Raw genomic sequence first — 109,024 nt, forward strand, 5'->3', positions numbered from 1 at the left:
AAAACACCGTGTATTTCAATTCAAACAGAACCGATCGCACTAGTTGCGTTCTCTAGGCACGGTTGTTTCGCGCAAGTAAACGGGAGAGCGCGTGCGCTTTTTAACAGCCGCGCGCATCGCATCACGAGTGATCATCCTCTCATTCGGTATTCACCTGCTTTCTATTGTTCGCGCAAACGCAATAACTTTTGATAGTCAGGTTGCTTCTCAATACTAAGATCGCTTTGCATGCATATATTGCACCATCCTTATTGTCGAACTCTGCTTTTAATTATTATCCGGGAAAATGATTTTCAACCAGCCAAAGTTGCTAGTGGGAGTGTCTGTCTTACCCGCCACTGCTGAAATCTACCCGCAATTGGGGGGTTGGCGGGTGTTAATGTAAAGCCCTGCTAATCACTAATAAAATACAAATCCAAATTTACTCATTTTTGTCAGCTGCTATTAGAGTGGTACCCTTTCAAAAGGTCGACGCTTATATTTTTATTTGCAAACATAAATAACTAAAAAGCACTAAAATTATACATTCGCAACAGTGACAGCTTTTGTTTCTTTATTTTGAAGTGTAAAATTCACAACAGTCATGCGCAAACACCTTTTCACATTGCTGTAAGGATGCCAAATGATGTGCAGAAAGAATACGGCAAACATTACACAAACACACACTCCAAAGCAAATACAGCTTCAGGCCACTGACAGAGAGCAGAAGGTTTGTACCCTCGTGTCGTTCAGCCAGTAATCAGCACATTTGACACACACATGACATGACAAAAAAGATGAAAGTGTTTGGGGAAAAGAAGATTTCATCTGCCCTCTAGCATGACACACACTAAAGACCTCAAAGCGACCCGTAAGAAAACTGATTCACAATACATGTTGACACCAATCAGAAGTGTGCAAAACATTCTCTTTAGAAGCCACTCGAGAAAAGATCAAAGAACCGAATTTATTCGAAACAGAAGTGTTTTACAAAAATGATCATTATTCTCACTTTTGGTCTATTCACATCCTTGGAGAACAACGTAAAAACATTTAATAGTATATAATATAAAATAATAATTGCCCTTTTTTATATTTTTATTTGTACAATTATTGAAATATCATGCAACTGAACGCAACCTTAATTTTAGAGTATTTTGCAGCCTTTTATAAATTCACTGAGACACCCTAGTGGTCAACTTTAACAATCATTTTTGAAGTTGACAATCACATAGAGCCACAGGCAGATGCAATAAATGGCATGTGCAAAGCTGATCCACTTACATGTGTTCAGGCTTGAGTGTGTGTGTAATGTGACACCACTAAACATACGGTGAGAGCACTTAAGGTTAAGTGGCCATGAGAGGTGAAGTGGCTCAAAAAACAAACCCAAACATGTACACTTATGCTAGCTCAACTACAAACAGAGGAAGTACAGAGAGCTCTTGCTTGCACGTCATTTCAAACAATCACAGACTCACAGAGCTCACATACATGAAGACCACTAATCAAAATCACCATTTCAAATGATTCAAACTACACTCAAATATTTATTTTGGTGCTTGTTCAAACTACTTGTTTCAAATAAGCTGAAACATTTTTTTGGGACAACTCAATCCACTTAAATTAGTTAAGTTCATTTAGTCGATTTGTGTTTGTGGACAACATGAATGAACGGTGTAAAACCCTGCATTTTACAGTCTAAAGTTGGGCTAACCGACATTGGAAAAATCTGACGTTGCGATATTTTATTTTTCTGTTTCCCCAGATAGCTTGAACAGCTTTATTTGGAAAAGACTTACTAATTTATACTGGAGGAGACTGAATCCTTTATCACATATAATAAATTAAAGATAAAAGTGGAATATACCTGACAAAAGTCTTGTCGCCTGTCCAAGTTTTAGAAACAACAAACAATATCTTGACTTCTAGTTGATCATTTGGATTCATCTTCAATGCCTCCTCCTCCATCTTACCCCAGACATGCTCAATCACGTTCATATCTTGCGACAAGGCTGGCCATTCCTGGAGCACCTTGACCTTCTTTGCTTACAGCACACTGTAAACGATTTCTTGTTAAATTAACAGTAAGTTACTGGCAACAATTATCCAGTAGCTGCTGTATTTCATAAAACAGTAACATTACTGTAATACTAATTACATTAGTATTAGATTTACTGTAAAATGTAATACATCATTTTACTGTTTTCTTTTTTTACTGTAACACCAATTACAGTAGTGATACACATACTGCAAAACTGAAAACAGTATTTCACTGTACATTTTTACCATGCAGAACTACGGTATTTTAACGTTACTTTCATTATTACTGTATAGTATTTTACAGTTATTAAATGTTATTTTATTGTATTTAATAGTGCTACTTTATATTGGGCAAAACATTTTCAAAAATTGCACAAATATTATTTTAACTGTTCAAGAAATACAAGAAAAATAAAGAAATTGAAACTAACTTCACAATAAAAGTTTATTGTGTAAACCCTACTGAAACAGTAGCAATTATTCAATATAACAGAGCAACAGAACACTAATGAACAATTGATCATTAAAACCAGTCAACAATTAATGCATCAAAAAGTATTACAATTTTAAAAACAGGTGAAAATACTGCTACAGGACAGGAAATGATGAAGGTCAAATGATGTTGTGGAAAAGGGACAGTGAAAAAGGGCAGCAGCATGATGATGATCCTGCAAAAATGACAAGCAAAATCAATCACTGGAGAAAAAACTAATCATGCCTCAAATTATTTCATTCATTTAGAAACCAAACACCGCACTGCAGTTTTATATATATAAAACACTGTTTTTTATTGTTTTTGTTGGGGAAATAGTTTGTTGTCAATTTACAATTACACTAATGTTAATGGGGAAAAGATCAGTCAAGTCAACACTAGTCAAGTGTCCACACAGATATGTAAAAAATAAAGTCTCATCTTAACTTAATATCTGACTATGTATAACTTGAATATCTGATTCCATGACCACACTAGCGCTTCCACGGATTTAAGAGGGGTGAACACAGTTCATTCTGACCTTAAGAGGGTACATATTAAAAATAAATAAATAAATAAAATAATCTAATTTAATGTGAATAATGTTAATCAAGTACTTTTAACATGTGAAAATCCACTTCTAACTTACAGACAAGATTACGTTAGAGAACATGAAAGCCATGGGTGATTTTTCAAAAAAAATAATGCTAATGATAAGTTACTGACATTTGGTTCATATAAAACAAAGTAATCACTAAGCATTCATTTTTGGCAAAATCTGCCGAGAGGTGCAGCGACACGATCAAATGTGTTAAAGTTGAGCAGAGAACTGAAGAGTAGTCAAGCAGTCTACTTCATGAAAAGTTTGTGGTAATATTTTGCGGTCAATTCGTATTACTGTATTTCAATATGCAGTGATGGCATGTCAGTGAGACAAATAAATATTATTACACCTCACGAGTGACATTGCCTCAAATTAAATCATCATGATGTTACTGTGCACAGCATCAGTAAAACGTTAAAAATTATTTAAATACCAAATTTTTTAAAACAGAAATCCTGAATGCATGATAATATGAAGATTTATTACTCACTGATGTCAAAGCACTTCCAGGTTGTCAGAGATGTAGACAGGACAGAATATGTGCCATCAAATGAGCTCTTGTGCAGCCTTTGCTGGACATCAAGGTAGTATCCACCCAATAGACTATCCACCATTGTTTCAGACTCTCTTCCTCCATCTCGCAAACTCACTGCACTTGATTCGAACAGTGCCACTAATACACTCTGCTCCACACTAGCATCATGTCTAGACCGATTATGTCCTCTTGCATCCAGGCCAGCCCGTGCCAGTCCTCCTGCACCCTGGCTCTCGGATGCTCTCCGTGAGCATCGCTCAAAACTTCGGGCTGCAGAGAGAATTTGGCGGAAAACTAAAAATCCTGCACATCTCTTAACATACCAAACTCTTCTGTCCTCTTTCTCAGCTGAGGTTACTTCTGCAAAGCAGACGTATTACCGTCTGAAAATCAACAATGCCACTAATCCTCGCCTACTTTTTAAAACATTTTCCTCCCTCCTCTATCCTCCTCCTCCACCCGCATCCTCCACACTTACTACTGATGACTTTGCTACATTCTTCTGCACCAAAACTGCAAAAATCAGTGCTCAATTTGCTGCACCTACAACAAACACGCAAGATACAACACCAACACCACACACACTCACCTCTTTTTCTCAGCTCTCTGAGTCTGAGGTGTCCAAACTTGTGCTATCTAGCCATGCAACCACCTGTCCACTCGATCCCATTCCCTCTCATCTCTTGCAAGCCATCTCTCCTGCAGTCATACCAACACTGACTCACATAATTAACACATCTCTTGACTCTGGTTTATTCCCCACTACATTTAAGCAGGCTAGGGTAACCCCACTGCTAAAGAAACCCAACCTGGACCATACGCTACTTGAAAACTACAGACCAGTATCCCTGCTTCCATTCATGGCCAAGATTCTGGAGAAAGTAGTGTTCAATCAAGTCCTGGACTTTCTTACTCAAAACAATCTCATGGACAACAAGCAATCCGGCTTTAAGAAAGGCCACTCAACTGAGACTGCCCTGCTCTCGGTCGTGGAGGATCTCAGACTGGCTAAAGCAGACTCTAAATCATCAGTCCTCATTTTGCTGGACTTGTCAGCTGCTTTTGACACTGTCAACCACCAGATCCTGCTATCTACGCTTGAGTCACTGGGCGTTGCGGGCACTGTTATACAATGGTTTAGATCTTACCTCTCTGACAGGTCATTCAGGGTGTCTTGGAGGGGAGAGGTGTCCAACCTACAGCATCTAAACACTGGGGTACCTCAAGGCTCTGTTCTTGGGCCACTTCTCTTCTCCATCTACACATCATCTCTAGGACCAGTCATCCAGAGACATGGATTCTCCTACCACTGCTATGCTGATGACACCCAGCTATACCTCTCTTTTCATCCTGATGATCCCTCGGTTCCAGCTCGTATCTCAGCCTGCCTGTTGGATATTTCACACTGGATGAAAGATCATCATCTTCAGCTGAACCTCGCAAAAACGGAAATGCTTGTAGTTTCTGCCAACCCGACTCTACACCATAACTTTTCAATCCAGATGGATGGGGCAACCATTACTGCATCCAAAATGGTGAAAAGCCTTGGAGTAACGATTGATGACCAACTAAACTTCTCTGACCACATTTCTAGAACTGCTCGATCGTGCAGATTTGCACTCTATAACATCAGAAAGATCCGACCCTTCTTATCTGAACATGCAGCTCAACTCCTTGTTCAAGCTCTTGTTCTCTCCAAACTGGATTACTGCAACTCTCTACTAGCTGGGCTTCCAGCTAACTCTATCAAGCCTCTTCAGCTGCTCCAGAATGCAGCAGCACGAGTTGTCTTCAATGAACCTAAACGAGCACATGTCACTCCGCTGCTAGTCCGTTTGCACTGGCTGCCAGTTGCTGCTCGCATCAAATTCAAAACTCTGATGTTTGCCTACAAAGTGACTTCTGGCCTAGCACCTTCTTATCTGCACTCACTTCTGCAGATCTATGTGCCCTCCAGAAACTTGCGTTCTGTGAATGAACGTCGCCTCGTGGTTCCATCCCAAAGAGGGAAAAAATCACTTTCGCGAACGCTCACGCTCAATCTGCCCAGTTGGTGGAATGAACTCCCTAACTGCATCAGAACAGCAGAGTCACTCGCTATTTTCAAGAAACGACTAAAAACTCAACTATTTAGTCTCCACTTCACTTCCTAAGCTGCAATTGCCTCTTTGAATATCACACTAATTGTACAAAAAAAAAAAAAAAAAAAAAAAAAAAAAAAAAAAAAAAAAAAATACTACTAACACTTCCCTTCTTAGACTTTACAGACCTGAAACTTGCCTTTAGTACTTATTCATTGTTGCTCTTAGTTGTGTAAATTGCTTCCTTGTCCTCATTTGTAAGTCGCTTTGGATAAAAGCGTCTGCTAAATGACTAAATGTAAATGTAAATGTAAATGTATGTTCACCCACACTGTAAATAAAAAAAAATCTGTTATTTTACATGTTTTTTTTACCAGCAGCTAGGGTAATAGAGTCATTTGGTTAAGTCAAGTGGTTTAAAATCATTTTATTTATTAAATACTTGCTTACCCATATATAGATGTAAAAGTAACCAAAATAAATAATTTATTCAAATGTGAGATACTAAGCATGTTTGGTCTAAAGAGAAAAGTAAACATTTACTTTAAGCATTGATCCTAATGAATCTATTTCTGAACTACATCCAACCTCGCCTCGGAAACAGCATTTTTGAGCATTTAGATCAGGGGTGCTCAACCCTGTTCCTGGAGATCTACCTTTCCGCAGAGCTCACCTGCAACCTTGATCAAACACACCTGTCTTTATTTACCAAGTGCTCCTTCAGATACTATTTAGTTTGTTTAGTTGCGTTTGATCAGGGTTGGAGCTAAACTCTGCAGAAAGGTCGATCTCCAGGAACAGGGTTGAGCACCCCTGTTTAAGACAATGGAAAAATAAGACATCTAGATGATATTTTATATTCAATCATTTGTTGTGAAATTTAAATGACTTCTATTCAGTATATACATAAAATAAAATTAGAATAAGAATAAAAAAAATAATACTCTATGCCAAATAAAATACTTCAGATCTAAATAAAGCAGGTGTTTTTACCTAAAGGTTCCTTTCCTCCAGTTAGTTTAGTTGCAGATCCCTCCACATCTGTGCTTTATTTGGTTCTTGACTTAAGAGTATCTGGTGTCACATTCCAGGTCCATCACAATCTGAGCTAGAAAGACAATATGGCAAAAGACAAGACACATATAAATAAGTCTCAGAATAAAATATTTAAAAGGATAGTTTACTTTTCTGCCACCATTACTCCATGTGTTTTAAATCCATTTAAATTTCTGTTGAACACTAAAGCAGATATTTTGAAGAATGTTAGAAACCAGAAACTATTGACATCCATATTTGAACCAAATTTCTTTAAAAAAAATATGAGTTTGTGTTCAATGGAACAAAAAAAAAATCTAACTATTTTGAAACAAGTGGAGGATGCCAAAGATGCCATTATTTTCATTTTTGGGTGAACTGTCCCTTTAATTTAAGTGTCACGCATTACTCATAAAAACTGATCTATTGCTTGAGGAAAACTAAATCAAGTACCTCCTGTGAGCAAGCAGAATCATTATGCCATTGTATTCAGCCAACTGACCCAGCAGAGGCTCGAACCAGCAACCTTCTTGCTGTGAGGTGACAGCACTACCTACTGTGCCACTGCGTCGCTACTGGAAGAAGAAAAAGAGGTTGTACATGAAACTCCTCACAACAAATCTGTGAACAACTTGACATTTCAAAATCTAATCAAAATGAGGAAGACATCAACATTACCTTGAATAATCAAGAGAGGAGTGATTGGTAGCATCAGTTTTTCAACATCAATTGCTGTGGCTGCAAAAAAGATAAATATAATAAGAATAAAATAATACTTAACATTTAATAATCTAAATCTATGGTACAACCATACAAATCTGTATGGGGTTCAAATAAATTTGTATACAAATCATTCCCTACACCTGAACACCAAAAATAAAATGTACAATTAATGACACACTAACGTTATACAATAAGCTCATTAACCAGTGAGAAATAGACAATTAATATGAATTATGTTAATATTAACGTTAGCTTAAAAGACATAAACTGAATTTTATTATCAGCTCAATTTAATAAAACAGTTAGACTTGTTTCATTAGTGAGTTTAGTGAATAACTAACTTACAGTTTACAAATTTAACCATAATGATAACTTAGTCATAATGACCACATGAAGACCAGAGCTCACCTTAACGTTAAACGTTTAACTTTTCATGGTGACTTTGCCTTCATCTCAGTGTTGTGCTGAAATAGAGAATTCATTAATGCAGTTAACCCCAAGTAAAAGTTACGTTTTTTTCAGGTAACGTTACTATGGTCAAAAACTCACTCAAGATAAACTCACTGTACGTTATCTAATACCTCTCAAACACTACAAACACGGTCTGGCGTCGAATAACGTGACATAAGTACCTACAACTAACGTAACTTGGTTAATTATTTAAAATTACACACACACTACACGGAAAAATACACAAAACAATCATTTAACGAACAGAATCTGACTTTTAAAAACTTACCGAGGAAGAATTCACTGGAGAAAAAGGCGACAGGTGGATTTCAAATTAGGATAGCCGTTGCTTGCCTGGTGAAGGTCGAATCGAGTCGGCTCGGTTCTATGAATCGGCTCCTTTGAACAGTAAAGAGTCGAATCCGCCTAAAACCGATTCCTTTTTGTATATTATTGTAAGACACAACAATGAATCATTACTATTTCGTTATACTGCTCGGTCACACACATTTATACACATATTGCTGAATGTGCTTGTGAACACATGTGATAAAATAATTCCCGAGCAAACGGTTCAGTCCAATTCGGTGTCGTTTGAGTTCTGAACCGAACCAGTGCAAACGTGATATTGATAAAATAGAAATATTGTTTTTTTTCTCACTTTACCAGCGAAAATATTACATATATCTGACTTTAACAATAAGAATAAGGTTCGCTTGAAGTGTTTTGAGAATTAATATTTTTTCTCCCAGAGTTCATTTTACACCAACAAGCAAATATAATGGCGGATGAGAAAAGCCAGATCATATCATAAATATTGCGTTTAATATGTTACGAAATGAAGTTTTAACAGTTTTTCATGCGAGAATGTAGTTCTTCCAAACTCAAATCTGTGGTTTGTTTTTAGATATCATGTCTAATTTTAAGTGTGCTTTGCCGATAGGGGAGATTCTGACCTCCAGGGGTTGACGGCGCTCCATCACTCATGTATCCGGCAAACCTCATGCTTTACTCGGCCTGGACATTATTGAGACATGCCCCTGTATTCGATGACTAGATAATAAATGTGTTATGATATAAAGTTTTAACCGTTTTTCATGCGAGAATTAGTTGTTTTAAACTCAAGTCTGTGGTTTATTTATTAAGATAGTGCGTATTTTAAAATATTGTTTTGAAAATGCGGAGGTATGTGACCTCTACGGTGGCCCATATGGGTGCCCAATATTCTTGAATCCGTCTAAAGCAGGTTGATCAAGCTGACTTTGAAATCATTTTGTGTGTTTAACAGTCTTGAATATCTTTAACAGGTTTAACAGGAGTTTAACAGGTTACGTGAATCAATTATTTTTGTTCCAATTTACGTTTTGGTTTAGCACAAAGTTATGTTTATTAAATAGTATTTAATATTTCCATGTTACCTTATAAAATGAAGGAGCAGTGCACCCAAAAATGGAAAACCAGGGGACAGTTTTGAATAGTCTGAAGAAACTGGTTAGGTTATTTACTTCACAAAATAATTTGTCTAAAAATAAATAAACGTAATAATCATAATATATAGTGTGTGTGCAGTTGTTCTTAGTCATTTGCAGTACTGTATTTAGATGCACAGTAACTGATTTTTCCCCAAAATCCATTATAAAATCTACAGTAACATACTGTTAACCATGTTCACAGTATAGAAAAGTTGAAAATACATTATTATACTGTGAAAACAACAATATATACAGTAACACACTGTACACAGCTTATACAGTAAAAAACTGTTGAGAAATGCAGTATAATACTGTGAAAACAACAGAAATCGTTTACAGTGCAGGGATCACCAAACTTGTTCCTGGAGGGCCGTTGTCCTGAAGATTTTAGCTCTAACCCTAATCAAACACACCTGAACAAGCTAATCAAGGTCTTACTAGGTATACCTGAAACACCCTTCAAATGTCTTGATACCTCAGGCTGTTGATGTTGCCATCCATTCTGAATCATATACTGAATGTAACCCCAAACCTTGACTTTTCCTTCACCAAACTTGACTGATTTCTTTGAGAAAATCGGGTCCGTGCAATTTCCATTCTATTTGTGATAATTGGGATGCAGTACAACAGATGATTCAACAGAAAAATCTACCTTCTGCCACTTTTCCTTATGATCAACTAGAAGTCAAGTTAATGGGCCTGTTTCAGAAAGGAGGTTCAACCAACTCGGAGTTTAAACTTGAACTCTAGGTTGATTTACCGAGAGATTAAAAACTCTGAGTTTTAGATCGAAAGTGTTTAAATATTTAAGTATAATAAAATACGTAATGTATGCATGACGTTTATAAAACCTTTACACAAATTTCCACTGTAAACGTTGATCAGTTTTAATAGATTTAAAAGTGCACTTGTGTGTCTGCCTTTATTATTGATCAAGTGGTAGAGGTTGATATGACATTTAGAATATAAGCAGATCTAAACAATAGTTTTTAGAAAGAATAATAATCCTAATTAATCTACTTGTCCCTGTTGAAGGTCAGTGAATTTAAGCTAATTATTTATTAAAAAAAGGACAAGCCATTTTCTTACGTGACTTTGTTCTTTGTGTGACTAAATTATAGTCAATAGCTATGTTCCTATCCAAATATATTAAATTAATTTATGTGCAAAACTGAGATAACGCATAAAAGATGTGCAAATAAAGCAGCGTTTCCATCCAACGAGTCAAAGAAAACAAAATCATCAATTCCTGATTAAAAGGGCACCAAATATTAACAGTAAAAACAGAATTTCCTGTCTTTTCTATATTGAATAAATGTACTTGTGCCTCAGAAGACAAAACTGACACACAATGAACACGTGGCGGCATTTGAAGCCACGAGACACGGAGAGCAGACGCTCTTGCCACGCTCCAGACACTCTGGGGGTCATTAATAATAACATTAATACTGAAACAGTTAAGGCGTTTAGAATGACCGAAACAACATTTTAGATGTATTACAATGTGCTCAGCCAGCTGGTTTGTCCATTCACACACATTTTCATCATCAAATGATCTTTTATAACAAACCTTTTTTTTAATGCACATACTGTAATTTGTTCAGTAAAAGTGTAGCAGTTTAGGCGCATATTTTTTATCGAATTAAAGTTTATCCTACTCAGTTATGTGCACACATTTTTTATGCATATTTTAAAAAGTTATGTGCATCGTGACGTTTCCATCAATTGTTTTTATGCGCATATCCAAAATGAGCATTAAAATAGGTGTGGAAACATAAGGCTAAGGCGAAAAATACCTATTCGTCTTTAAAAAAGGGGAGGAGGCCGACAGAAACTCTGAGTTTAGAGAATAAAACCTGCTCCTGACCTGGTTAGATTCACAGAGTAAGTTACCACAGTAACTGACTCAGAGTTAAAGTTACCTCTTATTCAGAAACAGGCTTGACTTACCCTGCTTTCTCAAGTTGAACAAACTTGCCGTTTTGAAATGGAAAGCCCAGAGTTTTTCTCATTTCAGGGTTAAAATACTCTGAGTTTTCACTTAACCTCCTTTGTGAAACAGGCCCATTATGTGTTGCTCTTACAACTGAGATCGACAACAAGATGTTTGTCAGGTAGTATCCAGTGCTTTATGATTTTCTGGAGAGTCAAACAGTATTCACATGTTTAGATGGAAAAATCTATCCAATAAACAAGTTAATAAATAAACATGTTGTGCTAGGTAGAATAAAAGAAAAAAAAGAAACGAGCCAATTACTGAGGAAATATAGCTACTATTTAAAGTTAACTGAAATTAAATTAACTGTGTGAAATCTGCCTTTATAAGCACATGTTACAACTTGGCCCACAGGTGGGGTAAATAATATTTTTACTCACTTTTGGCAATACTGCACAGTAACCAGGTCCGGTGATCATAATTCCAGGGCTCATTTGTAGGAAAGGCTTGTGTGTTATAGGTAAAACAAAAAGGTTTATCTAACCCTATTACTTGACCAAAACCAAGAAGTGTTACTTTGTGCCCAGCTCTCCCCTAGGTTACTAAAAACCTTATAATATTTTATTTTCCACTTGACCTTTAATCCCACAAAACAAATCTGCTTTATTGTTTAAAAATAGCACTGAGGACAATTATCCACTAATGTCTCCACTTCGCTAGACATAACGGCTCGGTGTGCTTTCATTCATTCATATACTTACCACTTTATCTACAAAATGGATTCGTTGTTCATTGATTCAGTTAAACCACTAAGAAAGTTTCATAACATTATTCCATGAAGGATTTATCAGACCTCTTCCTGCCTTCATAAATTTAGGAATTATGAGGCTAATGAATACTCACACATGTTCTCAAATGTTTGATAAAACGAGTTATTCAGGGCTCGTGAATCAGACTAATCTGTATCTGTTTGTTGTGTGTATAACTCGAGATAACGTTATTTTTTTAGCTAACTACAAACATACTTTCATAACATCAGGGTGGCTATAATTATATAATCTCAATTGTGGTACAATATGTAGTACATGTAGGCTTAATATATATGCAAATAAACACACCTTGCATTCGGTGATTAGGCGCGTCCACGGGTGCGTTTCCAATTCCAAACCTCATAGCCGGAAATTAGGCGACCTCTGCTGGTCCTCTATAGTACATCCAAACAGCAACAAATGATGGTGCACTGTGCCAGAGGCCTTGAAAAGGAGATACAACATTATTATACTGTTATTTTATATTCTAGTCAAAACTTTAGCTTTCTCAAGGAAAAGTTTTAATTGTAAACAAGTTGTGTAAATATACTTGCTATTGCCAACACTATTAGCATTTCACAATCTGAGGTGATCTTAGGATTTGTGCTGATGAAACAACACTAACATCTGCAAGCATTGTTATTATTGTTATGTTATTTCTCACACGAGGACTGTTTAAGATTTTGTAATGATGCTTGAAGGTCAATGGATAATTACTGCACAAGTCTCTGAGACCACTTTGAAAGTAATTACATTTGATATAAACTTAGAAAGGGGGCAGCATGGTGGTGCGGTGGGTAGCACAATCGCATCACAGCAAGAAGGTCTCTGGTTCAAGCTCCGGCAAGGTCAGTTGGCATTTCTGTGTGGAGTCTGTATGTTCTCCCCATGTTGGCGTGGGTTTCCTCTGGGTTTTCCGGTTTCCCCCATAAGTCCAAAAGAGTGGTAAAGGTGAATTAGGAAAGTGAGATTGCCCTTATATGAGTGTTTATGGATGTTTCCCGGTGATGGGTTGCAGCTGGAAGCGCATCTGCTGCATAAAACATATGCTGAATAAGTTGGCGGTTCATCCTGCTGTGGCGACCCCAGATTAATAAAGGGACTAAGCTGAAAAGAAAATGAATGAATACACTTAGAAAGAAGAAAAATGTGCTCCATGATGTGCAGGTGCTAGAAATATACTTGCTCGAAGAGCCCAAACACTTGAATGAATATGATAACTATTCTGCTTATAGTGTGCATACTCACTTTTAGTTTTCTTTCTTTTTTATTATGAATCTCTCTTTATTTGCAGTTTTGCATTCAGTACAATGAAGGCCAGGACCAACAGACTGAAAGACAGGTTCATCCATCAGGCTGTCAGGGAGCTGAACTCTCTTCCGGCTCTGCCACCACTCTCCTCTTCCTCCCAACGCACCTTTGAACTCTGACACACATGCAAACACACACACATACATACTGGTCACTTTGTGTAACATTAGATTGCTAGTTACCTCATAATACCTCCCTGTATATTAATAAGACACTGTGACTATTATAACTATCATGGTTACAAGCTTTTTGCACTTTATATTGCTTTGCATCTGCACAACTCTGGTTTGCACTCCTGGCCATATGTTATTAAGTGTAATTGTGTTGTAACATTTTATTTTTCCTTTTATTTTTAGAAGATATTATATGTATAATTGTTTTTATTGTAATTTCTTTTAACATTTCTTTTTTTTTTTTTGTAATAATATCATATGTTAGGCACCTAGAGCCTGAGAGTAGCGCAATTTCAATTCTCTCAATGTCCTGTCTTTGAATTGACAATAAAGCTGACTTTGACTTTTGACTTGACTTGAAGGTTATACTCTTTTGTTTGATTCAGACTGTTCATTCATTCGTTCATTTTCTTGTCGGCTTAGTTCCTTTATTAATCCGGGGTCGCCACAGCAGAATGAACCACCAACTTATCCAGCACATTTTTACGCAGCAGATGCCCTTCCAGCCGCAACCCATCTCTGGAAAACATTCACACACAAACACTACAGACAATTTAGCCTATCCAATTCACCTGTACCACATCTTTGGACTGTGGGGGCAACCGGAGCACCCGGAGGAAACCCACGCAAACGCAGGGAGAACATGCAAACTCCACACAGAAATGCCAACTGACCCAGCCGAGGTTCAAACCTGCGACCCAGCGACCTTTTTGCTGTGAGGCGATAGCACTGCGCCACTGCGTCACCCACCACTATTCCAATATTCAACTATTACACTATTCCAATATTCACCAATATTCTACATATTTAACTAATAGTTTGCATTGCTCTATGTGGCACTTCAGAATTTATTCTGCTTAAAAATATTATGGTTGAAGTTATTGTGTAATAATGCACATTGTTAGATTTGCTCTTCAGTGTTTTGGCTTTCAGCAGTGACATTTACATTACACTGAACTAAGCTGAACTTCGTCTGTGAAAATTTGACTGAAGCAGTTACATTTTAGAACGTCATATATCAGGTCTGTAGCCCCCTGAATGACTAAGGATCTAGAAATTGTCTCATACATGAGCTCATTTGTCCTATTTTGACCGCTACACCATCATAAATTGTGAAAATAGCCCATTGAAAAAGGCTTAAAGACCAAGCCAAATTCCAACATAATTTTCCAACATCCGGCTGTGTAAGAAAACATACAACTGGATGTAGCCTAAGTGAAGTCATCTTTCGCTGCTGTATTGTTTTTAAATAGAGAAAATATTTTACAGGCAAAGCAGTGGTGCTGTAGGTAGTGCTGTCGCCTCACAGCAAGAAGGTCGCTGGGTTGCTGGTGCGACCCTAGACTCATTAGCTTATTAGACATTTAAAAAAAGCGAGCGATGATTCCAGGTTTTAAATTTCTGTCCAGAGATGTCATGTTTTTTTTATCCTCGATTGGTATTATGCTGTCAAGTTATGCGATTTCGCAGGTCAGAGTTCACCAAGCTTGAACTTTGCACCGCAGAAACCTGTGAAACTTAACGCATGACCCTGCGTTTCCGGTCTGACGCATTCGCGTGCGTATAAATGGAAGTCTAGAGGAAAAGTCCAGTTTGACTGCAGCTTAATAAAGAGATAAGCCGAAAAGAAAATTAATGAATGAATGAAAAATTTTATAATAACTTTGTCTAAATCGTGGGCCATTGTTTATATCCAAGAATTTTCATTCAAATGTACTTTTTTACAAGAGAGGCTAGAAAAATCATGAAACTCTTTTAATATTATTATGTTTTAATTTTATATTATCCACTGAGGAGAGTTTAATGTGCTGGCCAGTTTGTTATTTGCCTATAACAAATGACAAAAGGCTACAGTTTTTAATTTAAAACTTTAACAGATTCCTATTTTTTCAAATGATATATGATGTAATCAATTTTTATTTTAAAAATAAGTATTAATTCATATTTCCTTATTCTTAATAGGAACTATTTTGGAACATTAAAAAGTGTGGTCGTAATGACCATCAGAAAAGCTAATCCAGCTAAATATAGTGATAAAAATGCCACTAAAATGCAGCATTTAAACCTCACAATTAAATAGAACATGAGGCAAATAACTGCAAAAATGTCCACATTTTGAGCAAACGACAAGCACCCCTTACCAAGTGCTTTGACACAATCTGCATTGTGAAAGTGCATAAATTGAATTGAATGTTAAATAGTTGTTGACATTACCTCGTGGTGATGCAGTAAGAGATCTAAACCAAGATTTTGCATTGCATAGTTGCTTTTTACAAATGAGCTAATTTTTTAGTTAGTTAGTTGTTTAGTTTTTAGTTAATGTTCATATTCGTCGAGTACTTTAGATGTAAAAGCTGTGCGCCGCCCGGGAATCGAACCCGGGTCGCAAGAATGGGAATCTTGCATGATACCACTACACCAGCGGCGCCTGTGGAGGAGACTGAACATCCCACCCTTCCCAATGTCAACATCGGTACATCAATGGCGCGAAAAACACATTTCAGTTTTGTTTATCTTTGCAATATCGCTTAGGATGAATTCAATAAATAAAACGTGCACGTGCAAGCTCAGAACCGACAGCCTGCTGCAGCACTGGCGGTGTATCATTTTGTGAATGACTCGCTCTTTTAAATCATACATTTTCAACGGTGGGTTAAACCAGTTCACACATCCAGTCTGAACAAGTTCACGAGTCGGACTGAATCGGTCTGTGCGGTTCTCGAGTGAACAACTCACTGAACTATTAAACCGAGAACTGTCTTATTATCCCTCATAATAAGTGTTGGGGAAAACACTTTTGAAAGTAACGCATTACAATTCAATTTGATTTAAATCATCTTTATTTCCACAGCGCTTTTGCAATAGATTGTGTCAAAGCAGCTTAACATAGAAGATTATTGTAAACTGAAACTGTGTCAGTCCAGTTTTCAGAGCTGAAGTTCAGTTTAGTTCAGTTCAGTGTGGTTTAATTTTCACTGCTGAAAGTATAAACACGGAAGAGCAAATCACAATATTGAATTTCTCCTCAAAAAGGTAACTAGTTGTGTTACTTAGTTACTTTTAAGAGTAAAGCATTATGTTACTTTTGTGTTACTTTTTGTTACTAAGGCTTTATCTCTATCCAAACTTGTTTTTTTCTTTTCTCTCTTTTTTTAAATAGAGGATCTCTGCCATTAACAACCCACTATTAACCTAGTGTGTACGTGCAATTAACCTACACGTACATTTACCTTAAACATTTTTTTTTAGGATAATGTTATATGAGAACTCCCTGACCCCAGCTATACATGCCGTATACAGATTATTGAAAGTGTAAAACAATGCGCTTGATTCTTTTGTACTATTTGTCTTAAGTAAAATCACTGTCCATTAAGACTATAAGCCTTTTTCTTTAATGCATTCAAAATAATGAACAGATTCCCTCATAGACTGCGTGATTCATTTAGGGGAATTTAATGCAGGGCTTCTTGTCCGGTTTGAGACCCACTTCATATTGTAGCCTATATCTGACAGGCAGTGAAGATCACTGATCTTATACATGACAATTTTGTAAGCCCTTGGGCAGTCTGTCTTGAAAATTAAAAGCATGTGTGCATATAGCCCATGAAGTCAACTAAAAATTAACTTGTGTTACATTTTTAAAAAGTTACTTTAAATATTATTAAGGCGAAGCAGCGGCGCAGTAGGTAGTGCTGTCGCCTCACAGCAAGAAGGTTGCTGGGTTGCTGGTTCGAGCCTCGGCTCAGTTGGCATTTCTGTGTGGAGTTTGCATGTTCTCCCTGTGCTCTGGTTTCCCCTACAGTCCAAAGACATGTGATACAGGTGGATTGGGTAGGCTAAATTGTCAGTAGTGTATGAGTGTGTGTGTGAATGTTTCCCAGAGATGGGTTGCGGCTGGAAGGGCATCAGCTGCGTAAATACTTGCTGGATAAGTTGGCGGTTCATTCATTCATTCATGCATGGCGGTGCATTTGTCCCGGTTGGGTAAGTTGGTATTTCTGTGTAGAGTTTGCATGTTCTCCCTGTGTTGTTGTGGGTTTTCTCCAGGTGCACTTGTTTCCCCCCACAGTCCAAAGACATGCGCTATAGGTGAATTGAATAAACTAAATTGGCCGTATGGTATGAGTGTGTGTGTGTGGGAATGTGAGAGTGTATGGGTGTTTCCCAGTACTGGGTTGTGACTGGAAGGGCATCCGCTGCATAAAACAGTTGGCGGTTCATTCCGCAGTGGAGACCTCTGATAGATAAGGGACTAGGCTGAAGGAAAATTAATGAAAATGAGTAAATTATCACAGAATTTCCAATTTTGGATGAACAATCCCTTTAACAAAAAAAGCTCCGCTGTAATATTTAGATACGTTTTAGAGTTTTTTTCCCCTCTCTTTTAGTTCAATCAAACCTAGATGCATTAGGCGAGTTAAAATGTATTTATGCCTTTTAGTATAACTTCTAGAACACTTCAGAACATCCCACCCAGGGATTTAATGCTGCGCAGTCATGCATTAAACAACTGAATCACTCTCCGAAATGAATTGATCAAAAGAACCGATTCGAAAAGATTCAAACATCAGATCACTAGCTGCTTGCCAGCTGTTCGCGGCGCTGCAGCACAGCTCACATCCAACCAACAAAAGAATAATAACTCGATCCTACGCTACACATCACTGTTTCTCAACAGCTGGTATGTACTTCCAAAAAAACTAGATAAACGTATCTAAAACAAAAATCTATTGCAAATTAACAAATAGATCAATTAAATCAATCATGACCGCTGGTAACCCGAGCGTGATGTCACGCAGGCTCCAACACGCGCCACCCAGAGCCATCCAATGGACGCGCAGAGAATCCGGCCCCTGTCATGACAACGCTTCCATCACTTCCGGGCTGAGAGCGACGGCCGGCGCGAGTCAACCACCGCAACACACACCGACCCAGAAAAATAACAATATTCGCTCCATATTCGCCGCGTCCTGCTCATCCGCAACACATTTTCACCTTATTCAAATGGGCCATCGCGATTCCGACTGAAGTAGCGGCGTCGGTCTGGAAGAATAAGGTGAGTGTTTATTGTCTCCATGTGTCGTATGCTGCAGATGCGCGCGGTTATGCGCGATTTGCATATTGAAGACTCGCCTGCATATCGCAAAGCATCGTGTTATTAATCTGATATGAAGAGGCTTTGAATGCTCTGACAGCCAGAGGAATGCAGGACATTGATGGCGGTGCATTCCACTGTTGATACTGATGATGATCATCTCTCGGGCCTTCGCTGTTCCCTGGATGCAATGTCACACATCTTTTACACACACTCAATCTTTCAAGCCACGATCATACACGTTGCTCCACGCTAAACACATTAGTGCTCGGGTCATGACCACACACTAATCTCTTTCACACACACAACACAACACAAACAGACAGGATCTCACATCAACAAACATGACATTTGCACATTTCACAGCCCGTCAGCTTAGATTTTCTTTCTGGGATGGAAACGCAGAGAAGCATATTCTGTCATGAATGAGATGTTTTGGCTGAACTGGGTCACAGATCGGTGTGTGAGGTTGAGGTAAAGTTGGTTTTATGTTCTCAAACTCGTTCAGTGTCAACTTTTGACATGCTCCCATATTGTTTAACATGGTACTTTGAATATTCAGTCTGAAATTACATGTAAGTAAGCCTTTGTAACAACATTAAGGCTATTTGTTTGACTGTATACAATGTTTTACTTGGATAGTCATTGGCTGCTACTATGATTTTTTACTATATAAAATTAGTAAGGAATACTTTTCTGAAATGTTATTAATAAGGAGAAAGTCCGAATGTGTGAAATATAAAACCAACTTTACCTCAATATCAGTGTGCTGTTGTGATATAATGGGACGGCAGTTTGTGGTGGGTGATAGTGGTTGACATGTTTCCAGATAATCCTGTGGATTATGCGCTGTCATTTGAAGGCCCGGAATTAGAATAGGTCTCTGCAAATGCAATTTGCTTAAATAGTAAACAGTTCAACTGATTTGAACCTGAATTGTAGAAATCAGAGCTCAACAATGAGTAGGCTTGGGCCTGTAGGGATGCTACGATTATAAATGTTGGTTGTACGATTATTGTCTTAAGAATATTCACGGTTATCACGATTATTTGCATTCATTGATTTCAAAACCCCACTAGTTTAAAACTAAAATTATTTTATATTCTGTTTTGTAGTTCGGGCCTAAATAAATATTGGTTACCGTTTTAAAAGTTTATTTGATTGTCGGCGTCAATAGCCTAGTGGTTAGTGCGTCAACACATAGCACCAAGATGCTCACGGCGACCCGAGTTTGATTCCCGACTCGAGGTCCTTTGCCGATCCTTCTCCTATGTCTGCTCCCCACATTCCCTGTCTGTAAAAATCTCCACTGTCCTATCAAAATAAAGGTGAAAACCCCTAATAAAAATCATATATATAAAAAAAAGTTCATTTGATTGACTATATAAAAATCAGTGGATATTATTGATGCATTTATTCAGTAAAATTGCTACTTTTTACAGTCATTCAATGTGTTTTTGGTCATTATCAATGCATTGTCACTTTAATTGAGCATGTGCAGCGCGGCAAAAATTGACCCAATGCCAAAACTATCACGGCACTGCTGCTTCAGTGACGCTCACGCCTCGCGCTGACACGCTGCTTCTGCATGCAGTAAGAAAGCTCTAATCTTTTAACATGGATGCCAAAAAAAAAGCATGCGCTGCTCACGCTTGCGGTCTGAAACAAGCTTGAGTCTTTCAGCACTCTCACCAAAAACACTCGATTGATCTTGGCTGGCGGATCAACACCCGCCACATGATCGCTCTCATCGGCGCCATTATTTGTACGTGGGTTTAAGTGGGTTTGCAAACCTGTCACAGTTTCCGCGGTCACAAAAGCCCCCTGTCATCTCAACTAGATGCGCCTGAAAAGCGTGAACGCGTTGCGTGCTCGTCCCTCCATTGGAAATAATGAACTTGCATGAGCTTGCCTTAATTAAAAGCCTCAGTCATAGTTATTCCAGTGATTGTCATAGTTATTTCTTAACCATATGAATCTAAATACGGTTTTAATTTTTTTTAGCAAAGAAATTCAATCATTTACTTTTCAGCTTAGTCCGTTTATTTATTAGTGGTCATCAGAACCGCTAACTTATCCAGCATATGTTTTACACATATGCCACAATACTGGGAAACATCCATAGTATACAAACTCTTTTACACACATACACTTTGGCCAATTTAGAGTGCTTTCATACTAGTACTTTTGGTGCGCAGGTTTGTTTGACGTCAGTGTATAGGATATCTTTAGCTAGTGTGAACGTGTCCTCTAAACTCAGGTGAGCACCCATGAACTGTAACCGAGGCCGAGTTAGCCTGAAAGAGGTGGTCTAAGGGTACGTTTCATGCAAACTCGAGTCCGTTTCACTTGCGGTATGAATGCAATCGTACCAAATAACAGAAGTGGACCGCCAACAGTATCAATAAACTGTCATATTCATAAAGTTCATTCGTGTGTGTATCACATACTGTACCTTGGTGACAAGCGGGAATGAGCCAGGGCAAGCACAGTAATAATGTCTGCTTGTCTCCTCCAGAAACAGCTTCTGCAGATATTGCGTGATGTTCTGAACGTTTATAATATCAATTGAACTTTGGTACGGTCTAGGCAATTGAACCAAGTGTGAAAGCACCCTTAGCTTACTCAATTCACCTATAGCGCATTGGACCTTGGGGGAAGTCGGAGGAAACACATCAACACGGTGAGAACATGCAAACTCCACACAGAAATGCCAACTGACCCAGCCGGGGTTCGAACCGGCGACCTTCTTGCTGTGAGGTGATTGTGCTACCCACTGCACCATCGTGATGCCCACAAAGATAAATTGTAAAACCTTAATGTGATCTGTTTCTCTAGTATATTTTCTTGCCATTAAAATGTCCATAGAAGCTTGCGTAAACAAACATTTTCATATTTTTTATTTGCTACATCAAATCTTTATTTCACTCAATGTAAAAATGAATTTGATTATGATCTTTTGTAGGGCTGTGCAATTAATCGAAAATCCGATTTCGATTTTGGCTTTTAACGATTATGAAAAACCATTAATCGAGATAAACGATTATTCCATCACGTACCGCCCCCTTTCCAGTAGCCTCGGACAGCAGAGCACACACACATCTAAAGCCTAGTTCACACTACAGGATTTTAATCATCAGCAGATCGCTGTGCTGTTCACACTACATGACTTGACTTTGTGTCTTTTAATCTCTGTGGTGTTCACACTACGCAACACTCTGCAAACGATCCACAAGAGGGGGGTCACACACTACATGATCTGACAACAACTCATTCCCCAACAGCTCATTCAAGCTACCAAACCACAGCCAATGAAATTTTGAGGGAGGAGTCGTCAGAAAAAGCTGAACTGCTTGAGTGCTGATTACATCACTGACAGCGTTTCAAGCTTTGGAGAAAGCATTTTAAAACATCGTCAAATCAGCTGATTTATCAGTAGATTAATCAATCATCTGCAAGGTTCCAGTGGATAGATAAACAGAGAGTTTTTAATTTTTGTAATTTTATAACTCTTTGAAATAACACTAACATAACTATAACACCCTGCCGTTTTCTAACTATCAGTGTATTTCTTTCTGACATTGTTATTTTTTTTATTAACAAAACAGTACAGAACTGAGCATTTCTGCCTTAAATTACCATATTGGTCAAAATGACTGCATGCATGTCTGATACTTTTCGCTGTGACTTTAAATATGTGTGCATTTTCTTGCCTGGCAACTTCCTGCTAACATAAACAAAACTTTCTGATGGCAAAAACATCAATTTACTTCAGATATCTTTCAAAACAGCATATTCTGTGCTGTTAAATAGCTCCTGTTTGAAACTGAAAATGAAAGCCAAGACCTTTAAGTGTTTTAGTATCTTAACTACATATTTATAGGCTGTATTACCAAAACAAATGATATTTTTAGGGTAATGGTGTCATTAAATATGATACCAGACATTCAAAGCTTAATTTTAATATCTCAATAATAGCTTTGAATGTAAATATGTTGTGACAATATGGCGTTTTATATGAGAACGGTCAGAATGAGCAGTATGGTAATTCTAATAGTTACAGAATTCTAGTTTCACTGTTAATATAGTCTACTCTCATGTCTGTGCTAACGCAGAATGAAGCCAGTGCACTGATGCCCATTCTGAGCAATCACAGATGTTTTCTGCTGAGCTCCTGAACACACAGGCATTCAGCTCATGCTAATATGCTCTCTCATTGGCTGCAGCTCGTCACTACATCTGACCACACGTGGGGTTGAGTCGGCCGACTGCTCTGGAATATTTAGCATGCTAAATGTTGGATTTCCGTCTGCGAGGTGTCTGCGACGCGTCAGCGAGCCTCGTTTATGCGTTGTTCAGACAGTAGTGTAGTTCACACAGATGTAGTTCACACATAAAGAGCGGCGAGCGCCGAGCACCCGCAGATTTCTTCCCGATCACAGCCCGATCTGTTGGCGAGCTCGTTAACTTCCAAATCGGGCTCAAATCAGGCTTAAAATCCTCTAGTGTGAACTAGGCATAACCCGATCTTAATGTGAGCGCTTTAATGGTCAAATACATGCACATTTGTGTCAGAGCGCGGTGTTTAGTGATTATTCATATTAACCCTCATTTGTGTAATAAACTAACAAGTTGAGAATCAAAAGACACGAGAAAGAGAAACCATATGAGAGCCGAACTATTCTTGAAGTGACAGCGTGCGGTATTCCTGCTGCTGCCAACTGTTTTTATTATTAATCAATAATAAAATTAAAAATACAGTGAAGATGCTTAAAGCACAGTTTAAACATCACAGATTTAATAACTCATTTCTAATAACTGATTTCTTTTATCTTTGCTATGATGACAGCACATTATATTTTACTAGATGTTTTTCAAGATACTGGTATTTAGCTTAAAGTGACATTCAAAGGCTTAATAAGGGTACATAGACAAGTCATTGTATATCAGTAGTTTCTTCTGCAGACAATCAAACATATGTATTGCTTAAAGGGGCTAATAATATCAAGCTATTAAAATAGATTTCAAAATATTCAAACCTGCTTTTATTCTAGCTGAAACAAAACAAATAATCCTTTCTCCAGAAGAAAAAAAATATAATAGGAAATACTGTAAAAAAAAAACCCTCTGTTATACATCATTTGGGAAATATTTATATATAAAAATAAATTCACAGGAGGACAAATAATTTTGACTTCAACTGATAATCGTTTTGAATAATCGTGATTACAATTATGACCAAAATAATCGTGATTATGATTTTTCCCATAATCGAGCAGCCCTAATCTTTTGTGTTTTAATTTTGTAATTATGCCCACACTGTTGCCTAATAATGGGGTCAGTTTTAGATTCAAGCCCTAATTCTGCCACGAATTTAACAAATCAGTTTCTCAAAAATGTAAATCCTTGTATCTAAAATTAATTTTCCCCATGCATTGAAATTTAGTAAATATGGGGTGCCAAATTGAACAAAAATTCAATTGTTTTTATATAATGCAGCTGAGCGGTAACTGAAGTGAAAATTCAGTCATCATTTCCTAGGGCTGTGCAATTAATCGAAAATCCGATTTCGATTATGGCTTCTAACGATTATGAAAAACCATTAATCGAGATAAACGATTATTGCATCATATACCAAAAGCGCGAAAGACCGCGTGCTTGTGTGAGTGTGCAACACGCGCACGCGCATAAGCACGCGGTCAGCATTCGGTCTCATTCGCACACTGAGACGAGCAGGGGAGCGCAGACATATGAGGCATATTCAGGCATCATATGAGCGCTTTAATGGTCAAATAGGTGTAAAAACGCGGTGGTTAGTGATTATTCCTATTAACCCTCATTTTTGTAATAAACAAACGAGTTGAGAATCAAGACACGTGAAAGAGAAACCATTAAAGTGACAGTGCGAAATGCTGCCGCCTGTTTTATCATTAATCAAACGACGAGAACCACCCGCAGCGTTCACGCGTAAAACCCATAAGAGGCCGCTATCAAACGACCGTCCGTCCGACTGGGTGAATGATTGATTGGCCAATCGGCCGACCCACCCTCCTTCTCCTTCCCTAAACCCAAGCAGTTTTACCGATTGACCCGCCCACCTACTTATTTCCCTAAACCCAACCAACAATTTACAAAAAAAAGCCATCCAGAAAAAAAAGCCCTCGTCTGATTTTCACCACGGTTTCGGTTTTTACCACATTCTCACCCTGTTTTGAACTTGTTCACTTTATTTTTTGGATTCTGTTTTTGTCATACCTGTTTTCTGGGACTGCTCTTCCCTGGACTCGAACCCGGTCATCATGGTCACTTCCTCTCTGTGCCTAAAGTCCGCCAACATACACGATGAGCTAACTGGACAAACTGGTTGCGACGGGAAAGTCTCCCACACGGAGGTAAGCGGTCAGCCGGCAAGCGCGAAAGGGAACAGCGTCATACCGCTCCGTAGCGTTTGCTTAAAAAATTAAATACAGCCATAGGTACCTCAGGCTACATAATTCGCGGTCTCCAGAAACGTCCGCGGGACTACGTTTTCAGAATGAACCTGGGTTGGTTTGGACTGTGAGGGGAAACCGGAGCACTCGGAGTAAACCCACGCGAACGCAGGGAAAACATGCAAACTCCACACAGAAACGCCAACTGACCCAACAGAGGCTTGAACCAGGGACCTTCTTGCTGTGAGGCGACAGCACTACCTACTGTGCCATTGCGTCACCATATAATACAATAAAATACAATAAAAAGGAAAAAAAAGGTTTTCCAAGGAGTCTTAACAATATTCAGGTATACAGTAATTGCATAACAAAATGTAAAATAATACTGCATAGTCTTTGTTGTATAAATTATTCAATCAAATGAATGATTATTGAAGTTACAAACGGTTCAATTTCTTATGCCTGATTGCTTTTAAAACCCTCATACACTCACAGGCCTTAAATATACACAGGCCAATGAAATTGATAATCTAGATCCAACCTTGCAGATCTTGTCCAAATGATCACATTGCAATATTGATGCTGAAACGATATATTGTGCAGCTCTACTATAAATAGTCCTAAGCAAGATGCTGGATCTCTTGCAGAGCGATCAGAGCTGTGGGGCAAATTTAATGACATTTATTTGAAATAACTAAATATAGAAAGAGGGGACGGATGCACCAAGCAAGACAAATATGATTTTATTCTTAAACTATTCTGCTTTCTATAGTATCCAGTCATGCTTTGTTCTGTACCGTCACTGGAAAATGATTTCATGTCAAATTGTAAGTTGTGTAGAATTGAGTGCTCATCCGTTTTTCGGTTTGAATTGATATCTTCCTTCCCTATGGGCCGGATTCACACTCTGAGCACGAGGTGATGTACCAGCCGAACAGGTCCGATCACTCCCAAGCTCTTCTAGTAGTGAATTATGGGGGATTATGGGTAGAGAATGATGGGCTCTAATTAGTAATCCTGATAGGTGTGTCTGAAAGTTACGGCAGTTCCTTTACTGATGCAAGCCCTGCCTGTGATTTTGTGCGTGGGAGGTACATCACATGTGGAAAAGAGAAGAGCACACTTTCCAAAGCTTGTTTTTTTTTTCTTAGTTCAATTCCCCGATTTAAGTAGTTTAGTAGTTACTCAACCTAAACCCCTTCCTCTTCTCCATGGTTAAGACAGCAGATTTGTCACTGACCTTTTGTGTGCTCAGTTTTTTTTTACACACAAACCTTGTTGATGCTTGCCCATGCTAAATGTTGTCGTCACCATTGTTAAGGCATTCTAAGAGGTTTTTAGCACATGTTCTGGCTGGCAGTAGATACACTTGGTATTGAAATGCATAGGCACCTGGGTCTAAAAAGTTGTAGTCGAAAACGTAGTCTAATTACAGGATCAAATCGATTCAATCACCACAAAAGTTTCTATTCTATTCTCAGCCTACAACCACACCAAAGCAAGTTATTTATATTTAGCTGTGTTTTACATTCATGTCCTTTCATGTCACTTGCTTTCATGTTCTTTTAAACTGGGCCTGGTTATGAAATAGTGAGTGAAACCATGTAGAATGAAAGTAGAGTGGGTGATTGTGCATTTGTTAATCATATTTTAATGGTAAAAGTAGTTTGGGATCATATGGTTATGCCCCTCCTGCATTTTTGTATTGTAAATAGGCAGCTGACCTACTTGACATCAATGCTTAAAACACTTGTACACATTTAAGGGCTAATTGGTATCTAAATGTCAATTACTATCGCTGGCTTTAATGCTCACTGTAGTAAGTGATTTTTGGGGTATCTGTAACTTTCAAAACAATTCATATATCCTTCATGTTTTCCATCTGAAAGGTTCATTTTATCCTTAACCTCTGGCTATAAAATGGGATAGCAGGTTGCAAGCTGATAAAAAGAAACCCCTCCTATTGTAATTAGTAATTATAATAATAATAGTTGTAAGATAAAAGGCTAGAAAATTTGAACTAATTCAAATCTGTTGAAAACAAGGTTGGATACATTAGTTTTTTTGCTGTTTTTCAAACACAACACAATTCGAGGCTCAGCGACCTTCTTGCTGTGAGGTGACAGCACTGCCTACTGAGCCACGGCGTCGCCTCCATTAAGATATGCTAGATGCTTATCAGTAAAATGACCTTAATATTTTAGTGTCAAGTAAATATGATCATGTTTTTCACCTGGGGATACTCATCCTGAGGTCCTCAGATTATGCGGAGTCACTGATTGGATCCAAGACCAGCGACGTGAAAATCCCAAGGATTCCATATCCAGGACCAGGCCATATCCTGAGCTGCTGCTGCGCTGATGGTCGTGGGGAGTGGAGAACATGAGTCTGTTTCCAGCGACGCTCCAGGGACAGACGAGTCTTCGCTGAGGCCATCTTCCAGCCTAAACCACGGCGAATGAATTTCTGCACAAGACTTTTGGCCAGTGGAGAAATTAAAATGGTCGTGCCCAACTGAGTCTGGTTCCCTCAAGGTTTTTTTTCTTCACTCCCATCAGGTGAAGTTTTTTTTCCCTCTCCGCTGTCGCCACTGCCTCGCATGGTTCAGGATTGGTAGAGCTACGCATCGATGAATTTGCTCTTCAGTGTTTGAACTCTCAGTAATGAATAAATCACACTGAACTGAGCTAAACTGAACTGAACTGAACTTAAACACTAAAACTTGAACCACACTGTTCCAGTTACTGAACCACACTGTTTCAGTTACTATGACCATTTATGTGAAGCTGCTTTGACACAATCTACATTGTAAAAGCGCTATACAAATAAAGCTGAATTGAATTGAATTGAATTAAATTGAATGTTTATGACGGATTTTGGGATTTTTGCAGCTTCATTTCTATTAATGGTCTGCGTGGACAAGAGAGGGAGTTAAATGTCAGGGCATGTCTCCATGAACCACATCTCTCTAGTCTGTGACATTCCTCTGGAAGGAAAGGTCTTCACGTCCATGTGTTTCCAGTCTCCAGGCGAACATATCTGGGATTTTCACGAGAGTCAGGGAATATGCTGTCCGTTATTGCTGCACTAGACCCTCTCACAGCGCTCAAGGCCAATGACTTTACCATATGATGTTTATCACAGCAGCATTTTGCCAGGAATGTACTAAACAGAAGTAGTTTAAGAAGTAGTTTAAAAGTTTTTTCCTCCTTCAAGACATTGGAGTTTCTCACAATATTGGAATTTCAGTGAGAGGCTCATGTCTTTGTTTTGGGGAGAATAAACAAAGATATTGAGAGAAATGTGTAGCTGTGTTCATGTGATGGAAGTCAGTGGGCTCCACTGTTGTTTAGTTTCCAACATATCACAACTTTTACTCAATTGATTTCATTTCAGTTAATCATGCAGCCCTAAATGAATGTCAGTTATCCTACAAAAATTGTTATTATCATGAATTAGTTTGGATAAATATATCCACTTCACTTCACTTAACTGTCATTTCATTTTGGCATCTAACTAACAATACTACTCTGGGCCTGTTTATGAAATAATGATTGAAGCCATGTGAAATGAAAGTCAGTGGGCTTAATGTTGTTTATTTTCTAGTGTACATATCTTTTAAAAGAAGTTATTGGAGAATCAAGAATAAATGTTCTGTAAATTCAGCAAAATGTGCATTTATTCAGTAGGGTTTGATGAAAAAGTAAAGACTGAATATACCTGCAATAATATTTCTAAATAAACTGTAATAAAGCGACAAAAGATTTGGTGTTTGTGTTTGAAAATTGATATGGAATTAATTTTTTTAGTGTTAATTTCGTCAGCGAAAATGGCTTAACATAAACAGAAACTTGACATTTTAGTAGTGCTGTAATGGATCACAAATCTCACGGATCGGCCAAAAGGAAGGAGACAAATTTAATTTGCTTTTTAAAAAAATAAACTTTTGGTTTTAACAAACAGAACTTAGAACCTGTAATTTTATTAAAAATAAAATGAAGAAATAATCAGCTGAATAAAAATAAACTATGAAATATTCAGTGGTGTGAAAAATTCACTGTTACTACTACTGTTGCTGATAACTCTAAACGTAGCAATCTAACATTATACTTTGTACAACCCATATTTATTTTTAGTCTCATTTTCAATAAATGATTCAGTTGTTCACTCACAAAACTTAATGTTTCATTGCTAGATGGATCATTTTTGAATAATTATTCAGTTGCAGATTTTTGATGTCTGGTTAAATAATGTAATTGCTTACTACAACTTTCATTTTTGAGACAAGTTAAACGCGTATGATGGTGATTTTAATCTTAAAATCCATAAACAACAGAGGTTTTATCTAAACTATAAATTGTTATCCCAGTACTGCTGTGTTATTTGACTGTTTGTAACTTCCTAACAAACTCAAAAGACTAGACAATCTGTTTCTTAAATTTAGAATTTTTCAAACACAGATTTGAATGCAGGGGAATGAATATTATTTAAAATTTGTTGCGTGGGTGTTGAGATCCTGATCTTTTAATGATTAATCGTGCAGCTTACACTGAATGCATTAATGCAGGCTGAACAAGTAGTGACAAAAACACCTTTAATAACCTAAGAAACCCACCACATCCCAAATAACCTAACGTAACTTTTTCTGCTATTGTTATATTTTACAGAAAAGCCTAAATGCTTTCATACATGTGATTTAAATGACGTGATAGGCGATCGTTACACATTTAGGATTAATCTGCAAGTTAACAAAAAAATGTATTAGATTAATCCGCAGGTCACATGTGTTCTGAATTATATTCATTAGACGAGCAGATCAGAGCATGTGCATTCAGCTTTCCATCACATTACTAGCGCAGAGAACATGTCAAGTTTGTGTTAAGCATTAGGCAACAAACCTTTTTTGTGCTTTTTTCATTGACGAAATTAACACTTCTGAACAGAATGCTAAAGCAGACCTAGTTTTTGTGTTCAAACTAGCAGTGTTGCTCATTAAAGCTCAATACAGACAGCGAAAACGCAGATCTTCTTTTGTGTGTGCTTTTGATTTTCTTTTACACATTTTATAAGCTCCTCATGAGCTTTCAACTAATAAACAAAGCATAACATTCGCACAGTGCACAAGCAGCACACAGCATTGTTTTGGTTGTTCAGGCATCATATGAACATATGAGCCTTTTAGTTTTTGTTAGTTTGGTACATTCTGCCTTAATTTGACAATGTGAGTGAATGCTAATGTAGAGTTCAGACTAGGGTTAGCGATGTTGACAAATTTGGGATCGTACAATGTCTTATGTGAAACATCACGATGGCAAGGGCATCCTCGTCATAAGCGGAGGTGAATTAATTATTTATAATTAATTAATTCATAACAAATTAATTATTTGTAGCCTACCGTTTCAACTACCTGACCCGCATGGTCTTTGTTTTCCCCATAAACAAGTCATAAATAAATAAAGATAAGTTGCACACAAATTACCACCTGTCAATTACTTTTTCCACGGGAGGCTGGTCGGTAAAAAAGGTGCACAACCAACAGGATCTGAGGTTTTCACTAAAATATTAAGTACAAGTGTGAAAGTGAAAGATTGAAGCAGTGTACTGATTCTGTGACTCGTTACCTGATAGATTCAAAAGACGGAAGAGTCGTTAGATAGAGACAAAACTAATTAAATATCACGTTTAACAACTATAGTGAGACACGATCCAGCGCTACATCCTTGATATACTGTCCGACGTGCACTGCTCTCTGGAGCTCAGACAAGCGCATGACAGTGTGTGTGGCTGTGTGTGTGTGTGTGCGTGCAAACCAAGTTCGAACTGCATGATATTCAAAGTAGTCGTGTCACAGATGTTTTCCCACTGCATGATCTATCTGGGGTAGCATGCAACTGCTGCCATGTTTACACAGCAACATGGATCAGTCACAGGGGGTTTCACACTGCATGACTTTACAATAGAAAGAATCGCCGACAACTTTGTCTCGGTCTGCAAACTTTGTATTAAAAGCAAACACACACAAGAAATGACATGGAAGCAACGCAAGCTCACATAGTATATCTTTTGTTATTAAAGGTTCAGGACACACTGGATAACTTTAACAGATGTGTGTGTGTTGAGCATCAGTGAAGACAATGTTAGCACCTGTCAGCTTTAATTGTGGGGAAAACTGGATAATTTTGAGCTTTTGTCAGCTAATTTCAGCTTCCGGGTTTAAAATGATTTTTGGTGCGGGATCAAAATCGGCAACGTAGCACAGTACTGCAAGTGCAATGATGACGTGTCGGTTTCTCATTATTATTCATAGCAGAGTTTTCTTATCCTATGAGAAGAGCCGGCTGCTTTATTATTCATGAGACGTGCCAGACCTGCCAGAGTCAAGCCCGAGCTGTGAGACACGGACCCACGGCACACAGTATTTAGCCGTTCATGAAGGCTCATATGCGTTTGTTTCCATCATCCACGGGGTTTGTTACATGTTTTCCTCCGCGATCTTGTCAGGGACGATCATACAGCAAAGCTGTGTGTGTGCTGCTAGCATTTTTGTTGGGAGAGCAGCACGAGAATTAGAGAATGGCGGATGCTGTCTTTTATCAGGAGTTCATTCACATTCAGACACATCACTGTGCTGCTGTTTTTGCCTAAATCCTCCAGATTACCAGCAGGACTAAAGGTTAAAATAGACAGGTCAGGAGATCTGCTGCACTGAGTCTGCTGGACACGGGGATTGAGGGAGAAGTCCTCATTTATAGGGTTTACATGAACACGATTATCTTTATAATGATATAAATTGTGGTTATGTGTATATGAAATTACAAATAACAAATCTAGCAGGGCATTAAATCACTGTTCATTTCTTTGCATTTTAACTTTGTAAACTATAAACTCATGCGTCTCCTCACAGTTTGTCTCATTTTGTGAGCTAACTGACAACAACAGTTGTTCTGAAGTAGACTTTAACTGAAAGTTGGGGGTGTCATGGCCCTTTAACTACATAATGAGAAAGAAGCCTTTAGTGGGGTAGAAAATGTACTTATTTTGCTGACCTGTGTTTTGAAGGGAATTAGCAATTTCCAACTTTTTTTTTATTTTTCGACCTGGTTGTGGTATTGCTCGGATGACATGTCAAACATACACAGGTGCTCCTGCCACAGTTCAACTAGTTTTTCGTCCATTTCTTGGGTCCATATAGGTCGAAAAGAAGTCCTTAACTTCTCCCCCAACCTCCCGCTGGCCTGCAGATACCCACACTAGTGGATGCTGCTCTCTCATTAGCTGTAGGTAATCGTTGATATTATTTTCAATCAGAACAAATATAGCATGCCAAATATCAGCGACTCATTTGCGATTATCTCAGATCATGTGATTGATAGTTCACACTGAGTGGTTGTTACTTACGTGAATGAGCACCCATTTCCCTGTGATTTCAGGCATTTGTCAGAGATTTCTCAAAACCTGTCGGCGAGTCAAAATCGGGGCTTAAATCATGAACTAGGCATAAGTGAACTAGCACCAAATGTATAATTTTCTTTTTTGGTCTGGAACCAGGAGAACCAAACTACAAGCGTGAACATAACCCTGCATGCGTTGTTGTTTTATAGACTTATCAGCTCTCAAAATATCAATACAGTGACATTGGTTCATCACAACTCCTGATCACTACTACTGAGGGAAATAATTGATTTCACAACTGAAGCTCTAAAAAAGGAATGTGTTTCTGCTGAATAGATGATATGTGAGAACATCTGGCTGTCCTGCACTGTCCTTTTGACCTTCCTCCAAAGAATCAAAGCCACAGAATGAGTCTGCAGCTTATATTTTTCTCAAAGAGAACATTGGAAAGTGGCCGTTTCCTCGTTTGTTTTCACAGTGTTGTGTTTATCTCAGATTGTAAAACATGCGTCTTTCCCAGAGGGTTTTTTTAGGCACCAGAGGATCATTGACCTATTTTGAACATCAAGTTCTGCTCGTACTGTAATATAGGCTGCTGGATTAGCAGGTCACTCTTTATTTTTGGTTTTCAGAATTTGGCCAGATGTCCTAGTTTGTATTTTATGTTCTTTACATGCTCTTCCGCTCAACAGACACACACGCATGAATTCATAACCACATCCACCTCTTTAACAGAACACTAGTGTCGCACTATTTTTAGTGTGAGCTTCATCCTTCCAGAGCAACAAAGCTTGGCTTGTTTGTCTTCTGCGCTCACGGCGTTCACTGTCTGCCAGCTGTCCCCAGTTAAATCACAATGACCAGAGGCGTGACATAGTGGTTGACACACATGCTCATACGAGTAATACCGGCTAGCATAATTTCCATGTTTTTGTTGAAGCCATTGGCCAATGTTATTTCAACAGTGGTGTTTATCAATAGAACTACAGATGAAGAACTATATTACCCATGATGCTGCAAAAAAATCCACCTATTAGAGAGATTTAAAAAAAGCAAATGATAAGCTACTCAACTGCTAATGAGTTTAAGTGTGAGTTAACTCATGTTCTGTTAATGAACACTCCTGCCAATGTTGATTGTTACGAAACAGGTCCTGATTAAATCAGAAAGAATGCCAGTTTTCACAAGAAACTCATCTGTACGTTATTAATACAGTTTTGTTACTTGTTCAAACATGAATGTAGTGTTGCAGAATTAATCGAAGGCGATTCCATGTGCATGTTGGCAGTGAAACAGGCTCTGTAATCAGCCCTAAATCTCTGGCAGTTGCTTTCAGATGGAGCAGTATTGACTAGTTATTTTACTACATAGTTCACTGATAAGCGATGGAAAAAAATCACAGACTATTTAATCGCGTGATCCTGAAAATGAAGATAATCATTCTGCAATTTGACATCTGTTTGCATTGATTTTTTTAGCAAGCTATGGCTCTATTGCTGCTACATACGAATGCATGTGAAAATACCACATTTTAATGTTTCTTCAGTCGAGTGTTTGAAATAATTCATTCTGTAAGATGATTCTGTAGTTGTGTTTAGTAGCCAAGTTGAATTTCCCTTGTCTCTATTATTTGCAGTAACTGCAAATAAGAGTGCAGTGTTTCCCCTATCATTATATAAGGGGGGTTCCCCACCCTCCCAACTGCTTTCCCTGCCCCCCTTGAAGTCAAGTTAATTTTATTTTATAGTGCCAGATCACAAATTTGAAACCGCTAAATAGCTATATGTTAAAGCTGCATGATTCTAGCTAAAATGAGAATCGCAATTTTTTTTTGCCTAAAATAAAATCACGATTTTCTTACAATTTTGTAGATGTAAAATAAAGGTTAAATGGGTGAGCTATTATTATTGTTATTCTCAAACATGTGGTAAAACACCAATAGGCTTTGTGTAGCAGTACTGTTGGTTAAAAAGGCAAAATTTTGTATAGACGTGGAATGGTGGACTTGAACAGACTTTAGATTTGTCCTGGTCATCAATGCTGATGATAATTCTGATGTTGAATTATTGTGTTTGAGTCATATTCTTACAATCTGTCGTTTTCTGCTTAAAATCAGTCACTGACATATTTTTGCATTTCGGCGGGTTTTGGATACTTTTGTGGCTGGAATCAGTCAGCTACATCTGACAGCACTGTGTGCGCTTTCGGTTTCATTTTCACTGCTAAGAGCGGTTCACTTCCCGTGCGGCTCCAAAATGATCACTCTGTGCCACAAACTGAATGTTATTTACAACTTTATTAACGTTACCTGTCATTCACAGCCTATGCAGGTTCTGTTCACTTAAGTAGGCTTCATTCAGAGGCGCATGTTTAGTTACTGAGTTAGGGCCTACTCACACTATGTCATCCGTACTGTGCCCAGGCCCGTTTCCCGGATCGTTTGAGAAGTGTGAGCGCGATGAATCGGGCTCAAGCACGGTTCACTTGGCCGGCCCTGGCCCGGCTGGAAGAGGTGTGCCTGAGCACGGTTCACTTGGGCTTTGGCACGGTACGCTTGTGTGTGAGTGCAAAACGAGCCAAAGCCCGAAACTGAAAGCCAGACTTGACTTTTAAGGGGCTGTTTCATATTGATTTATTAATCATTCTTACTGTTCAGTGAACGCAAACTGCCGTAGTGTATTAAAGACGAGAACTCCTCACAGCACGACAGCTGCATGGCTTCAGCAGACCTCCTCATTCCTGCAGCACGAGGGCTTTATGATTGTTTATGAGCGCCAAAAGTGGCGGATCTGTTCGGCGAAATATCTGACTGCGTGTCACTGCATCCCTAAGGACTGTTTGGCGAAATATTTGACTGCATGTCACTGCATAACAAACGACTGAAACGATATAACTAGAGAAATCTCCACTGTGCTGCTGAGTGAGAGAGCGCTTCTCACTGAACAGCACAGCAGCGATGACGTAAGCGTGCCGAGGCCCATTTGTGGTGTGAGTGCAGGCCGTCGGGGGAGACAGGAGGGGGGACAAGCGTGCTTTGGCCCGGTTCGAGGCAACTGTACCTAGTGTGAGTACGGCCTTGGTTACTGATGACTGCTTTGCAGCTTTCAGCATTGAATTGAACGATTTATTATAATATCTTGTTTGTTTTGAAGCAGTATTATTATTATGAATGAAGTATTATTTATTAAATTGATATGCGTATAAAACAATAGTGCAAAATAAATATTACTTACTGCAATGCTTAATTTTTGTTTATTGCATACAATAATTTATTTATTATAATGTAACAGAGCTACTCTTTATAGCAGACAACTCACAACCAAGCACATTTGAGGCAGAATGATCTTGAGAAATGTAATTCATTGCTGTTTAAAAACGTGCTCAAATGTTAGCGGAAATTGACTTTTTTGAAAACTTCAGTATTGATTGGTACCGAATTTCAGTATTGTGACAACTCTAATCCCTTTTAAAAAAATGAAAGGGCAAGCCGAAATATGCTACAACTGAGCTTATCAATTCATAAATATGTCTCCACAAAATGTCCACTATTGAACGAATTCTGTTAGGATAAAAATAAAACTTGGCTTGTATTTTCCCACAGGGAGAGCTCATCCTTATTCCCAAGAGGCTTTTCATCTATTCAGAGCAGGAAGCTGGAGTAGGAAAAGGAAATGGAACAGGAAGTTGCCCTCTCATCTAGCAGGTTTCACAAAAGGCAATAAAAGAGCAGAATATACATAAAGCATTTTAAAAAACCAGCCAACTAGACCTTCAGAAGAAGAGGAGGAGTACCATCACATAGTTGGAAGAAAGAACAACACAAGGTATGTGGAGGGCAAATATCAAAGCTAAAGCTAGTGTGAGAAAAGTCCATAAATAACTTAAACTCTATTTCTTTGCTCTTCTGCTCCTCTGCCATTCCTCTCAGGATGAAGCTGAAGGAGGACATGTCTCCTCTCCTGCTGCAGGTCTTCAGATCGGTCGTCTGGGTTTATTCCGTCATCACATTTCTCCCCTGGTACTTGCTCTCTGGAGCCAGCGGAAATCAGGCCCGAGCTAAACGGGTCAAAGCACGCGCAGTAAGTACAATAGGATTAACACACCCTTAAACATCAGCTCACACTCCTTCAAACCCTGGCACATCTGGTGTGCGACCCCCTTTACAATGGTCTTGCTAAGGAAAGTTACAACCGTTTTTTCATCCTTGTTGGAACTCAGACTGCTAGCGATCAAAGATTTATGTTAAATTTGCAAGCTGAACACATTCTGTACTGTACAGAAGACACTGCGGAGATCAATTGACAATGGTCTACAGCCAATCAGGGCGCAGAATACAATGCGCTGTAAAAAAAAGCATGTCAAATTGCGCAAAAACAAATTCATGAAACTGCGAGGCCACGAAAGTTGAACCAAGTATAACAAGGACCTGCTGCACTCTTGTGCTCACCAGGGGTCCGTTCTTCCTACGTTGATTACTCAATTAGCTGGATTTGGTTCTTGATGATTTGAAGCGATCCAGGTAGTTTTGTTCTTTGAAATTCATCTGAGAGTTGTTGCCATTGCAACAGGTCTAATAGCTCAGACCTGCTCGGGAGCAGGCATATTCATATAAACAGGATTAGATTGGATAATTTCAAGCCAAGGTCATACTGAAAGTATGTTAATGCTGATTTTTCCATACAATAGTAGCTTATGGGTGTACATATACTGTATTAATGTAGGAAAAAAAAATATTTTTAAAAATTAAATCAGAAGTAAAAACAATGTAATAAAAAAATTATAATTGGCATGGAAGTGGTCCTCCCCCAAGGGTTTCAAAGAGAACATGCGTTAGAGACTATAGCCCCTTTCACACAGTGATACCGGAAAATATCCGGAAAATTTACGGAACGACTTTACCGGTATGTTCAAAAAAGCGCTGTTCACACAGGCGAGGACGTTACGGAAATTTTCCGGAAAAGAGCATTCACACATCCATTCCAAAATACCGGTAAATTCTGACATCATTCACCACAAATGAGCTTTAAACGGCTGCGCTTGTATTTGTAAACATTTGACTAAATTACAAACTCTTTTGATGATCAATATTGTAAAAAACTTTCACAGGATCATATTCGCATGTCGAGATGTTCATAATATGTGCGTGTGCTGAAGCTCACAGGCTGTTTCATGGGCACACGCAAAGCTTGAAGGTAAACAAACAACGGCTTATCATAAGCATCTTATCGATGATTATTTGCACAGTTGGCATTAAGGAGAACATATAAACGTTATCTGACTAACTTCTAGCAGCTAAATGCGTCTGGAAAAATATTCAAAGGCTTTTATTCTCACAAACCGCGCGGACGTAAATGCGTCTGACTGTTGTGATTGGCTAAAGCAGAAGTCTTACGTCAGCACGTTCTAGACGTGCACGCGCTTATTCCAGAAATATTCCTTCTGCGTTCACACAGCGCAGCATTCCGGCAAATTGCCGGTAATGTTACAACTTCTCTTTCCGGAAAATAGCCAGAACGAATTTACCGGTATTTTCAAAAAGGACCTGTTCACACATACAACCTTTCCGGAAAATTGCCGGTAATTTTCCGGAAAGGTCTGTATGTGTGAAAGGGGCTTATGTAGGCCTATAGGCAAATTTTTAAGATAGCAATAAGGACTTGCATACAAACGCGTAAAGGTATTAACCCAGCTTGAGTACAATTTCTGAGAGTGTATGGTAATGTCTATTATCACACACTTTAAAAAATTCTCTTTTTATTATTTTTTTAAAGGAATAATAATTTCTGGAAGTAAATTGACAGCTAATAGACCGGTGATTTGATGCTGTACAAAAGTTGCAGACACCTTTTCAATATCAAAATGCTTTTTTTGATGCAAAATGAATTGATGCTAAATGAATCCACTTGGGGATATTCATCCCGAGGCCCCCAGAGACTATGCAGCACCACCAATGTGATCGAAGACCATGACGAAATGATCCCAAGATTGCCATAACCCTGGACAAGGCCGTATCCTGAGCAGCTGCTGTGGTGGTCTTGGAGGAGTGGAAAGCATGCGACTGATTCCTGTGACGCTCCAGGGAGAGACGAGTCTTCACTGACATCCAGCGCTCTCCAGCCTTCAGCACCTAGACTGCAGTTCTGCACAAGACGTTTGGCCAGAGGAGAAATATCTTGCCCAACTGAGCCTGGTTTCTCTAGAGGTTTTTTAATTCTTCACTTTGGCCAATTGGTGAAGTTTTTTCCTCGCTGCTGTCGCCACTGGCTTGCATGGTTCAGGATCTGTATTGCTGCGCATGGATGGATTTGCTCCTCAGTGTTTGGACTCTCAGTATTGAATAATAAACCACACTGAACCGCTAAACTGAACTTAAACTCTGAAAACTGACACAATCTACATTGTTAAAGCACTGTACAAATAAAGGTGAATTGAATTGAAACAGCCAGTCACCTTGTGCCACAGGATAAAACTTGAATACTATCTGAAAGAAAATCTTCTCTAAAAGTAACTAAATAAATTGCTGAATAATTTTGATACATGAAACGAAAAAAGCCTGCAGCCCACAGCAAATGTAGAACGTTATTGCTTATTATATTTAACAAACTTTACTACAACTTTGGTGTAATTTTGCTCACATGGATAACTAAATATTAATCAAAGAAGTCATTACGCTGCTGTGCTGTAAGCCAGTCATTGCTTTGCTGATCATGATTTCGGGAATCGATAGATCTGTCCTTCACAAAAATCAGGAGCACACACAGAAATATCAGATCAGTTCATCCAAACATTTTAATTTGCGTCGCAGACTTGTTTGAAGAACCAAAATAGCCAGAATTCGGTTATCTAGATTAAAAGATCCAGGATCTGCCAAATCATCTCAGATCATTTAAGCGAAGTACGATGAACGGACCCCAAGCCTTTATTTGTTTGATCAAAAATACGAAATTGTGTGTAATATTGTTACTATTTAAAATATTAGTTTCTCTCTATTAATATATTTTAAAAAGGAATTAATTACTGTGAAGTTTCAGCATCATTCAACAAATATCATTCTAATATGCTCAACACATAATACATTCAGCCATTTTCCTTCGGCTTAGTCCTCTATTTATTACAGCGGAATGAACTTCCAACTATTCCAGCATATGTTTTAGGCAGCGGATATCCTTCCAGCCGCAACCCAGTACTGGGAAACAGCCATACACACACACTCATACACTACCGCCAATTTTGTTTACCTAATTCCCCTATAGCGCATGTGTTTGGACTGTGGGGGAAACCGGAGCACCCGGAGGAAACCCACACAAACACAGGGAGAATATGCAAACTCCACACAGAAATGCCAACTGACCCAGCTGGGACTCGAACCAGCAACCTTCTTTCTGTGAGGCAACAGTGCTAACCAGTGAGCGACCATGTCACCCCATACATAATACAAGCCAGGAATTAATAATTTAGTTGAGATAATCGCAATCATTATTATTGACTGTCATTACTGATCAACTTTACTTAAATTAATTGCTGGTTTAAAAAAAAAATGTAAAATGTGATGAATCCCTCCGCTAGTGGATTTTGGATTTAAAGTCGTTTTTTTCCCCCCTGCTTTAAATAGTGTTTTCCGTCTGCACATGTCAGTTCACATTTTGACCTCATTCTGATTTTCTGTCTCATCAGATAAATGGGAATCCAGCAGGGCCGTACCGAGCCGTGAACAGCCAGCTGAAGTTGGCGTCCCTCCTACACGAGGGTGTGGACACTTTGGATAAAGTGTTTGAATATGCTGTTGTCCACTTTCCCGAACGAGACTGCCTCGGCACTAGAGAGCTGCTGAGCGAGGAGGATGAGATCCAGCCTAACGGGAAAGTCTTTAAAAAGGTGACACACTATCATGTTGTCTCACGTTCACTTGGCCAAGTTTATAACTGGTATTGTTGATCTGAACACATATGGATAGTGTTAAATACAGGTGTAAACAAGGTCTGGAAGCTTTTTGGCTTGTTCGCTTTTTACGACTTCCAGATGTGGTGGAGATCGTATTGACTGCATTGCTTACAAAATTTAGATGTGCATGCAGTCAAATGCTTTCAGACAGCCACTAAAGACCACTTGCTCTCCACCTACTGACGTCATACTTAAGTGTTAATCATAAATGATGAAAAATACAGATTGTGTAAAATATTATTTAAAATTGTTTATTTCTTTTCAGCTACCTGTAGTTTTGTAATAATCTTGAAAACACTAATTAGTATGTTCAGGTGTGTTTGATTAGTGTTGGAACAAAAACTCAACAGGACACTGGCCCTCCAGGACAGAGTTGTAACTAGAACACCTTAAATCAAAAGTTTTACTTTTATAAAACTATAAATGTAATGCAATGTAACCTTACCAAAGAAAATATAAATTTCTTGCTGACTCTAAACAAAGTGCCTTTAAGGAAAGTCAATTTACTCGGTGGCCCACTTTGATAGACCTCTCGAGCTCTCTGAGCCACCGTAATTTTACTCTATTTAAATGTTGTATTTTTGATTACGCAATGTATAGTTGTATGCTAAAGCTTGCCTGAATTTAATCTTTGAGTATTGGGATGCTAATATTAGGATGGTTTATGAAATCGATAAAATCCTGCTAGATTTGACATCATGCTGTTTTGTTTACTTCAGTAATCTAGGTAAAACGTTTTTTTCTGCTGTTCAGTAGACGTCACCTGCTAGATTAGTGTTTCTATTTAGTATATGAATGATGTTTTAGTTTAGAGTTGGTTTTTTTAACAATTATTAAATACACTGTAAGTTCAAATGTCGTTAAAACCTAAAGTGGTGATGAATTCTTAATGTATGCAAAGAGTCTTAAAAGGTATTAAATTTCCATCTCTGACGCCTGTATCCTGATCATGCGGCCCCAATTTAGAAACCAGCAGTTTAAATACTCAAGTATATTTCGAAGGTCTCTCTAAGATCATGTGTACACATCTCAAGAGACCTCACTCAAAGACTCTATTGAAAGAAGTTCATTGGCCGTCTATCTCTGTAAACACTGTGTATCTCTGCTCTGGTGTTGTCCAGACCTGTTTACATTAAACTGAAAAGCAGTCACATGCTGCTGTCAAGGCCATCGATACAATACAATGCCACTCTGACTTGTCTCTCGTTCTCTCTAGGTGATTTTGGGCGATTATAACTGGTTGTCGTATCAAGACACTTTCCATCTGGCTCAGAGGTTTGGAAGTGGACTGGCTGCGCTGGGTCAGAAGCCTCTCTGCAACATCGCTATTTTTTGCGAGACTCGAGCTGAATGGGTCATAGCGGCACAGGCTTGCTTCATGTACAATTTCCCCTGTGAGCATTCGGAACACACACACACACACACACACACACAAACACACACACACATACATAGTGTTGCCTCCAATAGCTGCCATATTGTGCTGACTAGGAAAAAATATTTGGCCAAAAATAGCACTGCTAGGGTGGTTGATGCTAGACAGTATCACTGAAATCAGAGCATTTACTCTCTTGAAATTGATACTATACATACAAAATATGCATATATATATATATATATATATATATATATATATATAAAAAAATATATATATATAAAAAAAAATATATATATATATATGTTATATGTTAATTTCTTATAACTATAACTATTTATATTATTTGTTATATTCATTTACTATCCCTCGATATAACGCGGCCCTGCCTCGTAGTTCGCCAAATTTTTTTTTGTGCAGTTTGACATGCTTTTTTTAACAGCGCATTGTGTGCTACATCCTGATTAGCTGTAAACCATTGTCAATCAATCTCCTCATTGTCTCCTCTATAGTACAGAATGCATTCAGCTTGCAGAATTAACATAAATCTTCGATCGCTAGCAGTATGAGTTCCAACAAGGATGCAAAAAGGGTTGTAACTGTCTGACTACTTCAGATTTTGCCTATCACAGGTTGTTTTTAGAACTTAACTCCCGCAATAAATTAGGGACCACTGTATTACTAACAGTTATATGGTATAGTCCGATTGAATGTTCTTCTAACATGCACTCAAAAAATGACGTTTGCTTTTTGTTCAACTACTAATTTAAATTGAGCTAAAACAACACAATTCTTGAGCTTTTTGGGGGAGGGACAACGTAATTTGGTTAAAAATTAATAAGTTAACTTAATTCCTTCATGTTGTTGTCCCAGTGTACTAAATAATCTCTTACAACATATTCAAATATATACTGGATATATACTTACATTTTGTGTACATGAATGCTTTTATTTCAGTATATGTGATAAGTTTTTGTGGTCTATTTTAATGCTTTTGTTGTTGTTTGTGAGACACTTTGAGTTGCATGTATGTTGGAAAAGTGCTATACAAATAAAGTTTTTTATTATTATTATTATTATTAAATATTTTTATCTTCATCATTTTGGTGGAAATAATGGATATAAAATATACCTTTCACTTATTTCTATCTAAAGACACTAATGATCTGAATGGTTTTCAGTGGTGACTCTTTACTCTACACTGGGAGGATCAGCTATAGCTCATGGTCTGAACGAGACTGAGGTCACACACATCGTCACAAGCAAAGACCTGCTGCAGAGCCGCCTCAAGGTAAAAACAAAACCCACACAATAACACAATCAACCAGAAAGCACTTTCTCATTCCTGCTCTGCATGATCCTCCATCTCTCAGGCTATTCTGTTAGAAGTCCCCAGACTCAAGCACATTATAGTGGTCGACACGAAACCCACAAGCTGGCCTGATCTCCCCAGAGGCATCATGGTACATAACATGGCAGCGGTGCAAGAATTGGGATCCAAACCTGAAAACAGTAAGCGGCACATGATTGAATGTTTATATTAGGGATGTCAGTTTCCACAAATTCCCTTAATCTAATGGTCATTTCAGTAAAAGCAAGGCACTGCAGGTGAATTTTATCTGCAGGCACATTACTTCAGAATGACGTCTGTTTTGATTTTATGGTTTAAGCATGAAAGAAACTCAAGCTAGCCACACTAGTGCTTTTTTTGGTCATGTTTTCTGGCGTACTAACGCGATAAACCTACTAAGCACCAAAAGAGCTGTAAGCATTGATTTTGCTGGTGAAGAAAGACAACAGGATCTCACTGTCAGATGAAAAGAAGACATTCGAGGGCTTGTGAGCCGGTGTTGAGAGCATTCGTGTCAGATAAGAGCAACTGCTTAGAAAAGCCCTCAGGAGATACAAGAGGGAGATGATAACATTGTTTAGAGCAGGTTTTCTCTGTTCAGAAAGACTGAGATAAAAGGTTTAACAATGCACTGGAGTTTTAGACCTTTGTTTTGTTATGCTGTCTGTCAGTTCTTACACATCTGACATTGAGGATGAATGATCGCTGATGTGTTGCATTAAAAAAGATCATGTCTACAACTTATATTTCCTTAGACAACATCGTCCCCACAATGAACGAACAGGGTTGTCAGAAACTAGTTGCTTATTACCATGCCTATTATTAAGAAATTAACTTTATTAGAAGACCCACATGTAATCTGCACACATTTTTTTTTGTTCATCCTCATATTTACTTTTCAGTAATTTCAGTAATATTATTGACTAATCTGCAAATGTTTATTGGATTTATTTACAATACAGGTTGTAAAGCAATATATTCTGGCTTTTACTAGATATATTATATGAGAGACTTTATGTAGCAAACAAGTGGGTCTAATTAGATTTGCATTGTAAAACATAAAAAGTTACAAAGTTATTTTTAGTTCCATGTTATACGTTTTTAATTACTTTACTCTTATAATCATTGCACATAAACCTGCAAATTATTAGCAAAATTCTGTGCAGAAAATGCCAGCAGATTTTGTCTGGCCCTGTTTATTAGGACTTATAAGGTGCATATTCTGCATGATCCCATCCATATCTAAACCCAACTACTACCATAATGAGTATTATAAGCAGGAAGTTAGTAGTTTATCGAGGCAAAAGTCATAATGGTTTATATTAATAGTGAGAATTGTACCTTTAAATGAAATGTGAATTAAATTAAAGCGGACTTTAAAGGTTATTTTTAATTTCTAAAAATAATTACCGAAATTAAAATTTTTAATTTTCGCACGTTAAAAATAAATTCGACCTCACGTTGTCAATATGAATCATATTGACACACTGCCTCTGACACTTTATATCCCCCCCCCCCTACTGTACAGCCATTGTACAGCCGAAAAGCAAATTACAAAATGCCATCACTTGAGCCAAAGACAACTTTATGACAAACACAGTGCATAATATAAGACAGAATGTGATGGACAGGAACACCCTATATGCTGGATTCAGTGACTGGCACACCTCCAGCACAGCTTTTGATAATGAGCTGAACTCTAGTATTGCATTGACTCTTTGCTTAGCCACACCCAAAAACCGGCACACACCAATCGAGGCATAGCAACCGTAGTTATGCGCAGGAGGTCTGTCAAACTTTTGAGCGAGGGAAACAAGCCAAAGCGTTGTGCATATGGATTGTGCATATCTGATACCGGGATCCTAAAAGTTTGGACAGGGTGTTGGAATTTTTTTCCCCTTTTCAAAACCTAAAACCCATGAGGAGAAATGCCAGCGTGTAGGAGCGCTAAGGAAGCAGAGTTAAGTTGGTTTTATTTTCAATATTCCTGACACAGTCATAAGCGGCAGTAACATACACCTCTTACCCTAAACAAATCTAAACTGTGTTTCCTACAAAAATACAAAGCAGGTTATGTTTCTCCAGCTGTCTTATTTTTTCTTTCGATATTATGAGCACTGCTCCGTTTAAGCCCTTGCCATTGTAGTCATACTTATATCAGTCATATTTTCATCTGTTTCAAGCAACGAATATTTTAAATTACACATCAATAGAACAAAACCGAGATAAGATCACAAACTGAGCACCTTCGATCAATATACTTCACCCGCAGCTGTTTTTCAGTAATTTAAAAGCCTCATGTCCATGCCAGAGCTACAATTCAGATGTTTTCAGTGGTCCTTTGGAGATTTATTCATTGGTGACGACGTTATACCGGGTTAGTGTCTTCTTTTATATTTGGTGTCAGATTAATATTTGCTAGTAGGGAAAATACTCGGCTCGCATACTGATGTTAGCACACTGTATGCAATTATGTAGTATGCAATTTTGGACGCAGCCTGAGTGAAAACATTTGTTGCTAAATAATTTTATTTAATTGAAACGCTGTTCCTTTGAATTTTCTATTCAACAATACTAAAATATTTAGTAATTGTGATGCAAATTTAATTTAATGATCAACTGTTTTATTTTGTAGAATACAGAAAAAGTATGTACAGAATGTACCAATCAAGTCCAAAGTCACACATATTGTAACACTCCTAATCATAAGTTCAAAAACTAGAACAGGCTTTTTTCTTCCTTAAATAAAGATGAATCTTTCCTGAAGTTTGGCACAAATTTAAGTGTACGTAAAAGGTATAAAACTGACAGTTGAGAAGACTGAGACAATCATTTTTGCTTTGCTTTAACCCTTGTCTGACAGATTCAGATTTCCACAACACAATTAGGCCTGTCATGATATCTAGTTTTTGTTGTATAATATATATTGCACCAAAATATATTGTGATTAACAATATTATTGTCTTTTTAAGATCATTTTATGCTACTCATTATATATGGCCAGAATACAATATAATAGCCTCATAATGCAAGTTCACAAAGAACACATCATATTTTAATCTTAAGAATATTTCATTGGATTATAGTCAGTTTAACAGTTTAATAATTAGGCATTAAAATTTGAAAGTGAAAACATACAGTATATCCTAAATAAATAATAAATGTTAAGAAAAAAGTGCAAGGTAAAAAGTAACAGAGGCTGTGATATCTGCTAACAGATCTATTTTCAGTTGTCAGACACCCACATGAAAATATACTAAAGTAATTTATAGTAAATACTATAGTGTTTATTAACCATACTGACACGAACACCTCCAATGATAGAGATGTTATCAGCTAAACTGTTGCTAGAATTGGTTTTTATGTTATATAGCTTCACCAAAAATAAAGGTCATTTCCATGCGTTGTGCGATAAGTCGATATATTGATAATTGTGACAGGCCTGAACACAATAGGATTGTTCTGATAGCAATACTAAATATTTCTTTACAATAATTCTAAACATTCCTTGAGCACTAAATCAGCTTATAAGAATGACTTCTGAAGGCTCGTGTGACACTGAAGACTGGAGAAATGATGCTGAAAATGCAGCTTTGCACCATAGGAAGAATAAATGACTTATTAAAATGCATTATTTAGACTGTTTCAGAGCATCAAGAATGGCACAACAGCATTAATGAAGGGATGTGAATGTGTCTGTGTGCAGTAATGGTGTCCCGCAGGCAGCCTGTCCCATCTGATATCGCAGTGATCATGTACACCAGCGGCTCTACAGGCATTCCTAAAGGAGTCATGATCTCTCACAGCAACATCATCGCGGGCATCACTGGCATGGCTGAACGCATCCCGAACCTTGAGTATGCCTCTCTAAAACATCTTTTTCCCCCAGAGTGGTTTCATGTATATCCATCATCAGGGGTTCTTACTCTCTCTCCTTTTTTCCAGTTAAATTTAAGCACTTTTCAAGCACATTCCAGGTGCATTTTCTAACTTTTTTAGCACTTTTCAAGTAGGCAAATTACTAATTTATACATATACTGTTAAAGTCAGAATTAATAGCCCCTCTTTAATTTTTTTTCTTTTTTTAAATATTTACCAAATGTTTAACAGAGCAAGAAAGTTTTCACAGTATGTCTGATAATATTTTTTCTTCTGGAGAATGTCTTATTTGTTTTATTTCAACTGAAATAAAAGCAGTTTTGAATTTTTAAACACCATTTTAAGGACAAAAATTATTAGCCCCTTTAGGCTATTTTTTTCCTGATAGTCTACAGAACAAAACAGCATTATACATCAACTTGCCTAATTAACTTAATTAACCTAGTTAAGCCTTTAAATGTTACTTTAAGCTGTTTAGAAGCATCTTGAAAATATCTAGTAAAATATTATGTACTGTCATCATGGCAAAGATAAAATAAAACAGTTACTAGAGATAAGTTATTAAAACTATTATAATTAAAAATGTGTTGAAAAAGTCTGCTCTCTGTTTAACAGAAAACGAGCGAAAAAATTAACAGGGGACTAATAATTCAGGAGGGCTAATAATTCCTTCTTCAACTGTACACATACTTCTCATTATATTAAATCCTTTTTGTTATAGTATTCTGAGAAAAAATATTTAATGGCATGTTTGCCCTAAGCCCAATATGTAATAGTGATTTACTGTCCTAAATATCATTTACTGGCATCCTAAATGTCATTTTTCATGTAAGGTTTATAATATATAAAAAACATACGCCGAGTCCAGAGCTTTCATTTTATGCAAGACCCAAGCGATTTATTTAATTTAATTTAAATACTTAATTATTATTACCTGTTTAGTAAGATAAGCTATTAGGAAAGCATTTTCAAGCACTTAATCCAAAATCGAAGCACTTTAGAATTTTCATAGATTTCCAGCTCCGAAACGAACCGTTCATTACGTTCTCTGATAGATCAAGCCATTAATCTCTGTTGCTTTATTGACAATACTTCATTTCCTGTCTGAACAATCAATTAGCATTTGAATATTAGATAATGTCTCAACTGATATTTACACCCAGTATGATGTCTGGAAAGCAAATCCATGGCATTGCTGATACTAGCAATAAGTGTTTATATTACACTAAAATGGTTTTATTTTAAATCCTATAAATGATTATAAAATGGCTTTGTTTACGGTCTATTCACCTTATTCGGCAATGTGAAAGTATGCTCTTTTCTGAAACTTCTCGCTCAATTGCTTATGAAGGAAATAACAAGGAATAACAAATGGGAGTAAAAGGTCAAACTAAAACTTATAATAGTAAAATACTAATTTGCAACATCAAGCAGTATAGTGATTTTTTTACAGCTAAAAATCAAGGGTAAGAAGTGAATGAGTTTAGATGTCTCAATGGTCTTCCAATGGGAAGTGAAAAAATAATATTACTATGTACTATATCTAATGGATGGCTATGAGTGTTTGTGTTAACGCTGTTTGTTTGTTTTTTTATCGTCGCAGTGAGAATGACACCTATATTGGCTATCTGCCTCTCGCTCATGTCCTGGAGCTCAGCGCTGAGCTGGTGTGTGTGTCACACGGCTGTCGGATTGGATATTCATCACCTCAGACTCTTGCTGACCAGGTACAAACACGCACACATTAGTCATGCTGTTGTGCGGTCATCACCACGTCAAGAACTTACAATCTCACAATGCTTTAGATTAACAATGTGTTGACTTGCATTACTGCAGACAACGATATCACTGCTCTATTTATGTGCATTTGGCGAATGCCCTTCCAGCCGCAACCCATCTCTGGGAAACATCCACACAATTTAGCATACTCAATTCACCTATACCGGAAGTCTTTGGACTGTGGGGGAAACCGGAGCACCCAGAGGAAACCCACGCGAACGCAGGGAGAACATGCAAACTCCACACAGAAACGCCAACTGAGCCGAGGCTCGAACCAGCGACCTTCTTTGTGTGAGGCGACAGCACTACCTACTGCGCCACTGCTTCGCCGTTTTTAAGAAAATGTTAAATGTAATTGAGTCCTATTACATTATTCCTTCACAAGCCCATTTCAGCCAGACAATACTTCCTGCATTCAGATCCACTGAAACGGCAGGTGACCATCACATCAAGCAGATCTGTGCTGTCTGAAAAAAAGGTGGACACTCATATTTCTCAAAATAAAAAAATATTACACTACAGAATATTACACTTCATTTTTTATAAGGAGCTTTTTGGTTTGGGCTATAAAGGAGGATTTGTTTTATTTGCTGCTTTGAAAAAACCCCAGAAGTTTTTCTTTCTTTCTTTTTTTTCTGCTGTATTGAAAACTTATCAAACCGTGACACCACTGTGTAGCATCGTACTGAACCATGATTTTTGTGAACTTTACACCCCAAATATTTATAGTTATTAGACTGGATCAACAGATACTATTTTTGGAACACCCTCAAAATGAATGAGAAACAAATATTGGATTTCATTCAGTGAAAAGTGATGCAGGGGAGTAAAATAATGCAGAGTAAATTAAAAGATTGTAATACTATATCATATTTTTCTCCTCACAGTCATCTAAAATTAAAAAGGGCAGTAAAGGAGACACCAGCGTCCTCAAACCAACACTGATGGCAGCTGTTCCTGTAAGAAACCTTGCATTCACACAAACACAAACACACACTGGTCAGAATAGCCGCATGTCTGTAACATTTCCCTCTTTTCTTTAGGAGATTATGGATCGTATCTATAAGAATGTGATGACTAAAGTTGAAGAGATGAGCAGTGTCCAGAAAACACTCTTTGTTTTGGCGTACAACTACAAAATGGAGCAGATCTCCAAAGGATACACCACACCGCTCTGCGACAGGTACAACGCAATGCTAAATATAATATTAAAGAGCTCTGCATAGTTTTTTAGCAATCATGTAGTGTGTTTAGTGTGGTAAAAGTTTAAAATATCATAAAAAAGCAGCTAGCGTCTCTAATTAGAACCAGTTGTTGTAATAAACCGGTAATGTCAGCCTTGCATTCTGGATAAGTTTGTAAAAATGAGCATGACGCAAGCTTATGGTGTTCATTGGTCTTCTTTAACCCTTTAAACACTATAGTTGTACCTGTGACCTAAAAAAGTTTGGTTTTATGTGATTAGCATGTTTAGAAGATGCTGTTTGGTTTGTGCTGCAAAAATGAATTGAAAAATCAATCACTGATGGGTTGAACAGACACTTTTATACAAGTACACCGTTACTAACAGCGTTACTTTTTTCTTTAACGAGTAATCAAATTAATTACTGTTTCCCCTGTTACAACGCCGTTACTATTATTGACAATACAACGCGTGTTACTATAATTGAGAACACTGAAGCGGTTTTCATGTGAGCGTCTCTCTCAGCCATAGGACCTCTCTTTCTCTGGGTGGGTGTGTTTGTATGTATGTGTGTGTGTGTGTTTGGGGCTGGGACACATAACTAACCAGTGATGATGATTGGTGTGTATGTGAACGTGGTGTAACTGAGAATGTGATGATTGGCTTAGATAGAGTACATTTACATTGTTTACCAGTCAGAGGCAGAGTAGGGTGTGTTCACTAGGGATGGGTATCGTTAAGGTTTTAACGGTATAGCTACTTTTGATCAATACCATTTATCGGTTCAGTACTTTAAGGGTTCTTTTATTAGTACTTTTTGTAATACTTTTAAAGATAAAAACAAAAAAACTAATTGAACAGAATTACCAACACTTTATTATTATGTTTTTAATGTAAAATAAAATGAAACCAATAATTTTAAAACAAATAAATAGTTTTTTCTCCTGTGAAAGAATGTAGAGAGAAATCTTTTTCTGGAGAAAATCAACAGGTTTGCCTTTTCTGGCAGAAGTCGTGATCTTTCTTGGTTTATTGTGCTCCCTGCAGTTGAAAACACCCTCTTTGAGTTGCAAAATGCAGTTAAATGAGATAATGTTTCTGATTTTTTATTAACACATTCACATAAATGAGTTAACAGTGTTTTGGGAGTTAACTCTGTTTTAAATACAGTTTTGGAGCATCTTGCAATGCAAGCAGTTTGTTATCATTTCTTAATAAGCATATAGTTTATTATTAGGCTATTCATAGGCTATATTTGTAAATACAGCTAATGAAAAATCATGTTTAATATTTTTTTAGACTACTGCAGAAAAAAACCTATTGTTTTCATTGTAAGCGAATGTGTGTGTTTATTTAACTATTAATATTATACTAAATTAGATGGCATAACGATGTGGATGATGTAACGTTACCATTAGTAGATAGGCAGTCAAACATTTTTTATTTGTCTTCCTGCAGTTAATGCACTTTTAAAAGATACTTTCACTTAGCTCAATTGCTTGCTTTTCTGCTTGTACAACTGTTTGCGTTGTTGTAAGGGACATTGTCGCTGTCCACTCGGGAAATACAACCCGTTTGGTTCACTTCACAAGCTTACGAGCTGTGTGTGGGCGAGTCTGTGTGGCGAGCTTTGTGTGTGCACTTAGCACGAGCTTCCACTGAGTGCGCACGCACAGTTGAGAACTGTGAAGGCTTTTATACTTGACACACTCTCCGGAAACACGAGCATTTCTCATGTGAGATTGCCAACTGTGAAGACGAATATCAAATATCGTAAATTAGAAAAGGTTGGTCAGTTAAAGAATGCTACTGCAAGTAATTTTTATTTAGCAATAAATCTTCAGTACCGATAGCAGAACCGTTAAATGTCAGAGCTTATCGATACTTCTGTGTTTTATTATGTAGCCCCGATACTGATAAAGTACAGAATTTCGGTACCCATCCCTAGTTCACACACAAGCGCACACAGTCAGTTGCACACACCAACAACCTGGAGTCAGAATGATGGCAAATCCAACAAGTTCATATATAAGCACTACTTTTCCCTCATTGAGAATGTTTATGTATTGTGCAACTTATGCCCAGGAAAAGAAAGAGTCTCTCTGCATCTGTGACAAGTAATGAAGCATCTTACATCGTCACATACCGCGCCACCAAATTAGTGGCTACACAGGTGATAATGTGAGCTCTGCTACCAAAGGAGGAGACAAAACCACAACGTCGAAGCAAATAAAGTGTCGTTTTTCTCAACCGCAAACACTCAGACAGAATTAAACTAAATAATATCTAGATGTACAGTTGAGGACTTGCTGCTGTTGTCTCTCACATTGTCCCACACCAGCATTAAAATACTGTAGATTAGTGTGAAATGTTTTATATTTATTTTATAGTCATTTGACTAATTCGATTTTTTTAAAGTAACGGAATAGTTACTTTCCCCGGTAATTAGTTACTTTTATGCAACTCAGTTACTAACTCAGTTACTATTTGTGAGAAGTAACTAGTAACTATAACAAATTACTCTGAAAGGAACATGCCCAACACTGATGCCTACTAAGCTAAAATACAAATATGATAACAAGCCTTTATATAAAAGGCAAGAGGTAAAAGATAGACCAATCACAGCAGACAAGGCCATGATTTGACCAATCAGAACAGAGCAAACTCTCATAAAAGGTTGGTTTAGAAAGAACTTGTGTTATTTGGTTATTAGAGATAATGGACATTTTGAGAAAACGTTTTTATGACTTAAGTCATTATAGGAGAAAATTAGGAGTAGTAAAATGGCATAATGGGGCAGTTTAATGTAATGATTTCATTTGAAGCTCTGTGGGATTTTATGCAGTAGCCTGTTTTCTGTGTTATATTTGTAATGTCTAAGTGTTTGTGTGTTCTGCAGGCTGGTTTTCAGGAAGGTTCGCTCATTGCTGGGTGGTAACACGCGTGTGCTGTTGTCTGGTGGAGCTCCTTTATCTGCAGCTACTCAGCGGTTTATGAACATCTGTTTCTGCTGTCCTGTGGGACAAGGCTACGGCCTCACAGAGACCTGCGGAGCCGGGACCATCAGCGAGAGTAAGCATGAAATTCCCTGAGCAAGAGCGTTAAGATATAAGATGGCATGAGTCAATCTACAGATAGCGAGGATGTAAAAATTTAGTCCTTTTGAAATTAGAAAGGCTGATGATTAATAATTAGGAAAAAATTAATTTTAGTAGTAAAATTGCTAAAAAGAAAATCATCAACTACTGTATATTAAGAGACTTAAGAGACAATGACAATTTAACAATGTATATAAAAATCACTTTTATAAGGGGTTTACACACAGTTGTGTTGCAACATCCTGTCAATATAACCAGCTTCTAATGGTCAAATTGTTTTAATTTTACTTTTTAAATCACACTTTATCAAAACAGTCTAAAGAAACACTTTGATTGACATTACCCTTTTGTACGTGTCATCAGAGGGAGATAGCCCCGCCCATAAGTGACTATCTCTCCTTCATTAGCATAGAATGTTAGTCTTGTTTTTGAATCTGCCACTATGCTGACACACAGGCATTTGTAGCTCCACCTCCTTTTAAAAAAAGAGCAAATATCATTTGAATTTGAAGCGACAGTCACCAAAATGGCACCATTAGGATCAAAGTCTAAAAGCGGTAGTTTCAAAGAGATATAAAACATTATTTGTGGGGTGTTTTGAGCTGAAACTTAACATAGACACTTTAGGGTAATCAGAGACTTATTTCACATCTTTTAAAAAGGGGCATAATAAGTCCCCTTTAAATCTTTAAAATCACAGGAATGTTTGATTCATATTTGATCTTTCATGAATTGTACAATTTTAACATTTTCTGTAACCTAAAATAGCTTAGAATATAATTATTTTAGAGCTTTTTACTCTTGAACTAGACAAAAAATTAAATATTAGATGAAAATCTGAAAACAAAAAAAATCTATCTATCTATCTATCGATAGATAGAAAGATATGCATATATAGTTGAAATTATTAGAACAATTTTATGTTTTACTATTTGATCAAAAATGCAACTTTGCAGAGCACAAGAGATATCTTAAAAACCAAGAATAATTGTGACTGCTAGTTCACATTTAAATTTAATCAAATCACAAGGTTTGATTTTATTTTTATGTTTAAATACTAGGTTAAAAGAGTTTAGAATGCCTTTGTGTATATAATTCCTAATGTGAATCTTGACATTTTGTATGCAGCGTTTGCATTTAAATTAAAAATGCTATCTAAAATGCTGTTTTTTTTTACACTCCCGTAAGATCTCTTAGATCAAGTGATCAAAATCTTCTTTTAGTTCCTCAGTTCAGACTGAAACGTAAAGGGGACAGAGCTTCTTCTGTGGCTGGTCTGCGGTTATGGAACGATTTGCCCCTTGAGTTTAGAATGGCTCCATTACTATCTATTTTTAAATCACTCCTTAAAACGTACCTGTTCAGCTTGGCCTTTTAATATTATTTTAATAGTCTTTTCTACTGCTTTATTTTTTTCTTTATTCAGTTTCTCAGTTTTTTTATTGTTTCTCTTGGTTTATTTTTATGTTTTCATAATCTGTCTTAATTTTTATACAGCACTTTGGTCAGCCTTGTGGCTGTTCTTAAATGTGTTTTATAAATAAATTAATGTAAACTTGCTATACAAAGCAATATCCATTACAGTGTAAATACAGTTAGTACAGTTAATTCTGTACTATTGTAGTTAATAATATGCTATTAAACTGTCATAGTATAGAAATAATACTAAATGGCACTGATTTGGGTAGGACAATCTAAAAAAAAAACTGAACCAGTAAGTTAAAGTGAATAGTGCGAGTTAAAATTTGAAGATGAGTCAGTACTTTAGGTCAAGGGTGTGTAGTGCCTTATTAAAATAATTATATGGAATTAAAAGCTGGTGTTTCCATCATCATGGGAAACCCTGGATGTACTAGAAGTCATACTGGAAGCTTAGGAGTTTCATTTTAATAAAATGGATTCATCTTGTCGAGCTCTGAAATATTTATTAATCACAAGCAACTAAGTAAAAGTAATGAAATTCAATGGTAAATAAGTATAGAGAATCTTGTTACAATATTCTTTTTAAATCTGAAGTGTAAGTTCATCTTAAAGTCTGTGTGAACCAAACATATGTTGAGACAAAGTTGAGACATTGTTCTGTTAGAATAACAGAAACAACACCTTCAAATGAATTGACATCATATGAATATTTTCAATTTTGTAAGTGTGCTAATCCTGCTCTGTATGTTTGTGTAGTGTCTGATTACAGCACTGGCCGTGTTGGAGCTCCTCTGGTATGTTCAGAGATCATGCTGAAGGACTGGGAGGAAGGCAAGTACTGCTCTTATACTTCTATTAAGATGTCATTTTAGAAATAGCATGGAGTTTTAAAAGGTCTTTTCCAGACATTGAAGTTTTCTGGGGGGGGGGTTCCCAAGTCATGGAATATCAGGGACTTCGGTTTGTCGTTTAAAATTTGACCTCTCGTTTATCAAAAGTGCAGATTATTGTAGCAAAATAATTTTTGATTGACAGCAAATTTGTCAATCAAAAATTATTGCAATAATTGCAATAATGTCACATAATAATGTCACATGACATGTCTAAAATGAGATGACAACTCAAAGTATTGCACTTGCTATACACAAATATTTTGTTATTTATTATAAAACGAAGAAGCTGCTGAAAGAATTTGAACTGTGCCCTTGTTGGCCAAAGAAAATCTGCCCCAATTAATAAAACTAATTGCAAGCTTCCCTACATTTGCATTACATTTTTAGTCAGGGAGAACTTATGGAATTCAACATTTGGTTTAGAGTGGGAACCCTGTGATTCACTGTATGCTCAAATTTGGATTAATATAAAGTCCATATTAATGTTTTTGCTTTGTTTTTGACCGTAGGTGGTTATTTTGGCACAGATAAACCAAACCCACGAGGTGAAATTCTAATTGGTGGTCCCAACGTCACCATGGGCTACTATAAAAATGAGCAGAAGAACCGAGAGGATTTCTTCGAGGATAAGAACGGGCAACGTTGGTTCTGCACCGGAGACATCGGAGAGTTTCACCCTGACGGCTGCCTCAAGATTATCGGTGCGGAGCAACACACACACACACACACATACATTTAGTTACAATACATTATTTCAGAGCTACATTAAGTACTTAAAGTATGTTATTTTAAAGGTACCTGGTTTAGTTTTGGAGGTCTTTTGCAATAAGCATACATAAATTTAATAATTTTTCTTTTTCGCATAATGTACATTCCAACAGCAGCTTTTTTCCTCACATTGTTTGAAATGGATCTGGTCTTGTAAACCCTGTCTTTCTGTCAGCCTTCTCCATCCTAATTGTTCAGAGGGCTTAGCCTGTTGTGATTGGTCCAACATTTACGGTGTGTTGGAACCAAATCTTTTAACTTATGACAATTGACCCTATTATTTCACATACAACTAGTGCAGCCATTAGAACCTTATTGGTTCTGGAGTTCCAGTCTTATTCACTTCCATTGATTTGTAGCTGTAAAAAAACAGCTTGTTATGCTGCTTGATGCAGCAAGCTTTTACATTATTTTGATTTGTATGTATTATCATAGACAATTTTTTGTAGAGCAAGTTTGACAGTTTACTGTTGTTTATTATTCCTAGTTTTATTCCAATTTCCACACAAAGAAATCATATAGACAGAAGTTATAAAACTACCATAAAAAGAGCTTGCATCCGCATTGCAAATAAAGGCCAATAACTTCAAGACATTCAGTTTTGTATTTAATACTTTGCAGACCTTTTATATTCACCAACATCTATATTATCTAAGAAAGCATAATAGGGGCACTATAATTTAGGTAACACTTTATTTTAATAGTCCATTTAAGAATTAGTAAACCGTCTGCTTAATATATGTTGATACTGCTGAAAAAACAGACATTTTACTGACTATAAGTAACTTTGCAGGTACATGTCAACTTACACACACTAACACTAACAGTCTACTTATAATCTAATGAGAATTAGTTGGCAAGTAGATGCAATGTAACTTGAATTCAACAAACAGACCATTAAAATAAAGTGTGACCACAATTTATATTGTCACAGCCATATCACCTTGTAGCCATTACTGGTTACTTACTGAAGCTAAGCAGGGCTGAGCCTGGTCAGTACCTATATGGGAGACCACATGGGAAAACTAGGTTGCTGTTGGAAGTGGTGTTAGTGAGGCCAGTAGGGGGTCTGCGTGAGTCCTAATGCCCCAGTAAAAGTAAAGAGGACATCTTTCGGATGAGACGTTAAACAGGTCCTGACTCTCTCTGTGGTCATTAAAAATCCCATGGCACTTCTCGTAAAGTGTACGGGTGTAACCCCGGTGTCCTGGCCAAATTCCCTTCATCAGCCGTTAACTATCATGGCCTCCCAATCAACCCTTATCTACCGAATTGGCTCTATCACTGTCTCTTCGCTCCTCCTATAGCTGGTGTGTGGTGAGCGCAGTTGCACCATTGACCTGTGGCTGCCCCCCCTCATGATTGTGAAGCGCTTTGAGTGTGTGCGCTATACAAATACTCACATTACATTTAAATATAAGCATTATCAAAGTCATTTCTACACAATATTTACTAATTAATTGTGACATCTGTGTGTAGATCGAAAGAAGGACCTAGTGAAGTTGCAAGCTGGTGAATATGTGTCTTTAGGCAAAGTGGAGGCTGTGCTCAAAAACTGCCCACTCATCGACAACATCTGTGCTTACGCCAACAGGTACAATTACACAATAAACACACTTGCCAAAAAAAAAAAAAATACACACACTGTGACAGTTTGACATGTTCGCTTCTCAAATATAGCATTCATGTAAAGGCTGTTCTGTCTGAAATGTATAAACCTCTCCTTCTCTATACACAGCGATGAATCTTATGTGATTGGGTTTGTGGTGCCCAATCAGAAGCAGTTAACCGCTCTTGCTGGGCAGAAGGGCATCAGGGGATCATGGGAAGAGATCTGCAACCATGCAGAGATGGAGAAAGAGGTTCTACGTATCATCACAGATGCAGCGATTTCAGGTTTGTAAGCAGTGAAGCAAAATAAGTTGGAATTTAAAGAGCCCATATTATGGGTTTTTGAAAATGCCCCTCCATGTAGTGTGTAACACAGCTCTAAGTGAAGTGAAATATCCACCTAAGGCTTAAATCTGTTAGTGTACAGTGTTTAAAACTGTTGATTCATCTATAAAAGAGTCGACTCATAGTGCTTCAAACGAGTCGCCTTGATAACGAGTCATTAGGTGTTTCGCCATGACTTACTAACGAAACCAAGTTATTCATGTGCACGCGCAAACCCAGGAGATTTGAAACCTGCGGCCCCGCCCTCTGACACAGACACACACACACAAACATGCCGGTCGATTGAAGTCGTCAAACTGCAGATGGATATTATTGAGCTCCGATAGATCTCGAGAATCCCCTGGCTTATTTATGGTTAATGATAAATTAGGGATTTCTGTGGAGAGACATACTGCTGACTAAGAGCTCATCTATGAAGCCAATTTGGTTTGGTCAATTCACATGTCGCATGTCTTTGGACTGTGGCACGAGGAGAACAAATAAACTCCGCACAGAAACTTTGACTGGCCTAGTAAGACTTAAACCAGTGACATTCTTGTTGTGAGGCAACAGTGCTAATCACCGGGCCGCAGTGCCGCCCAATCTCTGAAAAGGGAGGGGGAGTAGGGGTGGAAGGGAGGATTCTTAAAGACAAAGATAACTGAAGTAAGAAACTCTGGCTATTTATGGTGTGTTAGGAATCATCTGATTGGTGAGTCATGTGTTAACTAATCCGGGACCAGCCGTGGTCAATCATAAGCATGTGATTCTCTCAATCATTTTATGAAAAAAGTTCACTTATGCACTGAATTTAAAATGAAATGTGTTTTGTTTTGATTGACAGGTAAGCTGGAACGCTTCGAGATCCCAAAGAAAATCTGTCTGAGCGCTGAACCATGGACACCAGAGACAGGCCTGGTTACTGACGCCTTCAAACTGAAACGCAAGGAACTAAAAACACACTATCAGGACGATATCGAGAGGATGTACGGCGGCAAGTGAATGAAACCAAGGGTCAGTCAGCGGTGTGACGTGGGGGGAGGGAGGGGGGATTTTAGGACACACCAAACCACAATGCCTATATACAAATGAAACAACCCACAGTCCTCTGCCTTCCTGCACCATGTGATGCTCTGCGATCAAAACAGGGACACACTTGAATTTTGTTCGGTTTTGTTTGATGAGAAGGGACAGAACGACTTGTACTCGATTTGTAACTGAAACAGGTTACGAATAATGCACTTTTCTCAGATGACTCCCCGGAGAGTGACACACAATGCAACCAACAGACTGAAAGACTTTTAGATCCCGCCCACATTTCTTTTTTCACTCTCATTGGCTCGCTCTGATAGACTCGCCCCTCGCCCCGCCCACACGTTGTTCTGCAGGCAGATGCGCTTGATGGTTCCACCCAGTCGCGAAGCAGTCACACTGAATTCTCATCTCGAGTCTACGCAGGGAAACCTTTTAGGATTTGACGATTTTTTTTGTTGCTTGTTTCTGTTACCCATTTTTCAGACTTAATTTTTTTTTACTTTGAAGATTGTTCTTGTGGTTTGAAAGTGCTTTTTGAGCCGTGCAAGATTTGGATGTATATGGAATGCTTCTTTAAATGTATGTTACAATGCTACTTTTTTCTAAATGAGCTTGGTCCTTTGTACTTGACATTTTGTTACTTTTAAACCTCGGTTTCTGTTGTTTACCTGTCTCCAAAGGCTGTTGTCCTGTACGATACTGAATGATGTAGTTCAAGTGCTAGTGCACACTGAGGACTGTGTTACTAGACCAAATAATGCAGAAACTCCTATCAATCCAGACCAGTATTACACCAGACAGCTGTTACATAGAGCATTCTTAAGCCAGAGACTTGCTCAAATACTACAGCGAGCTGCGGGTTTATTGGTCAGGGCAACTTTAACATCAATCCAATTTCACATTATCCAAATATTGTGCATTTCCATGTCAATGAGTTGCCGTCCACCCCAAGTGAATGCATTTAATATTCAGTCTGCAATTGAAAGATACACTCCTCATATCACTCCCACATTCCTTTCATTACGTTTACATGGTTCACACTCCATATTTACAGCATATTCCTTTGAACTCATTTGTAAAGCCTTTAAACGTACTCCTTGTATGTGATCATACGATGTCAGCCATTGTGTTGCATGGATGTTTTGCAGGGGAACCAAGTGTTGAGTAGTTTGTTTTGTTTTCTTATAAGGCCATTTTTTATTATAATAATATTGTGATATCGTAATTGTAGACAACAATTAGTGACTTCAACAAAGAGGAAACGTATGAATTTGAATGTGCAATATACTTCTGTATTTTGAGATCCATCAAATAGTACGCACAGTCCGGCCCCGAGAGCATGAATGTCTCCAGGCTCTCCGATGTAACAAGATTTATTCTGCTTCTCAGACTGATGCATCATGATTCACATTAGACTCTGCATGATTGGGGAGATGTAAACCAAACAAATAAGCTCCAAATAAGATCTTGTAAATGTTGCATTTGCAAAATGGGGGGGCGAAACTGTACATTTATTCATTCTTTATGTAGAAAATGTACTGTTTTTTGTTGATTTTCAGCACTTAAAATTTTCAAGACCACCTGTTCACATTTTGATTCATTCCTAATGTTTTCTTTAGGCAGATTTTAATGAAGATTTAGTTGTAGAAACACTCCAGCTTCATGTTGCTCATTGCTATAAGTACTTTTTATGTTTGTCCAAAAAGGAACTGAAGGCAAATAGCGTTCCTAGACAAGTCTGCCTTTCCTGAGCTTGATGGATGATGTTGATTGCCTTTGTTTTTTTTACACAGTAGAAATGAATAATAGGAATTTATACTTTTGATAATTTATTTCTGATTCAGGGAGTGACTCACTCCAAGCTGCTGTACTGCTCACCTTGATTGTGCTTCATTTGCATCCCGCAATATCATTGGTTCCTGCAACAAAAGCAGGTGGCCAATCAGCCATTACCCTAGAGAGAACTCCTCAGCATTGCTAAGTGTAATCTGATTGGTGTGTACACCTGTCAGTCTTTCCTTTGGCAACCGCTAATCCAAATGAATCAGCCTGTTAGACGCTGCTGATCATGCCATCAACAAGTCCGCATATTTAACGAACCTAATTTTATCCAAATGATGCTTGACGGCTGCACACAGACCTACTGAGCCTTTTTAGATGCTGGTGGATTCATTCTCTCTCCTGTTACCTGTCGCTCTGTACTGTAAATAGGACTTTTATGTCAGAAACTCAGTTGCATTTAGCAGATGTACAAATGTAATATCTCCTTTAAATATGGTTAATCTTTGTTACTGAACGGGTTTGGGCTTTATTTTTTTTCTCCTCTTTGTGGATGGTTACTGTCTTAAGATAAGCAGGTCATAGCAAACCAACAACTGCTCTATTTATTTGTAGTTTGGCCTTGAAACTATGTTACACAGAATAAAGTTTTGTGAATTACGAGGGGTATTGCTTTGGGTGTTATTCATTTGTCAAAAATGAGTTCAATTTGAAAATGATCAGGGTTAACAAATGTATGCTTGTTATTTAGATTTCGTTTAAATTCACTTGTGTGTTTATATTATGTAGATCTATAAGATATCGAGAGTAAAATTTAATATTACATTTAACTGAATCTCATAACTGCTGTTCACCAGTAGATGTCACCATCAGATAATGTACCCTAGAGACACACTGAAATCTTCTGTACTGCAGTAATAGAATCAAATAATAATAGTATACAAGTAGCATATCATATTATAATGCAATTTCACAAAATACGTCATATGCAATATTTGCTAACATTATGCCATATTAAAGTTAAAGGTCTCATGAAATATATATATATATATATATATATATATATATATATATATATATATATATGTATATGTATATATATATATGTTTTTTTTAGATGTTAGTATCAGTTTTATTTATTTTTAGGATATCTATGTGCTACTGTGCCCCAAAAACAGTGGCACAATACACATTTAAAAGATATAAATCTGATATGAACATGTCAAGCTTGTAGTTTGTTACTTCTGCCCAAATTGACCACACCAGTTTCTCATCATGACCAATCAAAAGCTCTCTAGTATCTGACATGCCCCAGACATTTAGGCTGCATTTACACTGCAGATCTTGATGGTCAATTCCGATTTTGTGACTATTCGATTTTTTTTGCTGACCTGCTTACATTATCTCCTTAAAAGTTACTCGTATCCAATCATCTGCACTGCACATGGCAAAGGCGCAATGGCCAGGAAAAAAAAAGAGCGTGCGCTGACTAACAGCTGATATTCTTTTCTCTATTCCTGTGTGTAATCTGTTCGCATCGTTTGACAAGCTGTTTTACTATAGTTTATGACAGAAAGGTTCTCATTTGTCTATCTTCTTTTGATATGTAGGCTTTTTTAAACCTTTAGGTTTAAAAAAAAAATTAATGTAATGTCCATGGCGTGATTTATGCACATGATGTAGCTATGCATTAGTTTTATTTTAGTTGATACTGGTTACATGGCCAACATTGCGCTTAGATATACACAACATGTGTTAAACATTATGTTTTAACTAGAATGGACAGATGAGGTCCAGCAGTAGATCCGAGATGGACTGGCTAATTAAAGCTGCTCTTCGCGGGGGAGGTGATGACGGAGCTCCTGCTGACAGGCTGGGGGTCAGAGTCTGCATAAGTTGAGGCACATCGTGAAAAACGTCCTGTCTTTTTGAATAAACTGCCGATTTGAGTTAAAACTATATTCTCGCCTGAAAAACTCTTAAAAGTTTAATTTGTGACACAGCAAAGGAGTAATTTTTAAATTGTGCAGGTTTTCTCCTCCACATTTAGCTTTCGCTGGTTGGGTTGCAATGCATTCTGGGATACCCATGCTTCGCACAAGTCACCTCTTGATACATCCCCGACAAAAGGGGTGGAGCAAGTACACATCCGGGAATTTTATCTGTACTTGGCAAGATGTTAACTTTGAATTGGAACAGTTCTTCGGTGATGGTTGATGACGTTTCACAAGGACACAAGAACGCAAGTACAGACAAAAACGCAGATTGAGAAACAGCCCATGTCCAACCCTCTCATCGTGTTTCGGTTGAGATTACATCAAACATCAAATAAAAATGCATATTTCAAAGCACTTCATATAACCTATAAAGAATTTAAAATTCACTGTTAATTCCAAGCATCCAGATTAGCAGATGCAGAATGAATATGCAAATTTACTCAAATATGTCCTGTTATTAAATATATGTCCAGGATTTTTGTCTACTGTTTCCCCCAACATTCTTCAGAATATTTTATTTCACAGAAAATTTTATTTCAGGACATTTACAGAAGAAAGAAATTCATAAATGTTTGGAACCATTCGAGTGTGTGTACAGTGCATCCAGAAAGTGTTTCATAGCGCTTCACTTTTTCCACATTTTTTTGTTACAGCCTTATTCCAAAATGAATTAAATTCATTTATTGCCTCAAAATTCTACACACAATCTCCCATAATGACAAAGTGAAAAAAGTTTTTGCCAATTTATTAAAAATACAAAATTTGAAAAATCACATGTTCAGAAGAGTTCCCAGACTTTACCGTGAAGCTCTAAATTGACCTCAGGAACATTCTGTTTCCACTGATCATTCTTGAGATGTTTCAGCAGCTTAATTGGAGTTCACCTGTGGTAAATTCAGTTGATTGGACATGATTTGAAAAGGCATACACCTGGTCTATATAAGCTCTCAGGGCTGACAGTGAATGTCAAAGCACAAACGAAGCATGAAGACTAAAAATAGCAACGGTGTCAATTTCAATACCGCTGTACAGTCATAAAAAACAATGCACTTAAATAGGAGACAAGTATTAAATATTAAATATTATTTATTTAATGCCTACAAATGCATATGTGTGATTGTCATCACGGAACAGTGTGGAGGAGAGAGAGAGGTGGGGTAGCAAGTCGGGCAACAAGTGACCTGCAGTTTGGCAGTATTTCTGGTAGACGTGGTAAATGTGAAATAGAGGTCTGCATTCCCGCTGCTGTACTGCGGAAGCCGACCAGATTTTTTTGCTGTGCAGGAATAAATTTCAGAATAAAGCGCGGGAGCGGTCGGTAACTCTGATGTAATTTGAAAGGGAGCGGTCGCACGGTCTAACAATATCGCTCCCACGTTCTTCTGTGGAGAGAGGAGAACCTTACAGAAGGACAACCATCTGTGCAGCAATCCACCAATCAGGCCTGTATGGTAGAGTGGCCAGACGGAAGCCCCTCCCTACCTGGAATTTGCTAAAAGTCATCTGAAGGACTCTCAGACCATAATAACCTAAATTCTCTGGTCTGATGAGACTAAAATTCAACTCTTTGCAGTAAATGCCAGGCGTTATGTTTAGAGAAAACCAGGCACCGCTCATCACCAGGCTAACACCATCCCAACAGTGAAGCATGGTGGTGGCAGCATCATGCTGTGGGGATGTTTTTCATCAGCAGGAACTGGGAGACTAGTCAGGATAGAGGCAAAGATGAATGCAGCAATGTACAGAGACATCCTGAATAAAGACCTGCTTCAGAGTGCTCTTGATCTCAGACTGGGGCAACAGTTCATCATCCAGCAGGACAATGACCCAAAGCACACCGCCAAACTATCAATGGAGTGGCTTCACAACAACTTGGTGAATGTCCTTGAGTGTCCCAGCCAGAGTCCAGACCTAAATTTTATTGAGCATCTCTGGATAGATCTGAAAATGACTATACACTGTTGCTTCCCATCCAACCTGATAGAGCTTGAGAGGTACTGCAAAGAGGAATGGGCAAACATTCCCCAAAACAGGTGTGCCTAGCTTGAGGCATCATATTTAAAAAGACTTGAGGCTGTAATTGCTGCCAAAGGTGAATCAACAAAGTATTGAACAAATAATAAATAAAATGATACATCCATAACCTTGCTCGGTTTCTGTAAGAGCTTTTTCTTTAAAGATCCAGGCGTTGAATCCTTAGCGGATGTGCTCAGCAAAAAAGAATCTTTTAATGAGCACCTACACAACTAAACAAGTCTGTCCTTAGAACAAGTATTGGTGGTCATGGAAACCAAGGCTACAAGCTGACAGCGGCGGTCTTTTGAGATCATCAGGAGTTGGAGACGCACAGGAGACAAAGACATTCTTAGAAACTTGGTGACAAGTCAGTGAATGGCATTATAGAAGAGGTGTTGAAAACATTGAATCAAAGATCAGGCTCTTGATGAAAAAGAATGAGTCAAGCGCTGCACACAGCTGTGGATCAGATACAGATTCCTGCAAGATGACTCAGACATCCCTTATTCATGCTACATCAAATTTCATACTGATGCATGGATGTATGTATTTATGGATGATGGATAGATAGATAGATAGATAGATAGATAGATAGATAGATAGATAGATAGACAGACAGACAGACAGACAGACAGACAGACAGATAGACAGATAGACAGATAGACAGACAGACAGACAGACAGACAGATAGATAGATAGATAGATAGATAGATAGATAGACAGACAGACAGACAGACAGACAGACAGACAGACAGACAGATAGATAGATAGATAGATAGATAGATAGATAGATAGATAGATAGACAGATAGACAGACAGACAGATAGACAGATAGATAGACAGACAGACAGACAGACAGACAGATAGATAGACAGATAGACAGACAGACAGACAGACAGACAGACAGACAGACAGACAGACAGACAGATAGATAGATAGATAGATAGATAGATAGATAGATAGATAGATAGATAGATAGATAGATAGATAGATAGATAGAATGTATACATGATAGATAATAATAATAAAATAATAATAATTCATTTTATTTGTAAATGGTGCCTTTTTAGATACCCAAGGTCGCCTTACAATAAGCATCAGCAGACATGCTAAACAAATTAAACATTACTAAAAACAATCATTGACCAAACAAGTTAAAACACAATAGCGAACATAAAAGAACATAATAAAAACATGATAAAAAAAAATAAAAATAAAAATGTTAAGTAAAAGCCTGCTTAAAAAGATGGGTCTTTAGACGTGATTTAAAATTGTGGAGACTATCACTGCTCCTAAGATCTAGTGGAAGTGAGTTCCATAGCTGAGGAGCCATAGAGCTAAAAGATCTGTCTCCCATTGTGCTCAATCGAGTGCGAGGTGGTACAAAGGTGAAGTTGTTGGCTGATCTATGGGTACGAGAAGGGGTGTAGATATGGAGAAGTTCAGTCAGATATTGAGGAGCGAGATTATGAAGTGCCTTGAAAGTTAGAAGTAATATTTTAAAATCAATTAGATGAGCAATGAGAAGATGGGCAGATAGACATGTATTAAATCTGGCATGGATATATATTTAGGTTTGATTTCAAACTCTTTGACTGGGTCACTGGCTACAAATCCGCCGACAAGCGAGAGAAGGAATATCTCTCAGAAGATCTGCTGGGAGCTTGTGGTAAACATGAATCGCTGCCAAACGCATCATGGTTCTCCCAGTCTCAATTTATGACTAATTCTCAGAAGCCTCTCTAACAGCATGTATTATTTTGTATTTAGGACTTGCACCTTTTGTTCCAGTCTCACCTTAATGAACACTGAAGAATCCGCACATCATTTTTCATCCAATCAAACACCTTAATTAAAAACATCCCTCACTTAGAGTCGATAGTATTGATTATTGTCTATTTCTCACTTGCCCCTAACACACACACGCACGCACGCACGCATGATTTACAATTAAATGGTGCTCACAACATAAGAATTAACATAATTTGACTTACAATGGGATTATTGTAGAGAGCAGATTTTGTCCTCCTTTGCTTTAATGACAGCATTATATTAAATATTTACAAAAGCCAAAACTATAAGCCCATCTGTATATTTTCTCCACCTTTTATTTAAGATTTTTTCAACACATTTCTAAACATAATAGTTGTAATGACTGATTTCTAATAAATGATTTATTTTAGCCATTATGATAGTAAATACTATTTTACTAGATCTTTTTCAAGATACCAGTCTTCAGCTTAGAAATAATTAAAGGCTTAATAAAGTGAATTAGGCAGGTTCGGGTAATTAGGCAAGTCACTGTATAACAATGGTTTGTTCTGTAGTCAGTTGAAAAAAAATATTGCTTAAAGTGGCTGATCACACCAAACTCACATTTCTGTTCCAAAATCGCAAGGTACACCACACTGCCTTTTTTGTTGACAAGAAAAAAAGTGCAGAGTGCTTTTTATGTTGCTAGGCAATGACTGAATCAGCTGCCTATTGTAAGTTAAATATTAAAATGTAATAATGTTGTGATATTCAAGATTTGTGAAGTCATAGAGCTCCGGATAACTTGAAACAACAACCACAAGTCTCTCCTCCATCTTCAAAAGTCTCTGTAAACATCTTGACAACACAAACACTGCTGTCACCTCAACGGAAAGCCCGCCTCTGCCTCATCGTCGTGAAGTTTGTCGACAATTGGCGATGGACGATGTCATCGTCTATCGGCCTAACCCTAACTCGCACAAATGCTCCAAAATATATTTTGAGGTTGCATAGATAAAATTTCAGGAGCATATGCGACGAAAATGGTCGCAATTTCGAGCCCTGTAGAGTAATATGATGGGTATTTAAAGGCTGAAACTTTACAGACACATTCTAGAGACACCAAAGACCTGCTGAATCTTAAATCTTGAAAAAGGGGTAAAAAAAAAAAAAAAGGTTCCCTTTAAAATGTTTATTAAAAATTTAAAAAATGCTTTTTGCTAGCCAAAATAAAACAAATAAGACTTTCTCCAGAGGAAAAAAAATATTATAGGAAATACTGTGAAAAAAATCCTTGTTCTGTGTAACATCATTTGGGAAATATTTATATAATATTAATATAATAAATATTATTTATACACAGTCAAAAATCATACACACGCAGTTAATTTCCATGTTTAAACCAAATTTTGAATCCCAGATGTTAGACCTCACTGTACATTACACAACATGTCAATGTCAATTACATCAGCAGTTTACAGAACAGAGTGGTTGTGTACGGATTCCAAAAGGATGAAGAGGTGTGTGTGTGTGAGAGAGAGAGAGACAGCAGACTGACTGTCAGAATGTGTTTGCTTTTCTTCAACTGTGGCGTTGGCAGGAAGGGATGGCGAATGACACATCAGAAGAAAAGCAATAAACAAAATCATCATGGGTGGAAGATGAGGGGAAACCTTTGATTGACTCCTACATGCGGTATACTTATATACACACATGCATATATTTACCCACACCCAAGGACAGATTGGAGTGGGCACATCTACATACAGTATGAGTCACCGCTGCTCAACCTTTCTCAGTCTCTCTCTGTCTATTCAATTTAGCCGGTTTTATTGGCTTGACAAACAACTGTATTTTTGAAGTGGGAGCATTTGCAGTGTTTTAATGAACCGTCTATAGAAAATATGGTTGCTTCTGGTGCTCGACACAATGCCAGGGTGTTGCTATGTAGTTACTAGAATAAACTGGATGGTTGCTAGGTTGTTGGTTTTCTAGAGTGCATTAGTGCTATATTGATATATTAAAATATTAATATTACTATATTGTAATAATGGTAATAATAATTTTATGTTTGTGTCATAGTGCAGAGGTCCTCACCCACCAGGCTCAATTGATACCAGGCCGCACAAAAAAAAATCCTTAATTAATTCTGTTTTTTTATCATCTGAGTCTGAACAATCTTTATTTTGAAAAATAATCGTATTCTCTCACTTACATCTCGGCACTTGAGCACCCAGATTTAACCAACAAGCAGCAAAATGAGTAAGAAACAGACATCTTTGGAAAGGTTCTTTGCTAAGGGGAAAAGGCCCGGTGAAGAACCCGTAAACTACCAAGAAATGTATCTGCAGCCCATTTGTCAGCAAATCAGGTGAATCCACCAATGTCTGTGCAAGAAGATCAACTGCCGAAGATCGCAATGACGGTGGCCTTTTAGGGGCCGTTTGCATATCGCGTCTTTTCTAGAGTTTGCACAAGTTCATTATTTCCAATGAAGGTGCACTTCCAGACGCACACAGTTAAATGAATACTGGGAGCACACCGCGAGTCATGTGACAAGAACTGATCGATCAGCTTCAGCTTGCATGGAATATACACATTTCTGTAGACTAATGATCTCAGAAAAACACAGAACACCCGAACACTGCACTGCCTACCAAACTAAAAACCACAAATAACCCCAACACCCACCCCCCTCCCCTCCACTTCTTATGAAAATGAATATTTTTATACATCTCTCAGTGAATATAGACAATAGGGATGTCAAAATGAATTGTTTTGATGCACTGCAATGCAGATGAAGAAGAAAATAATCATCCAGACTCTTACCAGCAACAAGTTCAAAAGCAAGGGTTGTTAAGGTATGCGGTTGTGTAAGTGCCCTTGGCAAAGGTAATTCGAACCTTTGTGATGGCATCATTAATGCTAAAAAAAAATTTGAGCACAATATGCTGCCTGGGCGAAGCAGTGGCGCAGTAGGTAATGCTGTCGCCTCACAGCAAGAAGGTCTCTGGGTCGAGCCTCGGCTCAGTTGGCGTTTCTGTGTGGAGTTTGCATGTTCTCTCTGCGTTCGCGTGGGTTTCCTACAGGTGCTCCGGTTTCCCCCACAGTCCAAAGACATGCGGTACAGGTGAATTTGGTAGGCTAAATTGTCCATAGTGTATGAGTGTGTGTGTGGATGTTTCCCAGAGATGGGTTGCAGCTGGAAGGACATCCGCTGCATAAAAACTTGCTGGATAAGTTGGCGGTTCATTCTGCTGTGGCGACCCCAGATTAATAAAGGGACTAAGCCGACAAGAAAATGACTGAATGAATAAATATGCTGCCGCCTTTTCCAGGGACGCCATGCATATTTCAGCAAGACAATGCATAACCACATTCTGCACACATAACACCAACAGTAAGTCCAGGCCGTAGAGAAGGAGGATACAGGTCATTGACTGGCCATCCAGCAGTCCCAACCTGCCTCCAACAGAGAATGTGTTGCGCATTTTTAAGTGCAAAATGTGACAACAAAGACCCCGTACTGTTGCTCACCTTAAGACTTGTTTGCAGGACGAATGGGTCAAAATTACACCTGAAACACCTTAACACTTGGTGTCTTTAGCCTCTAAACTCCACTTGCCTTTGATAGCAAAAGCTGCTATGTCCAGGCACATTTTGAATCATATGTTTTCAATGTAGCGGCGCGCTGATAAGTCGGCTTTTATGAGAAGGCTGTTTAATTCAAATTCAGAAGTAGATTTTAAAATATTGAGTTCTATGAACTCCATAAACATTTCCAACTGACACAGGATGGCAAACGAAAATGTCCCTAACCTCAATACTCTTTCCATTATAAGAAAAAGTGGCACTACTTTGAATGAGTCCAATTTACTATACATTAAACGACAACTCCATTTTACGAAAGACAGAGTTAAGATGCTGTTGTTTATCCCACATGGATGCTATGAAGATAAACAAGTGACGAAAAAGAGACCAAGAGATCAAGAGGACCAAGTGCAGTTTCATTTAATTTCAATGTCTTGAAATTCAATGTCCCAATATGTGGATTTAGAGGTTTTCACAAAAAAGCACAAGTGGATTTAGCTGGTTGTCACAAAAGAAAATCTACCTTGTTAAAAACCAAAGAATTGTCTAAAGTGACATTTTTGAAAAAAAAAAAATTTTATTTACTAGCTAATAACCTTATCATTACACATAAAATGAAACTTCTAAACCTAATCAGAGCAGAGGAGCCTGATAGAAAATGCTTATTTACAAGAAAAGAGGTCTGATGGATTTAGAGGGTTTTGCATCTGAACTCTTTATATATTTGCTTAATGCAACTCAGATTAATGAAAATATTTGTAAGAAAATATCTGTCAGATTAGGACTGGCCGATAAACAATATTTTATCGAATGAGGATACAATTTATGTCAGTAATAATGATAAGCTCTGGAGTCTGGACTTTTACTCTATACTGATATAAGAGCAAATCATACGGCAAAAATGTGCAACAATGGGAATCTAGAAGTGTGTTGATATCAGAGATGTAAAGAATTTTTGGCCAAGTATGTTATGCTATACAATGGACCCTCTATTTTTTTGTGGCTTCAATCATCGTAGGTGTACTCTTTTAAATCTGGAAGCATTAACAACTTATATTGATATGGAAAATAATTAACGAGATTCCATTTATGCCATATGGCCCAGCCCTCTGTCAGATTAATTAAATTACACACAAATGCATATATTAGCTCAATAAAACTTAGATTTATGAAATTATCTCTGCAGAATCAATGCTGCAATAGCCTGACAAATTAATAACAAGCAGACCACTAAATTTATAAAAACAATAATAACAAAAAATAACGATGCAAAATGAAATTATTACAAAAATACCGAAAGTATGTTTATCATTTCGCAAATTTAAACTACAGCAGTAGCTGGTGTGAGGCTGTGTGTGTTCTGTTGGAATCAATAAGAGAGAGAGAGTAAGGTAGAGAGAGAGAGAGAGAGAAAGAGTGTGTGCGTAGTTGGAGATATTGATATGTCTGGTATATGAGTCATCACTGGGATATATTTATAGCCCCTCCACAGAGAAGAGAGAGAGCGAACGAGAGAGAGAGAGAGAGAGAGGAAGGGAGGGAGGGTGTCTCTGTGTACGTGTGGGAAGAGAAGATCTAATGAGAAAGTCGCTGTTTGGTCAAACTCTTGGCACTTTTAGCACTGTGACAGGACTGTCACCCCTTTCCCTTAAGTACAGGCCTCCTCCGGCTCTCTCTCCATCTGTGCAGATGTAGAGCTGGACCATTTTAATGAACACAAAGACTCCAACTGCGATCAGCCACACAAGAAAAGGTCATTTTCCTGTGTTTTCCCCTCAATGCTTAGTGTTTTTCTCAGAAGTGTGATTCATTAAAGGTGTGAAAACATTCTGGACAAACACACACACTCACGCATTCATGCAGTTGCTTGGCTCATTTCATGACTGTTTATAATTATAACCATATCTGCGGCGTTCTGTATGAGGAATCTAATTTCGCACAATCTGCCACAATAACAACAGTGGGTTCTTGCTGGTTTTGCGTGGGCTGCCGGGAGTGTCACAGTCGGTCTCTATCAGAGATTCACAAAAAAAAAAAAACAGTCTCAACTACTGAAATGACAGAAGAAGGTTATCCATTATTTTCATGTGGATCCTCAAACCTCATACGACCCCGTAAATGATTTGTAAATGCTGACACACACCTACTCTAACAGCAAAATGGGCATTCACAGCAGTGTTTCCGCAGGTATACTAACACTGCACATCGAATATGTTTACATGGACACCAATACTCCGATTTTAATACAATAAAGACACTACTCTGATTAAGAGTCTACCAGTCATAATCTGGCTAAAGTCATAATCGAACTAAACCGAAATGGAACTAAGACATGTGGAGTATGCCGATTTTAGTGCCATTTTTAACGTGCAGTACAGACATGTGAACACCTTAATCAAACTGTACGCATCATGTAGGACTTTTCGCTGCATTTTGCGACAGGATAACCCATACACACCGCTGTTTGACACTATTCTCTGTACCTACCAAGTCAGTAAAGGGCCACAGACACCAGCATCACGAAATGCGGACGTTTTTTCTTTCCATTTAGCATGTGGTATCAAATTCCATTAACAAAACTGTTCCACTGGTCCTTACTTCATATTTGCTTCCAATAATTAATTTGACAAGGGGCATGAATTAAATGTTCCTGAATAAAGTGAAACTCCCAAACTGAAAGCGCGAGCAAAAAACGTCTATGTGTGCACAGGCCTTTAACTGAATATCTTCTTCATTGCTGTCTCTGTCGTGGACTGCTGTTTGCGTGATGCAGTAGGAGAAACAAACACGCATGTGGTAACGGGCGCGCACAGGCAACAAAACAGCTACAATGTAATTTTTTTCTCCAAGATTCCCATATTTAGCAGGGTATAATAAATTATCTGATGAGTATTCTGAGCTGAAACTTTACAAATACATTTTGGAGACACCAAAGGCTTATCTTGCATCTTGTAAAAGGGGTAAGATAGGAGCCTTTTAAGAAGAGCAGCTAGTGCAAACCTACCCAGCACATTAGGCCTGGTTTATATTCGATGCGTCCGCTAGTTCGCTTTAGTGCACCCGGCGAATGTGACATCATCGTGGAGTTGGCGGAGGTTCGCTTTGGGTGCGCGAGACATGATTTCAGCTGGCGGGGCACATATATATATATATATTTTTTTTTTTTGAGGCTTGTGGGAACATTGTGCGCAGCACTGTGTTTGATTAGGGTTAAATATGAATCACTTTGAAGAGATTTTGTCTAAAACAGGATGACTGTACACACATCTTTATGACCTGTGATCATAGAAATAACTAGATGATCAATGTAATGGCAAGAATAAAAATTCTTGGTTAAAAATTGCAACAGCCACAGGAAAGAGGACAGTTTTTGTTAAAAAGTTTGGAAAAACCTGAGGGATATGTTTGTTAAAGCCAAAGAGGCCATGGCCAAAGTGGAGACCCAGGTACACAATTACAGAAATGTTTTTTCACCAGTCATGGGTTTTACACTGATGTATATATTACAATTTTTAATTTAAAACAATCAAAACTAAAATTAAGAAACAAATTATTTCTTTGATAACTGGAAAGAAATATTTGAACCTATCGGTTTACAATATACTGATGCCTGTTTGTCTAGGCTTTATTGGTGATAATCATCAGGAATGTTGAACCATTATTGCCTTTCAACATAAGTATAGGACAAAAACTAGCCAGACAATAAAGTGAGAATTGTGGAGCAGGCTAAATCTAAAAAAAAAAAACATCTGTATTTTTTACTAAGTGTACTCTATAATTTTGCTTTTATTCTTGCCATTACAAAATTTATTTGTAAAGTAGCCCATGTTTTGTTGTCATTAAAATTTTAATAAACTTTAATAGCTAAAACTGTCCGAGATGTGAACAATAAAAACCATTAGTTTAAAAACATTGAATGATATTAATGATATGACGTTCTCTGTGTATCCGTCTGACAAATGAGTCTGATAAGGAGATAAAATGTGCAGTTGGTAAGCCGAAAAGTAGACCTACACATAGGCCTAATATTATTAGTGTTGTTTTACCATATTTTTGAGAATTAACAATAATAATAGACTACTCATATTAACTTATATTTTACATCTACAGAATCATGAGAAAATCGTGATCTTGATTTTAAGCAAAAAAAAAATTTGTGATTCACATTTTAGTCAGAATCGTGCAGCCCCTAATATATAAGCTATATATACACATAAAAACAACCCTTTTTTTTTTCTCTCTTAGTACCGTTTGCACACATCTGATAATAAACTTACATCTTTGGACACTCTGTAAGGGCTCTTCATCACATTTCATTCATTTGGGTTGTCTTGACAAGTCTGTCACTGCTACGTCTCAAAACAGAGATGGAGCCCTCTCTGCATCACAGCAGTGCAGATAGAGATGATGACTGAGACGTGTCTGAATAGAACAAAACATATAAAGAGCAATTAACCTTATCAGTAGTATATTTATACATATATCAAATATCATATCAACCATCAGTAACAATTTATCTGAAATATTTTTAGATAATTATTGAATATTAATAATGACAAATACATTTGTTATCATATTTGGATATCACATTCTACTACATACCTTATTATATATATTGATAAATTGTAATCTCTTTTTTAATAAAGAACATTTCTCTCTCTAAATGATGTTTAAAGCAACATGTTACATTTTTAAATGACCAAATTATAAATACTCCACCTAGTACATGTTATTGGTTACTCAAACTGTTATATCAATTGTAAATCAGCAGCCTGTAATTTGATGCATTTCTCGCGATTTTCATATTGCACCTGAATTATCATTTTGCTGTCAACAGCATGTGGCAAGAGAAAAAAAGCAACATACAGTAAAGCTTTTATTAGATATCTAAATGATAAATATGTAATATACAGAATACCTTTCAGATTGCTTATATTACAGTTAAATCTGCTCTTCCAGAAAAAAGTACCTTTTTAAAAAAAGTAAAAAAAAGTACCTTGAAAGTCTTCTAGCTGTACATACTGCCTTTCACCATATGTCAACATGTGAAAATAAGGGGTAACATTACCCCATTGTACCCCATTTGATTACATTAAATAACGGTGTCACTTTAAAAATGCACAAATCTATAATGAAAGCATTTGATTGATTTCCTAACTATTTATGCTCATTATGCTCGTTTAAAAGAAAACCCATCAAGATCGACATGTAAAGATATTATTAATACAATTATTATGTGTATATGTCTATTTAAAGAAGCACCCAAAACCGAGATTATTCACTTTTACTCCGTTTCAGATCGCGTGTACAGAATCCGTTTAGGAAACAGCGTCTATTTATCACTATGGGGCATATCATAGATCACGCACCGCTACATACAATGACTGTTTTGAGGATTGGATAGGAGGGGCAACAGTACCTGTAATGGAAGGTGAATCCGGCCATTTTCATATTTATTTCAAAGTGTTTTCAAGCCTAAATAAAATGAAAGCACTGAAAAGATTGACAGTTAAGAGCAAAGGTCGCCCCTGCTGGTTCGGCGGTATGGGTAGCGTATAGGGAGGATCAGTCATTTAATGTTTATTGTCACTTTCATAGTAAAAACGGGAGAATCACGGGAAAATACCTTTACGTATTATAGCGGGATAAAACTGTAAAATACGGAAGAATCCCGGAAAATCGGAGGGTTGACAGGCAACGTTATATAGTACGGTTATGTATGTATTATAACTTACTGTGTACACACAACATCAAAGTTATGTCGTGAGCTTCAGGCTAATGCAATACCCCATGCTGTTCGTTTTTTATGTCGAAATTACTGAGACTTGCATTGGGTTAAACTTAAACACGATTTAATACAGATTTTACTACTCACCATAACCTTGTTGAAGGAAAATCCGTCTGAATATGAAGTTTCGTCAGACGTCAGCTGTTATTGCTGCGTGCGCGCGCCGGAATATTGAATCTGCTCCAACCAGACTCCATCCCCCGCGCATGCGTACAGGCGCTTTTTGCTGCAAGGCTTGTTCGCCAAACACAAATATTTCACTTTTGTTTCATAAATTGGCTGAATTTAATATGTTTGGTGAATATTTTTAATTTTGACCTCAGACCATCGAGATATATTATTGGGACCATCAGCTAAAATTATTACACTGGATTTTTTAATCATTTGTTGAGTCATTATTTAATTGTCAGCTTCCACATTTTTTCAAAAAGTAATTTTTTGTAATTTAATTTGATACAGCCCAATAATTAAATAATTAATGCAAAAAATATGATCAAATAAAATAGTATCTGGAATTTTGGTGAAATAAAATTACATTGAAACAGAATCTGATGAAAATGAATTACGAAAATAAAGTAAATATTGAAATGAATGAATAAACGAGGCCAATATTTTATGTTTGTTTTAGTTTTTATTATTGCTGTGGGTTCTAGACTAGAAGAGAAAATAATAATTATTAGGATATCTGCTTACCCTTATCTACATGAATATCTTTCAGTCAAATTTAACTCAGTGTTTATGTTTGTGTATTACAGATTTAGTTCAATTTACACAATATTCATGTATATATACTATAAAGAAGACAAAAGTTTAATACAGAATCAATAGAGATGAACTCTTCTTTTGCTTTGATTGACTGACTGCTGATCAAGTGTTGTTTACATTTAAACAAGTTCAATATTCTGTCACCACGGCAACTTGAGTTTACACTGGAAATCAACACAACTCTCTGAATCAGATCACTCAAGCTCTTTCAACTCTCCAGTTTGACAAGTTTTATCACAATTGTCTGATTTGGAAAGTTAATCTTCATGGAGCAACGGCGCCTCAGAAGGACCAGGACTCTTCCAGCCCACCTGAAAGACTTCTGGCTGGAGGGTGTTCCATCTGTTCAGGATCCTGGAGCTGTGGTCAGGTTAGACCACACTTACAGCTGCATCTCTGGCCCAGGTTTGAAGGACCATCACCTGAAGAACGCGGCTGTCCTTCCACCTCTCCGTCCAGCATCCCCAGAGTCTTCAGTGGACGTGAGACAGCAGGAGGAGCCGCTCTCCATTCACGGCTACAGTGTTCAGGCCTACCAGAACATCTACCGTTCTGTGGTTGAGCCCATGTTGAAGAACCGTCCCTACAGCCTACAACTGGGCCTAGAGATCAAGCAGCGGCTGTGGGAGGCGCTCAGGTGTCCTGTAATGGAGGAGACGGAGCAGGCTGATGGGCGAATCCTCATCACGGAGAGCAGATGTGGATTCAGACCAAACAGCATCGCTCCTCGAATCCATGTGGACATCAGTGAAGAGCCACTGCCTGAGGAGCCTAGAAGAAAGAGGCCCAGACACTGAGTCTGCACAGTATCTCAAACCACACTGCAGGCCTGTGTATGTATATAGTGTACATAGTTGTAGAGCAAGTTTACAGTAAGTTTCCTTTTCATGTTTTGTTTCATCAATTGGTTGCTTTTATTGATTGTTGGTGTTGTTGACTTGTGGCTCTTGGTTTGCTCGGTGGTCTTTCCTGCATTGCTGCGTGGTCTTCAGGACGTTTCAGGTGGTTTACTGAGCGGTTGTTCTCGTGTTGCTGGTCGGTCGCTTGACTTTTCTGACAAATTCGATGCGTTTAGTTGATTTGTGGTCTCTGTTGGGTTAGAGTAGGTTAGGGTCCCTCACGTGGTTTGCAGCTTGACGTGCTGTGAGGGCTTGTGTGCATCCGTGATGCTGAGAGCTTCGCCACTGGTACTTCACAGATATCGGCAGGGTCACCCATAGTGGACTGGTCTCAGCTGAGATGCCCGACTAAGACAAACCAGCTGACTCTGGACAGCAAAATATTTACCTGTTCTCCAGCAGAAGAGTAACATCAGAATCACCTGAAGATCTGGAAGTCACAGGTGGATTTGTGGAAACAACTATTCTAAATAAATAAATTAATAAACAAAATTAATAAATTCATTCATTAATAAAAAAAGAGGCTGCATTTATTTTCTTTTTCTTCTATTATGCTGAATTTCATCATGTTTTATATATATACACTTTTAAACTTTGTGTATTTCTTGTGGTTTAGACTATTATCAAATTAAAAAGTAAGAAATTATGATTGTATATAAGTATTACCACTAATCTGTTTTTCAACACAATTTACCACAAATTGCTCAATAAAAATGATAATAAAATTATAGTATAATGAACCATAATAACAATAATTATAATTAAAATTTAAAATAAATACAATAAACAAATATTAAAATAATTTATTCAATATTAGATTGAATATTATTTACAAATATATATATATATATATATATATATATATATATATATATATATATATATATATATATATATAGGCAAGGCAAGGCAAGGCAAGTTTATTTATATAGCACATTTCATACACAGTGGCAATTCAAAGTGCTTTACATAAACAGGAATAAAAAAGACAAGTTTAGGAACATAAAATGCAGACAATAAAAATTATTAAAAACAGATAAAAACAAATTAAAATGAGTTAAAATAGGTTATAAAAGAATGAAAAAGAAAACGAAAAACATAATATATATATATATATATATATATATATATATATATATATATATATATATATATATATATATATATATATATATATATATATATATTTTAGGGCTTGCATAGACTAGTCGACTTGTCTAGCAATCGATTACTTCAACCACTAGTCGACGCTCTCAGAAGCAATCGACTACTCGAGCGTGCATTTACCATAAATGGCATTAAAACGACAAACGTATCCAACAAACATCACGATCCAAGGTTAAAGCTTCCAACTACAACTGAGGATTAAATTCAAGATTATTTACATTATCAACATTACCACCACAGGGAATCCTCTCGAATGGTAGTCACATGGTCTCCGCTACGTTAATTCCTCCGTGGCGGGCGCCACACCAAAAAAACATTACAGAATCCCATTCAAAACATTCAGTCGTGTTTTATAATAGCTGGTTATAATCGCACCAAAAAAGTATTAAAAGGTGAGTGAATTATAACAGCGCAAACTTTACTGTTTGTGCGTCATTTGTTTAACCCTCAAATGTTACGTGCTGACTGACTGACTAACAGATGCTTGATGTGTGAGGCCAGCAAACACGACGTGGCTTTCAGTTAGATTAACAGTTTCCATAAGTGTACTTTATAGTATCTATTGCTCTGAATATTATGATTTTATCCTAATAATTTTGCACACAAGCAAATAGTTTAAAAATAACGCCATAGGTGTTTGGTAGATCTGTATAAAAAAGCCTGCCGCCACAGCCGGAAAAAATCCTAAAGGAAACATTGAGTAATGTAATGAACATCAGTTTCCTCTACTATCCAAGCTAGCGAAATGAATTTACACTGTATTTAAATATTGATGGTCCAGGATCAACATAAATGAATTTACACTGTATTTAAATGTTTATGATGGTCCAGAATCAACATTACTGAATTTACACTGTATCATAATGTTTATGATGGTCCAGGATCAACATTAGTGAGCTTACACTGTACATACATACATACAAACATATATATATAAAAGCCTTGTCGGTTTCGCGAGATGCGCGCACAGTCAACGGAGGTGTGCAATGTAGCGCCAGGCAAAAGTATAAATCCAGCTTTAGAAAAGACCCCAAGACCTGACTGAAACAAATGAGTCTGATAAGGAGATAAAATGTGCAGTTGGTGAGCCGAAAAGTAGACCTACACATAGGCCTAATATTATTAGTGTTGTTTTACCATATTTTTGAGAATTAACAATAATAATAGCCTACTCATATTAACCTATATTTTACATCTACAGAATCATGAGAAAATCGTGATCTTGATTTTAAGCAAAAAAAATTGTGATTCACATTTTAGCCAGAATCGTGCAGCCCCTAATATACAAGATATATACAGTATACATAGAAACAAAAATCTTTTTTCTCTCTTAGTACCGTTTGCACACATCTGATAATAAACTTACATCTTTGGACACTCTGTAAGGGCTCTTCATCACATTTCATTCATTTGGGTTGTCTTGACAAGTCTGTCACTGCTACGTCTCAAATCAGAGAAGAAGCCCTCTCTACATCACAGCAGTGCAGATAGAGATGATGACTGAGATGTGTCTGAATAGAACAAAACATATAAAGAGCAATTAACCTTATCTGTAGTATATTTATACATATATCAAATATAATATCAACCATCAGTAACAATTTATCTGAAATATTTTTAGATAATTATTGAACATTAATAATGACAAATACATTTGTTATCATATTTGGATATCACATTATACTACATACCTTATTATATATATTGATAAATTATAATCTCTTTTTTAATAAAGAACATTTCTCTCTCTAAATGATGTTTAAAGCAACATGTTACATTTTTAAATGACCAAATTATAAATACTCCACCTAGTACATGTTATTGGTTACTCAAACTGTTATATCAATTGTAAATCAGCAGCCTGTAATTTGATGCATTTCTCGCGATTTTCATATTGCACCTGAATTATCATTTTGCTGTCAACAGCATGTGGCTACAGTAAAGCTTTTATTAGATATCCAAATGATAAATATGTAATATACAGAATACCTTTCAGATTGCTTATATTACAGTTAAATCTGCTCTTCCAGAAAAAAAGTACCTTCTGAAATGTTGTTGTCCATTTAAATGTTCTTTTACGGCTTGAAAGGCTTCTAGCTGTACATACTGCCTTTCACCATATGTCAACATGTGAAAATAAGGGGTAACATTACCCCATTGTACCCCATTTGATTACATTAAATAACGGTGTCACTTTAAAAATGCACAAATCTATAATGAAAGCATTTGATTGATTTCCTAACTATTTATGCTCATTATGCTCGTTTTAAAAAAAACCCATCAAGATCGACATGTACAGATATTATTAATACAATTATTATGTGTATATGTCTATTTAAAGAAGCACCCAAAACCGAGATTATTCACTTTTACTCCGTTTCAGATCGCGTGTACAGAATCCGTTTAGGAAACAGCGTCTATTTATCACTATGGGGCATATCATAGATCACGCACCGCTACATACAATGACTGTTTTGAGGATTGGATAGGAGGGGCAACAGTACCTGTAATGGAAGGTGAATCCGGCCATTTTCATATTTATTTCAAAGTGTTTTCAAGCCTAAATAAAATGAAAGCACTGAAAAGATTGACAATTAAGAGCAAAGGTCGCCCCTGCTGGTTCGGCGGTATGGGTAGCGTATAGGGAGGATCAGTCATTTAATGTTTATTGTCACTTTCATAGTAAATACGGGAGAATTACGGGAAAATACCTTTACGTATTATAGCGGGATATAACTGTAAAATACGGGGGAATCCCGGAAAATCGGAGGGTTGACAGGCAACGTTATATAGTACGGTTATGTATGTATTATAACTTACCGTGTACACACAACATCAAAGTTATGTCGTGGGCTGCAGGCTAATGCAATACCCCATGCTGTTCGTTTAAATGTCGAAATTACTGAGACTTGCATTGGGTTAAACTTAAACACGATTTAATACACAATTCACAGCTCACCATAACTTTGTTGAAGGAAAATTCGTCTGAATATGAAGTTTCGTCAGACGTCAGCTGTTATTGCTGCGTGCGCGCGCCGGAATATTGAATCTTTTTTTTTTTTTTTTTTTTTTTTTAATTGAATGCTTGAAAAACAATAACAACAAATGTCATGAATCAAACAGCAACAATCCAGGGGTTTTTAGTCATTTAGTCCAAGATAAGTGCCAAGTCCTTAATCAAAGTCCTCGTTCGTATTGCTTTTAAGTTGGTTGATCCTTCAATACCGGAATATTGAATCTGCTCTAACCAGACTCCATCCCCGCGCATGCGTACAGGCGCTTTTTGCTGCAAGGCTTGTTCGCCAAACACAAATATTTCACTTCTGTTTCATAAATTGGCTGAATTTAATATGTTTGGTGAATGTTTTTAATTTTGACCTCAGACCATCAGCTAAAATTATTACACTGGATTTTTTAATCATTTGTTGAGTCATTATTTAATTGTCAGCTTCCACATTTTTTCAAAAAGTAATTTTTTTGTAATTTAATTTGATACAGCCCAATAATTAAATAATTAATGCAAAAAAATATGATCAAACAAAAAAGTATCTGGAATTTGGTGAAATAAAATTAAATTGCAACAGAATCTGATGAAAATTAATTACGAAAATAAAGTAAATATTGAAATGAATGAATAAACGAGGTCAATATTTTATGTTTGTTTTAGTTTTTATTATTGCTGTGGGTTCTAGACTCTAAAAGGAAATAATAATTATAAGGATACCTGCTTACCCTTATCTACATGATTATCTTTCAGTCAAATTTAACTCAGTGTTTATGTTTCTGTATTACAGATTTAGTTCAATTTACACAATATTCATGTATATATACTATAAAGAAGACAAAAGTTTAATACAGAATCAATAGAGATGAACTCTTCTTTTGCTTTGATTGACTGACTGCTGATCAAGTGTTGTTTACATTTAAACAAGTTCAATATTCTGTCACCACGGCAACTTGAGTTTACACTGGAAATCAACACAACTCTCTGAATCAGATCACTCAAGCTCTTTCAACTCTCCAGTTTGACAAGTTTTATCACAATTGTCTGATTTGGAAAGTTAATCTTCATGGAGCAACGGCGCCTCAGAAGGACCAGGACTCTTCCAGCCCACCTGAAAGACTTCTGGCTGGAGGGTGTTCCATCTGTTCAGGATCCTGGAGCTGTGGTCAGGTTAGACCACACTTACAGCTGCATCTCTGGCCCAGGTTTGAAGGACCATCACCTGAAGAACGCGGCTGTCCTTCCACCTCTCCGTCCAGCATCCCCAGAGTCTTCAGTGGACGTGAGACAGCAGGAGGAGCCGCTCTCCATTCACGGCTACAGTGTTCAGGCCTACCAGAACATCTACCGTTCTGTGGTTGAGCCCATGTTGAAGAACCGTCCCTACAGCCTACAACTGGGCCTAGAGATCAAGCAGCGGCTGTGGGAGGCGCTCAGGTGTCCTGTAATGGAGGAGACGGAGCAGGCTGATGGGCGAATCCTCATCACGGAGAGCAGATGTGGATTCAGACCAAACAGCATCGCTCCTCGAATCCATGTGGACATCAGTGAAGAGCCACTGCCTGAGGAGCCTAGAAGAAAGAGGCCCAGACACTGAGTCTGCACAGTATCTCAAACCACACTGCAGGCCTGTGTATGTATATAGTGTACATAGTTGTAGAGCAAGTTTACAGTAAGTTTCCTTTTCATGTTTTGTTTCATCAATTGGTTGTTTTTATTGATTGTTGGTGTTGTTGACTTGTGGCTCTTGGTTTGCTCGGTGGTCTTTCCTGCATTGCTGCGTGGTCTTCAGGACGTTTCAGGTGGTTTTCTGAGCGGTTGTTTTCGTGTTGCTGGTCGGTCGCTTGACTTTTCTGACAAATTCGATGCGTTTAGTTGATTTGTGGTCTTTGTTGGGTTAGAGTAGGTTAGGGTCCCTCACGTGGTTTGCAGCTTGACGTGCTGTGAGGGCTTGTGTGCATCCGTGATGCTGAGAGCTTCGCCACTGGTACTTCACAGATACCGGCAGGGTCACCCATAGTGGACTGGTCTCAGCTGAGATGCCCGACTAAGACAAACCAGCTGACTCTGGACAGCAAAATATTTACCTGTTCTCCAGCAGAAGAGTAACATCAGAATCACCTGAAGATCTGGAAGTCACAGGTGGATTTGTGGAAACAACTATTCTAAATAAATAAATTAAAAAACAAAATTAATAAATTCATTCATTAATAAAAAAAGAGGCTGCATTTATTTTCTTTTTCTTCTATTATGCTGAATTTCATCATGTTATATATATACACTTTTAAACTTTGTGTATTTCTTGTGGTTTAGACTATTATCAAATTAAAAAGTAAGAAATTATGATTGTATAAAAGTATTACCACTAATCTGTTTTTCAACACAATTTACCACAAATTGTTCAATAAAGATTATAATAAAATTATAGTATAATGAACCATTATAACAATAATTATAATTAAAATTTAATATAAATACAATAAACAAATATTAAAATAATTTATTCAATATTTAATTGAATATTATTTACAAATATATATATATATATATATATATATATATATATATATATATATATATATATATATATGTATATATATATATATATATATATATATATATGTATATATATATATATATATATATATATATATATATATATATATATATATATATATATATATATATATATATATATATATATTTTAGGGCTTGCATAGACTAGTCGACTTGTCTAGCAATCGACTACTTCAACCACTAGTCGACGCTCTCAGAAGCAATCGACTACTCGAGCGTGCATTTACCATAAATGGCATCAAAACGACAAACGTATCCAACAAACATCACGATCCAAGGTTAAAGCTTCCAACTACAACTGAGGATAAATTCAAGATTATTTACATGGTCAACATTACCACCACAGGGAATCCTCTCGAATGGTAGTCACATGGTCTCCGCTACATTAATTCCTCCGTGGCGGGCGCCACACCAAAAAAATTACAGTTTCCCATTCAAAACATTCAGTCGTGTTTTATAATAGCTGGTTATAATCGCACTAAAACGTATTAAAAGGTGAGTGAATTATAACAGCGCAAACTTTACTGTGTGTGCGTCATTTGTTTAACCCTCAAATGTTACGTGCTGACTGACTGACTGACTGACTGACAGGTGCTTGATGTGTGAGGCCAGCAAACACGACGTGGCTTTCAGTTAGATTAACAGTTTCCATAAGTGTACTTTATAGTATCTATTGCTCTGAATATTATGATTTTATCTTAATAATTTTGCACGCAAGCAAATAGTTTAAAAATAACGTCATAGGTGTTTGGTAGATCTGTATAAAAAAGCCTGCCGCCACAGCCGGAAAAAATCCTAAAGGAAACACAGAGTAATGTAATGAACATCAGTTTCCTCTACTATCCAAGCTAGCGAAATGAATTTACACTGTATTTAAATATTGATGGTCCAGGATCAACATTACTGAATTTACACTGTATTTAAATATTTATGGTGGTCCAGGATTAACATTAGTGAATTTACACTGTATTTAAATGTTGATGGTCCAGGATCAACATTAGTGAATTTACACTGTATTTAAATGTTTATGATGGTCCAGGATCAACATTAGTAAACTTATACTGTACATACATACAAACATATATATAAAAGCCTTGTCGGTTTCGCGAGATGCGCGCACAGTCAACGGAGGTGTGCAATGTAGCGCCAGGCAAAAGTATAAATGCAGCTTTAGAAAAGACCCCAAGACCTGACTGAAACAAATGAGTCTGATAAGGAGATAAAATGTGCAGTTGGTGAGCCGAAAAGTAGACCTACACATAGGCCTAATATTATTAGTGTTGTTTTACCATATTTTTGAGAATTAACAATAATAATAGCCTACTCATATTAACCTATATTTTACATCTACAGAATCATGAGAAAATCGTGATCTTGATTTTAAGCAAAAAAAATTGTGATTCACATTTTAGTCAGAATCGTGCAGCCCCTAATATACAAGATATATACAGTATACATACAAACAAAAATCTTTTTTCTCTCTTAGTACTGTTTGCACACATCTGATGATAAACTTACATCTTTGGACACTCTGTAAGGGCTCTTCATCACATTTCATTCATTTGGGTTGTCTTGACAAGTCTGTCACTGCTACGGCTCAAATCAGAGAAGAAGCCCTCTCTACATCACAGCAGTGCAGATAGAGATGATGACTGAGATGTGTCTGAATAGAACAAAACATATAAAGAGCAATTAACCTTATCTGTAGTATATTTATACATATATCAAATATAATATCAACCATCAGTAACAATTTATCGGAAATATTTTTAGATAATTATTGAACATTAATAATGACAAATACATTTGTTATCATATTTGGATATCACATTATACTACATACCTTATTATATATATATTGATAAATTGTAATCTCTTTTTTTAATAAAGAACATTTCTCTCTCTAAATGAAGTTTAAAGCAACATGTTACATTTTTAAAAGACCAAATTATAAATACTCCACCTAGTACATGTTATTGGTTACTCAAACTGTTATATCAATTGTAAATCAGCAGCCTGTAATTTGATGCATTTCTTGCGATTTTCATATTGCACCTGAATTCTCATTTTGCTGTCAAAAGAATGTGGCTACAGTAAAGCTTTTATTAGATATCCAAATGATAAATATGTAATATACAGAATACCTTTCAGATTGCTTATATTACAGTTAAATCTGCTCTTCCAGAAAAAAAGTACCTTAAATAGTTACTTAAATAGCAAATAAATAAGTACTTAAATAGCAAATAGTTTAAAAATAACGTCATAGGTGTCTGGTAGATCTGTATAAAAAAGCCTGCCGCCACAGCCGGAAAAAATCCTAAAGGAAACACAGAGTAATGTAATGAACATCAGTTTCCTCTACTATCCAAGCTAGCGAAATTAATTTACACTGTATTTAAATATTGATGGTCCAGGATCAACATTACTGAATTTACACTGTATTTAAATGTTTATGATGGTCCAGGATCAACATTACTGAATTTACACTGTATTTAAATAAAGTAATTTAAATATATAAGCTATCTATACACATACAATAAAAAATACTTTTTTCTCTCTCTCTTAGTACCGTTTGCACACATCTGATGATAAACTTACATCTTTGGACACTCTGTAAGGGCTCTTCATCACATTTCATTCATTTGGGTTGTCTTGACAAGTCTGTCACTGCTACGGCTCAAAACAGAGAAGGAGCCCTCTCTGCATCACAGCAGTGCAGATAGAGATGATGACTGAGACGTGTCTGAATAGAACAAAACATATAAAGAGCAATAAACCTTATCTGTAGTATATTTATACATATATCAAATATCATATCAACCATCAGTAACAATTTATCTGAAATATTTTTAGATAATTATTGAACATTAATAATGACAAAAACATTTGTTATCATATTTGGATATCACATTCTACTACATACCTTATTATATATATTGATAAATTGTAATCTCTTTTTTAATAAAGAACATTTCTCTCTCTAAATGATGTTTAAAGCAACATGTTACATTTTTAAAAGACCAAATTATAAATACTCCACCTAGTACATGTTATTGGTAACTCAAACTGTTATATCAATTGTAAATCAGCAGCCTGTAATTTGATGCATTTCTCGCGATTTTCATATTGCACCTGAATTATCATTTTGCTGTCAACAGCATGTGGAAAGAGAAAAAAAATGCAACATACAGTAAAACTTTTTTTTAGATATCTAAATGATAAATATGTAGTTCAATATACAGAATACCTTTCAGATTGCTTATATTACAATTAAATCTGCTCTTCCAGAAAAAAAAAGTACCTTCTGAAATGTTGTTGTCCATTTAAATGTTTTTTTACGGCTTGAAAGGCTTCTAGCTGTACATACTGCCTTTCACCATATGTCAACATGTGAAAATAAGGGGTAACATTACCCCATTGTACCCCATTTGATTAAATTAAATAACTGTGTCACTTTAAAAATGCACAAATCTATAATGAAAGCATTTGATTGATTTCCTAACTATTTATGCTCATTATGCTCGTTTAAAAGAAAACCCATCAAGACCGACATGTAAAGATATTATTAATACAATTATTATGTGTATATGTCTATTTAAAGAAGCACCCAAAACCGAGAATATTCACTTTTACTCCGTTTCAGATCGCGTGTACAGAATCCGTTTAGGAAACAGCGTCTATTTATCACTATGGGGCATATCATAGATCACGCACCGCTACATACAATGACTGTTTTGAGGATTGGATAGGAGGGGCAACAGTACCTGTAATGGAAGGTGAATCCGGCCATTTTCATATTTATTTCAAAGTGTTTTCAAGCCTAAATAAAATGAAAGCACTGAAAAGATTGACAGTTAAGAGCAAAGGTCGCCCCTGCTGGTTCGGCGGTATGGGTAGCGTATAGGGAGGATCAGTCCTTTAACGTTTATTGTCACTTTCATAGAAAATACGGGAGAATTACAGGAAAATACCTTTACGTATTATAGCGGGATATAACTGTAAAATACGGGGGAATCCCGGAAAATCGGAGGGTTCACAGGCAACGTTATTTAGTACGGTTATGTATGTATTATAACTTAACGTTACTGTGTACACACAACATCAAAGTTATGTCGTGAGCTGCAGGATAACGCAATACCCCATGCTGTTCGTTTAATTGTCGAAATTACTGAGACTTTCATTGGGTTAAACTTAAACACGATTTAATACAGAATTCACTACTCACCATAACTTTGTTGAAGGAAAATCCGTCTGAATATGAAGTTTCGTCAGACGTCAGCTGTTATTGCTGCGTGCGCGCGCCTGAATCTGCTCCAACCAGACTCCCCGCGCATGCGTACAGGCGCTTTTTGCTGCAAGGCTTGTTCGCCAAACACAAATATTTCACTTCTGTTTCATAAATTGGCTGAATTTTAATATGTTTGGTGAATATTTTTCATTTTGACCTCAGACCATCAGCTAAAATTATTACACTGGATTTTTTAATCATTTGTTGAGTCATTATTTAATTGTCAGCTAACACATTTTTTCAAAAAGTAATTTTTTGTAATTTAATTTGATACAGCCCTATAATTAAATAATTAATGCAAAACATATGATCAAATAAAATAGTATCTGGAATTTGGTGAAATAAAATTAAATTGCAACAGATTCTGATGAAAATGAATTACGAAAATAAAGTAAATATTGAAATGAATGAATAAACGAGGCCAATATTTTATGTTTGTTTTAGTTTTTATTATTGCTGTGGGTTCTAGACTCGAAGAGAAAATAATAATTATTAGGATATCTGCTTACCCTTATCTACATGAATATCTTTCAGTCAAATTTAACTCAGTGTTTATGTTTGTGTATTACAGATTTAGTTCAATTTACACAATATTCATGTATATATACTATAAAGAAGACAAAAGTTTAATACAGAATCAATAGAGATGAACTCTTCTTTTGCTTTGATTGACTGACTGCTGATCAAGTGTTGTTTACATTTAAACAAGTTCAATATTCTGTCACCACGGCAACTTGAGTTTACACTGGAAATCAACACAACTCTCTGAATTTGATCACTCAAGCTCTTTCAACTCTCCAGTTTGACAAGTTTTATCACAATTGTCTGATTTGGAAAGTTAATCTTCATGGAGCAACGGCGCCTCAGAAGGACCAGGACTCTTCCAGCCCACCTGAAAGACTTCTGGCTGGAGGGTGTTCCATCTGTTCAGGATCCTGGAGCTGTGGTCAGGTTAGACCACACTTACAGCTGCATCTCTGGCCCAGGTTTGAAGGACCATCACCTGAAGAACGCGGCTGTCCTTCCACCTCTCCGTCCAGCATCCCCAGAGTCTTCAGTGGACGTGAGACAGCAGGAGGAGCCGCTCTCCATTCACGGCTACAGTGTTCAGGCCTACCAGAACATCTACCGTTCTGTGGTTGAGCCCATGTTGAAGAACCGTCCCTACAGCCTACAACTGGGCCTAGAGATCAAGCAGCGGCTGTGGGAGGCGCTCAGGTGTCCTGTAATGGAGGAGACGGAGCAGGCTGATGGGCGAATCCTCATCACGGAGAGCAGATGTGGATTCAGACCAAACAGCATCGCTCCTCGAATCCATGTGGACATCAGTGAAGAGCCACTGCCTGAGGAGCCCAGAAGAAAGAGGCCCAGACACTGAGTCTGCACAGTATCTCAAACCACACTGCAGGCCTGTGTATGTATATAGTGTACATAGTTGTAGAGCAAGTTTACAGTAAGTTTCCTTTTCATGTTTTGTTTCATCAATTGGTTGCTTTTATTGATTGTTGGTGTTGTTGACTTGTGGCTCTTGGTTTGCTCGGTGGTCTTTCCTGCATTGCTGCGTGGTCTTCAGGACGTTTCAGGTGGTTTTCTGAGCGGTTGTTCTCGTGTTGCTGGTCGGTCGCTTGACTTTTCTGACAAATTCGATGCGTTTAGTTGATTTGTGGTCTCTGTTGGGTTAGAGTAGGTTAGGGTCCCTCACGTGGTTTGCAGCTTGACGTGCTGTGAGGGCTTGTGTGCATCCGTGATGCTGAGAGCTTCGCCACTGGTACTTCACAGATACCGGCAGGGTCACCCATAGTGGACTGGTCTCAGCTGAGATGCCCGACTAAGACAAACCAGCTGACTCTGGACAGCAAAATATTTACCTGTTCTCCAGCAGAAGAGTAACATCAGAATCACCTGAAGATCTGGAAGTCACAGGTGGATTTGTGGAAACAACTATTCTAAATAAATAAATTAATAAACAAAATTAATAAATTCATTCATTAACAAAAAAGAGGCTGCATTTATTTTCTTTTTCTTCTACTATGCTGAATTTCATCATGTTATATATATACACTTTTAAACTTTGTGTATTTCTTGTGGTTTAGACTATTATCAAATTAAAAAGTAAGAAATTATGATTGTATGTAAGTATTACCACTAATCTGTTTTTCAACACAATTTACCACAAATTGCTAGATAAAAAAGATAATAAAATTATAGTATAATGAACCATAATAACAATAATTATAATTAAAATTTCAAATAAATACAATAAACAAATATTAAAATAATTTATTCAATATTAGATTAAATATTATTTACAAATATATTATATATATATATATAGGCAAGGCAAGGCAAGGCAAGGCAAGTTTATTTATATAGCACATTTCATACACAGTGGCAATTCAAAGTGCTTTACATAAACAGGAATAAAAAAGACAAGTTTAGGAACATAAAATGCAGACAATAAAAATCATTAAAAACAGATAAAAACAAATTAAAATGAGTTAAAATAGGTTATAAAAGAATGAAAAAGAAAACGAAAAACATTATATATATATATACATATATTTATATATATATATATATATATATATATATATATATATATATATATATATATATATATATATATTTTAGGGCTTGCATAGACTAGTCGACTTGTCTAGCAATCGATTACTTCAACCACTAGTCGACGCTCTCAGAAGCAATCGACTACTCGAGCGTGCATTTACCATAAATGGCATCAAAATGACAAACGTATCCAACAAACATCACGATCCAAGGTTAAAGCTTCCAACTACAACTGAGGATTAAATTCAAGATTATTTACATGGTCAACATTACCACCACAGGGAATCCTCTCGAATGGTAGTCACATGGTCTCCGCTACGTTAATTCCTCCGTGGCGGGCGCCACACCAAAAAAACATTACAGTATCCCATTCAAAACATTCAGTCGTGTTTTATAATAGCTGGTTATAATCGCACCAAAAAAGTATTAAAAGGTGAGTGAATTATAACAGCGCAAACTTTACTGTGTGTGCGTCATTTGTTTAACCCTCAAATGTTACGTGCTGACTGACTGACTGACTGACTGACAGGTGCTTGATGTGTGAGGCCAGCAAACACGACGTGGCTTTCAGTTAGATTAACAGTTTCCATAAGTGTACTTTATAGTATCTATTGCTCTGAATATTATGATTTTATCCTAATAATTTTGCACGCAAGCAAAAAGTTTGAAATAACGTCATAGGTGTTTGGTAGATCTGTATAAAAAAGCCTGCCGCCACAGCCGGAAAAAATCCTAAAGGAAACATTGAGTAATGTAATGAACATCAGTTTCCTCTACTATCCAAGCTAGCGAAATTAATTTACACTGTATTTAAATATTGATGGTCCAGGATCAACATTAGTAAACTTATACTGTACATACATACATAGATATATATATAAAAGCCTCGTCGGTTTCGCGAGATGCGCGCACAGTCAACGGAGGTGTGCAATGCGGCGCAAGGCGAAAGTATAAATCCATCTGTAGAAAAGACCCCAAGACCTGACTGAAACAAATGAGTCTGATAAGGAGATAAAATGTGCAGTTGGTGAGCCGAAAAGTAGACCTACACATAGGCCTAATATTATTAGTGTTGTTTTACCATATTTTTGAGAATTAACAATAATAATAGACTACTCATATTAACCTATATTTTACATCTACAGAATCATGAGAAAATCGTGATCTTGATTTTAAGCAAAAAAAATTGTGATTCACATTTTAGCCAGAATCGTGCAGCCCCTAATATATAAGCTATATATACACATACAAATAAAAAACTTTTTTCTCTCTCTCTTAGTACCGTTTGCACACATCTGATGATAAACTTACATCTTTGGACACTCTGTAAGAGCTCTTCATCACATTTCATTCATTTGGGTTGTCTTGACAAGTCTGTCACTGCCACGTCTCAAAACAGAGAAGAAGCCCTCTCTGCATCACAGCAGTGCAGATAGAGATGATGACTGAGACGTGTCTGAATAGAACAAAACATATAAAGAGCAATTAACCTTATCTGTAGTATATTTATACATATATCAAATATCATATCAACCATCAGTAACAATTTATCAAAAATATTTTTAGATAATTATTGAACATTAATAATGACAAATACATTTGTTATCATATTTGGATATCACATTATACTACATACCTTATTATATATATTGATAAATTGTAATCTCTTTTTTAATAAAGAACATTTCTCTCTCTAAATGATGTTTAAAGCAACATGTTACATTTTTAAAAGACCAAATTATAAATACTCCACCTAGTACATGTTATTGGTTACTCAAACTGTTATATCAATTGTAAATCAGCAGCCTGTAATTTGATGCATTTCTCGCGATTTTCATATTGCACCTGAATTATCATTTTGCTGTCAACAGCATGTGGCAAGAGAAAAAAAGCAACATACAGTAAAGCTTTTATTAGATATCCAAATGATAAATATGTAATATACAGAATACCTTTCAGATTGCTTATATTACAATTAAATCTGCTCTTCCAGAAAAAAAGTACCTTCTGAAATGTTGTTGTCCATTTAAATGTTCTTTTACGGCTTGAAAGGCTTCTAGCTGTACATACTGCCTTTCACCATATGTCAACATGTGAAAATAAGGGGTAACATTACCCCATTGTACCCCATTTGATTACATTAAATAACGGTGTCACTTTAAAAATGCACAAATCTATAATGAAAGCATTTGATTGATTTCCTAACTATTTATGCTCATTATGCTCGTTTAAAAGAAAACCCATCAAGATCGACATGTACAGATATTATTAATACAATTATTATGTGTATATGTCTATTTAAAGAAGCACCCAAAACCGAGATTATTCACTTTTACTCCGTTTCAGATCGCGTGTACAGAATCCGTTTAGGAAACAGCGTCTATTTATCACTATGGGGCATATCATAGATCACGCACCGCTACATACAATGACTGTTTTGAGGATTGGATAGGAGGGGCAACAGTACCTGTAATGGAAGGTGAATCCTGCCGTTTTCATATTTATTTCAAAGTGTTTTCAAGCCTAAATAAAATGAAAGCACTGAAAAGATTGACAGTTAAGAGCAAAGGTCGCCCCTGCTGGTTCGGCGGTATGGGGAGCGTGTAGGGAGGATCAGTCCTTTAATGTTTATTGTCACTTTCATAGTAAAAACGGGACAATCACGGGAAAATACCTTTACGTATTATAGCGGGATAAAACTGTAAAATACGGAAGAATCCCGGAAAATCGGAGGGTTAACAGGCAACGTTATATAGTACGGTTATGTATGTATTATAACTTACTGTGTACACACAACATCAAAGTTATGTTGTGAGCTGCAGGCTAATGCAATACCCCATGCTGTTCGTTTAAATGTCGAAATTACTGAGACTTGCATTGGGTTAAACTTATACACGATTTAATTCACAATTTACTACTCACCATAACCTTGTTGAATGAAAATCCGTCTGAATATGAAGTTTCGTCAGACGTCAGCTGTTATTGCTGCGTGCGCGCGCCGGAATATTGAATCTGCGCCAACCAGACTCCATCCCCCGCGCATGCGTACAGGCGCTTTTTGCTGCAAGGCTTGTTCGCCAAAGGCAGGCACTTTTTTCCAGGGGTTTCAGTACAGCGTAACCGCTATTACGTCATCGGGTGGGCGTGGCCTATATGTGAATTTGCATAGGTCACGGATCATGCGCAGATTGTGAAAACAGCCGTTTGATTCAAATACCTGTACGTATTCGCAGGGGTTTTGCGTCCAATGCCTTTTATATGCAGTACTTTAAAATAGCTGTCCTGATCAGGTGTTTCATGTGAAATCAGTGTATGTTATATTAAACAAATTAACTTAAGTTACCTCTCAGATTACATTAATACTGTTATAACTTAAGATACCTGTCCCGATCCCAGGGCTTTTGTGTCAAATACTTTATATATCATAAACAGTAACATCAGATACCTGTCCTGATCCCAGGGGTTTCATGTATGATCACTTTTATATTAGTTAACATCAGATACCTGTCCTGATCCCAGGGGTTTCATGTATGATCACTTTTATATTATATACATTAACATCAGATACCTGTCCTGATCTCAGGTGTTTCATGTATGATCACTTTTATATTAGTTAACATCAGATACCTGTCCTGATCCCAGGTGTTTCATGTATGATCACTTTTATATTATATACAGTAACATCAGATACCTGTCCTGATCTCAGGGGTTTCATGTATGATCACTTTTATATTATATACAGTAACATCAGATACCTGTCCTGATCTCAGGTGTTTCATGCATGATCACTTTTATATTATATACATTAACATCAGATACCTGTCCTGATCCCAGGGGTTTCATGTATGATCACTTTTATATTAGTTAACATCAGATACCTGTCCTGATCTCAGGTGTTTCATGTATGATCACTTTTATATACAGTAACATCAGATACCTGTCCTGATCTCAGGGGTTTCATGTATGATCACTTTTATATTATATACAGTAACATCAGATACCTGTCCTGATCTCAGGGGTTTCATGCATGATCACTTTTATATTATATACATTAACATCAGATACCTGTCCTGATCCCAGGGGTTTCATGTATGATCACTTTTATATTAGTTAACATCAGATACCTGTCCTGATCCCAGGTGTTTCATGCATGATCACTTTTATATTATATACATTAACATCAGATACCTGTCCTGATCCCAGGGGTTTCATGTATGATCACTTTTATATTAGTTAACATCAGATACCTGTCCTGATCTCAGGTGTTTCATGTATGATCACTTTTATATACAGTAACATCAGATACCTGTCCTGATCTCAGGGGTTTCATGTATGATCACTTTTATATTATATACAGTAACATCAGATACCTGTCCTGATCTCAGGTGTTTCATGCATGATCACTTTTATATACAGTAACATCAGATACCTGTCCTGATCTCAGGGGTTTCATGCATGATCACTTTTATATACAGTAACATCAGATACCTGTCCTGATTCCAGGTGTTTCATGTATGATCACTTTTATATTATATACAGTAACATCAGATACCTGTCCTGATCTCAGGGGTTTCATGCATGATCACTTTTATATACAGTAACATCAGATACCTGTCCTGATTCCAGGTGTTTCATGTATGATCACTTTTATATTATATACAGTAACATCAGATACCTGTCCTGATCCCAGGTGTTTCATGCATGATCACTTTTATATACAGTAACATCAGATACCTGTCCTGATCTCAGGGGTTTCATGTATGATCACTTTTATATACAGTAACATCAGATACCTGTCCTGATCCCAGGTGTTTCATGCATGATCACTTTTATATACAGTAACATCAGATACCTGTCCTGATCTCAGGTGTTTCATGTATGATCACTTTTATATACATTAACATCAGATACCTGTCCTGATCCCAGGGGTTTCATGTATGATCACTTTTATATACAGTAACATCAGATACCTGTCCTGATCCCAGGTGTTTCATGTATGATCACTTTTATATTATATACAGTAACATCAGATACCTGTCCTGATCTCAGGGGTTTCATGTATGATCACTTTTAAATACAGTAACATCAGATACCTGTCCTGATCCCAGGCGTTTCATGTATGATCACTTTTATATTAGTTAACATCAGATACCTGTCCTGATCTCAGTTGTTTTGTGTATGATGACTTTAAATAAAAATAGAAAATAAATATGAGTTATGTTAATTAACTAAGATTGAGAAAGAAAAATTATCCACGGTTTATTACAGAAAAATGTGGTATTTATTTGTTTAAACATGACTGAATACCATATTTTAAACTACAAAAACACGGTTAATCTTACCACAACCATTATTACTTGGTTTACGTTACCATGGAAGTACAAAAGCCCAGAGACAGTAAAACGGAGTAAAACGAGGTCATCTGTTTTTGCTAATGAAATCTTTAAAATATAACATTATAAAAACAAAAACAAAAATAACCTGTATGATTGTTTTTTTTCCTTCGTTATCCACCGCGGTAGGTTCTTTATCCATAATCATCCGGTTTGAAATGACCGCGCTAAAAAAGAACATGTACTGCGCATGATCGGTGACCTCTCAGTATTGTTTTTTTTCTTTAAGGGGGCGTTTCCCAAACGCCGACCAAGCCACGCCCATTTTACGTCGTGGTAATGAAACCCCTGGAATTTAGTGCATGCCGTTCGCCAAACACAAATATTTCACTTCTGTTTCATAAATTGGCTGAATTTAATATGCTTGGTGAATATTTTTTATTTTGACCTCAGACCATCGAGATATATTATTGGGACCATCAGCTAAAATTATTATACTGGATTTTTTAATCATTTGTTGAGTTATTATTTAATTGTCAGCTTCCACATTTTTTCAAAAAGTATTTTTTTGCAATTTAATTTGATACAGCCCAATAATTAAATAATTAATGCAAAAAAATATGAACAAACAAAAAAGTACCTGGAATTTGGTGAAATAAAATTAAATTGCAACAGATTTCGATGAAAATTAATTACGAAAATAAAGTAAATACTGAAAAGAATAAATAAACGAGGCCAATATTTTATGTTTGTTTTAGTTTTTATTATTGCTGTGGGTTCTAGACTAGAAGAGAAAATAATAATTATTAGGATATCTGCTTACCCTTATCTACATGAATATCTTTCAGTCAAATTTAACTCAGTGTTTATGTTTCGGTATTACAGATTTAGTTCAATTTACACAATATTCATGTATATATACTATAAAGAAGACAAAAGTTTAATACAGAATCAATAGAGATGAACTCTTCTTTTGCTTTGATTGACTGACTGCTGATCAAGTGTTGTTTACATTTAAACAAGTTCAATATTCTGTCACCACGGCAACTTGAGTTTACACTGGAAATCAACACAACTCTCTGAATCAGATCACTCAAGCTCTTTCAACTCTCCAGTTTGACAAGTTTTATCACAATTGTCTGATTTGGAAAGTTAATCTTCATGGAGCAACGGCGCCTCAGAAGGACCAGGACTCTTCCAGCCCACCTGAAAGACTTCTGGCTGGAGGGTGTTCCATCTGTTCAGGATCCTGGAGCTGTGGTCAGGTTAGACCACACTTACAGCTGCATCTCTGGCCCAGGTTTGAAGGACCATCACCTGAAGAACGCGGCTGTCCTTCCACCTCTCCGTCCAGCATCCCCAGAGTCTTCAGTGGACGTGAGACAGCAGGAGGAGCCGCTCTCCATTCACGGCTACAGTGTTCAGGCCTACCAGAACATCTACCGTTCTGTGGTTGAGCCCATGCTGAAGAACCGTCCCTACAGCCTACAACTGGGCCTAGAGATCAAGCAGCGGCTGTGGGAGGCGCTCAGGTGTCCTGTAATGGAGGAGACGGAGCAGGCTGATGGGCGAATCCTCATCACGGAGAGCAGATGTGGATTCAGACCAAACAGCATCGCTCCTCGAATCCATGTGGACATCAGTGAAGAGCCACTGCCTGAGGAGCCTAGAAGAAAGAGGCCCAGACACTGAGTCTGCACAGTATCTCAAACCACACTGCAGGCCTGTGTATGTATATAGTGTACATAGTTGTAGAGCAAGTTTACAGTAAGTTTCCTTTTCATGTTTTGTTTCATCAATTGGTTGCTTTTATTGATTGTTGGTGTTGTTGACTTGTGGCTCTTGGTTTGCTCGGTGGTCTTTCCTGCATTGCTGCGTGGTCTTCAGGACGTTTCAGGTGGTTTACTGAGCGGTTGTTCTCGTGTTGCTGGTCGGTCGCTTGACTTTTCTGACAAATTCGATGCGTTTAGTTGATTTGTGGTCTCTGTTGGGTTAGAGTAGGTTAGGGTCCCTCACGTGGTTTGCAGCTTGACGTGCTGTGAGGGCTTGTGTGCATCCGTGATGCTGAGAGCTTCGCCACTGGTACTTCACAGATACCGGCAGGGTCACCCATAGTGGACTGGTCTCAGCTGAGATGCCCGACTAAGACAAACCAGCTGACTCTGGACAGCAAAATATTTACCTGTTCTCCAGCAGAAGAGTAACATCAGAATCACCTGAAGATCTGGAAGTCACAGGTGGATTTGTGGAAACAACTATTCTAAATAAATAAATTAATAAACAAAATTAATAAATTCATTCATTAATAAAAAAAAGAGGCTGCATTTATTTTCTTTTTCTTCTATTATGCTGAATTTCATCATGTTATATATATATATATATATATATATATATATATATATATATATATATATATATACTTTTAAATTTTGTGTAATTCTTGTGGTTTAGATTATTATAAAATGAAAAAGTAAGAAATTATGATTGTATATAAGTATTACCACTAATCTGTTTTTCAACACAATTTACCACAAATTGCTCAATAAAAAATATAATATAATTATAGTATAATGAACCATAATAACAATAATTATAATTAAAATTTAAAATAAATACAATAAACAAATATTAAAATAATTTATTTAATATTTATACTCATTAATGTTGATCCTGGACCATCATTAGTGAATTTACACTGTATTTAAATGATGATGGTCCAGGATTAACATTAGTGAAATTACACTCAGGAGTAGGGTCAGAAAACAATTAAATAATACATGATCCCCCTGTGAGCAGAGGTGACTGGTGCTAAACATTTTTTTGACAGAGATGTAACTAACTGAAAAACACAATATCAGTAATGCAGGACTGAATGTGTTTGTTGAATATAACAAGTTAACTAATTAGCGAACACATTCAAATTAAAGCATGTACTAGTCTAGACTGATGGAGTGCTTTATGCTAAGTTGATGTGCAGAAGTTGGGAGTTATGATCCATCATTAAGTCTGTATTTAATATGATACAATTGGGGGGGGGGGGTTAGCAAGCGCACATCCTTATTGCAGAATAAGATCAATAGTTCACAGACTATACAAATATTAACAGGATATGCTGAAAGAGTGACGGCCCTTAACTGACCAACCAAGGGGATGTATGTGCTATTTTGAACTAAAACTTCAATAAGACCCCCTTTATCCGCTTGTTAAGTAATGACGTGTTTGTGACGTATGTAATACTGATTCCGGGTCCATTCATTTGAGTTGAGAAATCATTCGTTTATGATCACTTTTTATTCATATCACACATTAAAGTTAATTTTACATAAAGTCATAGTGTACACAACAATCTCTGGGCTTGCTGCATAACAAATACCAAAATTTTAACAATTTATACAAAAATGAATCACTTTCTGGCCATTGGATATTAGGCATGGACATATATATTGCGATTGCGACTTTCGAAAGTACTAAATCGCTTTGTAAACGTTTATTATTACCATTTCATGAGTCTCCCCATTCAGGTGAATAGAGCGCTTGGACCCGGAAGCCGCTCCGCGTGACGTCACACTTAACAAGCGGATAGGCATTCTTGATCAAGCTGGATGAGCAATGCTGAGCCTCAGCATCTCTGACACAACATGCTGGCTGATATTCTCAATATCAATGATGCAAATGACTGAACCATCTGAACATTTTTAAACACTGTCCCATCTGCTTAAATGGTCTGAAAAATCTTGAATGCTTTAAAACGCTCCAGAATGTGGTTCAAAAAGGATGGCAAACAGTTCCAGAGAGAAACAGATGGTGCTGGGTTTATCACAGCTGGTGAGTGTGGCAGCAAACACAACACATCTGACCACCAAACAAGCTGCTTTGACAAAAATGCAAGGTCACCAAAAAGATGTGACTATTTTTGGACATTTCAATGTTTCAAAGAGCTCTGGAAAAGGGCAGAACTGGTTTGAAAGTGAAAGATATTGCAGGAGAGACGGAAAGACTCGGAGAAACTGGCTGACGTCGATGAGCATTTCTCCTCATTAAGCATACTGATGTATTGTTGGAGATAGAAAATTGAAAAAAAGCTTCTTGGCTCCGCACGTAAGAGGATACGTCATTGAGAAGCATGAGTCAGAGACAGGTGAAGGAGTAGGAAGGGAGGGGAGAGAGAGACTGAATAAATGAACGAAAGAGAGGGAGAGAGCTAATATGACTAAAGTTAAGTTACAGAATAATAAACAGCACTAAAAGATTATGAATTGCATTCATGTATATTAAAACACACTCACCGGCCACTTTATTAGGTACACCTGTCCAACTGCTCATTTACACTAATTTCTAATCAGCCACTCATATGGCAGCAACTCAATGCATTTAGGCATGTAGACATGGTCAAGAAGATCTGCTGCATTTAAAATCAAGCTTTATAATGGGGAAGAAAGGGGATTTAAGTGACTTTGAACGTGGCATGGTATGGTTGTTGGTGCCAGACGGGCTGGTCTGAGTATTTCAGAAACTGCGAATCTTCTGCGATTTTCACGCACAACCATCTCTAGGGTTTACAGAGAATGGTCAGAAAAAAGAGAAAATATTCAGTGAGTGGCAGTTCTGTGGGTGCAAATGCCTTGTTGATACCAGACTGAGGTCAGAGGAGAATGGCCAGACTGGTTCCAGCTGATAGAAAGGCAACAGTAACGCAAATAACCACTCATTACAACCGAGGTATGCAGAAGAGCATCTCTGAATGCACAACAAGTCCAACCTTGAGGGGGATGGGCTACAGCAGCAGAAGATCACACCGGGTGCTACTCCTGTCAGCTAAGAACAGGAAACTGAGGCTACAATTTGCACAGGCTCACCAAAAATGGACAACAGAAGATTGGTAAAACGTTGCCTGGTCTGATGAGTCTTGATTTCTGCTGTGACATTTAAATGGCAAGGTCAGAATTTGGCATCAACAACATGAAACTATGGATCCATCCTGCCTTGTTTCAGACCCCCACACAGAAATGGGGATCCTAGTAAGGTGTACCTAATAAAGTGGCCGGTAAGTATTTATTCTACATAATACTGCCCTTGCTCCATTGTGAAGCTATAAAATTATCAATAGATAAAAAAAAGTTATATCATTTCTGACATACTAGTTCAAGCCATGAAGCAAATCCAAGGTCAAAGGAAATGCAAAATCACTGAATAAATGAAACCCTGTATAAGCCGCTTTCGACAAAAGTATCCGCCGAACACATTTACGTAATGTTTTTAATCCTGCTGGTATCTTGAATGAGATGACACCTGAATCAGTCCCCCCTCCCGCCTCCTCTCTACTCGGCAGGACCTCTTTTTAAAAGAGCTGTTGAAAACAAACCTCTTGTTTTACCACACAAAATCTGCCTTATTAGCCGAGCGAGACAGATAGAGATGAGGCGAGAGAAAAGACAGATCAACGATAGTCTTCTTATCTTCACTACAACCCACCTGCCACACACACACAGCCTCTCACTTCAGCACTTAGAGAACAAGTGAACAACAGAGATGAGTGAAAGACGTAAAGCAGAAGATCACCATGGAGACAAGGAGTCAAGCAAGATAGAAAGAAAAACAGGGAGGGGGAAGAGACATTAGGGGCAGATCTGGCCTTTAGAAAACCAAAGAGACATTACAGAAAAATCACAATGAGATCTTCTTAAATTTAACATGAATATGGGCCTTGTTTACTTTGTAATGGGCCTTTATATGCTTTTATGTAATAGATTGTAAAACTATTTTCCTTTCCGGCTGCGGTTACAATATCTCTTATCTTGTTATAAAGACGTCATGCTGTGGAAATTAAACTGCTGCTTCAAAAACACCATACAATGAGTTGGTAGTGAGATTAAACATCAAAAAACAAAAGGTACAAGTTTTATCCTGTTGTTCTCCTGTGGTAAACTGTACAATAATATCAAAAGTGACCACTTGTTCCAGAACAATACTTAACAGGTTGTTTTCACATGACCTCATTGATGACGCACGAAATTCAGATTCTACACAGGAATCACCATCAGATCATCAAAATATTTATGTTATGTTGTTTATACTTGTTTAAATCGACCAAAATAAAAAATGCCGAACATATTTTCTGAAAAAAATGCTGAAAAACGCAAGGCAGCTTCGTAATAAACATTTTATCAATACATCTATGTGTACAATCTTTTTTCAAACGCGATAACTTGTTTGACAGCACCAATAAAGATTATATACAGGCCTAGCAATGTGTATAAATATGTTAATGTGTTATATAAAAATCAGATATAAACACCACCACACAAAATCCAAAAGAATATTAAATAACGTACACAGTAAAAAATGGCCGTGATTTCAACGGTAAAAAACTGTAAAAATGCTACAGTACAAATCTGTAACCTGGTTAACGGTATGTTTTCTTAATATATACAGCGAATAACCGTAAATTGACTTTCCCAGAATTCCCTGCATGTCACATCCCTTTTTATGCTTTTTGTTGACATTACTATGGATCTTATAAGTTGTTTCCCATCAGTTATGTACATTAGAGATTTGTGTTACATCTAGTGTTGATAAACATGGTGTGTGTGTGTGTGTGAATGGGTGAGTGTACGGGTGTTTCCCAGTATTGGGTTGCAGCTGGAAGGGCATCCACTGTGTAAAACATATGCTGGATAAGTTGGCGGTATATATACCAGTTCTGTCTATATATATATATATATATATATATATATATATATATATATATATATATATATATATATATATATATATAACAGTTCTGTCTGGTTCTCGAATCTGATTGGCTAATAGCCGTGATATATTTAAGTAATATCAGCACCCGTACAGCCTCTTTACCCTTTGTGTATTACTCCGCCCACATACAGCCAGCAAAAAGCAAACACTACAGATCTAAAGTTTAATAGATGCTTGCTCAGCTGTTTAACTGTCGACTTATGATTTAATTCCAGCGCAGAAGAAAGTAGTTCCTCATACATAAGGGTTGTTTGATTTTGTTTTCATATACACAATTATGCCGTCAAACTGTTGTATAAACGCAATATCACACTCGTAGCAGTGTGATATTGCTGTATATCGGCACTGGTGGGGGCACTAAGGCACGAGGCCGCCTCCCAACAGTGCCGATATACAGCCATATCGCACTGCTACTGGTGTGATATTGCTCATATATAAGTCAACCATTGGATTTTTAGGCTGAAAAAAAAATTAGAAAATGTATATATGATAACAGTTATTGTTCTTGATTTGAAGATGCCTTAACAGCCTTCTTAAATGAAACCCAAATGAAAAAAATCATGTCCTATGAGTAATAAAAGAGTAAAAAACAAACACTGAGCCATATAAAATTACCATTTTGCTTCAGTCGTGGGTATACAAACATGAAAAACAAACATCTATGAGTCGTTCCCACACACACTTCAGTACCTATTATATTCTCTCCATGACAAACACACGCACACACTCTGCTGCGTACGGAGAGCCGCTGCAGTGCCTGTTGACTCTGGAATTACAGCCCTTGATTGAGATTCCAGGAACCACACAACGCCACTGTCAATCTCCCCAGCAGCAACCAGACTGAAGGAAAGACAGCAGAAATTACAGAGAGAAATACAAAAGAGGCGGATATGGGCAGCGCAGGGGACACTGAAAATAAACCAAGAATTAATTGACTGATAGATTTGGTTGCTTGTTTTCATGAGAATGACAGCAGTGAGACGTAGCAGCCCTCCCTCTCCATTCTCATTGACATTCATCCTCCTCCTCCTCGCCGTCAGCTCATCCCAGCACACTGAACACAGCTCTGGGTAACTGATGCCTTCATTGAGCCGAATCACATCAACAGCCTTCAGAACAGGCCGAGCATGTAATCTCAACTCAAACCGTCAGCTTAGAAAACAAAACAAAAATAGCTTCAGTTCAGCTACTGTATGTTAACAGAAATCATGGTTTTAGTGGATAAATAGATAGCACCGATAACATTGTGAGTTAATGCTTTCAATAAACAGCATGCGACACACAACCTGCGGTTGTGCAGTAGAAATGATGTAGTTCTGAACATGAGTATTGAAAAAATAGCTGTGCCGTTAATTCTGTAAGGGATCATGCTCGGAATAATAAAATGGGCCCAAAAGGTATGGCTTCTTGACTTTGACATTGAAGGAAAGGTATGAGTCATATCTGGAGAGATTGTTTATAAGGAAACATACAGGGTGGGCCATTTATATGGATACACCTTAATAAAATGGGAATGGTTGGTGATATTAACGTCCTGTTTGTGGCACATTAGTATATATGAGGGGGCAAACTTTTCAAGATGGGTGGTGACCATCGTGGCCATTTTGAAGTCGACCAACTTGGATCCAACTTTCGTTTTTTCGATAGGAAGAGGGTCATACAAGTTTCTAACCACTTATAAAATGTGTTCAATGTGCTGCCCATTGTGTTGGATTGACAATGCAACCCTGCAACACCGCCGGAGAAATGCCAGCACAGGCTTCCAGTATCTGTAGTTTAAGGTGTAGAAAAATGTATCTATTTATATACCAAACAATCAACTAAAGTCAAGTTATTATTTTTGCTCTTTCAACTGGGATCGACGACAAGACTTTTGTCAGGTAGTGTACTACAGTATTTACAACGCTTTTAATGAGTGCAAGAGTAAACTATAGTATCAACTATTGAGCTGGTAAACTGTATTTAATACTGTACTGTAGTTTTCACTGCAAGACATTTTGGTATGTTGTAATATACCCTATAACTGTAGAAAACTACAGTAATGTGTTTATCACTAGTAGACTCATTATAGTTCTTTATGGTTGAAAAAACCTATAGTATTTACTATAAGTTACTGTAATTTTTCAGTTGGCTATGCATTTTTGTGCAATAAATGTGTCTTATTGTCAATTTATTGACAATTCTTCACGTACGAGCGGACGCAATGATTTGAATCTTTTGGCTTGAGACTTCCGGTCTCATTCGCTTCCATTCATGTTAAAAAACAGCTCGCTATGCTGCTTGATATCCCTAACTGATATTTCCTTATTATATTATCCTGCTTTATCTGTATAGTGATGAACACTTGTTTGTAAAGCAAGTAGTCTGACCGTTTTTTTTTTTCTTTTTTATTAGTCCTAGTAATTTCTGCTGTAGGAAACTGAATCGGAAATTCTAAAACAATCGCAAAAACAAGCGCACTTCCACACTAAAGAATAAAGTCAATAGACACCTATTAAATGTTAATCAGTAAAACCAAATATTATGAATAAATCTTGACAGGCATATTTAGAAAAATCATCATTTGATGGCATAATAACACTGTGCAGGTTTAAATATTATTTAGCATTTTTAGAGTTTGCCAGAATCGATCAAATCAATTTTTCCTACAAGATATTAGCAAATATTTAAAATAGAATTTTACATGATCGCTTACTCTTTTACATATTTTTTCCAACGCACAGGTTAGGTTTTTATTGTATTAGTGCATTTATGTTTTATTTATAAATAATAAATATAATTAAATATATTCAAATATAAATAAATAAATAAATAAATAAATAAATAATTCAGACCAAAGTATCACACTATAAAACCCAAAAAATTAACTCAAACCATTAGAGAAAACCGATAGCAACGAACCATTTAAGTTTAAAAACTAATCCTAATGAGTACTGTGAACTTAATCCATTTGAGTAAATGAAGCAATTTGAGCACAGTGGAACCCAATAAATGAAGAGAACTCAAACCAGTTGAGTACTGTAAAACTCAATAAGTTCAGTCAACTTAAACCATTTGAGGAAACCGATGCTACAAACCATGAGTTAAAAAACAACAACTAATCTATATGTACTGTGAACTTGCACTATTTAAGTTGAATTCACGAGGTATTTAATTAACTCATTAACGTCAACACAGAATTCAAAACTTTTCAAATGAGTAGAATTAACATTCAGTACATTTTGAGTTAACTACACTTATTTCATTTGATAAAGTTGACTGTTGGGTTTTACACTGCAAGGAAAAATATTTTATTCTTATTTTGACATTTTATTTTCAGAAGAGTTGTTTAAATTTTAAAGTAGACACTTGACTTGCATTTAATATACAAAACGCTTTTGTAAAGACACACTGCTAAACCTCACAGCAAAAATCACTAAAAGAAATGTAACGTCTAATTTTTTTAAAAGTTATTTTGACTCAATAAAAAAAAAAAGTTATGGTAACTGATGAACTGATTATATTAAGCAAAACTCTAATCCAATGGGTTATGAATGAATTACTTAGATTTATTTTGATTAACTTAACTCCAATAAAAAAAGGATTAACAAACCATTTGAGAAGCTATTAAGTTGTTTGGACTTAATTTAAGTTAAATAAACTAATAGTGATTTAATAACTGAACTTAAAATGTTTAAGTTACTAATACTCTAAACCACAGGTGTCAAACTCAGTTCCAAAAGGGCCGCAGCTCTGCACAGTTTAGTTCCAACCCTAATTAAACACACCTGATCAAACTAATTGAGTCCTTCAGGCTTGTTTGAAACCTACAGGTCAGTGTGTTGGAGCAGGGTTGGAACTAAACTGTGCAGGGCTTCGGCCCTCCAGGAATTGAGTTTGACACCCCTGCTCTAAACGTTTGATGATATCAACACAAATAATAGATGTGTAAGTAACACAATATATAAGTTAACAGTAGTCAAACCATTTTGTTTCAAAACTTAACTGGTTTGCAGCTATCGGTTCCCTCAAACCGTTTGAGTTAACTAATCTGGTGTTGCATAACTTTATGCTAATGTCCAGGCATCTCATCTTTAAATTATATACTTTGAAAACTATCCAAGATATTTATTATTTTGACTATAGATGTTCACAGTAGAAGTCAATACGCACATGTTGATGATGAACACAATTTCTGTGCTGAATTTTTCAATGAATAATCCTGATAACCAATTCTAGCCATTGAGCTGCAAACAAGGAACTCTAGACTTTCCATCCAAAAACATAAACAATCCGTCTCCCCTTTCTCATTAGACGTAATTAATGTGCAGAATCCTGCTTATGTCAAGAGAATCCCTCATCAAACCGCCTACACATCTCCCGGCCTATCAGATCATCCGTCACAGTCCACGCACGCATGACTGTAACCTCCCGCTGACACCTCCACAACGCCTATTTATAGCCAATTCCAGCAAGACATGTCTCAGAGTCCTCTCTTCAGCCTTGTTTTCCCCCACAAACAGACTGCTTTGCTACAACCATCGTCAACAACAGCAGAACGTCCCTCTAATGTCGTTAAGCGGAGAAATCCATTGAATTGATTCCCTTTGTAATCTCATTGAGCAAACAAGGAGTGGTTTTTTCTAGGCGAAACCCAGCACTCCTTCTAAGAGCTAATGGAAGTCGGGAAGATATGTATTTTTTATGAATCGAGAAGCAGAAATAGCACGCTGTTTGGTTTTATAGCCATGGAAACACCCACAAATGCACACACACAGACACACACACAGGTTTATGAGTCATCTGAACATGTGACTGCTTTGCTGACGTCGGGAGGGCTCGTCTCACCCCTCTTTTGCCCACAGAATGCAGTCAAATACAGCAGGGAAGATCAGTATTGAACATGTCATGCTTTTTCCTGGGAATAATATTTGTTGACATGGAATTGAACCAGATTTTGGTAAAAACCCAAACAACACAAACATAAAAATAAAACAAATTTTTTAAAAAAATTGATAAATAAGTTATGTGTAATAACAATGAAATGACACAAGGAGAGAGAACTGAACTACTAAAACGTATTTAATACTTTATATAAAAGGCTTTTTTTTTGGCAGCCTCAAGACGCCTCGATATGGAGAATGAAGTCTTATGCATTGCTCAGGTGTGAGTTTTTCACAGACTTCAACAGAGTGTTAAACTCTTGATGGTTCTAATGGGTCTAATCTATCAAGTCTAAGCTTTATTGAGTATTCTCTATTGGATTCATGTCAGGGGATTGGCTAAGCCATTCCACAGCTTGATTTTCTTTCTCTGAAAGCATTTGAGAGTTTCCTTGGCTGTGTTTTGCATCATTGTCTTGTTGAAATGTTCACCCTGGTTACATCTTCATCATCCTACTAATGTAGATGTTGGACTGAAACAGCTAATATTAATAAACACTGAAGAAGGGCAGAGGGTTGCTGAAGACCTACTGAAAGATTTCAGCTGCTGTTGTGGCTTTCACTGCCTTTCTACACCTTCCTTCATATGTTCAATACTTGCGTCAAATCATTTTATTACACTTAA

At 37.1% G+C, this 109,024-nt stretch overlaps 1 protein-coding gene, 2 long non-coding RNA genes and 1 other non-coding gene across 7 annotated transcripts; 1 reads left to right on the forward strand and 3 right to left on the reverse strand.

Moving 5' to 3' along the window:
• Positions 1-6,715: 6,715 nt before the first annotated feature.
• Positions 6,716-8,275, reverse strand: LOC141378849 (uncharacterized). The gene is made up of 5 exons (XR_012394371.1): positions 8,212-8,275; positions 7,881-7,936; positions 7,428-7,487; positions 7,203-7,324; positions 6,716-6,822 (listed from the first exon to the last, which is right to left on the reverse strand). It is a non-coding gene; the product is annotated as an uncharacterized lncRNA (long non-coding RNA).
• A 7,705-nt stretch (positions 8,276-15,980) lies between these two features.
• On the reverse strand, positions 15,981-16,051 carry trnag-ccc (transfer RNA glycine (anticodon CCC)). The gene has a single exon. It is a non-coding gene; the product is annotated as a tRNA-Gly (tRNA).
• A 2,453-nt stretch (positions 16,052-18,504) lies between these two features.
• Positions 18,505-61,642, forward strand: acsl3b (acyl-CoA synthetase long chain family member 3b). 4 transcript variants are annotated; one of them, XM_068224337.2, is made up of 18 exons: positions 18,505-18,679; positions 25,045-25,110; positions 36,143-36,365; positions 36,470-36,620; positions 40,216-40,416; positions 41,699-41,876; positions 43,039-43,148; positions 43,231-43,369; positions 46,915-47,065; positions 48,691-48,814; positions 49,754-49,825; positions 49,910-50,049; positions 52,949-53,121; positions 55,326-55,400; positions 55,972-56,163; positions 57,710-57,824; positions 57,969-58,126; positions 59,010-61,640. In XM_068224337.2, the coding sequence occupies exons 4-18, from the start codon at positions 36,471-36,473 to the stop codon at positions 59,165-59,167; spliced, it is 2,136 nt and encodes a 711-aa protein (XP_068080438.2). In that variant the 5' UTR covers positions 18,505-18,679; positions 25,045-25,110; positions 36,143-36,365; position 36,470; the 3' UTR covers positions 59,168-61,640.
• Positions 61,643-73,501: 11,859 nt separating this feature from the next.
• Positions 73,502-94,404, reverse strand: LOC108180073 (uncharacterized). The gene is made up of 6 exons (XR_012394362.1): positions 94,311-94,404; positions 92,700-92,844; positions 87,134-87,278; positions 86,054-86,198; positions 80,321-80,465; positions 73,502-74,757 (listed from the first exon to the last, which is right to left on the reverse strand). It is a non-coding gene; the product is annotated as an uncharacterized lncRNA (long non-coding RNA).
• Between the last annotated feature and the right edge of the window lie 14,620 nt (positions 94,405-109,024).

Source organism: Danio rerio, chromosome 2 (assembly GCF_049306965.1).
Source record: "Danio rerio strain Tuebingen ecotype United States chromosome 2, GRCz12tu, whole genome shotgun sequence".
In the NCBI taxonomy this organism is placed as follows: Eukaryota; Metazoa; Chordata; class Actinopteri; order Cypriniformes; family Danionidae; genus Danio; species Danio rerio.

Excerpts from the sequence above, each read along its gene's own strand:
- acsl3b (XM_068224337.2), top strand. The coding sequence starts at position 36,471 with ATGAAGCTGAAGGAGGACATGTCTCCTCTCCTGCTGCAGGTCTTCAGA. Across the intron at positions 40,417-41,698 it reads ACGGGAAAGTCTTTAAAAAG|GTGATTTTGGGCGATTATAA; the intron begins GTGACACACTAT and ends CGTTCTCTCTAG. Across the intron at positions 41,877-43,038 it reads CTTCATGTACAATTTCCCCT|TGGTGACTCTTTACTCTACA; the intron begins GTGAGCATTCGG and ends AATGGTTTTCAG.